The 144,179-nt window shown below is 45.6% G+C and overlaps 2 protein-coding genes across 2 annotated transcripts; both read right to left on the bottom strand.

Annotated features, from left to right (window-relative positions):
* Nucleotides 1–2,602: 2,602 nt before the first annotated feature.
* Nucleotides 2,603–99,749, bottom strand: LOC124519793 (small G protein signaling modulator 1-like). Its single transcript, XM_047090210.1, is given in 32 exon segments — nt 2,603–4,802; nt 9,708–9,875; nt 11,276–11,372; nt 12,026–12,078; nt 12,081–12,134; nt 17,737–17,819; nt 24,777–24,901; nt 24,991–25,006; nt 25,086–25,297; nt 26,795–26,863; nt 28,214–28,396; nt 33,562–33,690; nt 36,832–36,977; nt 39,205–39,269; nt 40,681–40,819; nt 42,710–42,874; nt 47,237–47,369; nt 47,776–47,939; nt 49,127–49,194; nt 54,278–54,302; nt 54,305–54,399; nt 58,969–59,099; nt 59,233–59,378; nt 59,659–59,726; nt 62,959–63,047; nt 63,049–63,112; nt 64,665–64,827; nt 67,979–68,054; nt 86,649–86,851; nt 89,897–89,969; nt 95,181–95,217; nt 99,607–99,749. Coding segments are annotated over 29 exon segments (3,138 nt in total). The 5' UTR covers nt 86,772–86,851; nt 89,897–89,969; nt 95,181–95,217; nt 99,607–99,749; the 3' UTR covers nt 2,603–4,713.
* A 21,686-nt stretch (nt 99,750–121,435) lies between these two features.
* Nucleotides 121,436–124,081, bottom strand: LOC124519794 (patched domain-containing protein 3-like). Its single transcript, XM_047090211.1, has 4 exons — nt 124,072–124,081; nt 123,340–123,495; nt 122,450–123,237; nt 121,436–121,561 (listed from the first exon to the last, which is right to left on the bottom strand). Exons 1-4 carry the CDS (start codon nt 124,079–124,081, stop codon nt 121,436–121,438), a joined length of 1,080 nt encoding a protein of 359 aa, XP_046946167.1.
* Nucleotides 124,082–144,179: the final 20,098 nt, after the last annotated feature.

The following is a 144,179-nucleotide window of genomic DNA, read 5'->3' on the forward strand; positions in this document are numbered from 1 at the left end:
GTCTCTCTCTGTCTTTTAATAACAAATAAATGTTTTTAAAAATTAAAAAAAAAACAGAGAACCAGCAAAGGTACAAGTGTGCAGGTGGGGCACAGACATGGTCAGAATCATGAAGGTGGGCTGCAGGTGACCTGAGTTGGAAATGCTATTAGGAAACGTGGGAGAAGATTCATTGGTCGATGGGTCTGATGTCTCTCAGACTTCAGAGCATCTGCTGGGAAGGAAGGTAATCGGAAGGGCTTCTTCCCACTGTCTTGACTGCACCCCCTCCTCTCCGGGACTCCAGGGACCTGGGGCCTGGGAGGGGCATGGGGAGGGCAAGAAGGAGAAACCAGATGCAGGAATGCCTGCCAGGCACTCCAAAATGGGATGGTTAGGACCTCCCAAACCCTGTGCATGAGAAGTGCCCACAGCCTCTCCCACAAGCCGAAGGGAGAAAGCTCTAGGTAAACAGCAAACGAAGCACGGCTTTAAAAGAACGTAACAGCCAGAAGGGCCTTCACACTGCGGGTTTGTCAGGCTTATTCTGAGGAACAGCATCATCCGGGTAGAAACTGTGGACGAGACACCATCCAAATGTTCTTGGCTACAAGGAAAGGAGGCAGAGGGAGGAGAGGGGGGAAAGGGAAGAGAAGGAAGGGAGGATGGCGGGAGGAGGAGGAAAAGGATGACCGGAGTCCAGCCACCCCGTGTTCCATAAACACAGAAACCAAGGCCACTTCCCCATCCCGCCACGGAGTCGTTAAAATATGCCTAGTGATCCACGACTCCTCTTCCTGTCCATGCAACGCTCAAACGCACGCACTTAGGAAGGCCTCTGCAACGACAAAAAATATTCTCGTGAGATTTCTTTTCCCGTAACATACATCGTCAGTGACCGTAAGTCGACGGTGCCCGTAACCAGACATTCGTGCGCACAGAACTGGGGCGCTGTGCTGCCTGACTCTGGTGCGGCCAGGCAGTAGCTGTGAGCCCTGGTGGGGCCCTCCGGGAGGACAGCCACACGTACCAAACTATGGCTGGAATTGGAGAAATGATACTGGGGAAGCTCTGCAGCACCGTCGGGACATCGGAACCGGTCTTTGCCCTCAAAAGCTTCTCCCCCCCCGGGTCACCTGGGTGGCTCAGTCGGCTGAGCGTCCGACTTTGGCTCAGGTCATGGTCTGGCAGTCCGTGGGTTTGAGCCCCGCATCGGGCTCTGGGCTGACTGCTGGGAGCCTGGAGCCTGCTTCGGATTCTGTGTCCTCCTCTCTCTCTGCCCCACCCCCTCAAAAATAAATAAACATTAAAAAAAAAAAAAGAAGCTTCCCCCAGGAAGGAGCAGACCTTCCTGCTAAGAAAGCCCCCGTCCGAGCTGGCAAAGGACAAATCCCCACCCGCCCACTGCTGTGTGCCTTCAGACTTACCTCTGCTGGCAATCTTCTGAGAACGTGATGACCAGACTCACCCAGGCTGCCAATGCCACCTGCCAACTCTGTCTCTATTTTGCGGGCTTCTTTGGAAATCTAACTTTTTCTACGTAAAACCTGAAATTCTGACAGGTGCTCATTAGGTTAAATCAAATTTTGCTTCTGCAGCCGAAAGCTAGTTGTTTCCCTTTGACCCATGTTTAGAGGCTGCTGGGGGTGGACATCCATGAGAGGTCGCCATTGCCTGATGACTAAGGTTCTGAATGGTAGCCACGAGTTGGGACCGTGGAAGTCACGGGAGAGTAGTTGGGTGTCTGTGGGCACATTGGGGGTGAGAGCTGAGCAAGCTCAGTGGGTGTCAACTTACAGGTATGACCTCGAGTCAAATGGCTGACCATCTGGGGACCTTTCTTGTGTTGTGCCCTGGATCTGGGGGGATCATGCAGGCCATTTGCAAAAGTGGCCTCAATTATTTCTGTGATGGTATCCATTCTCCTTTTCCATGTCCCTCTGCAAAGCCACCCACCAAATGGTAGAGTCTATTTTCCCTTCCTTTGAATCTGAGCTCAGCCATGTGACTTACCCTGAGCAACAGAACAGAGCAGAAATGACTTTATGCCAATTGCAAGCCTAGGTCTCAAAAGGTCTTGCATACTTCTGCTTGCTCTCTTGAAAAACTGCCACCATGGCCACATAAACAAGCCTGAGCTGGCCTGCCAGGGGATGAGAGACACATGGCCCGGTTTCCCCTACTCTCCTGGCCAACAGTCAGCCAACTGTCGGAGGCAGAATTGCCTCACTGGCCTTTGGCTGACCACAAACACATGAAGAAGTCCATCTCAGACCAGAAGAACCTCTCAGATGAATGCGGCCCATAATGTCAACCCACAGAATTGAGAGCTAATAAATAAATGGCAGTGTGAGGCCACTAAGTGTTGGGGTGGTCTGTTACGTGGCATTATTCATGGTGACAGCTAACTGATACAAGGGGGTGAGAAGTGCTTCACCTGCCTTGCACCTCCTGGGGCAAGACCAGGCAGCTATCATGAGGCTCTGTCCCCATCTGGGTATGGGCCACTGGGGTGCGGTTGGGAGGACACAGTCTCCAAAAGCAAACCTTTCTTCCCTATGCATTAAAAAAATTCCCGAAACACAGAAATGAAAAAATAACCCATAGTCACACATTTCTCTGTTTATATATATTTTCTCTCTATATAGACACAACTCTTCAGTAAACAGTTACAAGATATGTTGGCAACACTGAGAGAAGGAAGAGGGCACTCCACGGGCAGAATGACTCCCACGCACTCGATTCCTGGACACAAGGACGCAGGACGTACGGAGACCAAAATAAACACCATAAGCTGAACAAATAGGAGTTGTTCCAAATCACAACCACGGACACTTCTCTGGAACACCATGAGAGAAGGCGGAGAAGAGATTGTGTGCTATACTTTGGGACTAGTCTGTCGAGAAAAATAAATCAGAATCGGAAGGTCTGGGACCCGGGTCTTGCTAAAATAATGTCCTCTGTAACGAAGAGCTGAGTGGCTAGGAAAATTTTGATCTGGATGTGTTTTCCTCGTCTTGGGAAGGTGGGGACCAAAGCCAGGAGATGCAATTTTCACGGAGCACATTCTTCAGAGGCAAGGGACACTTAGGTCTCGTCCGTCCTGCTCAGGAGGCCCCACGTGGGAGACTGGGGGGTTGGGATGCAGTTGAAGGCACTGGGGCCCAGGGGCGAGCCTTCACAAGCACGCAGGGTAGGGGTTCCTCCCCCTTCTGGTTTGCTCAGGACAGAGGACTAACGTACCCTCTCTGTGAATGCTTCCTTGTGCTTATATGAGTCTCCTCCCCTCTCCAAAATCCTACCTTCCATTCTGGGGAGGAGCCTTCCAACCTGACTCTGTTTCTCCCACGTGTGTTCTCAGAAAAGAGCTGGCAGGACTGCTCTATCAAAGGACAGGTAGGCAGGGTGAACCAGCTAACTCGGGGTCTGTTTGTGACTGGCGACCCTTTGTGTGAAGACGCGGAGGGGACCACTTCCAGACTTAGCCATCCATGTTCCGGGGGCCAGTTCATCAGCACATTTTCCAAGGAAAACACCCATCACAGTCTACTCTGGCGGACCTCTGCCTTCCTGTTCTTCCTTTGTCCTGAGTGATCAAAGGCACCTAGAGAAAAGCCAGCTTCCCCCACCTCCCTTGAAGTGGCGGCCACTCACACACACCTTCCAAACTTCTGGAGCATCAGACCCAAAGTGCAGAAGGAGAGGCGAGATCTTCCCTAGGAGGTGAAGAAACGGATGTGGACTCCACCCTGCCTGGAGGGCTTTGGGCGGGACCTCAGGCTAACTCACACCTACCACACTTCTCACCGTTCAGCCCTTCCGCCCTTCCCTCCCTCTCCGGGGAGCCTCTCAGGGAGAGGCTTTCTTGAAAAGAAGGAAAGAAGTCTCTCCTGGGGTCAGGTGGAGGAGAAAAAAAATGAGAGACCACAACAAACAGAATCCAGGTCCCGAGAGAGATGTGGACTCCCGTGTGCCTTTTCTAAGTGGGAGAAAGCCTCAGGAGCAGGTGGTTAAACAAAAGAGGGGGAAGGAGATACACTTGCAGCCCCTCCTCTATGCCACTGGTTCTCGAGTGGGGACGTGTGGCAAAATCTGCAAACCCTTCGGGTTGTCACAGCTGGGTTGGGGAGGGGGTGCTACTGGCATCTTGCAGGCAGAGGCCAGCGATGCTGCTTACCTTCCAACAATGCATAGGACGACCCCTCTCAGAAGACGGTTCACCCAGCACCCTGTCAACAGCACCGAGGGAGGTGCAGAAACTCTGCTCCAAGCCTGCCTGCCGGCCATGTTCTGGGACATCTCCAGAGGCCCCTTTCAGAGTATAGAGGTAGCCCCACAGACCTCTCCTACACTAGTTCCCCAAGAAAAACTCCTTCTCCAAGTCTCCCCTGACGGAACAGTTTGGAGGGGTTGGGACAGCATAAGAGAGAGGCAACCATTCTGGAGACCACAAACGAAACTGTTCCCTCCATCCACTGACGTACCCCAACTCCCACAAGGGAGAAATCCCAGACTTGGACAATCTTTGGTCAAACAGAAAAACGTAAGGCTGAACTCAAGGGGCAAACCCTCGACCCCACCTGCCTGGCGGCCAAAGTTGGGGCAGTTTCTCTCTGCACAGAAGTCCATGCTCATGAACAGACACCAGGACCTCGCTCCTGGGGCAGCCGGGAGGAAAAGCGGGCTGGACACGTGGGTGGCGGCACGGCTGACAGGGCTGGGGTGAGGTGGCCCTCACTTGTTCTCAATCAGAGTCTGCACCTTGTACACGAGGTCCCGGGCCAGCTTCAGGACGTGTTTGGTGTTGTGCCGCTCAGCCATTTCTGAAAGAGCAGAAGGCAAAAATCTCATGAGCCTCCTTCTGTGTCCATCCTTAGGTCACTTGCACCTTCTAGAAGGGAGGGGGGGGGTGTCCCTGGGGCATCCTCCTCCTCCTCATCTGGCATCATCTCCAGAGGAGTTCCAGAAGCAGACACTTTGGAGAAGGCCTGCATCTCTGGGCCTTAGTTTCCTCATCTGTAAAATGGGGATTGCAACAGCATCTACTTCACAAGGCTGCCGTGAGATCAAACGACATGATGTTGGCTCACAGTGCTTGAAAAGAGTTACATCTTCCCACTCGCCTTGCCTCATGTAAACACGATGACTGGGAACCTTTTGAGAAAACAATGCTGGGCACATTGCAGGTGTTAAAAGATACAAAAGAAGGAAGCAACAGGAGAGGGGGGGAGCAAAAAAAAATTTTATTAAGTGCCACATAAATACCTAGGAATAAACCTAACCAAAGATGTCAAAGATCTGTATGCTGAAAACTATAGAAAGCTTATGAAGGAAACTGAAGAAGATACAAAGAAATGGAAAAACATTCCGTGCTCATGGGTTGGAAGAATAAATATTGTTAAAATGTCAATACTACCCAAAGCAATCTACACATTCAATGCAATCCCAATCAAAATTGCACCAGCATTCTTCTTGAAGCTAGAACAAGCAATCCTAAAATTTGTATGGAACCATGAAAGACCCCAAATAGCCAAAGTAATATTTAAAAAAAAATTTTTTTTAGTCTTTGTTATTCATTTTTGAGAGAGAGAGAGAGAGAGAGTATGAGCAGGGGAGGGGCAGAGAGAGAGGGAGACACAGAATCCGAAGCAGGATCCAGGCTCCAAGCTGGTAGCACAGAGCCCAACGCGGGGCTCGAACCCATGAACCGTGAGATCATGATGTGAGCCGAAGTCGCACGCTTAACTGACTGAACCACCCAGACACCCCTAAAGTAATATTGAAGAAGAAGACCAAAGCGGGAGGCATCACAATCCCAGACTTTAGCCTCTACTACAAAGCTGTAATCATCAAGACAGTATGGTATTGGCACGAAAACAGACACATAGACCTATTCATAGACATGAATAGACACTTTTCTAAACAAGACATCCAGATGGCTAACAGGCACATGAAAAGATGCTCAATGTCGCTCCTCATCAGGGAAATACAAATCAAACCACACTGAGATACCACTTCATGCAAATCAGAGTGGCTAAAATAAACAAATCAGGAGACTACAGATGCTGGAGAGGATGTGGGGAAATGGGAATCCTCTTGCACTGTTGGTGGGAATGCAAACTGGTACAGCCACTCTGGAAAACAGTGTGGAGGTTCCTCAAAAAATTAAAAATAGAATTACCCTATGACCCAGCAATAGCACTGCTAGGAATTTACCCAAGGGATACAGGAGTGCTGATGCATAGGGGCACTTGCACCCCAATGTTTATAGCAGCACTCTCAACAATATCCAAATTATGGGAAGAGCCTAAATGTCCATCAACTGACGACTGGATTTATAAATACAATGGAATACTACTTGGCAATGAGAAAGAATGAAATCTGGCCATTTGTAGCAACATGGATGGAACTGGAGAGGGTTATTCTGAGTGAAATAAGTCATAGAGAGAAAGACAGATACCATATGTTTTCACTTATATGCGGATCCTGAGAAACTTAACAGAAGACCAGAGGGAAGGAGAAGGGGGAAAAAAAGTTACAGAGAGAGAGGGAGGCAAACCATAAGAAACTTAAATACTGAGAACAAACTGAGGGTTGATGGGGGGTGTGGGAGAGGGGAGGGTGGGTGATGGGCATTGAAGAGGGCACCTGTTGTGATGAGCACTGGGTGTTTTATGGAAACCAGTTTGACAATAAATTATATATATACACACACACACATATATATAAAAGTGGAAATGCCTAGTGACTTTGACAATACTATACTTATACTATATTAAATATTATATATTGTATACTAAATGCTAAATAAAAATGTAGCCAATACTAAATAAATAAATAAATAGCGAGCCACATAAAATGATCGGATCTTGAAAGCGGAATAATCCTAAATCTAGACGTTTATCATAAAGAAATCATTTATTGGATTGGGGCGCCTGGGTGGCTCAGTCAGTTGAGCGTCCAACTCTTGGTTTTGGTTCAGATCATGATCTCACAGTTCATGAGTTCAAGCCCTGCATCAGGCTCTGTGCTCACAGTGCGGACCCTGCTTGGGCTTCTCTCTCTCTTCCTCTCTCTACCCCTCCCTGTGTGCACACATACACACACACACACACACACACACTCTCTCTCTCTCTCTTTCTCTCTCAAAATAAGCAAATAAAACTTAAAAAAAAATCATTTACTGGATGAAAAAAAAAAAGGGCCTTAAGACCATGGTTCCCAAACTGGCTACCAAGGTACCCCAGGGTGCCACTTCTGTACGTTGTGAGGGAAACATAATGATATTCCGTATCTGTTCAACACCACATAAACTGGTAGCATCTGGGAGGTCACACGTTGCCCTACATGCCTATCAATGACTTCATATCTTTGTAACGCTAGGTTTTCTGTAAGCAGTTAAGCAAGTTTGAGAAAAAGCAAAAACCATGAGAAAATCACTGTGAAACAGGAAATACATGAAGGTGAGGGTGTCTAATCTGGTTCCAGTGTTTGAGAAGCTGTGCAATGCCGAACAGGTGCACATATCCCATTAATTGTTGTGCTTATTTAAGAATGACATAGAGAGGCGCCTGGGTGGCTCAGTCGGTTGAGCATCTGACTCTTGGTTTCTTTCGGCTCAGGTCATGAAATCAGTTTCGTGAGTTTGAGACCTGTGTCTGGCTCTGTGCTGACCGCACGGAGCCTGCTTTGGAATCTCCCTCTCTCCCTGCCCCTCTCACACTCGTGGTGTCTCTGTCTCCCTCAAAAATAAGTAAATAAACTTACAAAAAAAGAGAATGACATAAAGATATTATTTTCTTTGGACCAACAGGTATCATTTTTGCAAACAGCTGCTAAGTTGTTGGGATATAAATAGTTATCAAGTGGTTTGGATCTAACTACTTGCTAAATGGAACTTTTGGCCTGGGGTGCTGTGAAAATTTTATAGAGGCATAAAGGGCACTTTGTTTTTTCAATCACACCCTCAAACTGAAAACAATCTAGCTACCCAACAATAGGGACGGTTCCTTATGCTGCAGACAGTGGCTATAGGTACACTCGACAGCCTTAAAAAATGATTAAATGGAAGACACTTGTTAAAGTATTAAATGAGGGGCCCTGGGTGGCTCAGTCGGTTAAGTGTCCAACTTCTGCTCAGGTCATGATCTCGTGGTTCGTGAATTCGAGCCCCGCGTCGGGTTCTGTGCTGACAGCTTGGAGCCTGGAACCTGCTTCTGATTCTGTCTCCCTCTCTCTCCGGCCCTTCCCCTCTTGAGCTCTGTCTCTCTCTCTCTCTCTCTCAAAAATAAGTAAACATTAAAAAAATTTAAAAATTTAAAGTATTAAGTGGAAAAAATGGGATACAGTTGGATTCTGTGATGGTAACAAATACATGACTGGAAAAGATGAGAGGGGGAAAAAAAGGTTTTCTATTGAACCCACTAAATGCCATGTGGTTTCTTGGGTTGGAAAATGTTGGAGCAGAAAAAGGGCATCAGGTGAAATCAAAGTCTGTAGTTTCGTTAATAGTAATGTACTGATGTTAATTTCTTAGTTGTGAGAAAAGTTCTAGGACCAGGCAACGCAGAGACCCGAGGGGTGGCTGAGTGAAAGAGGGCAGGAATTCTTTGTACTATATCTGCAACTTCTCTGTAAATCTACAGTTATTCCAAAATAAAAAGCTTATTAAAGAAAAATCATGTTTCTGGGGTAAGGTCAAAGGTGGCTTTTTTTTTCTTCCTTCTTTTGCTTTAGGTTTTAAAAAATTAAAAAAATTTTTAATCTTTAAGAAGCCTCCACATCCAATGTGGGGCTGGGACTCATGACCCTGAGATCAAGAGTCTCATGCTCTACCAACTGAGCCAGCCAGGCGCCCTCCCTCTTTAAAAAAAATTTTTTTTGTCTTAAAACATTAAAAAAATATTTTTTAATGTTTGGTTTAGAGAGAGAGAGAGAGAGAGAGAGAGACCAAGCGGGGAAAGGGCAGAGAGAGAGGGAGACTCAGAATCTGAAGCAGGCTCCAAGCTGTCAGCACAGAGCCTGATGTGGGGCTCGAACTCACAGACCCCAAGATCATGACCTGAGCTGAAGTCAAATACTTAATTGACTAAGCCACCCAGACACCCCTTATTCTTAAAAAAACTTTAAATAGTGATAACAGTAGCAATAGCTTCCAGCTATGGGGCCCCTCATATGAGCTGGGTATCATGTGATAGGCTTTATCCATGTTGTCTCATTTAATTGTCCAAACATCTCTGTGAGGGAGGTGTTAGTAGCATTCTACCTCAAGGAATCTGAAGCCCAGAGACATAAAGTCAGTGGCCCAAAGTCACACAGCACCCGAGTGGCTAGGATCAGAATCCATTATCTGTCTGATTTCAATGACTGTGCCCTTCTCATGCCACTTCAAATGCCTTCCCATGCCTGCTTTTGTACATATCAACCCTCTGAAGCAGACGCTCTTATTCCATTTTACAGATGAAGAAGCAGATGGGAAACGGCTTATCTGTGGGCATAGCTGGCTGGTGGGAGAGCCAGGGTTTGCCCCTGAGCCTCATTTCAACATTCATGCTCCTTCTGCTAGATTCTTGAGAAAAATGCATTCTCAGTGTTACAAGATGTCAACCCCTCCATTTGGAAATAGACATAAGAAGAGGGCGGAACCCCCCTATATCCCCTACGAGGCCCCACGAAGGGGCCTGTCAGAAGCCCGCACTCCTCAGATGACACTGTAGTCATGTGGGTACCGTTAAAGAATTTGATGATATCTGTGAAATCCATATTGTTCTCCAAGATGATGTCACGGTAGACCTCCACCAGAGCCAGCGCGATGAACAGGATGTAGTGGGCGGACGAGACGTGCTTGGCTGCCCAGATGGTCTCCCAGACAGAGAAGACGTCATCGTAGACAAGTTCTGCGTGAGACACCAGTACGCACATGCGTGGGGAGAGGGTAAGCCACAGAGCTCACGGTGCTGCCCTCCCTTTGGGAAAATCTCAGGCCAGCTGTGTCCTTCCTTCACTTCTGTCCTAGCACCGCAGAGAGCAGGCAGAACTCAGGTCAGGAGGTAGGAGACCCAGACTCTGTCATTTGACCGTCGGAAGCCTCCGTTTTCCCCGTCTGTAGAGGAGGTTATGCAGACTAGGGAGGATGTAAGTTTCCAGCTTCTGGAAGGGGAGGAACCCAGCATAATCAGGTCTGATTTACACCGACCTGTCCCTGCCCTTTGACTAGCATCCCCTTTTTCTCTCTGCACCTTGTATCTCCTTAGCACCCAGGGGGGTATTCTCTTACTCCTGTACAAATGTGGAGCTGGCTGTTGCCTCTGGGGCTAGTCAAGAAACTGGAGACAGCAATGGTTGAGAGCAAGGCTTCCTATGTCCACTAAACTCAGTCTGAATCCAGCCCCACCACTTGCTGGCAAGGTGACCTTGGGCTAGCCCAAGCCTCTACCAAGAGCCTCTCTCTCTCCTCCTCTGTACTTGGGGTGAGGCTTGCAAAGATAATACATACAAATGGCTCAGCACACACTGCCCGGCGCATTAAAAACGCCTTCCTGCAGGGTAGATACTCTTATGAGCATCACTCCGACTCTGCACAATAGCAGTGTGCTGTGCCCCACGTCATTTCCAAGTCACATGTGCACCATGCTGCGTGAGCTTCGGGGCACCTTGTCTATGAAAGGCGGCAGAATAGAATGGAAGGGAACTAACTGGGCTTGGGGGCTAGACAAAGGCGGCCTAAGATCCTGGCTCTGCCGGTCCTACCTCTGAATTCGATTTTCAGCCTTGGTTTCCCCATCTGTAAAATGGGGACTGTAATGTGGCGGGGTCCCCTCCCTAAGGAAGGACAAAAAACCTCAAGGTAACCTGGCTAATGTGCGTACATGACAACATCCCTCACGACCTTGTGACATGAGACCCCTTAATCTGACCGCATGTTTGTGTGTTCCCACGTATGGGAGACACAGAGGTGAAACATATATAAAAAAAACTACGCCACGTGGCGTTCGAGGCTCGGTTCTTCGGGTACGAACCCAACTGAGCGGTGCCGGCGGGAATAAAGCTGCTTCCTGGAAAGAAAAGCCTGGGCGTCACGACTCTCTGTGCGAGAATCCTGCTCCAGTAACAACACCTACTGCGCGGTGTCACTGCGAAATAAGGCAGGCGAGCCAACAGTCACAGCGCGATAACTGGGTGTTACTCTCTTCCTCTGGCTCTGCTGCAACACCCCCACCCTCGCCTCCTCGGTACCTGTTCCCTGAGGGTCTGCTGCCAAGACTCTGGGAACAAGACCCCAGTTTGAAGTCCATACCTCGCTTGAAATCCAGCAGGAACCAGCGGTAGCAGAAGTAGAAGTGAGTGTAGTCCCCGTTCTGATGCATCAACTCAAAGAGCTCGGAGTCCAGAATCTGCCAGCGGGAGAAAAGGTTGGCATCAGCCTCCCAGCAAGAGGCTGGACCAGAGGGGACAGAATGAGGGCACATCCTCATACCGGACCCCACTACAGCCCCTACAACCAGGTGGAGCTAAAAAACGGGCAGAAGATTTGAAGTGAAAATCAACCCAGCTCAAGTCAACCCCAGTGACTTCTCTGAAGACCTGCAAGTAAAGATCCACAAAGCACATGACAGATGCTCAGTAGGATGAGTCAGGAAAATGCGAATCTAAACCGTAATGAGACACCACTGCACACGCGCTAGGATGGCAAGAACCAAAATGATGGACAACCAAGTGTCAGTGAGGAAGGAGAGAAGCTGGGACTCCGGCATGTGGCCGGTGGGAACGTAACACGGGGCAGCTGTCACCTCACTCCTGAGTGTATCACCAAGAGAAATGAAAACATCTGTCCACATAAAAACCTGTAAGCGAATCTTCCCAGCAGCACAATCCACGAGAGCCAAAAAGTGGAAACCACCCAAATGTCCATGAATGAACGATGGGATGAACAAAATGGAATGAACTGGCTTGTGCTGCATTACACGAAGTGTGGCTCTGAAGCTGATTCGGGGTCCATCAGGCTGAGCTGGAATAAGTTATACTGTTGAACAGGACTGGGTCAAACCTGGATCAGCGACCTCATGTTGGCAAAGTGCGTGTCCATGGCGCCCCCATGGGAAAGTTCTGGTTCATCCTCTTCATGAGCTCCGTGAAGCAGCTGAAGGCCAGGGCCTCTGGGGAAAGAGCACAGCAGAAACGGCCAGTGCTGCCACTGCCCAAGGAACCCCAAGCTCCCAAGGTGATCCCAAGGTCGAAGGCTCCAAGCTGGTTCTTGAAACCCACAGCCGAAGGACAAACACAGAGACGATGGAGTGTTAGCGTATTGCACTTCAGGGGATGTTCTGCAATCTAAATACATACTTCCCTCCTTGGAGGGTTGAAATAGCCTTTCTTTTAGGAAATAATGGTGATACCAGATGCTCTTTTTCTAAAAGATCCCTAGTTGCCAATTGGTACCATCTGCGATCTCTTTCCTTCAACTCTGTATGTCAGCATCCTATTCCTTCTTCTAGAACTTTATGAAGGGAATAATCAAGTATGTATTTCTTATCTGTAGCGTCTTCCACTCAGTATATATACTTAAAAAATTTTTTTTAATGTTTATTTATTTTTAACAGAGAGTGAGAGAGAGAGAGAGAGAGCATGAGCAGAGGAGGGGCAGAGAGAGAGGGAGACACAGAATCCGAAGCAGGCTCCAGGCTCTGAGCTGTCAGCACACAGCCCGACGCGGGGCTCAAACTCACAGACCGCGAGATCACGACCTGAGCCGAAGTCGGACGCTCAACTGACTGAGCCACCCAGGCGCCCCAGTATATATACTTTTAGATGCTTTAGTGTATTAGTTCATGCATGTGTATTGCTGACTGGTATTCCATTGTATGACTAGAGCACAATTTATCTATTCTTTTCTTGTTGGACATTTACATTATTTAGTTTGGTGGTTTTATGGATTTTAAGCTCAATAAACATTTAATGTATAAAAAAATAAAAGAAAATAATTAAAGATCTCTAATTTGCTCTAATAAAAAGTTGATGATGTTTTCTTGGTCCCCAAACTTTTTTTTTTTCTTTTTCAAAATTCTACCAGTTCATGAAATTCTCAAGTCTGGGAATCACTGGATTAAAACAGCAATTGTCAATACTGGAAAGGCGCTGACAGGCATTATGCAGAGAAAGAGTCCAATAACTCTGGGAAATGCTAGAGAGTGACTACATATATTGAAAAGTAAAGGCTCTGAGAATTCCTGCAATAAAGAAACCTGTTTCATATTGTTTATGAGCCAGCGTTTAGAAAACTTTATTTGAAAATGATACCTTTTTTTTTTTTTCCTAATACCTGGTAACTCTGGAGAAAGTTACACTAGACTGGAAGGTTTCCCAAGGCACAGTAAGACCTCATTCATTTTTAAAAACACTCTCTTTTTCACGGGTGCCTGGGTGGCTCAATTGGTTAGGCATCCGAATTCGGCTCAGGTCATGATCTCATGGTTCATGGGTTTGAGCCCTGTGTCGGGCTCTATGCTGACAGCTCAGAGCCTGGAGCCTGCTTTGGATTCTGTGTCTCCCTCTTTCTCTTCCCGTCCCCTGCTTGTGCTGTCTCTCTTAAAAATAAATAAACATTAAAAAATTTTTTTTAAATAAAAAGACTTGATTTTTTTAGAACAGTTTTAGACTTCTAGAAAAGTTGAGAAAGGAGTAGGGACAGTTTTTGTATACTACATTTGTTACAATTAACAACCCGCTGATGATACATTATTAACTAAACTCCATAATTTTGTTTATTTTCTGTTCCAAGAACCCAACCAGGATAACACATTACACACAGGTGTTATCTCTCCTGGGGCTCCTTTCGGGTATAGAAGTTTCTCAGGCTTTCCTTGTTTGTGATGACCTTGGCAGTTGTGAGAGTGGTTGTCACATATTCTAAGGGATGCTTCTCTACTGGAATTTGTTGGATGTTGTTCTCACGATGATACTGGCTTTTGGGGTTATTGAGCGAAAGACCATGTGGGTAACGTGCCATTTTAAACACATCATGTCAAGGGCACCTGCTATCCACATGATTTATGACTGTTAATGATGATTTCGGTCACCTGGCTGACTCAGGTTTCTCCACCACAGTTTCCCTCCTGCCCACACCCCCTTCTATGCTGAACTTTTTGGAAGGAAGTCACCATGCACAACCCACGTCTAAGGACTAGGGAGTTATGCTGCCCATTTATTTAACAGTCTTATTGAGATGTACATCGCATAACATCCATCATTTCAAATGTACAGCTCAGGTTTTTAGCATGTTCACAGAATTGTGCAACCATCATCTGTAAGGTGGGAACACTTCCATCACCCCCAAAAGACACCTGCACACATCAGCAGTCATGGCCCATCCACCCCCCCACCCCGCCCACTCCCTGCCCCTGTCAACCATTAGTCTATTTTGCCTCTACAGATTTGCCTCTTCTGGACATTTCCAATAAATGGAATCATATGCTATGTGGCCTTTTGTGTCTGGCTTTTTTCACTTAGCAGAGCCTCTTTGAGGTTTCACACTATATCAAGTGTCAAATCATTCTTTTTTTTTGCCAAATCGTTCTTTTTTTTATCATTGCAGGGCTATACCACATTTTGGTTATGCATGCATCCACTGATGAACACTTGGGTTGTTTCCACTTTGGGGCGATTGTGAATAACGCTGCTGTGCACATGCTCACACAGAGTGTGCGAACACTGCGTTTTCATTTCTCTTGGGGATATACTTAGGAACCAAACTGCTGGGTCCTCCAGTAACTCCACCTTTAACATTATGCAGAACTGCCAGTCTGCTTTCAAAATCTCAGAGACAATGTCTTCATATTGTCACTAACACTTGATATTTTCCATTGTTTTCATTCTAGCCATTTAGTGGGCATGAAGTGGAATCTCATTGTGGTTCTCATCTGCATTTCCCTGCCGAGTAAAGATGTTGAGCATCTTTGAATATGCTTACTGGCTACATGTATGTCTTTCATTCTGTTGAGAAATATCTAGTCAAACCTTTTGCTCATTTTTAATTGGGTTATTTATCTTTTCATTATTGAATTGTAAAAGCGCTTTACATATTTTTATTTATTTATTGATTGATTGATTGATTTATATAGCATGAGTGAGGGAGGGGCAAAGGGAGAGGGAGGCTCCACACCCAGCCTGGAGTCCGACGTAGGGCTCCATTTCACGACCATGAGGGCATGACTTGAGCCAAAATCGAGACTCAGGCTTAACCGACTGAGCCACCCGGGTGCCCCCCTTTACATATTTTGGATATAAGTCCCCTGTATGATGTATGTGATTTGCAAGTATTTTCTTCCATTCTTTGGGCTCTCTTCATTTTCCTGATGGTACCCTTTGAAGCACAACAGTTTTAAATTCTGTTCAAGTCCCATTCAATTTTAATTTTGTCGCTTTATTCTTTTGGTGTCATATCTAAGAAACCATTGCTTAATACCCAAGGACACAAACCCAAGGTCACAAAGATGTACGCCTGTGTTTTCTTATAATTTTGTAGTTTTCATTCTTACATTTAGGTCTATGATCTATTTTTTAATGTTTATTTATTTTTATGAGAGAGAGGGACGGAGTGTGAGTTGGGGAAGGGCAGAGAGAGAGGGAGACACAGAATCCGAAGCAGGCTCCAGACTCCGAGCTGTCAGCACAGAGCCCGACGAGGGGCTTGAACTCATGAGCCACGAGATCATGACCTAAGCCAAAGTCGGTGCTCAACCGACTGAGCCATCCAGGCACTCCAGAAATGCTTATTTCTGGACTGCCAATTCTATTCTACTGATCTGCATGTCTATCCCTGTGGGACTACCACACTCTCTTTATTACTGTAACTTTGTAATAGGTTTTGAAATTGGGAACTGTGTGTCCCCTAATATCTTCTCCTTTTTCAAAACTGGTTTTGCTACTCCTGGTCCCTTGCATTTTCAAATGAGTTTTAGGGTCAGCTTGCCCATTTGTGCAAAAACTGCAACTGGGATGCTGATAGGGATCACACCGAATCCAGATCAATTTGGAAAGCACTCTGCCATCTTAACAGTACTAAGTCTCCCGACTCACCAACATGAGGTGTCTTTCCATTTATTTAGATCCTCAATTTTTTCTTAAACAATGTTCTACAGTTTTGGCATACAGGCATACCTCATTTTATTGCACTTTCCAGATACTGCATTTTTTACAAATTGACGGTTTGTGGCAACCCTGCATTGAGAAAATCCATCGGCGTCATTTTCCAAACAGTATTTGCTCACTTTGGGTCTCTGTTTCACATTTTGATAATTCTTGCAACGTTTCAAGCTTTTTCATTATTGTATTTGTTATGATGATCTGTAACCAGTGATTATGACTTGCCGAAAGCTCAGATGACGGCTACCATTTTTTAGCAATAAAGGATTTTTAAATTAAGGCATGAACATTATTTTTCTAGGCATAATGCTAACGGACTACAGGGTAGTGTACTCGTGACTTGTACATGCACTCAGAAACCAAAAACTTCATTTGACTCGCTTTATCGCAATATTTGCTGTATTACAGCAGTCTGGAATTGAACCTGCAAAGCTTCCACATCTTCTGTTCAATTTATTCCTAAGGGTCTTCCTTTAGATAGTATTACAAATGTAAATGCCTTCCTAATTTTGTTTTTGCATTGTTCAATGCAAATGTATGGATGTACAAATGACTTTTGTATACATATCTTGTATCTTGCAACCTTGCTGAACTTGTTTATTAGCTCTAAGATTATTTTTTATACATTAGGATTATCGGTATATAAAAATCAGATCTTCTGCAAATAGAGATAGTTTTACTTCCTTTCCAGTATGGCTACCTTTTATTTCTTTTGCTTCCCTAATTGTCCTGTCTAGAACCTTTTGTGGCAAAAGTGGACATCTGTGTCTTATCTGTGATCTTGGGGGAAAGCATCCAGTTTTTCACCATTGAGTATGAACAAGCTGTAGGATTTCCTTGGGTGCCTTTTATCGTGCTCAGGAAATTTCCTTCAATTCCTAGTTTGTGGAGAGTTTTTAACATGAAAGGGTGTCGAATTTGGTCAAATGCCATTTCTTTGTCAACTAAGATGATTGTGTCATTTTCATCCTTTATTCTATTAATTTGGTGAATTATACTGATTGATTTTCATTCATTGAACCAGTCTTGTTTTCCTGGGATAAATCCCATTTGGTTATGGTATATAGTCTTTTCTAGAGCTTGCTAGATTCAGTTTGCTAGTGTTTTGTTGAGGGTTTTTGTCTTTATATTCATCAAGGACATCACTCAGTAGTTTTCTTTTCTTGTGATATCTTTGTCTGATATTAGTATCAAGGTACCAATGGGTCTTCATGTAAGGACTGGCCTTATACAATGAGTTGGGAAGTATTCCCTCCTATTCTGTTTTTTTGGAAGAGCTTGTGGAGAACTGGTATTAATTCTTCTTTAGGTGTTTGGTAGAATTCACCAGTGAAGACATCTGGGTGTGGGTTTTTCTTTGCTCCCCTTCATGTCTGTGCAGTCAGTGGCTAGCAAAGGCCTGGCTGGGTGTCGGGCACCTGGTGATAAGTGTGGACTAACATGGAACAACAAGCCTTTCTATTTCCCTAGGACCTTGATGCATTCACCAGAGTCACAAAGTAAGGTTAAACCCCTCCTCTGCAGTGGGAGTCACAAAGTAAGGTTGAACCCCTCCTCTGCAGTGGGAAGGAAAGTGCACCCCTGGCCTTGGGGTGGCGGGGGGGGGGACATACTCACCGTCATCCAGGATGACCAGCAGTGGAGCCAGGAGGTCACACATGCCCTGGACATAGCCAATCTCAATGTGCTGCCAGATGTAGCTACAAGAGAGAGACGATGGGCCTGAGGATGGCACTTACGACCTCTGTCTCTCCAACCCCCCTGTCCTCTTCCTCCTTCCTGCCACAGCCCCCCATTCCTACCTGGACCGCTCACTCCCTCGGCTCCTGCCTCCACCCCTTCCCCAGTCCCACTCTCTTCAAACATCCTATTCTCAGCCACCAGGATGGCCTTCCTAAAGCCCAGCTCCAAGAGGCCACCACATCCTCACAGGCTGCCCACTGCGAGACAACGTGCAAACGCCTTCCCTGGGCGTGTAAGGCACTCACTGTCTTCGCCGCATCTTCACAGCCCCACCATCGCCTCCCAGTACTTCTTCCTTTCGGGCACACACTCACACCCCGGTGCCTGACCCTAGCACTTCTGTGCCTGGAGTTCCCATCTGCCCTTGAATAACAGTAACCACTGTTTACTGGGCATGTACTGTATGCTCAGCCACTAAACATATACTGCGCCACGAAATTCTCAAAATAATCACACGCAGAAGGTCCTGGCATATCCCATTTCACAGACGAGGAGACTGAGGTGCAGAGAGCTAAGCGACATGCGTAGTGTCATACACCCAAGAATACATGGCAAGGGCAGGATCTGAGCCCAGGTGGCCTTACCACAGGGTACGTGTATGCCGGGTGGTTTGTTCAGTCTCTCCTAATTTTGCCAAGGGCCATCTTGCATGTCCCCGCCTGTGTGGGCTTCCACACTTTCTCCCAAGGCCATAACCCAGCAAAAGCCAGTCTATCCTTCCTTCTCCCCCAGCACCTTCTCATTTTAATGTAACATATATTAGAGTTAATTATATTTGTGTCTTGTGCTCGCTTCGGCAGCACATACACTGAAACTATATTTGTGTCTCCTCAACTCAATCTTGAGAGGCAGTGATTGATTGCTTGGGAGACTGTAAGACAGAATAGTTACGAGGTAGTACTTATTAATAAAAATGAGTTAGAGCAGGGGTTGGCAAACCTTTCCTGGGAGGTCCAGATGATAATTAGCTTCGTCTTTGCAGGCCTAGGTTCTGTCTCAACTACTCAACTCTGCAGAAGCAATCATAGATACTATGCAAACAAACAGGCATGGCTGGGTTCTAAGAAAACTGTATTTGCAAAAACAGGTGATGGGGCTGGATTTGGCCTGTGGGCTGTGCTAGCAGGTCTTTTTTTTTAATGTTTATTTATTTTTGACAGAGAGAGAGAGAGAGAGAGAAGAGTGAGTGACAGCCAGAGAGCCAGAGGGCCAGAGGGGAGGGGCAGAGAGAGAGGGGAACAGAGGATCTGAAGCAGGCTCTGTGCTGACAGCACAGAGCCCGACATGGGGCTCAAACCCACAAAATGTAAGATTATGACCTGAGCCAAAGTTGGACACTTAACCGACTGAGCCCCCCAGGTGCCCCCGTACTAGTAGTTTCTGAACCCCTGAGTTAGAGTAGTATGGAAAGACATCCAGGATGCATTTTTTTTCATTTTACTTGAGAGAGAGAGAGAGAGAGAGAGAGAGAATCTTTTTTTTTTTTTTTAAGTTTATTGCCAAATTGGTTTCCATACAACACCCAGTGCTCATCCCAAAAGGTGCCCTCCTCAATACCCATCACCCACCCGCCCCTCCCTCCCACCCCCCATCAACCCTCAGTTTGTTCTCAGTTTTTAACAGTCTCTTATGCTTTGGCTCTCTCCCACTCTAACGTCTTTTTTTTTTTTTTCTCCCTTCCCCTCCCCCATGGGTTCCTGTTGAGTTTCTCAGGATCCACATAAGAGTGAAACCATATGGTATCTGTCTTTCTCTGTATGGCTTATTTCACTTAGCATCACACTCTCCAGTTCCATCCACGTTGCTACAAAAGGCCATATTTCATTTTTTCTCATTGCCACGTAGTATTCCATTGTGTATATAAACCACAATTTCTTTATCCATTCATCAGTTGATGGACATTTAGGCTCTTTCCATAATTTGGCTATTGTTGAGAGTGCTGCTATGAACATTGGGGTACAAGTGCCCCTATGCATCAGTACTCCTGTATCCCTTGGGTAGATTCCTAGCAGTGCTATTGCTGGGTCATAGGGTAGGTCTATTTTTAATTTTCTGAGGAACCTCCACACTGTTTTCCAGAGCGGCTGCACCAATTTGCATTCCCACCAACAGTGCAAGAGGGTTCCCGTTTCTCCACATCCTCTCCAGCATCTATAGTCTCCTGATTTGTTCATTTTGGCCACTCTGACTGGCGTGAGGTGATACCTGAGTGTGGTTTTGATTTGTATTTCCCTGATAAGGAGCGACGCTGAACATCTTTTCATGTGCCTGTTGGCCATCTGGATGTCTTCTTTAGAGAAGTGTCTATTCATGTTTTCTGCCCATTTCTTCACTGGGTTATTTGTTTTTCGGGTGTGGAGTTTGGTGAGCTCTTTATAGATTTTAGATACTAGCCCTTTGTCCGATATGTCATTTGCAAATATCTTTTCCCATTCCGTTGGTTGCCTTTTAGTTTTGTTGGTTGTTTCCTTTGCTGTGCAGAAGCTTTTTATCTTCATAAGGTCCCAGTAATTCACTTTTGCTTTTAATTCCCTTGCCTTTGGGGATGTGTCGAGTAAGAGATTGCTACGGCTGAGGTCAGAGAGGTCTTTTCCTGCTTTCTCCTCTAAGGTTCTGATGGTTTCCTGTCTCACATTTAGGTCCTTTATCCATTTTGAGTTTATTTTTGTAAATGGTGTGAGAAAGTGGTCTAGTTTCAACCTTCTGCATGTTGCTGTCCAGTTCTCCCAGCACCATTTGTTAAAGAGGCTGTCTTTTTTCCATTGGATGTTCTTTCCTGCTTTGTCAAAGATGAGTTGGCCATATGTTTGTGGGTCTAGTTCTGGGGTTTCTATTCTATTCCATTGGTCTGTGTGTCTGTTTTTGTGCCAATACCATGCTGTCTTGATGATGACAGCTTTGTAGTAGAGGCTGAAGTCTGGGATTGTGATGCCTCCTGCTTTGGTCTTCTTCTTCAAAATTCCTTTGGCTATTCGGGGCCTTTTGTGGTTCCATATGAATTTTAGGATTGCTTGTTCTAGTTTCGAGAAGAATGCTGGTGCAATTTTGATTGGGATTGCATTGAATGTGTAGATAGCTTTGGGTAGTATTGACATTTTGACAATATTTATTTTTCCAATCCATGAGCAGGGAATGTCTTTCCATTTCTTTAAATCTTCTTCAATTACCTTCATAAGCTTTCTATAATTTTCAGCATACAGATCCTTTACATCTTTGGTTAGATTTATTCCTAGGTATTTTATGCTTTTTGGTGCAATTGTGAATGGGATCAGTTTCTTTATTTGTCTTTCTGTTGCTTCATTGTTAGTGTATAAGAATGCAACTGATTTCTGTACATTGATTTTGTATCCTGCAACTTTGCTGAATTCATGTATCAGTTCTAGCAGACTTTTGGTGGAGTCTATCGGATTTTCCATGTATAATATCATGTCATCTGCAAAAAGCGAAAGCTTGACTTCATCTTTGCCAATTTTGATGCCTTTGATTTCCTTTTGTTGTCTGATTGCTGATGCTAGAACTTCCAGCACTATGTTAAATAACAACGGTGAGAGTGGGCATCCCTGTCGTGTTCCTGATCTCAGGGAAAAAGCTCTCAGTTTTTCCCCGTTGAGGATGATGTTAGCTGTGGGCTTTTCATAAATGGCTTTTATGATCTTTAAGTATGTTCCTTCTATCCCGACTTTCTCAAGGGTTTTTATTAAGAAAGGGTGCTGGATTTTATCAAAGGCCTTTTCTGCATCGATTGACAGGATCATATGGTTCTTCTCTTTTTTTTTGTTAATGTGATGTATCACGTTGATTGATTTGCGAATGTTGAACCAGCCCTGCATCCCAGGAATGAATCCCACTTGATCATGGTGAATAATTCTTTTTATATGCTGTTGAATTCGATTTGCTAGTATCTTATTGAGAATTTTGGCATCCATATTCATCAGGGATATTGGCCTGTAGTTCTCTTTTTTTACTGGGTCTCTGTCTGGTTTAGGAATCAAAGTAATACTGGCTTCATAGAATGAGTCTGGAAGTTTTCCTTCCCTTTCTATTTCTTGGAATAGCTTGAGAAGGATAGGTATTATCTCTGCTTTAAACGTCTGGTAGAACTCCCCTGGGAAGCCATCTGGTCCTGGACTCTTATTTGTTGGGAGATTTTTGATAACCGATTCAATTTCTTCGCTGGTTATGGGTCTGTTCAAGCTTTCTATTTCCTCCTGATTGAGTTTTGGAAGAGTGTGGGTGTTCAGGAATTTGTCCATTTCTTCCAGGTTGTCCAATTTGTTGGCATATAATTTTTCATAGTATTCCCTGATAATTGTTTGTATCTCTGAGGGATTGGTTGTAATAATTCCATTTTCATTCATGATTTTATCTATTTGGGTCATCTCCCTTTTCTTTTTGAGAAGCCTGGCTAGAGGTTTGTCAATTTTGTTTATTTTTTCAAAAAACCAACTCTTGGTTTCGTTGATCTGCTCTACAGTTTTTTTAGATTCTATATTGTTTATTTCTGCTCTGATCTTTATTATTTCTCTTCTTCTGCTGGGTTTAGGCTGCCTTTGCTGTTCTGCTTCTATTTCCTTTAGGTGTGCTGTTAGATTTTGTATTTGGGATTTTTCTTGTTTCTTGAGATAGGCCTGGATTGCGATGTATTTTCCTCTCAGGACTGCCTTCGCTGCGTCCCAAAGCGTTTGGATTGTTGTATTTTCATTTTCGTTTGTTTCCATATATTTTTTGATTTCTTCTCTAATTGCCTGGTTGACCCACTCATTCGTGAGTAGGGTGTTCTTTAACCTCCATGCTTTTGGAGGTTTTCCAGACTTTTTCCTGTGGTTGACTTCAAGCTTCATAGCATTGTGGTCTGAAAGTATGCATGGTATAATTTCAATTCTTGTAAACTTATGAAGGGCTGATTTGTGACCCAGTATATGATCTATCTTGGAGAATGTTCCATGTGCACTCGAGAAGAAAGTATATTCTGTTGCTTTGGGATGCAGAGTTCTAAATAGATCTGTCAAGTCCATCTGATCCAGTGTCTCATTCAGGGCCCTTGTTTCTTTATTGACCGTGTGTCTAGATGATCTATCCATTTCTGTAAGTGGGGTGTTAAAGTCCCCAGCAATTACCACATTCTTATCAATAAGGTTGCTTCTGTTTATGAGTAATTGTTTTATATATTTGGGGGCTCCGGTATTCGGCGCATAGACATTTATAATTGTTAGCTCTTCCTGATGGATAGACCCTGTAACTATTATATAATGTCCTTCTTCATCTCTTGTTACAGCCTTTAATTTAAAGTCTAGTTTGTCTGATATAAGTATGGCTACTCCAGCTTTCTTCTGGCTTCCAGTAGCATGATAAATAGTTCTCCATCCCCTCACTCTCAATCTAAAGGTGTCCTCAGGTCTAAAATGAGTCTCTTGTAGACAGCAAATAGATGGGTCTTGTTTTTTTATCCATTCTGATACCCTATGTCTTTTGGTTGGCGCATTTAATCCATTTACATTCAGTGTTATTATAGAAAGATACGGGTTTAGAGTCATTGTGATGTCTGTATGTTTTATGCTTGTAGTGATGTCTCTGGTACTTTGTCTCACAGGGTCCCCCTTAGGATCTCTTGTAGGGCTGGTTTAGTGGTGACAAATTCCTTCAGTTTTTGTTTGTTTGGGAAGACCTTTATCTCTCCTTCTATTCTAAATGACAGACTTGCTGGATAAAGGATTCTTGGCTGCATATTTTTGCTGTCTAGCACCCTGAAAATCTCGTGCCAATTCTTTCTGGCCTGCCAAGTTTCAAAAGAGAGATCAGTCACGAGTCTTATAGGTCTCCCTTTATATGTGAGGGCACGTTTACCCCTTGCTGCTTTCAGAATTTTCTCTTTATCCTTGTATTTTGCCAGTTTCACTATGATATGTCGTGCAGAAGATCGATTCAAGTTACGTCTGAAGGGAGTTCTCTGTGCCTCTTGGATTTCAATGCCTTTTTCCTTCCCCAGTTCAGGGAAGTTCTCAGCTATGATTTCTTCAAGTACCCCTTCAGCACCTTTCCCTGAGAGAGAGAGAATCTTAAGCAGGCTCCATGCTTAGTGCAGAGCTTGATGTGGGGCTCGATCCCACAACCCTGGGATCATGACCTGAGCCGAAAGCAGTCGGATGCTCAACCGACCGAGCCCCCCAGGATGCATTAAGTGTAAGAAGCAAGTGGTAGAAAAATACAATATTAATCCTACATAGGTAAAATTAAGAAGACATTAAAACACGCATGCACTCATGTTATATAATATACTACCTATGATGTTATTTTCCATCTATATGCGGCTTGGGAAGACATTCACTAAATCCTTAGCAGTAGTTTCTTTTAGGCGAGGGGCATAAAGCAATCTCTCTTTATACCTTAGGAACTTCTGGTTTCCTTGGTTGATCTAGGTATTTAATATGCCTGAGTTACTTTCATATTTTAAGAAATAACATATTTAGTATGTAATGAGAATAAGAAGCTCCAGATCTTGGCTGAAAGAAAAAGAAAAAAAAAGCACAGATGTTTTAAGAGCCCGAGAGATGTGGGCAAGAGTTCCTGTCCAGCCACTGCCCAGCTGGGGGACTCCGAGCAGTATGGTACCCCTCGGCCTCCATTTCCTCACCTGTTAAATGGGATAATATTTGCCCCACAGGCTTGTTGTGAGGACTAAGTGAAATGACGTTAGTAAAGGGCTCGGGGTGGTGCCTGGTATACAGTTAAGTGCTTAACGAATGCTCTCTATTATTATCATTACTGGGACGGTCACCTTATCGCCAGGTGGGCAAGGTGCCAACGGCAGAGGCTGCGGTCTGGCTGGGCTCTCTGTAGCCCCCGCCTCTGCCACCCCCTCCCGCTCCCCTGCAGCCCACCCCCCACCTCACCGCCCCTCCCTGCCCCCCAGCCACCTGCACATGACGTTCCTCAGCTTTTCCAGGTTGGCGGGCGTGAAGTACCAGTAGTTGCGGTCACAGCGCTGCACGTCCTTCTCGATGTGGTGCAGGTTGACGGTGTACAGGTCCAGGAGCTCCGGCTGCAGGCCCCCAGGAGGGGACGGAGAGAACAATTACACGCCAGCTCCTCACAGAGAGGTCGCGTTCCAGACAGTCTCCCTCCTCCTACCCCCCTCCTGCTGCCACTGAAAAGAACATCCTCTCCCCGGACCAGGTGGGGGTTTGATTTCATTTTTGTGGTTTTCCGAGAAAGCCTCTTTTCACTTTGTACGATGACAGTCCCTTTTTCTTTCTTTACCTTTTATGAAACAAAACAATTCTCTAAGCTGCAAAGACGAATTCTCCTCACTGTGCACGACGGTTGGAACTAGCTGGAGATGCACCCACCGCCCCCGCGGGACACTGGACAGGAAGACGGAGAAAGCAGACAGGAGTCCAGTTCTGGCATATGCCGGGCTTGCTGCCTTGACCCCCATCTGAGGAAAAGGTTCAGTGATATGGCAAGAAAAATGAGGAACGATTAAAGGCCAAAAATTCACCACAAAGGCAAGAAATACCAAATCTGGCTTTTGCCTTGAGGAAAGCTTCCAGACTGGGAAACCTGAAGCTTGGATTTAATGGTTTAGGGATCCTTCTCCCTGAAGGTAAGGAATCTAATAAGAGATTTTCACGCATTAAGGCAGGATCCCCAAGAGCCACATCCCCAGTAAAGGAGTGGTAGAAAAAGCTACTTACATCTAGGGCCTTAAAGACAACTACCTGTCTTGAACATAGGTGTCAAATGAAGTATAAAATATACCTCCTTGGATAATTAACAGCCTCACACCAGGTTTATATCTTACGCAGGTGGATAACCTAAGAGCAGAAGTAACTTCTAGATGAAGGTGGAGAAAAAAAAAATCTAAGACGACAGCTATTCACCAGGAGCAGAAGACTGGGGAAGGTCTGAGGCTCTCAGAGAGCATTCTTGAGGCATACAAAATGAACAGAAAACCTTGAGGTTTCTGAATGTTCTAGAAGAGATTTAGAAAACTGGCAGAGGTTGGGGGCTGGGGGGAGCGAATTAATGATTCGTATGTAGCAAACGCAGGACAAGAAAACAGAGATGAGGAAATGAAAACACATCCAGAGAAAACAAAATTTTCTGGCAGGAAAGAAAAAACAAATTTCTTTCCCTGTGTCCTCCCCTGCCTCCTGTAGGTAATAATTCTGATTCATTTCTGGCTTTTTCATCCGTTGTTTTTGAAAACAGATATATTAACATCTCCTGTTTTAATGCCAAAGGTGTCACAGTGTGCATGTTTTTTGTGCTTTGCTTTTTATTTAATATTGAGTGGGATGAGTTAACATTTCATGGAATAAAATGGAAAGCTGTGCAACAACATGTATAATAGAATTTATGTAGGATTTTCCAAAAATTACCAAACAGTGCAATGTATTGTCTTCATACTGTGTACATACTTGTGTGCATGTAAAGGCAAACAGACGGTCTGGAAGGATACACAGCGAAATGATGACATTTCTAGGGAGGGCAAGTGGGGGTTAGGAAGGGTCAAAGCCAAATTTAGCTCTCTCTGCAATATTTTAATTTTTTACAGGAGGAAGAGATTCACATATTACCTGTGTAACTAAAAACTCCTTTTTTAATTTAAAAATTTTTATTTTTTTAATGTTTATTTATTTTTGAGAGAGAGAGAGAGAGTGCGAGGAGGGGAGGGACAGAGGGAGACGCAGAATCTGAAGCAGGCTCCAGGCTCTGAGCTGTCAGCACAGAGCGTGACGCGGGGCTCAAACTCACAGACGGCGAGATCGTGACCTGAGGCCGAAGTTGGACGATCAACCGACTGAGCCCCCAAAACTCCATTTTTAATGCTAGCATAAAACAAGTGACCTTAGATGATGGACATCCAATCCCTTTACTCCAAGTTGAAGGGGGGGGGATGGGGAAGGGGGGGCACCTCCCCGAGGGTCACCTGTGTGCTGCTGCTGGAGTCACTCTGCAGGCGGACGTGCTGGCGGCCTGAACTGCAGCTCTGGGAGGACTGACAGAAAAAGGGGCCAAGAGAGACAGAGACAGAGAGATTGAAGGTGTGTGTGAGGCTGCATCCCGGCTCTGGGGCCCTACACTCAGCTCAGGCAGGGATTCTGTAAGTGTGGCCTCATCTCTGTTCCTGACTTGGGCAAGTCCCCTGTCAGGGCCTCAGCTTCCTATCTGTACCACAAGAATAGGGAGGGGGGGCGCCCTCTGCTCCCTGGCATCTCCTCAGGGGCCACAGCAGCCATGGGACTCCCTCCCCCCTACTCTTGCAATCAGAAAAAACCACCTTTAACTGCCCTGTCCTCTAGACCTCTGGACAAATATTTAAGATCAACTCAGAGCTCCTGGTACTAATGGCCTGATTTTTTTGTTTTTGTTTTTTTATTCCCCTCTGTATACATGCTTTTGCCCTATAGCTTCTAGTTCCCACCTACTCGGATGCTAGGCTTGGCCACGGGCCCTGCTTTGGCCACCGGGACATTAGTTAGCAACCTTACCAGGGCAGAGGTTTAACAAGTACTGTGTATTTCCGCTTCGTCTCTTTATGATCTACGTTCACTATGTGAATGTGCCCAGGTCAGCCTGCTGGAGGATGGGACGTGTGGAGCAGAGCCCGGTCACCTCAGACATGTGAGAGAGCCCAGCAAAGATGAACGAGGCTTTTAGCAGACCAGGCACTGAAAGCAGGCTCAAGAGTGAGCCCAGCCAGCCCCGCTCAGGGCAGAACTGCTCAGCTGAGCCAGACTCAGGAGTACACACGAAGGGCTTTAATGTTAGGAGTCACCGACTTCTGGTGGTTGCTTGCTACCCTAGGCAGTATTATTGTTGGCAATGGATGAGTGTACAAGCACTGGGGAAGAGAATTAATTTTCTTCTCGGCTTCTCCTTTGGGCTGCTAAACTGGAGGTTCTGAGAGGGCAGGTATGTCTGACCTGGTCGCTGGAGTGCTCCTGGCATTCCAGGACATTCCTGACCATTGTTGGCATGTAGTAGGTACTCAGTGAGCACTGGCTGAAAAAATGGGAGCCTAGCACTGTGCTAGGTGCTTCGTATGCACTACCTCATTTGAGCTGCACACAAACCTCCCCTATCCAAATGGTCGTGCCCTTTTTATAGATGAAGAAACTGAGGCCCAGAAATAAGGGTGCTTGCTTGAGGCCCCAGAGCTAGGAAATGGTGAAGCTAGACTCAAATGCAGGTCTATCAAACTCCACAGTAACCTTCCACCCAAACGCTAGGGGTGAGAGTCCAAAGCTCCAGATACCCAGCCTTCACCATTCCTACAACAGCTAAATGGAGCAGATCCTGGCCTCTATTGCCCCCCCTGTGCTCCCAGATGCATCCCGCCTGTCACCTCATTGCTGATGGTGGAGTCCCGGTGCATCATCCGGTGCAGGTGGCTGTCCAGGCTGGCCCCTGATGAGCATTTAGCCAAGGCAGCCGCGTGGGATTCCCGCTCCCTCTGCCTCACGATGGCCTCACAGCCCAGCCATTCAGCCATGGTCTGTGCGTAGCACGCGTGAATCTGCTCGTCCACCTGCCAGGGCAGATGCAAGGTCACCCCTGGGGAGAGCCGGCCCAACCCAGAAGAGACTGCCAGCTCTGACCTGGGACCTTGAGCACTGGAGACACCCATTCATCATTCATGGACGTCCAACAGACATTGACCGAACACCTACTATGTGCAGGGCCCTGGCTAGGCCCTGGGGATACACAAACTTGCACAAAGCTACTTCTTTCAATGTTCTCTTCCTCTTCTCCCTCCCTCCCTCCTTCCTTCTTTCTTACCTTCCTCCCTTCCCTTCCCTCCTTCCCTCTTCCTCCCTCCCCCTTCCTTCCTTCCTGTCTTCCTCCCTCCCTCCCTTCTCTCCTTCCTTCCCTTCCTCCTGCCTGCCTACCTTCCTTCCTTCTTTCCTCCCTCTCTTCCTATACACATTCAAATACTTGCTGAGCTTCTCCTCTGCCAAGCAGTGTACTAAACCCTAGAGACAGCTGAAGTGAGAAGACTGTTTCTTTCTTATTATTCTTCCTTCCCTTCTTCTTCATTCATTCATTCACTTATCCTTTCAATTTGGGAAGCACCTACTCTGTGCTGGGTACCAAGCCAGACATATGGGATACAAGATGAGCAAGACGCTTCACGCCATCCATCTATCCACACACCCAACACATTTACTGAGTGCCTCCCATGTGCCCAACACAGGGCCAGGTGCAGAGGATACAAAGATGAAGAGAACTGACCTCTCCCTTGACTCCAGCAATGGCCTTAGAAAAGGGCTACAGGTTTCAAGCATTTTCCTTGTGGGATTTCAGCAGACAGAAGGGCAACTTGTGTTGTTTCTGTTACACAGCCTGGGTAACTGAGGTTCTGAAACCACCAGAACTCTGGGCACAAATGGGCATGGACAAGCTGATCTGAGTAAGGGTGTGGAGAGGCAGGAAGGGGAAGAGAGAGGGCAGGGAGCCTGCCTCCTGGCTGGGGGGACAGGGAATCCTTAAGCTTTCCAGGGCTTCCGGAGAGAGGCTCGGGGTCCACCCTGCCCAAATTCCTGCCCTTCCTCCCACTGACCTACCTCCAGAAGACTTGTCCAAGCATACATTCCTATTTCCACTGCCTTCTTGGGCGAGGTTCCCATGACCCTGAACCAGGAGGACCCCAGTGGGCTCCTTCCAGGTGCCTGTTTGTCCCAGCCTGGCCCCTCCTTTGCATTTACCCCTCAGCAGACTCCTCTTTGTTTCCTCCCCGGCCCCACCTCTCACTGTTGCCCCCACCTCACTATCCTGTTCCAGCCACCAAGTCCACCATGCACTTGCCACCCTTTTCCCCACAAACCCTCACAGACACACACACACACACACACACACACTGCATCATACACATGTCTCTACCTCTAGGGCTTTGCTCTTGCTGGCCCCTCTTCTGAGAGGCCCTTCCTCACCTGGAAAGCAAGCAGGTAGCCTTCTGCATGGCATAGGTGGCCCTGGTATGCTCTTACAACCCTGGGGTTTGCCTACATCTGACTCTGCACAAACCCCCACTACACTGGCAAGGAACTCATCTAATGCACCTCTGGGTCCCCGGTCCCAAGCACAGGACCTGGCACCCCAGAACTCTGTTCCTGTTTGCCAGGAGCCCACGAGACAGGGGGTGAAGCATGAGAGGGCCTCGTGCTGGTCCTGAGATGATTTTAGACAGTTCACTGGCACAGGGTCTTATCATCTGGAATCACAGTGTGATTTCCATTTTCAGTTCCCCTTCTACTTTTCGGATTACGAGGAAGGCCAGTCTGGTGCTACCATGCCTTGAACACCTCCAATAACACTTCATAATCCCCTCTTTTAACAAAGAGAGCAGGCTTCAGGCAGGCTACAGTATCTACGTGGAACTGAGTTATATCATTTGGTCGTATTCTATTTATTTTTATAGCTTTCCTTCTGTTATGCCAAATCATGTCAGTCTTCCATTAATGGCAGGGATATGAAATACCTTTTTAAGTAAGTTACATACATTTTGCAGTGAGTCAATTTACTGACAAATATTTAGTAAATAGCACAGGTGGGAAATGGATAAGGAATGTAAAATGCCACCAGGTATTGAAAACGGAGTATGAATAAAACAAGTAGAATGTCGCAATACTTTTTATATTGATTACACAATGAAATGGTAACGTACTGGATATGTTGGGTTAAATAAAATATATCATTAAAATTAATTTCATCTTAAGGAAGTGATGTGGACCCACACGCACACACACACCCATATCCACACACACCCACACCCACACACACACACGTGTATGCATGCACGCGAGCCAATGCAGAAGTGACTAAAATCCTAAAGAGGTCTGTGGTGTAGCTAGTGATATTGTGCTGATGCTAATGTCCTGGTTTTGATAATGTGCTACTGCTCTAGGAGGTGTTTCCATTGTGGAAAACTGAGCAATGGGTACAACAGGACCTCTTTATTACAGTTTTTGCAACTTCTTGTGAACTGGGAATGATGTTTAAGAACAATTCAAGGGGCGCCTGGGTGGCGCAGTCGGTTGGGTGTCCGACTTCAGCCAGGTCACGATCTCGCGGTCCGTGAGTTCGAGCCCCGCGTCGGGCTCTGGGCTGATGGCTCAGAGCCTGGAGCCTGTTTCCAATTCTGTGTCTCCCTCTCTCTCTGACCCTCCCCCGTTCATGCTTTGTCTCTCTCTGTCTCAAAAATAAATAAACGTTAAAAAAAAAAAAAAGAACAATTCAAGGCATCTGTTTCCTTCTACTTTTTAAAATGGGACTATTAGGGGCGCCTGGGTGGCACAGTCGGTTGAGCGTCCGACTTCAGCCAGGTCACGATCTCGCGGTCCGTGAGTTCGAGCCCCGCGTCGGGCTCTGGGCTGATGGCTCAGAGCCTGGAGCCTGTTTCCGATTCTGTGTCTCCCTCTCTCTCTGCCCCTCGCCCGTTCATGCTCTGTCTCTCTCTGTCCCAAAAATAAATAAACGTTGAAAAAAAAATTTAAAAAAAAAATTAAAAAAAAATAAAATGGGACTATTAAAACACTAACAAAACATTTGTTTGTTTATATTTACTTGTTTAATGTGTATTTATTTTTGAGAGAGAGAGCACAAGTAGGGGAGGGTCAGAGAGAGGGAGACAGAATCGGAAGCAGGCTCTAGGCTCTGAGCTGTCAGCAAAGAGCCCAACGCGGGGTTCAAAGCGGGGCTCAAACCCATGAACTGCGAGATCGTGACCCCGGCCAAAGTCAGACCCTCAACCGACTGAGCCACCCAGGTGTCCCATAACATTAACTAAACGCTTAAAATTAACACACGGGCTCCAGTCATCAAGACAGTGTGGTATCAGCTAAAGATTTCTCATTACAGGGTGGTATTAGATGAACGGAATGGAATGGAGAATCCACGCTAATATGCCCACCTGAGTGCTGACAAGGGCGCAAAAGCCAGTCAAGAGAGGAAGGCCAGCCTTTCCACCAAACCGTGCTGGAGCAACCAGGCATCATAGGCCAAAAAATGAATCTTGACCTAAACCACTCACTGGATCCAAAAATGAGCTCAACACGGATCACAGACCTAAATTTAAAATGTACAACTACAGAACTTGATAAAACTTTGAGAAAAGAAACATAGGAGAAACTCTCTGGGATCTAGGGCTAAACATAAAGTTCTTCAACCTGACACCAAAAGCACAATGTATATGAGGAAAAACTGATAAACTGAACCTCATCAAAAATTTCAACATTTGTTCTGTACAAGATCTCATTAGGAGGATGAAAGACAAGGGGCACCTGGGTGGCTCAGTCACTTAAGCGTCTGACTTCAGCTCAGGGCATGATCTCACGGTTTGTGGGTTCGAGCCCCATGCTGGGCTCTGTGCTGATGGAGTGAGGCCTGCTTGGGATTCTCTCTCTCCCTCTCTCTGCCCCTTGCTCGCTTGCTCTCTCTTTCTCTCTCCCAAAAATAAATAAATAAACTTAAAAAAAATTACTAAAATCAAAAAGAGGGTGAAAAGACAAGACAGACTGGGGAGAAAATATTTGCAAACCATTCACCCAGCAAGGAATAAGTATCAAGAACATATGAAGAGCTCCCAAGTGCAACAGTAAAAACCCAAACGATTCACTTAGAAAAAAGACACGAACGGACATTTTATCAAAGATACGCAGATGGCGATAAGCATACAATGCAAAAACGTGCAGTATCACCAGTCATTTGGGAGATGCAAACTAAAATCACAATGACGCATCATTTACCCCTTGCCTGAGTGGCCGACATAAAAAATAGTGACAGGACCAAACCTCGGTGAGGATGCAGGCGTGGGTCGCTCATATACTGCTGGTGGGAATATAAAATGGTGCAGCCACTGCAGAAGCTTGGCAGTCTCTTACAAAACTGAACAAGCATGCCATGTGCCCCAGCAACTGTCATCTTGAACATTTAATGACACCTTATGCTCAAGGGAAAACACGAACGTTCACAGCAGCTTTATTTGTAAAGCTCAAACCGGGAAACGACCCACCTATCCATCAACAGGTGGATCGTCAAACATCCATACCATGGAACATCATAGAACACTTGGCCATGAAAAGGATAGATTGCCAGAGGATTGTGCTGAGTGAAAAAGTTCATCCCAAAACGTTATATACCATATACTATAGGATTCCATGTATATATGTTCTGGAAATGACAAAACTACAGGAACGAAGAACGTTCTGGTAATGTTGTCAGGTGTTATTAGGCGGGCAGGGAGAATGGAGAGGCTGTGGCCACAAAAGGGCAACAGGAGGACCCTGGTAGCATCAGAAATGTTCATTTTGTTGACCATGAGAGTGATACACAAACTTACTCATGTGATAAAATGTGGAGAGCTACACATACACACACACACAAATGTCAATGCCCCAGTTGTGATATTATAGTTTTGTAAGATGCTACCGTTGGGAGAAATCAGATAAATCCTTCTGTATTATTTCTTATAGCCGTACATGAATCTATAATTCTCTCAAAATAAAGTTTATTTTACACAATGGCATCTGTGGCTTGTGTTGTATTTCTACCAGGCAGCATTGCCCTGGAGCTTCCTGGCTCCCCCATGTTCCCCTGTGCCATCTTGGTCCAACGTGGAACCAGAACACCTCCATCCCCACAGTACCCAGCTCCTTTTGTTGCCAAAGACCCCACTGCCCATCAGGTGTAACCAACCTCCTTCCTTTCTGTTTCTGTCATCCCGAACTGGTAGTGGCCCAGGAGGAAGGGCCACACGGCCTTGCGGATCTCCGGCTGGATGCCTCCATAGTAGATGAGGCGTAGAAGCTCCTGTTCCTTGTAACTCTGTGGTAGGTGGGAGGAAATAAAGGGTCTGGTCAACAGGAAAGGTGGGCTCTGTGACTTGACAGTCCCACTTCTCAGACCTGGTCCTTAGAGATCATGGTGTGAACAAAGCCGTATGTTCTGGGATATCCATCATGGCATCATATGAGAAAGCAAAACCCTGGAAATCCCCCAACTGCCTGCTGACGGGGGTGGGGGGGTGGGGAACGGGGCATCCCTACACAGGAATACCAACAGAGAGTAAAAAGGGCGGAAGGTGCATCCATGAGAACTTCAACAAAAAGATGTTCGATGTATATTGTTAAGTGGAAAAAAACAAGGTGGAGAATATATCTAGTGTGAGCCCATTTTTACAAAAAAAAAAAAAAAAAGGCCAGTATACAATGAGTTAACATTTGTACTTAGCTTTTAGTCAATTTCGTGCATTGTGTTTATCTGGCCATACCATCTCAAAGTTATTAACCTTGACTCAGCTCAGAGAAAATTGTTTAAAAGCAAATCAATCCAAAATGAACATTTCCAGCTGGTTCTTCATGCACTAGTAACTTCTGTGCACACGAAGATAACTTTAACAACTGTTTGCTGTATTGTCAAATAGGTTTGCCCTCTTTTTAAAACTCATATTCAGGCAAAGGCTTTGCAGTTGTAATTAGTCACACTGAGGGGACCAGCAGGTCCCATCTGTGTGTGTGTGTGTGTAAAACGCCAATGACTGCTTTTTGAAAAGCCACTCTGAAGGGCAGCAAGGTCCAGTTTCCTCCCATCTCTTTACTGTACATTCTAAAATTACAAGCATATTTCACATTTTTAAGTAGGCTCTACACCCAGCATGGGGCTTAAGCTCACGACCTTGAGATCAAGAGCCCCATGGTCTACCAACCGAGCCAGACAAGAGCCCCAAAGATTTCCCATCTTAATGCTAGTCTTAGATGTACCTCACCACAATGGCAAAACCAGCCACTCTTTTGTCTCTGTTGGAAATTTTAATTCACCTTCTGCCAACAGCCTTGTCAAAGCAGTTTAAAGATCAGACAACTATTTGTGGCTGAGGCTGTAAATGCTTCATTGAAAATCCACCTGCTCAGGTCCTGGGGCCCACAGCTGGACTCCATTTCCCAGCCTCCTTTGCAGTTGGATGTGGCCATGTGACTAGGTTCTGGCCAATGGGATGAGATAGGATGTGATACAAGCCATTTCCAGGCCAGAGCTTTGAAGAAGCAGGTGTATTCCCTTCAGACTATGTATTTCTGCTCCGCTGCATGGAGGCAGATGACTATGAGGCCCCCGGGAGGATGGTGGGGCCACAAGAATGAAAGACTCTTGAGCCCCTGGAGGGAGGACAGATGGCCACCCACCAGGAACGCCCACTGAGGACTGAAGAGTGAGCAAGAAATACACCCCATGATGTCAAGCAACTGAAGTAGTTACTGTATTGGTTACTGCAGCTCAGTCCACCCGAATGCAATAATGCAACCAAGAAGGGTAAAAACATGGCCAGTTTGCGAAACTGTTGCAAAAGTGTTAGACAAAAAATACTCACTTTTGACTAATCCATCTTTTCAACCAACTTGTCCTTAGACTAGCACCTCCCAAACTGGGGAGATCACTAGAAGCATTTGGGGAACTTTCAAAAAACAGAAATTCTTGGGCTCCACTCCCAGGGATGCTAAATCAGTAAAGCTGGAGTGGAGCCCAGAAGTCTACAAATCTTTTGAATTCCTCAGGAAATGTGCACTCTCCCAGGCCAGCTGGGATTATGAGCACTAGGACTTTTTGGGAAAGTAAACCGGCACATCTATTTAAATTTTAAATGCATATCAATCAATTTTATTTCTAGGAATCTACTCTCGAAATAAAAGCACTAGTCAGAATTATATGTGCTTATAAAGATGTCAACTGAAGCCCTATTTGAAATAATTTTTAAAAAGAGAAAGAGCCCAGGGGCGCCTGAGTGGCTCAGTCAGGTAAACGTCCGACTTTAGCTCAGGTCATGATCTCACGGTTCACGGGTTTGAGCCCCACATCGGGCTCTGTGCTGACAGCTCAGAGCGTGCTTCAGATTCTGTGTTTCCCTCTCTCTCTCTGCCCTTCCCCTGCTCACACTCTCTCAAGAATGAATAAACGTTTAAAAAATTTTTTTAAAAATAAAAAGAGAAAGAGCCCAGCTGTCTATCATTAGGGGAAGATCTGAATAAAGTATGGTCTACTCATCAACGAAGTGTGAAGGTTCTAACGTTCAACATTTCGCCTAGAGATCTGAAAGACATCTTTGCTATAAAATGAAGCTGTTGCTTAAAATACAAACTCAATGTCACCTCATTTTTTTTTTGTTACCTCATTTTTTAAAAAATAAGAATTACAGGGGCACCAGGGTGGCTCAGTCAGTGAAGTGTCCGACTCTTGGTTTTGGCTCAGGTCATGATCTCACAGTTCATTTAGGAACATTTAGAAACTGTTCCATATGCTCTCCCCCCTCCCCCTCCCCCCCCCCACCCAGTTTCTTGAGAGCCATAAGCCTATCAGTCTAGCCAAGGTTCTGGGAAGTTCTGCAGGATACAGAAAAGCTGACCCCTCTCGTTTCCCAAGCTATTTGACTATGAAACTTTTTTCACACATAAACATCTTCCTTGCAGGGATGTTTGCCTTCTAGTAAGAAAACCTTAGAGATGCGTTTCCAGGTGAAATATCTGATGGGAGGATTCTCAGGTCGTGAGGCCAAGTGGAAGGGTTCTGCACGCTGGGGGGCGGTTTTCTGGGCCCAGCTGCCTCCTCTGACTTAGCTACCATCCTCCTAAGTAGCTAAGTAGTTTCAACCTTCCTGCGGAAGAGACTTACTGCACCTCGTGCAGCACTGTGCATACGTGTGATGCTTAATAAATCCTTGGTGACAGATTCTTTACTCCTTCCAGGAGAGGACGTGCACGCTCCAGCCTCCTGGATCCTCACACCCATGGGCAGAAGGGGGCCGTGGGTTTTAGCACTCTCAAGAAGGGCGGGGCCTTCAGGTGGGGTACGCAGACCACCCCTAAGGTGTCACAGCCGCCTTGAGTCCCTGCAAGCAGGTGGGTTCATTGCTCAGATGACAAGACGGTCCCCCCAAGGGCTCTGCCCCACTGCAGGCAGAGCCAGGCCAAGCCTTACTGTGCTGTCCTGAAGGTACTGCTCCCAGATCCTGGCCGTCAGCCCATGTCCGGCATCACAGGGCAAGTCTGGAGACACGATCATGTGATTGACCAGGGCTGACAGGTGGGTCCTCACAGTGGACAGGTGTCTGCAGTAGGCAAGCCCTGGCAAGGGAAGGAGGGAGGGAAAGTGCCATCATCCACCATCCAGCCTGCCTTGCCTTGTCTCATGGATCTCAAAGCGCTGCCCCACCCTGCAATCCTAGTGAACCCTCATGACGCAGAAAGTCCCATCATCCTTCTCTTCCAGATGAGGAAGGCGAGGCTCGGAGGGGTGAAGTCACTTGCTGGCTTGACTGCTTAATAGTTCTGTGAGCCTAGGGAAGTCGGTCACCTTTCTCAGCCCAGGCCAGGGTGCCATTACCTCCTCTACCCGGAAGCCAAGGCATTTAATCAATGGGCAGGAGGCAGACAAGGGGCAGGCAGGAAGGAGGCAGGGACTCCACATGCTCTCCAGGCCTCTGGGTGCCTCCGATCCGTAGCAAGAGAGAAAGAGAATGGCAGAGGTGGGCAGCTCGTGTTCACAGTGCAGCTAGATAAAGAAGGCCCTGGGAGATGCGCCTGGTTTGCTTTCAAAGATGGCCCCGCACTCTCATCGAATGCCTGCCAACCTGCCACCCTTCGTCCGCTCCACCCTGGGCACCTGGAGGGCACAGTGCCTGGTACACAGGAGGCACTCAGCAAATGACAGCTTGTGTTTGCTCTGACCATGCCCCCTCCCTTTGGCTGTCCCCTATCAACTCCTGGAGAGGACCCTGGGCTTTCTGGAGCCTGAGGACTCACCCCTCCCAGCAATGAGGAGGAGGAGGAGGAGTAGGAGGAGGAGGAGGAGAAGGATTAGAAAGAGGGGAAGGAGGGGGAGGAGGGTGAAGAGAGGCAGGAGGAGGGGGAGGAGAGGGAGGAGGAAGGGGAGGAGGAGAGGGAGGGGAGGAAGGGGAGGAGGGGGGAGGAGGAGAGGGAGGGGAGAAAGGAGGAGAAAGAGGGGGAGGAGGAGAGGGAGGGGAGGGAGGAGGAGGAGGGGGGAGGAGGAGGAAGGGAGGGAGGGGAGAAATGAGGGGAGGAGGTGGGGGAAGGAGAGGAGGGGGAGGGGAAGGAGGGGCAGGGGGGAGGGGGAGGAAGGGGAGGAGGAGATGGCTAACACTGACACACGCATACACTACGTGCCAGGGAGCTGCCAGAGCTCCCATAATGCAACTCATTAAATTCTCACAACAGTATGAGGCAGGTACTCCTATCTTCTCCATCTTACAGATGAAGAAACTGAGGCACAGACTGCTCATGTCACCTGCCCAGGTCACATCACCGGGAAGTGCAGAGATGGAATCTGAACCCCAGCTGCCCAGCGCCAGAACTTGGGCTCTCAACCACCATCAGGGATGAGCCATGGCACACGACAACATTGTTCAAGATCCATCTTGACCCTCGACCCTTTCTCCAGGAAGCTTTTCCATTTGGGTTCCATAAACATGTGTCCACGCTCCCCTGGCTCCCAGCCAGGCCCTGCATCAGGCACTGGGGATGGGTGATAACAGAACAGGCAAAAACCTTGATCCTGAGAGCTCACGTTCTCCCTGCCTCTCCAGGCGCGGGGGGACATGGCCTGAGCTGCTATTCCACAGGCCATGCAGGACATAGTAACACTTTTCTGGAATCCCTGAAAATACGTGTTTTATCTCCCCCATCTAGGCTGGGAGGCTGGGGAAATAAAATGTGCTAAGAATCACAGCAGAATGAAAAACAAAAAAAAAATCAGGCTTTGTGGTCAGTGGGTTAGGCTTGAGCTCTGGCTGTGTCATGTATTAGCAGTGTGACCTTGGACAAGTTACCTTGCCTCCCTGTGCCTTAGTTTCCTCATTTGTTAAACAGAAACCATCGGAATGCCTGTATTTAAATTTTCATTTTTAACTCCGTGGAAAGGGATCAGACCACCTGACTCTTCTGCCCACAGGTGAGGGGAACCGACTCTTATTGAGCACCTAGGACGTGTCCTGCTAGGTGTTAGGGGCTCTATACATGCTTCTCATTTAATCCTGAAAACAAGCCCTCTAAGGTGGGCACTGGGGATGCGATGGTGACTAACCAGACCCCTGCCACTGAGAAGCCCTGTTGTTTGATGTCCCCCCTCAGCACCTACAGACACAATTTATCCTCAATCTATAGATGAGGCTCAGAGAAGTGCATGTAACTACACTAAAAACAGACACATTCGGGAAATAGGGGAGCAGAGGTTCACGTGCCAGAGCCAGGCACCTTCCCCTCACACTGCTGACATACAACAGGCATTTGATAAATGCTCCCAGAGACCACAATGGTAAGTAAAGCCAATACGCACATCCATAGAAGGCTCTGGAAAGGATCTGGTACTTCATATTGTCACAGAGGAGCTTCAGGGGAGCTGCAGGTGGAGGAAAAGACGACACTTAGGAAAGACCACACAGAGCCCAGGTTCCCTGGGGAAGCACAGCTTGTTGCCTGTAGGGAGCAGATTAAAACCAGTCAGTTAAGGGGACTGGAGGCGGGGGAACTATTATTTCTACCCATACAGCATCATTGCCACTTCCCCTAGTCTTTGGGGTCACTGCCTCCCCAACACTCTGGACCTGAAGTTTGGATGAGGCTGATTCTACCCAGTACCTGACTCAGGTTGGAATCACAGTCCTTGAATAAGAGGTGGTCACGTGATCCAACCTGAGCCAATGAGAATGAGCCCTGAGACTTTTGTTGGAACTACAGGGAAACAGACCCATTTTTCTCTGTTCAAGCTCCTAAGCCAGAGGGATATAGGACAGTGGCTGCTGGGATCCATTCTTGCCACTCCATAGGAAAGGCCTGCCTGAGAATGAAACCACCAGAGGCAACCAGAGGCAAGAGTTGAAGAAACAGAGAGATTTCTGTTTTGAGCATCTGGAGCCAACCATGCCTGAAGTCACCATGCCTCTGGACTTCTCCATCCTGTTGCGATTTCCTTTCGTATTTGAACTAGTCTGAAGTGGTTTTTCAGTGACTTGCACCAAGAGTTCTGACTTCTCAAGTGGCCCAGCTGAACCAAACTGAGCCAAACTACAATTCAGAGTATGGCTGATTGCAGAGGTGATGCCTCAGAGCTCCTCCTTGCATGGGGGGGGTTTGGGGGCTGTTTTGGCTGCAAGAGGAGAGGGGAGTAAGGCCCCAGCAGTGTTGGGGAAATCGAGGACTGCTGAAGGGAGTATTGTGCATGCTTGCAGAGAACAGGATGGAGGAATAGTTGCATATTTTTCTCAGGACCTCCTGGGGGCCACCCAGCAAAACCCAGGGAGACAGGAAGGAGGCATGGTTAATGTCCTCCAGTTACACGCAGGGAGGCATTAAACATGAAAATAACCCTCACTGTACCCTCAGGTTGGTCGGGTGCAGACTTGCTCAGGTTACCAGGCATTTGTATCCCCATTCTGTGGAGGAGCAAACTGAGGCATGTGTGCTTGGCATTAAGTAATATTTGGTGTCACTGGGCCCTTTAATGGGCAGCAAGCAGAGCCCCGAGCTGACCCAGGACAGACACATAGTAAGCATGATAAATAAGCCTTTGCTGTAAGAAGCCACTGAGATAGCAGGACTGTTTGTTACTGCAACATAACCTTGTTTATCCTGACCGATACATGTAAGGAAGCTCCGCTAGCTAGGACTTCACAAGGCTAGCCTTTGACCCAGACCTGAGTGATTCTGTAGCCTACATCCCTCCTCTGAATTCAGCGCTGGGCAACAAACAGGTGCCTACAAATCTTCTGCAAATCTTTCCATTCCCTCGACCCATGGCATAAGCCCCTCATACCTCTCATGGTTGCAGCCATTGGTTGAGCCACCATCGGCGGAGCCACTCTGTGAACAGGATGAGCAGGAGGATTTCCGGGGGCTGGGTTGCCATAAGGGTGGTAGGTTGCTCACGGAGACATCCATCAGGTCCTGGGGGGCTGTGGTGGATAGAAGGGATGGGGCAAGAGCCCCAGTTAAAAATATGTGGGTCACGGAAACCTTACCCCGAAGCAAGCAGCTCGCCCCTAGGCCAGCACAGGGATAGGGAAAGACTCTGAATGTGACAGCCAGAAACAGCGACCCCAATCATTATCTGACCCAGATAATGGCCTTTGAGCCCACCTGATCCAATGAAAGCCACCAGCAAGATTTGGGGCCCTTACCAGATGGGAAGTAAAGAAAGGAAGAAAAAGGAAGAAGGCGGGGTGGGGGGGAGAGTGAGGATAGAAAGAGAGACAGAGAGAGAGAGAGAGCACACGCCAAGAGCCAAGAAAATAGACCCAGTGCCACAGCAGGCCAAGCCTCACCATGTTGTCATTCAGCTGTCCTTATAGGAGACTGACAAGAAGGAAGAGGGGCCTGCTGGGGGTTTCTGGGCAAGGCTGATGATCCTGAGTCCCCTGGGGTAGACTCTCTGGGAGAGAGGATCTCTAGCGGGGAGGCAGAAGGGAGCCTAACTCAACAGATGAGGCAGGGCACCCAAGGGCAAGGGACCCAGCAGAGGCCCCGCTGATGAGGTTGTCTGCACTGTCCATCAGCCTGACCCATACAGCTGTTCCATCAACGGGTCTCAAGCAGGCTGGCGACTGCCACCCAGCATCATGCTTGCTGAAAAGCCACATGCCAGTGTCCCACCCCGATCTACTGATTTAAAACCTGCTAGAGAGAGAGCCCTTAAGTCTGTATATCAAAAACAATTTTGATAACAGCAGCCACATTCGAGAACCAAGAGAGCATGACTGATCTCCTAACACTTGGATATTGGAGAGTCCTGATCAAGTGCTCCCAGGATACAGCACTTAGATTTTCCCTCACTGCCTCCTTTCCCAGCTCCATGGAAACCGTGGCATCTGCGGGGCTGCAGGACCAACAGGACAGTGACACATGCGTTACAATTTCTGTTGTTAATTTCCTGGCTTCGTGACAGCTCCAGACAGGTGCAAAAATATTATTTTCTCAAGGACAGGGCTCGGTAAACATTTTCCATCAAGGACCAGGCAGTCAGCATTTTAGGGATTATGAACCATTTGGCTGCAATCACAGCCACTCAACTCTGCCTTCAGAATGCAAAAATAGCCATGCTCAAGATGCAAAGACATGAGCCCGGGTGTGTTCCAACAAAACTTTATTTATGGACATTGAAACCTGAATTTCAGATCATTTTCACACGTCACAAATATTACTCTTTTGATTTTTATCGATTAATAAAAATATGTGGAAACCATTCTTAGCTCATGGGCTGCACAAAATGAGGCTGGCTCCGGCCTGTGGGCCCTAGTTTGCCTAGGAGATTAAGAAGGGTTCACATCGACCCCACCAGCCACGCCTCCTCAAGGATGACCGGTAATCCCTGGCCTCTTCCCTTGGGCTGCAAGGTCGGGGGGAGGGGAATGGTTGCCGAGCCCACGCTACTTGTCATCAGCGTTCAGTAGCCGACAGGGCCCAGCCCTACCCACTGACAGTATAGAAAGCTGTCTTCACAATGTCACATAGAAAGCTCTTCCCCAAGCTGACTCACAGATGAGCTGGCCAAGAAAGCACAGTGAGCCCTTGTAAAATGTTCTAGAAAAGTGTCCCCAGTTCTCTGCTTCCCTGATCGGTTTCAGCAAGCTGTGGCAAGGCTGCCTGCACCCCAGCCCCTCGCACTCCACAGGCATCACCAATGGATCCCTTCACCACAGAACCCCTGACATCCTGCACCGGGGAGGCTGGACAGTGTGAGGGCATCGGTCTGTCTCCCTCTTCCCTCATTGGGACCAAGACTCAAATGACAACATGGCAGAGGTGGCCGGCACCCAGCCCCAGGGTGGGAGTAGCCCAGACGTTACTGGGGGGCTGCTGCTTCGGACCTGGCATGGGGAAGGTGGCGTCCCATCTGGCTCGCGCCCACTGACTGCCCCTGGCCACCACTAGCACCGACCGGCCGGCAGGAACCACCGTCCAGGCAAGGCTCACGGAGACTGGGGGAGTGCTGCCCAAGCGGTCGGGAGCAACTTGAGACACAAAACAGAAAGCACCAGTGAAACGGAATGTCCACGGTGGGCAGAACGCTGACACAGGCGAAGAGCCAATTCCTCAGGGCTGAACCTCTCCCCTGCCCTGCTCCACACGGCTCTGTGTTTATAAAGTGCCTACTATGTACTGGCTGCTGTGCAGGCACAGGATTGCCCTATCGTCCTCAATCACCCCATGAGGGAGGCCTCTCTTCTCCCATTCTGCAGAAGGGGAAACTGAGGCTCAGAATGAGCCCCAGCCCCAGCCCCAGCGGGTGGTAACTGGCGTAACATTCCTTTCTTACTGAGGTCCCCCTCTCTTTCCGCCAACAACAGCTATCACCTACTGAGTGCAAGCACTACCACTATCCCCTTTTGCAGATTCGGGAACTGAGTCATGGGGCATGGAAGCAGCATGCCCAAGACCGTCCAGCTAACAAACGGTGGGGCTGGGATTCCAACCCAGGGTGTCAGACCCCGAGATCCTATTCAATAGTCTCTCAACCGACATTCCCCCGACACCACCCTTGCTCTAGACCAGCAGCTGTCCACTGGGGCAATTTTGGTACCTTGAGGCCATCTGGCGATGTCTGGAGACATTTTTGGTTGTCACGACCTGGGAATTTGCTAGATGCTGCTGGCATCTATCTAGTGGGTAGACGACAGGGATAATGCACCAGACCCCCCACCCCCACCCCACCAAATACGCAATTATTCAGCCCAAAATATCAACAGTGCCGAGGCTGAGAAACCCTGCCCTAGACCAGCTCTGTTCAACAGGAATCCAACCTAAGCCACATGCTTACTTCAGAAGTTTCTAGAAGCTGCACTAAAGGGGGGGGACCAGATGAAATCAATTTCAACAATAACTTCTGTTTAACTCAGTATATCTGTAATGTTACCATTTTAACCTGTAATCAATATAAAATTACTGAGGAGATATTTTATATTTCTGTTGGTTGTTGTAAGTTTTCAGAATGCAGTGTGTATTTGACACTTAAGGCACAGCTCCATCCGAACTAGATGCATTTCAAGCGCTCGGGAGGCATGCGTGGCTCACGCCTGCCATCACAGATGGCATAGACAGTCTCAGCAACACAGGAGAATGGAAAGGCCCTCTTCTGACTCCGAAACGGGCTCAATGTTTCAGAACTGGTCTCTGCCTCCTCTGTGCACAAGGACCACGAGACGAGGCAAGAAGACACTGAAAGGGGGTTTAGAACCATCTATGGCCACATCATCCTGCCCACAGGGCAAAACTCTTCTCCCTTATTATTGAAGGCAGGCATCTGCAAACTTTTTCTATAGAGGGCCAGATATGTAAATATTTTTGGCATTGTGGGCCTACAGTCTTGGTTACAATGATCTCACTCTGCTGCTGTGGTGTGAGAGCAGCCATGGACACGCTGTCTGTGAATGCGTGTGACTGTGTTCCAATAAAACTTTATTTACAAAAACAGGCAGTGGGCCGAATTTGGACCACAGGAAGGTGTCTGCCCATTTCTGATTTAGGCACTTCTTCAGAAAGGACTTCATTGTCCTCAAAGGTGAAAACCATAGCTCTGGGACTCAGGCCCCTGAGAAAATCAACCAAGCAGGGGGCACCATTTCCACGTGGGCTGAATCTGACTGAGCTTGGGCATGAAGGGGGTGAAACCACAGTGTCAACCGATCCTGGTCAAAAACAATCTGCATGGAGTGGTTGTGAGAGGTACAAGCTCTGGAGCCAGGACACCTGGGTTCAAATCCCAACCACGCCGAAGATTAGCTGTGTGGCTCTGGACCAGTTTCTTAACCTTTCTGTGCTTCAGCTTCCTCTTCTGAAAAGTAGGCGATGGTGAAGACAGTGGCACCTGCCTAGGAGGGCCGTGGTGAGGATTAGCATTGCGTTAGGTGCCTGATACATCACCACACTGACTCCTCAGAATATGATCCTGGGTGGGGAGGGTCTGTAGAATGTCTCCCCATTCTACAGACAAGGAAATGAGGTCTGGAGAGGGCAAGTCACTTGGCCATGCTGCAGTGGCGGAGAGGTGAATGCAGTGATGTGTGCTTTACTCAGCCAAGAGCCCTTTTGCTCCCAGATGACACTCAGCAACATCTGGGGACATTTCCGGTTGTCACTGCTTGGTGGTGGGGGAGGGGGCAGATTTGCTGCTTGGCCATTAGTAGCGGGAGACCAGGGATGGCATTCAACATCCTACAAGGCACATGACACTCCCCCCCCCCCCCCCAAGAATTATTCCATCTACAACATCGGCAGCGCTATGAGTGAGAAGCTTTGATATAAATAGAGTTCACTGGGGTTTCCTCACGGGCAGATGAGAATTCAAGTGCCGGGAGTCTATCTGGGAGATGTTTCCAAGAAGCATGGGTAGGCGAAGTGACACGAGAAGGCAGAGCAAAGGGCTGGTTACCGCTCAGGTTACCACTATGGGCAACTGGTGCTTGATCTCCTGGGGGGCAGGGGGCGCTCTGGGAGACATGCAGACACGCATGTCAGAGCTTTCTTACCGGGGTGGGGGGTGAGGGAGCCGGGGCGTTTATACACTAATTCCTGCCAGTCGTTGGCTGAAGGCTGCTCCAGGGAGGATCCTGGTTCCTGGACACCTCTACCCCACCCCACCCACAGGCAGAAGGGACCCTCAGGCAGAGAGACACTAGGATGGGAGTCGACAGGAGAGCCCGCAAGGAGGGGTGTGGGTGGGCACTGCCAGCGTCTGTTCTGCTGGCACACGGAGAGCCCCAACACGCTAACATGGACACTTCCCAAGCAAGTAAGACCTCCGGCACCCAGCCTGGCTCCCAGCAGAGCCTACAAACTATATGTTGGATGAGCCTCTCTGGGGAGCAGAGACAGGGCTTCCCGGGAAGGCAGACAGGGGGCATCTGGCCCCTCTGATCATTCGGCTCTTGGGGGTGCTGTATGAGCCTGGTACCACTGACAGGCTGGGACGGCTCTAGACCCCGAACCGGGGTAGGAACGGATGTAGTAATGAACACTTCAGGACACTCTCAGGCTCCTAGTGATGCAGAAACACAAGGCTTTGGTCCTAACTGACCATGAAGGAATGAATATATGGGTGAAGATGAGAAACCAACCTGAGCAATATAAGACATTACCACCAAGCCTGCCCCACATCCCCAGATCCCACTGAGCGGTGGACAAAAGCCAGAGCATGAAGCGACCCGGCACGATAGCAAAGGTAGGCTCAGAGCCATTATCCATCAAATGGAACAACAGGACCACCAAGGGTAAAATAAAACGGGGTTGACAGAAAGCACCTATAGCTTAATACTGAGTTGCTGAAACAAGACATCCACATGGTGCTTAATAAATGCTGGGACTCTGGGGCACCTCGGTGGCTCAGTTGGTTGAGCATCCGACTCTTGGTTTCAGCTCAGGTGGTGATTTCACGGTTCTTGAGTTCGAGCCCTGCATCAGGCTCTGCATTGAGAGCTCAGAGCCTGGTTGGGATTCTCTCTCTCCCTCTCTGCCCCTCCCCAGCTCGCTCTCTCTCTCTCTCTCTCAATAAATAAATAAACATTAAAATTTTAATAAAATAAAATAAAATAAAATAAAATAAAATAAAAGCCAGGCCTCTGAGAACTTTCCAAATATCAGTTCATTTGATCCAAATAACACCTCCTTGGTAAAGATGACCTTAATGGTAACAGTCTCCACGAACCAAGCATCTATGTCACGGCAGTCACTGTCCCAAGTGGCAGACATATATTAGCGTCTCATGTGCCAGGGCCTGGTGCTTTGCTTCCCGCCTTTGCTGTTTTTGACCATCATGTATTGAAGCCCTACAGTGTGCTTTACATTGGGACTTTACATTACATTACATTTACATTTACTTTACATTACAGGGACTTTACATTGATCACCTCATTATCTCACTGAATCCTGACAACAGTAGAGTGAAATAAAATACCAACAACCACATAACAGCAGCTAGCATGGATGTGTTCTGTGCCAAGGGCCTTCTCTAATTTAGTCCCCACAAGGGCCCGATGATGCAGGTGCTATGTTAACGTCCCCATCTTACAGATAAGGAGACCAAGGCACAGAAGGGTGAAGTGACTTGCCCCAATTCAACCAGGATTCCAGAGCCCACTCACTACCCCGTGGTAATTCCTGCTCCAGGTTTACCTTTATTAAGCTCAGTAGTGCGTGGTTCTCACTGGGGGGAAACCGAGATACTAACTTCCTGGTTTCAAGTCCCCGCCCCTCCCCTCCCCCCCCCCCCGCTGGCCCCAGAACCCAGACCACCTGTCCACAAACCCCAAACACCTGGAGTTATTTTCATGTTCAGCTAACAGGTTAGATCTCGGGGGCCCAGAGACTGGGAAGCTTACTGAATTCAGACTGCATGCCGGGATAGATGATCCTGAACACATAATCTGTGGCCTTGTCATCTTCCTTGTCCGAAGATGTGGACTTGGCAGAACCCTGAGGGCTTCACTTGCGCAGTTTGGGAAATACTTTGCCCTGAAAGCACAATCCCAATGCATAGCCCTTGGGATACATCTGTCCCCAGAGTCTGTGCACGGCCTGAGGGTCTCAGTGGGGTGTGCATGAGCCCACAAAGCCAGGTAAAGAGTCATGGGCAAGAACGACCACCCTGGGGTGCCTGGGTGGCTCAGTCAGTTGACCATTTGACTTTGGCTCAGGTCATGATCTTGCAGTTGGTGAGTTTGAGCCCCACATCAGGCTTGCTGCTGTCCGCGCAGGGCCCGCTTTGGATCTTCTGTCCCCCCTCTCTCTGTCTCTCCTTTGCTCACACTCTCTCTCAAAAATAAACATTAAAAAAATTAAAAAAAAAAAAGAATGACCACTCCCCACGGCTGACCCCCGCCCCCATCCCAGCCTCCCTGGGGCCCCCACGGTCACTCACCTTCCCCCGCTGAGACCAGAGTGGAGGGTCCAGCTGCCCGTGAGGGAGCAGCCCATTTTCCAGGCACGAGAGGAACTGCAGGAGGTGCCCCCCCTTGGGGAAGCAGAATGGCGGCCTCTGGATCCCATCCTGGCTGACCAACATCACTGTCCCACCGCTGTCCACTGCCACCGAGACCCAGCCAGAGGAGACCCGGCAGAAAGTCACTATGGGGCATGGGATGGGGGTCCTCCCGGCAAACACATCACCCTGGGCATGCCAAGCCAGACCCGTGGACCTGCTCCAAGGCTCTGGGAAAGCCCTGGGCAGAAGGTCAGGGGGAGTTTTTACCTCCCCAGAGCCCCTCCCATCCCACCGGCCACTGCTGCAGACTGGGAACTATGGGATATGGTCCAGAAGAATGTGGTCGCCCCCCCTGAAATCACCCAAGGGGAAACACCCCATGTCCCTCAAGTACCCTCTATGCATAAGCCTGACCTATTTTTGTATGGAGGCTTTCAGACCTACCCCTTCTCAGGGCAGTAGTGACTTGCTAGCATGTATTGAGCACTTACTGTATATAAGCACAGCACATGAAAGGCAGTGTGTTATTGGAATACCCTAAATAGCCCTATGAGGTCTATCTATTATTGCCTATTTTATAAATGATGAAACTAAGGCTCAGAGAGGGTACATGACTTGCTCTGGGTCGCACAGTAGAGTTTGGATCTGAACCCATTGAATAAGCTTAATGTGGGGCAGCTGGGTGGCTCAGGTGGTTCAGTGTCTGACTTTGGCTCAGGGCATGATCTCATGGTTCATGACTTCGAGTCCTGCATCAGGCTCTGTGCTGACAGCTCAGAGCCTGGAGCCTGCTTTGGATTCTGTGTCTCCTTCTCTCTCTCTGCACCCACCCCTCAAAAAATAAATAAACATTAAAAAGGTTTTAAATAAGATTAATGTGTCATGCCTTGTTAGAGTCCAGAACCCTTGCTTTCTACAACAGAATAGCCCTCTGCTTGTTCTGAGTGTACCTTCTTTGAGCTCCGGGTTTGAGTCCAAACTCTGGAGCTTACAGGCTGTGTGACTTTGTGCCAACCTGTTTAGAGCCCTGCTTGGCACATCACAAGGGCTCCATTAAGTGTCAGCAGCTAACACCGTGGGTTTGATGCTAAGTCCTGAACCTATGTCATTTGATCTTTACAATAATGTCATGACTAGGTGCTGTGGTGATTCCATTTCACAGATGGGGAAACCGAGTCTCAGAGAGGTGAAATCACTTGTTTGAGGTTGCACAGGTAATGAGGAGGTGGGAGCAGGCAGGGGAGCCAGAAGGAACACCCCCACCCTGTGCTCCCCCAACAGTCCCTACCTTGCTGGTGGCAGTACAGGTATACAATCTCCTCCAGGCGGATGGTCATAGCATAGTCCCAGTAGACGCTGGAAGGGGAGGGATGGTTAGTTCCACAGGATGCCTGCTCACTTCATCATGGGGAAGGGCCCATGAGGCCAGAAGACTACACCCTTGCTAACCCTTTTCACTAGGACCCATCTGTCCCCAACATCTGTATTCAAGACTTCCCCAAATCTACCTCACCTTCTTCTGGTCCCAGTACCCCAATTTTCTGAGGAACACACTTCCCTTGCCCCCATCCATGTGGCTGAGGCTGACTCCACCCACCCTCTATGCCAGGATTCCAGGAATAGCCATCTGATCCAGGCCTGGCCGATCCGCACATTCTACTGTTCCAGCCACAGTGATTGGTTCAGGGATGGCCCCATGACCCAAGCAGAATGAATGAGACTCAGTTGTTGGATTTATGTTAGAATAAACTGGGAAAAGGATGCTCCTTTCTGCTAGGAGAGTAGGAGCAGAGATGATAAAAGTCTGGAAACATAGGGAACCATGGCAAGAAAAAGCCTGCCTGACGATGGAGTCGACAGTCAGGAAAGCAGAACCAAGAGATGGAGAGTTCAGGCCCCCATCATTTGAGTCCCTGGATCCAGCCATGCCTGAAGCCACTGTCCAGAATTTTTCGGCTCAATGCTTAAGTCCACTTGAGTTTAGTTTTCTGTCACAGGTATCTAAGTATCTTGACTCAGACCCCAACGCCAAACCACCATGCATCCGAGGGGTTAGAAGAGCCACTCAACAGCTTTGACCCCATAGGTCCCAGTAGTGTGATGTGAAGGCTTCTATGGGCCTCAGTTTCCTCCTCTGTAAAATGGGGGATGATAATTACCCACCACACAGTGCGGCTGTGACAGTTAAATGGAATCACATATTTGAAGGGCTCAACACAATGCTGATACAGAAAAAAGTACTTGGCTCATGGTCTCTGTGCTTACATACTTTATTCTTTCCCTTTTCAGATCAAAGCCTACTGCTGTATTAAAACAGATCACTTTTCCCCTCAGAACACCATGGAGGTGGGGTTCACAGGAACTGGGGCTTTATGGCAGTCAGGGGAATGCACTGCTTGGGTGTCCTTCAGATCTTGCTGTGGGAACCAGAGCTGACCAACAGCTTCAGAGGCCACCTCTCCTGATCCACTGTCATGTTTGTGCCAAGACCATGCTTCTCTTGGGCAGCTCTCAAGCAGGCCCGGGCACATGGGGGCACCAGCGTAGGCCTATTCCTGCGGGATGGGGGGTTCCTCTGATGGTCAACTTTAGCCCAGGGGCTCCCAACTGAGCTGGCTGAACATGCGAAGAACTGCAGCATATAAGACCCTCTCTTCCTTCTTTCCCCTCCCCATTCACAGGGGTCAACCAGCTTCTGAATATTCTGCCTGCCTCTTCCTGCTCTTCCCTTTCATCCTTCACAGGTTCTGCTCACGTTAAGTCTCTGCTGCATGTCTAATTCTGTCTGGGTCTGCTTCTTGGAGGACCTGAACCAACACAGGCTTCAAGGTCAAACTTCAAATCCCACTTTACCAATTATACTGACTCAGTCCTTTCTCCTCTCTGGGCCTCAGTTTCCTTAGCTGCAACATGAGGAAGTTGGAACAGAAGCTTTCTAAGGGACCTTCCTGCACTGGTCTATCTGTACCAGAGTCAGCCTCGCCAGGGTCCATGGAGCGAACATCCTTGGAGGGCAGCTGAGTGCACCATTTTCAGAGCCTCTGAGCAGCCTCTGCTGAGTCCCTCACGGGCAAGTCTTGGCCAGAAGGTCCTTCCCTGGGCTTCCACATTGTACCCATCATACAAGTTGCAGTTGCCTGTTTTCTCCCGTCTCCCCCAAGAGGTGCTGAACTGGACAGCGCCTGGATTTTCTTTACTTCTGCAAGATGCTCCGAGAATATTCAGAGTGAATGGTGAATACCCTAGGGTGCCCAGTAGACAAAACAACTTTCCAGCTACCACCACACACCAGCAAAGAGGATCTCTGTGGCCACAGTCCCTTTGGATCTGTGTAAACTTAACACCAACAGTCCCATGACTGAGAGGCCTTTCTGGGTTCCAGTCTCCCTACTAAGGGCATTACGTGCATTTTCTCATTGACTCCTTCCTGTACACCTATTCGGAGGTTCCATGACCACATCCCCATTTTACACTGGATGAACAAACTGAGGTTCAGGAAGGCGAAGTTGTCCAAGATCGCTCAACTGGGAAGGAGCAAGAGCTGAGCTTTTGATTTCATTTGACAGGTTTTAACAACTTCCTAGACCAGAACTGCTGGGTCACGTGGTAAGGGTAGGTCAGAAAACACTTCCAAACTAGATTGTCAAGTGCCTGGGCCATCAGCAGGGTATGGGGGTTTCAGCTGTTCCACACGGCAGGGCTGAGATCTGAGCCAAGTCCAGCCTGACTCCAGAGCCCAAATAGCCACTCTTTGGTGATATTTCCTCATGGACATGAGGAAACCTAGCTGGGGAGTTATGACCCTGGTTGTACACAAGGGGGCGCTGGCTGGGACAAGAGAAGAGGTACTGAAGCTCCTCAGACAAGGACCATACCCCTCATCTTTGTTGTCTCTTGGTCCCCAAAGAGATGCCAGAGTCCCTGGGCACCTCCACATCCTATAGGCTAACCACCATGTTTTTGACGCTTAGCTTTTTCTCTCTTACTGGATAGATGGGGGTTGAGAACCCAAGGCTGGGGAAGTTTCTAGTCCCCTCAGTAGTGACCTGGGAAGTACAGGCTCAGTTGGAAGTAAATATTGATGCGACTATGCTATGCCTGTTCTTAGAGGAAAAGATAATGATGAAAGATGGAGTCCCACTGATCTGAGCTGGAGGAGGGGTGGGAGTACTTGGCAATCATTTGGCTCAATGCCTCTCCAAAATATCAACATTAAAAGTTTTCTGCCCAGGGGCACCTGGGTGGCTCAGTCGGTTAAGTGTCCAACTTCAGCTCAAGTCATGATCTCGTGGTTTGTGAGTTCGAGCCCCACGTCGGGCTCTGTGCTGACAGCTCGGAGCCTAGAGCCTGCTTCAGATTCTGTGTCTCCTTCTCTCTCTGCCCTTCCCCCACTTGTGCTCTGTCTCTCTCAAAAATAAATAAATGTAAAAAAAAATTTTTTTTTATATTAAAGAAAAAATAGTTTTCTGCCCAGGGGTGCCTGGGTGGCTCAGTAGGTTAAGTGTCCAACTTCGGCTCAGGTCATGATCTCACTGTTTGTGGGTTTGAGCCCTGCATTGGCTTGGAGCCTGGAGCCTGCTTCAGATTCTGTGTCTCCCTTTCTCTCAGCCCCTCCCCTGTTCACACTCTGTTTCTCAGAAATGAATAAACATTAAAAAAAAAGTTAAAAACAAAGTTGGGGCACCTTGGTGGCTCAGTCAGTTAAACCTCCAACTTCAGCTCAGGTCATGATCTCATGGTTCATGGGTTTGAGCCCTGCATCGGGCTCTGGGATGACAGCTCAGAGCCTGGAGCCTGCTTTAGATTCTGTGTCTCCCTCACTCTGCCCCTCCCCTTCACACTCTTTCTCTCTCTGTATCTTAAAAATGAATAAAAGTTAAAAAAATTAAAAACAAAAAGGTTTTTGCCCACACAATCCTGGTGTAAGTCCAAATAGCAAACAGGGCCTTTGGGTTGTGCTATTTGACAGAAGACACTTCTGTGTATGGAGAGCCCCTGCAAACCCTTTGAGTTCTGGGAAGATCATGTTGTCCAGGCCTCTCATTTGATAGAAGGGGAGACTGAAGCCCAGAGACAGGGAGAGACAGACGCACCCCAAATCTTCCAGCAGGATGAGAACCAAGCAAGCACTTGGGACTAAAACGTACACTTTTAGTGGATATACACCTGTTTTATTGTGGTCTCCTTCAGTGTAAGGTAAATACAGTGGAAGCTCCGAGAGGGTAAAGATTTTCCTCTCCTTCTGTTCATCTGCTATGTTTCTTGTATCTAGCACAGTGCTTGGCATGTAGCGGGTGCTCTGTTCAGATCTGATGAATGAATCCAGTAACTTCCCTGCTTTGCTTCACAGAGATTATCTAAGCACCTACTTTGTGCTAGGATCTGTGGCAGTTGCCAAAGAGAAGACATGAGTAAGACAGGTGCTTGCCTTCACGGAACTGAAGTCTAGAAGCAACAGCTGATATACAAATAGGCACAGATTTATTACGTGTCCGCGATTCTATAAATGCTACGAAGGAGGTTCAGGGTTCCATGTGATCCAGATTCAGCTGGGAGGGGTTGCGGAAGGCCCGAGGTTTAAGACGAGTCCGTGGAAATAATGCCCCAGGCCAAGGGCATCTCCTGGGTCCCATGTTGTTCCTCGGTGAGGGCTTCTTGATCAGAAACTCTGGAGTCTAGCTAGAGCTGAATTATATGGCTCAGCCTAGAACCAACTCTACCTCCCACTGACTGTCTCTGAAGACAGATGGCCACCTCTGCACAGGAAGTGGCTTAGAGAATGGTATTAATCACACCCAGGCCTCGTGTTACTCACACTGAAGCTTAACATGAAACAGAACACAAGAACAGTGTTCTGGTTATGTTCCTTGAAAGGAGCCCTCATTTTATATAAAGCTGCCAAGACTCCTCAAGCTGAAATAATCAGGTTGAGCCTTCCCTTTGTTTGGGCTCCTCCTAGGGCCGTCCCTAATTGTGCGGGAACACACACGATTGTAGCAGGGGACCCTTGGTTTCCATGTGTCTTCGGCGTGTGACTCCAAAGCCTTTGCTGAGTCTTGAAAATCCCAAGGTCACAGGAGACACAACCCTGGACCAGATGGCCACCAAGCAACACCTCCAGCTTTCCTCCTTTACAGAGTGATGGGAAGGACGGCAGCAGATGGGGAATATTTGCCATTTGCAGGCTCCCAAGCTCTTAGTTAAGATTTCTCTCTCTGGGTGGTGTTTGACCAGGGCCTGCCTAATTCCCATATTAGATTCTAAGATTCTTCTAGTTGGTCTCCAGATCCTCCTAATGAGTTACCCATAAGGCCATAGCTGCAGGGGGGCTGGCCCAAGTGGCCGCAACAACCAGACAGAACAGCGGGCCAGGGCAGGACACAAAGGACAGAGCACACACTTCCCTGTGCCAAAGGGGGAGAAGGACCCGGTGCCCTACCTCTTCTCATAGTCCAGGTCCCCATCGACCCGTTCATCAGCTGGTTAGGCGTCCATTTCAAGGTCATGACGTCAGCTGTCTGGTGTAGAGACAGGTACCCTGGCATGGCCTCCATATCATCCCTCTGCAGAGAGAGGAGGGCATAGGCTTGGTCAAAGTGCCAGAGTCACAGTGGTCATAGGCCCTGGGCCATCTGACTCAAGGAGGCATAACCAGATCCAAGGGGTTGGGTCATGCCCTCCAAGGCTATGACCATTTGGAAGATCCAGTATCTCCTTCCAGGGGGCCATGCTAAGCAAAGCAGTCTGCAGCCAACCACCCAGGATGGGTTCCAGAGATGCACCTCTGAGAGCTGCTCCCCTGCACTTTCACACTCCCACCCACCCCCCAACCAAGGTCCAGGAAGCCCTGCTGCAAGGGCAGAGCCGGGGACTCTTTAGAATCAGGAAGGGGCTCTATCCCTCTTTAATACCACGCTCTCCTTTTTAAAACAATATTTTAGGGGTGCTTGGGTGGCTCAGTCGGTTGGGCGTTGGACTTCGGTTCAGTTCGTGATCTCACGGTCCATGAGTTCGAGTCCCACGTCAGACTCTGTGCTGACAGCTCAGAGCCTGGAGCCTGCTTCAGATTCTGTGTCTCCCTCTCTCTCTCTGCCCCTGCCCCCGCTTGCACTCTGCCTCTCAAGATAAAATAAAGACATAAAAAATTAAAATAAATAAATAAATGTTTTATTTATTTATTGTGTGTGAGCGAGAGAGAGGGAAGAAGGGTAGAAGGAGAGGGAGAGAGAGAATCCCTGGCAAGCTCCGTGCTGCCAGCGCAGAGCCCAATGCAGGGCTTGAGCTCACAAACCATGAGATCATGACCTGAGCTGGAATCAAGTCAGACGCTCACCTGACGGAGCCACCCAGGCGCCCCAACACCACCCTCTCCTTGACAGGAGTCATTTATCTGGCATCATTTTGGCCAGTCTTAAGGGAGAACAAGAGGGCAGCCGAGTTCTATGCCCCAACCACAGACATTATCCTGAATCTCCTCCTCCAAACACCCACACCATACTCACTGCCCAGCAGCCTGACCCTCTGTATTCCCCATGAGCCTGCAGAACTTCTCAGCAGCTCCCTCTGCTTTATCCCAGGTGGGGTGTGGCAGAGGGGGTGGTCTCTCCAAGCCTCACAAATAAAGGATGCAAATTCACCTCAACAACATGTGGAGATGGACAGCCAACATTTACCGAGCACCTAGCATGTCTCAGCTTTACCCACACTGTCTCAAGTTAGCCACTCATGCCTGCAGCCCCATGACGGAGCACTGCTGCCCCAGGTCATGAACGTTTTCCATGTTTTCCTGTACCTGAAGTGTGGATGTATCTTACAGCAGGTGGCATCTCACCATCGTGACACAGTGGTCATTGCCTGACCTCCTGCAAACTCGGTCCTAGTTGTTCCTATGTTGTTACTTCACATGCGGAGAACAGGTGCTATTTTAAACGTCTTCAGAAAAATTAGACGGTGAGTCATCTTCGACTTCAAAAGTTTTTGTGTATGCAGAAACACGGGCAGCAGAGCAGTAGAGCACTGATTTGATATTGGCAGAGGAGACACATTATTCACCACTACAGCCATGCCCACAATTCCAGATGGCCTTGCAGAGCAACAACCAAGGACATGCACTTGTGAGAAACGCTGGGCCTCCTACACTCCTGATCAGAGGTCAGCAAGCTTTTTGTATAAAGGGTCAGACGGGGAGTAATTTTGGTTCTGTGAGACATACAGACTCAGGTGCGACCACTCAACTCTGCCGTTACAGCGTGAAAGCAGCCATACACGATAGGTAATGGGCATGGCTCTGTTACAATAAAACTTTATTTGCAAAAACAGGTGGAGCGCTGCATTGGGCCCATGGGTTATAGTGTGTTGACCCCTTCTTTGGATGGAACAGTAAACAGTATTTGGGGGTGCTTGGGTGGCTCAGTTCAGTTAAGTGTCTGACTCTTGATTTTGGCTCAGGTCACGATCCCAGGGTCATGGGATCAAGCCGCACATCGGGCTCTGTGCTGGGCACGGAGCCTCCTTGGGATTCTCTCTCTCTCTCTCTCTCTCTGTGTGTGTGTGTGTGTGTGTGCAAGTGCACATGCTCTCTCTCTCTCACACAAAGAAAAAAAAAGAAAACAGTATTTACTAGAAAAATACAAGCAGTGATGACTCTAAGTCAAAAACTGATATAGAAAATTAAACCCTGAAATGTGAAGAAATTTTAGGACTGTCTTAACTAATGAATGTCAGTTATAAGTTCCCTTATGCATAGTTAAAAAAGCAATGTATGATTTAAAAGAAAGCCCTTTTACTTTTTTTTAAGTTTATTTATTTACTTCGAGAGAGAGAGAGTGAGCTGGGAGGGGGCAGAGAAAGAGAGGGAGAGACAGAATCCCAAGCAGGCTCCACATTGCCAACCCAGAGCCTGATGCAGGGCTCGATCCCACAGACCACAAGATCATGACCTGAGCCAAAATCCAAGTCGGACACAACCACCTGAGTCACCCAGGCACCCCTAAAAAACAAAAACAAAAATCCTTTTATCCAAATCAAAGAGCTCAAAGAACTCTTTCAAAAAGTGTCAAATTGGGGCGCCTGGGTGGCGCAGTCGGTTAGGCGTCCGACTTCAGCCAGGTCACGATCTCGCGGTCCGTGGGTTCGAGCCCCGCGTCGGGCTCTGGGCTGATGGCTCAGAGCCTGGAGCCTGTTTCCAATTCTGTGTCTCCCTCTCTCTCTGCCCCTCCCCCGTTCATGCTCTGTCTCTCTCTGTCCCCCCCCCCAAAAAAATAAACGTTGAAAAAAAAAAAGTGTCAAATAAAATTTCCAAGTAATGAGAAAACATCTTCTAGAACTTAGTATCGTTTTTTTACTTCCTGATGGTTATGTTTAAAAATGGAGCATCTTAAATCCATAGCTTCTTAGATCTGAGGAGGTAGGATCTTGTACCCATTGTGATGTGGACATTAAGGCTCACAGGGAGAAGTGACTCGCTCAGGGTCACCCTGTGATCACAACTGCGACCACAGAGCTAGAGCGACTGGCAGCTTCCTCTGCTTCCTCCCAGCTGAGCCCAAACACCACACTGATCCACACAGTCTCAGGATGGGAAAGGCAGAGGGGTATCTACTCCATGAGGGTAGGGGTTTCGTGTGCCTGGTTCACCACCCATCTCTGGGGCTTGACCAGCCAGGCCTAGAGGTGATTGATAAATGATTCAACTCCCACATCAGGCAGCCTGAATTCAAAGTATGACTCTGCCACTTACTCCCCCCTGTGCACATCTCAGCGTTATCATCTTGGATGACACTACTTGCATCAAATAGTTGCTGGGAGCTTTAAATGAATTAATATAGTTAAAAGCACTTATCATGGTGCTTGACACAAAGAAAGCACTCCATAAATATCAACTGTGAAGGGGGCGCCGGGGTGGTTCAGTTGGTTGAGCGTCTGACTTCAGCTCAGGTTGAGATCTCACAACTTGTGAGTTCGACTCCGCATTGGGCTCTCTGCTGTCAGGGTGAAGCTCACTTTGGATCCTTCGTACCCCTCTTTCTGCCCCTCTCCCATGCATGTTCTCTCTCAAAAATACACATTTAAAAAATATATCAACCATGAAGATATTTATCCTGATATCCCAAGCATCCAGCACAAGGAAAGCTCAGTATAAATACTTGCTGAATGAGTGAGTGATAACAAAAGAGAATGGATGGATGGACAGCTAGGTGGACAGGTGGGTGGAGAGATGGACTGGAAAATAAATGGATAATTAAATAGATGGATGGACAAATGGATGGATGCAGGTAAAGATGGGTGGATGGATGGATGGGTAGGTGGAAGTAAACATGGGTAGGAAGATGGATGGATGGGTGGATGGATGCGTGGATGGATGGATGGATGATGTAAAAAAGGATGGATGAATGGATGGGTGGGTGGATGGAAGTAAACATGGGTAGGAAGATGGATGGATGGATGGCTGGGTGGATGGATGGATGGATGGGTGGATGGATAAATGGATGGATGGGTAGATGGATGGATGGAAGTAAACATGGGTAGTAAGATGGATGGATGGGTAGATGGATGGATGGATGTAAACATGGGTAGGAAGATGGATGGATGGGTGGGTGCATGGATGGATGGATGGATGGATGGGTGGATGAATGGATGGATGGATAGAAGTAAAGACAGGTAGGTGGGTGGATGGATGGATGGATGGATGGAAGTAAACATGGGTAGGAAGATGGATGGATGGGTAGATGGATTGATGGATGGATGGGTGGATGGATAGATGGATAGATGGGTAGTTAGATGGATGGAAGTAAACATGGGTAGGAAGATGGATGGATGGGTGGATGGGTGGATGGATGGATGGATGGATGGATATAAAGATGGATGGATGGATGAAAACCTGGGTAGGAAGATGGATGGATAGGTGGGTGGATGGATGGATGGATGGGTAGAAGTAAAGATAGGTAGGTAGGTGAATGGATGGATGGTGGATAGAAGCAAATGTTGTCATATGGATGAATGGATGGAGAGATGGAGATGTGGATAGATGGATGGATGAATGGATGAGCAGCCTGGAACCAGAGGGAACGCCTCCTGTATAACCGGAAGCCAGACCCCCTGTGGAAGATCTGGGTCCCAGATATCTCTCACCGGCTGAACCAGACGTTGTTCTTGCCATAGAGGAGCGTGGCCTGGGAGTTCTGGTGCAGGGACTCAACATAGTCACGGGCAGAAAGGGATGGTCGGTCGTCCATGCTGCCACTTGAATGTCTCTTCTGGATCTGGCAGGGTGAGGGGAGGTGGAGGGTGAGGCCTGCGGTGACCCTCAATGTCCCACTCCATTCTCCACCTCCACACCAAGTCTGGCACTCAGCCCAACTCCCTCCCAGGGCCCCAGAGTCCACCCCTACTCACACAGAGGGCTGGACGCTTGGTGGGTGAGTCCTGCCGCAGGTGCGAGCTGTGGATGCGGTGCCTCTGGACAAGCTCGTCGGCCGAGGGGTCAGTCCAGAAGTGATCGGCAGTCTTCATCTTGGTGTACTCCAGGGCACAGGGCCCCACTGTGGAGCATATAGGGACTGGGAATCCATAGCCCTCAAAGTCTACCCTCCTGTCTACCCCCAGATGGGCCACCACCTTCACTGCCTCTCCCCTCCAGCCAGTGAGTATGCCCCAGGGTCCTGCTAAGGAGAGTCCCGCACAAGACCCTGAGAGCAAGAGCCAGGGAACAGGTAAGTTTTGATGGAGAAGGCTAGAGGGAAACGAGAGAGGCCCTTAGGAGGTGCACTAGTGAGCCAACGTCAGAGATCCAGATGAAGCTCAGAGCCCTGGACCACTTACCCAACAAAGACGCAAGGATGGGGCCATCCACCGGGTCCATCAGGAGGGCTTCCTTCTCATAGTCTTTACTAGTAAGAGAAAAGGACAGGCAGGTCTGGATGGTGACCAGCAGAGGGCACACAATTGACACTGACCTGATGCTTAAGAACAGACTGAGTTCAGCCTCCCTCTTGTTACCCAGTTAATGCTGTAAGCCTCAAATGTCCCATCTGTAAAATGGGGGTAATAAAAACATATATCCTAGGGCCATCAGAAGGACTTTAGAGGGGCACCTGCATGGTTCAGTTAAGTGTCTGACTCTTGATCTCAGCTCAGGTCTTGATCTCAGGGTCGTGAGTTCACGCCTCACGTTGAGCTCCATGCTGGGTGTGAAGCTTACTTAAATTAAAAAAAAAAAAGGGACTTTTGAAAGAGACAACAGATGTTGGCACTTAGTACCATGCTTGGCACGTAACTGCTTAATACATGGCTGTGATACAGCCTTAATGAGAGTAACGGGAATAGTAATTAGAAGGCTGCTTCTGGCTGCTTCTATCAGCTTCTATCACATCTTCCATTTCAGGCACCAAGTGGCTTGGGAGCTCAGATGATGTCTGCTCTCCTAATATTATTGAGGCAATAAAAGGCTTTTTAGCTGTGGTGTGTACGGAAAAGCTATATTAACAGGACTTCCTGCGCGGATAACTATGTGGATGACGCTGGCCTGACGTGCTCGTAAGCGCCCCCTGGCTTCTGGCTCTTCAAAATAACTTGTCATATGGGCAAGACAATGTTTGTGCTGAGTGTTTTTGGGTTTTGCTTCTTTGTTTGAGTTGTTGTGTAGTGCCTCCTAATTCTCTGCAAACTCCTGCCAGCTAGGAACTGAATTTTAGAGTTGGAAAGGACCTTGTTCTACCTTCCCAAGGGATGTCAGGCTCAGAGAGGGTAAGTGACTTCTTGGAGGCCACACAGCAGGTGGATGCAAGCTATAGGCTTGGGTGTTCCTATCCTACAGCAGGGGTCTAAGAACACAGGATCTGCAGCGAGGCAGACTGAGTGGGAGCCCAGGTCGGCCACTCCCACTCTCACTCTGTGTCCCTGGGCATGTGACGACTACCCTCTCTGAGCTTTAGTGTCCTCAGCTATAAAATGACAAGAATGACAGAACTCACCTGCCCAGGCTGTTAGGAGGATTAAATATTGACCTGCTTTTACAGCAACAGCACAGACTTTGACACCAGGGAGTTCTTGCTAAGGGGTGGCAACATCACTATAATTTGACCCCAGAGGAATCTTCTATCCACCAGGATATTGGCTGAAGCCGAACGGACATGCTCTGTGCATTCTCAGCAGCAAGTTTATCCATTTTGGTGTCAGATCTGAAGGTAAAACTTCAAGACACTTTCCACTCTGCCACTCAGTCTCTATGCTGAAAACCAGCACCGTTGCATGATCATAAACCTTGGAAATAGTACCTTAAAAACTAGCAGGTGGGACTGGGGGCAAGATGTGACCATCGAGGGTAGCTCGAGGGAGCTTCTTTGGGGTGGTAGGTTTCACTGGAACAGTTCTGTGTCGTGACTGTGGTGTTGGTTATACAGAATTATAGACTGTATTTATACTATGAGTATAATACATATACATATGTAATTTTTATTAAATAGTTAAATAATACATTTAATTAAATAATACATATATGTACTTATACTGAATTTAACTATGCTAAAATTCCATAGAACTAGACAGAAAAAAATGAGTGTACGTAAAGACTAGTGAAATCCAAATAAAGCATGTAGTTTAGTTAACAGTATTGTACCAATGTCAATTTCCTGTTTTGGTATTTGTACTATGGTTATGTAGGATGTGATCACTGAGGGCAGGCGAGAACTCTGCGCTAATGTTACAACTTCTATGCGAATCAAAAAAATAAAAAGTTTAGACAAAAAAAATAAAGAGATAGTTTGGCATTGCTGCTCAAATAAATTACTCATTCCTTCTACCAACTCATTCAGCAGAAAACACAAGGTCATATGCCAAAGGCATTAGCTCCGGAGGCCCGCACCCATGCGAGAGCACGGGGCAGAGACGTATCACATTTTACTAGAAGGTGAAGAGATTAATTGCACTCCAGAGCCTGGATTTCTTCCAATTTGTCTCCTGCCTCCTGGCCTTTGCACCTGCTATTCCCTTGGCTGGGAACACTCTTTTCCCTACCCACTTCACTGGGTTAATGCCTACGTGCCCTTCAAACTGATGATTAACTGCCATGTCTTCCAGGATTCTTTTCCTGACCACCCAGAGGAAGTTAAACACCACCCACCTGACTTGGAATACTCACCACATATTACCACAATTACTATTTTCCTGTTTTCCCTGCAACTATGTGAGGTTCGTGAGAGGAAGGACTCTGTTCTCTCCTTTCATATATATTTTCCTAGCAAACAGGCAAAGAATAAAAGGTAATCATAATACCCACTGCATGTGAAGATGTGGTTAAACAGGCACTTTCATATACCGAGAGATGAGGAGATTCTCAGATATTTCCCTCATCGTGTTTCCTCTTTCCCACTCCCCCTGTCTATCTCTCTCTCCCCATCTGTCTACGGCTGGAAGGAGTGTTAGCCATGAAGAGTCTCAGGTTATACAAAAGCCCACATTCTTCACTGGCTCCTCTGTGCTCTTAGCATAATATCCAAGCTCTTAACATGACAGTTAAGACCAATGTATCTCCAACATCTCAGTTAGTGCCTGGCACATGGTAGGTGCCCATTAAATAGTTACTGGATGAATGAATGCATGGATGAATGCTTGCCAAGAGTACTCATAGTCTAAAACCTTTACACCAGGTTAATCTGAGCTAGAATAGAAAATGTAAAAAAAGTATCATACATTTCCAAAACACTGTGTACTCACTAACTCCCCTTCTCACCTCTTCTCCAGAATGGCAACAATCCCTGTCCCATTTATTAAAAGAGCAGCAGAGACACAGAGAAGCTACATGACTCTTCTAGGACCACAGTTAGCAAGTAGACTGTAGGCTTCATTCATGGGAGGAAAAAGATCCCTAAGATTGCAAGATCCTTGGTTCCTCACTCCAAATTTGAAGATCCTATATTAGCAGGAAGCACCTAAATAGTCCCAGGTTCTAAGCTGGGCTCATTTAGAGGCAAACATCCAGAAGGCCTTTATCTAACTGCTTTCAAATCAAGTGCACGTCAACAGGAGAGAAAAGAAAGTTGCTTTGTGCCATAGGGTGCAGCTCCCAAAATGGCCAGAAGGTGGCGCCAGAGCACGCCACGGCGGCTGCTCTTTCTCACTCACCTGCTGTTTTCCACCAGGTAATGCACAAGTTTGTCCAGGACCTTCTCAAACAAAGCAGTGCGGATCCACAGGTGCTTGATGGCAAGTGGGGGACAGGCTGGGCAGCTTCGGCAGCTTCCGCACATTCTCCTGGAGGCCCTGAATCTGGTTTCGCCTTCAAGACCAGTACAGAAGGAGGAGGAATATTCGCAAAAAAGGAGATCCAACAGGACCAATGTGCAAACAGCAAAATGCCCAACCTCTCTAGGGAATGAAGGAACGGCGACTAAAACAACAAAAGCCCACATTGCTCCTGGCAAGTGGGTGACGTGTTGAAAAAATAACACCCAGTGAGTGTGAAGATGCGATAAAACAGACACCTTCATATACTGTTGATGGGCAAGCCAGATTCTCATAGCGATACTTCTCTTCATCTCTCTCTCTCTCATTCCCTCTCTCCCCTTCCCTCTCTCATGAATGAGCGATTGCATGAATGAAATGAATGGCTCTCCCTTACCACCTGGCATGGGTATCTAATTCCTCCATGAGAAAGTCATTCCCGATATTATGGAAGGCCCATGGAAATCGCTCCCTTTCGGAAGTTATCAGCAAACACTTGGGAATTTAGCATACGGACTGGAAGGCACCTTGAAGACCAAGTGGCTGAGGAGTCTGATTCCGAAAGGGAGGCGGTGACGCTAAGTCCACAGCCTTGCCCATCCCACAGTTCTGGCCAGCAGCTCTGGGCTGGCACAGCCTGCAAGGGAGGGAAAGGACCATCTCCCACCTGCTGAGGAGGAGTGATCACCCACGGCACACACAGCATGTGCGCCTCTCTCTCCCTTCTCTTGCCCGTCACACACACGGCGAATCAATCCACACATTCTTTCCCGTGAAGCCCAATCACGGCTCCGGAATCTTTCACAACAAGGTCCTGTGGGCGGCTGCTAGCACCCATGGGAGCTGAAACCTCCTTGCTAGCCCTGACCAGGCTCCAGACCGCGGCTCTGGCGTAGAGTCAAACTGTGTGGTCGGGACTCTGGTGGGAGGTTCTCCCGTACATGCCCTCAGGCCCTGAGCCTTCCCCCCAGGAAATCAGCCGTCCAGACGTGTGAGTGAAGTCACCATTCCCCTTGTTGCCTCAGTGTCAGTATCTGATCCATGCAGATGGAGACCACAGTAGTTTCATTAAACTTGGTCTTCCTGCATGCGGAATGGGTTTGGCTAACAGCAGACACTTACTCATTCAACAATCATTTCTTGAGCATTTTACCAGGTGCTGGGCACTGTCCAGACACTGGGGACAAAATGGGGAATAACAGATTTTAGTGGCCTGTTCTCATGGAGTTCAGAGCCAAGGAGGAGAGATAGACAACAATCAAGTAAAAAGTACACAAAGGAATGAATAATTAGAGGTGGTGATAACCACAGGAGAGAAAATAAGCAGTGATATGTAAGAGAAATGGGGTGAGGGTTGGAGTTTACCCTTAACTGGGGGAAAGCCTGAATGATGACAAGGCACCAGCCCTGGAAGGTGAGGCGTGTGAACCGGGTGGTAGGTAGAGCATGTGCAAAGGCCCCGGGGTAGGAAAGAGTCTGGCGGGTTTGAGGAGCGAAAGGAGAGTGCAGACAGTGCCAGGAGGTGCGGGTTCTGGCAGAGCTCAGGGAGGAGCCTGGACTGTCCCCTGCAGGAACGCTCCAGCCGATACCCCATGCTCCACACTCACGCGCTCTCCATCAGCTGTTCCAGGTCCTGCACCTTGCGGCTCAGCTCTTCGGCCGGTGGGAAGTTCTTGCCCACTTTCATGAAGAGAGCTGCAATCTTGTTGCTGCGCAGAAAGCCAGCCTCCCGCTGCCGCAGCCCATGCAGGACGCAGGCCTCTACAGCCGCTGCAGGGACACAATGGTCAGCAGGCCCTGCCCTACCCGTGCTCCTCAGCACCCAGCCCAGCTCAGGTCTTCAGCCACACAGAGGTGCCTTGGAGAGCGGGGCGCCCCAGAATCGCGAAATCCACGAAAGCATCAAAGGAAAATCACGTACGTCTCTCTGCCTTCCACTTCCTCAAAAGGGAGCAGGAGAGCTTAGCTGTGTTTGCTGCCTGAGGTCAGACTGTCTGTGTTCATATCCTCTCCCAGACACTAACCAGCTGCGTGACCTTGGGCAATGACTTCCTCTCTCTGTGTCTCAGTATCCTCATCTGTGAAATGGGGATAGTACGAACAGGCATCTGACATGGTTGCAGCAAGCGAGGTGGGGAAAATGCATGGCAAGCGCTTCACATAGTTGGGCACAGAGTGAGCGCTTTAGGGACGTTAGCTATTACTCCTGTCAGTGAGGGAGGGGAGGCTGACCACAGGACTGGTGGGCTTTATCTGGGCTGAAGAATCACATGATCATCACCACTATTGTGATTCCAGGAACAGCTAACATTATGGATCCCATTCCATCTCTGCCACAGCCAAGGAAGAAAGGAACACCATCTCCATTTCTCAGATGTGGAAACTGAGGCCCTAAGAGGGGAACTGAATTGCCCAGGGCCACCCAGACGAGCTGGGATCCAAACCCAGGTCTGAGCCCAAAGTGTGCTCACAACACTTGTGCCACCACAACGGATCTGAAGAGAGAGGACTGTCATCATCTTCCCATGTCTGTGTTTCCTCTGGACACCCTGCCCAGCCCTGCTCAGAGCAGGAGACCTGGGCAGTACCCTGGGCTCTATCACTAATTTGCTATGTGACCTCAGGCAAATCGCTTTCCCTCTCTGGGCCTTAGTGTCCCCCCCCATCCCCCTCCCCCCGGGAAACAGTCCCTGTGCAGGCCATTCTGATGGCCCCAGTCTTATTTCGGGTACTTTCAGCAGCGCTTTATTGAGTATTTTCTTATCTTCTGTCTTACACAGCAGACTGGGAGGGAGCTCACTCTGGTATATCATAGGAGCATAATCGATGTTGATGGAAAAACTGAGCATATTATAAGAGCTACTCCTTATTGGGTATCTGCTGGGTGTGAGACCAGTGTTAAGGTTTACCTTACCTAATCCTTGTGGAAAAAACCCAAGAAGTGAGCGTTCTAGTTACTGTGACTCCACAGAAGGAATACTCCAGCAGTCTCAGGGTTAAGAACCTGGCCCAGGTTATGTTGCACACAAGGAGAAATACTGAGAGGTTTGGTGCAATTGCTTGTCTTGGTTTATTTTTGTTGGCAATTATTTGACTTTTTTCAAAACGTTATGATTATAGTTTTTTTTTTTTAAGGATGCTCCACGCCCAACGTGGGGCTTGAACTCACAACGTTGAGCTCCAGAGTCACCTGCTCTACTGAATGAGCCAGCTAGGTGCCCCAGCGATTACTTGGCTTTGAACGGATGCCCACCCTATTGCCTAATCTGCCCATGGGTTTAATATATTCTGGGTGAGACTCTCTGAAATATCTTCATTTTTGCTTGTACACACAACACTTTTGTTTAGACTGAAATAAGTTAATTAACTGTTCAAGCACTGGAGACATGCCTTGAGTCTTTCTGACAATGGCTCATAAGGCACAATGGAGCAGAGACACCACAGGGAGACCCTGCAGGCCTCACCCTGCGGTAACATCACCCTTCCTCCCTCATCCAAACACTGGGGTTGGAGTTAGAGAATCATGATTTTTATTCCGTTCTATTCCTCTAAATCTTTAATGGGTGAGCATGGTCGCACACTCTGAAGTATGCCTATTATTTTCTTTGCAAATAGAGATGTCCAGGATAAAAAAAAATTAGGCATATATACATTCTCACGTTAACATTTATGCGTATATACACATGTACATATGCAGACGTATATATATATATATATACACCTATATATACACATACAAGTATATAAACACACACACACACACACACATATATGTAATTTAAATAAACATATCTCACTTTAAAAAAAAACGTGGGGGCACCTGGATGGCTCAGTCGGTTAAGCGTCCAACTTCGGCTCAGGTCACGATCTCATGGTTAATGGGTTCGGGGCCCGCATCAGACTCTGTGCTCACAGCATAGAGCCTGCTTGAGATTCTCTCTGTCTTCTTCCTCTCTCTCTGCCCTCCCTCTGCCCACACATTGTCTCTCCAAATAAACTTAATTTTTTTTTTTTTTTTGCCAAGGTCAGCCAACAAACAAATGGCAGAGGAGGGATGTGAACCCAGGTCTGCCTGGCTGCAAAGGGGCTAAACTGACAGCAGTGGGCTCCCAGGTCACGGCATGTGCTCCCATGGGTAGTGCCTCCAGCCATCTGGATGAAGCTGAGGGCCGACCAGGTCTCCTCGCTCTGGCCTCTCCTCGGGGCCAAGAGCGCGAGAGGGGAGATACAGCACGTCCTCCATTGTGAGACACTCCAGTCATGGAATGAAAAGGTTTTCAGGCAGAAAGAAACATCCCTGCTTATACATACACATGGATTAGAAGCTGAACCCTGACTGTGGGGACACATAAAACATGTGTCTGCAGCCATTGTTGAAGGACAGTTAAGAACCTGGCAGCACGGTTATTTATTTCTGGAATCTTGTGAGCACAGCTGGTTCAAGGATACAAGTCAAGCTCCGAGCCCTGGGCCTGCCTCCTCTGCTGAGCCAGCTGGACATGATCCCTTAGGATGGATCAATGGCTCCTGATTCCCTATGTCTTTAAAGCCCATCCATCTTCCCCCTTCATTTGGCAACAGCCACAGGCAGGGTGAGGAAAGGGTGCAGAGTCTGTCATCAGATGCGAGACCAACGTCACTAGGGGGATGGGTAGCCATGAACTGAGCCCACACGAGGGGAAGACAGTCCCTCCAGCATCAGCAGTGACTAACTCTTGCTGGGTACACAGGCCATTCTGCCTTTCTTCTCTCGACTTCTCAGTGGTTCCAAATTCCCTCACAGAGCCCCCGGGAATCCAAAAATAACTTCAGAGTCACAAAGTCAAAACACGGTGTGAGAATCCTTGCACAAAGACGCCACTCCCCCAAGGCAGCCCACAGAGAAAGAAGCCCCTTTCCAGGTCAGGGTCCATGGACTCACCACAGAAGGAGATGATGTGGCTGCTGTCCTCGTGGACAAACTTCCGTGTGACTGCCTCCTCCATGATCTGCTTCACCTGGAAGGGCAGAGGCAGTTGGATGGAGAGACCCAAACGCGACCCAGGGTGCGGTCATCCCCAAGGGCCGTGTCGTCCTTCCTGGCCCTCTGAGGCCATCTGGGGTGCTTTGATAACTTCTCTCCTTCCATGCCCTCCTCATGGCACCTTCTGCAAGTCTGAGGCCTGTGGCCTGTGAGAGCATCATGTTTTACTGAATTATTTCTTCAGGCTCTCTACCTGGCTGGTTCTTCTCAGGTGTTACACGAAATGTCATCTTCCTTGAGCCCCTTATCTGACACAGCCCTCCCCTGACACCACTCACACCCCGTTACAGTCCCTTCTGGGTACATATGCTATTCCTGTCCTGTTTACTTGCTTACTATTACCTTCTTCTAAGATATAAATTCCCTGAGGCCAGGGCCTCACCTATCTTGTTCACTTCTGTATCCATGGAGACTAGAACAGTGCCTGGCACATAGCAGGTACTCAATAAATATTTTTGGAAGGAAGGAGAGAAGGAGAGAAGGAGAGAAAGAAAGAAAGAAGAAAGAAAGAAAGAAAGAAAGGGAAACAAGTATATAAAAGTATCAGGAAGGCATAGTGATAAATCAGGCCTGGAATCTAGCAGCTCTGGGTTCCAATCCCTGCTCAGGCACCTACCAGTTGGGTCTGTGATCTCAATTTGGGAAACCGAGGCTCAGCAAAGTGAAGCAAACTTGCCCAGAGAAGTAAAGCTGGCCCAGAGCAGACACAGAATTCCAGGCTGTCTGACTCCCTGGGGGTGTGTTTTCCTACTATCCTCACACGCTCAACAAATCTTTTTTGAGCGCCCCTGATGCACCAGGAGTGAGGGACACAGTGCTGAAAGGGCAGCCGTGCCTCTGCTCACAGAGATGACTCTCCAGTGGCCTGAACACCCTTCTGCTTTGCTGGATTCTGGCCCCCAGTCTGCCCAGCATCACCATGAGGCTTTAGCCATGCATTTCTCCTCTCTAGAGGCTCAGTTTCCCCACCTTGAGGTTGAGGAGGCCAAGAATGACCTCAAAGGCCGGTCCCTGCTCTGCATCGCCAGGGCTGCGACATGGGGTAACAGGAGCAGTTCTGAATCCAACCCCCTCCATGAGCAGCCACTCCCTTCCTGGCTGCCCCGTGGCCTACTCGGCCTCAGCCAGGCCAGCTCAGCAGTGCACCCACCGGAGAGCGATCGCAGGCTCTCCATGCCCCTCTCCCCTTCCTTGTGGTTGCCTCCTGGAGGGGAAAACAGAACTCAGAGCATCCCTGGCCATGCCCTGCAGTGTCTGCCCCACACAACCGAGTCAGCACTCACCCCGTGAACAGCGCTGACCTCTGAGCTCAGCGGGCTCTAAGCTGGGCTTCACCAGCAGCATTTCCAAGTCTGAAAACTACCTAGCCAAACCCCTGGAATCGGCCCTGTTTACAGGTGTGAAAACTTGAGGGTCGGGAGACAAACTGGCCTACTGAAGGCCACAAAGCTAGGAAGCCATGGCTGGACTTTTGGCTTAGGACTTTTTTTTCCCCACATCTCAGCTCCAGCTGCCATATCCTGGCCACTGTGGCTACTGATTGTGTTTCCACAGTCAAATCACATCACCTCTCTGAACCTTAGTTTTCTCGCTGGGTGAAGGGCGTATAGGAACAGCACCTGCCTCATGGGGCTGCGGGAAGACTGAACAAGGTAACGCACACCATGTGCTGCGCACAGAGCCTGCTGCAGAGGGTGCCTGCAGTGTTACTTGCCTAAAACCTCACCTGGTCTCTCTATTCTGGCTGAAACAGTAACCTGTTCAGGAGAATAAAATTCCCCTGCTTCAAGGGTCCCCACAGTGGCTGCCCTCGAACACCCATCAGATTGATAAGCACAGAGCCTGACGCAGGGCTTGAACCCACGACTGTGAGATCATGACCTGAGCCATAAGACACTCTTTTTTTTTCAACGCTTATATATTTTTGGAGAGACAGAGCACGAGTCGGGGAGGGACAGGGAGAGAGGGAGGCACCGAATCCGAAGCAGGTTCCAGGCTCCAAGCTGTCAGCACAAAGCCCGACGTGGGGCTCGAACTCATGAACCGTGAGATCATAACCTGAGCCAACGTTGGTCCCTCGACTGACTGAGCCAGCCAGGCACCCCCATAAGAGACTCTTATGTTCAGAGAACAAACTGAAGGTTGCTGGAGGGGAGGTGGGTGGGGGGATGGGCTAAATGGGTGATGAGCATTAAGGAGGGCGCTTGTTGGGACGAGCACTGTATGTAATTGTATGTACATACATTGTATGTAAGCCAGTTTGGCAATAAATTATATTTTTTAAAAAAAGAGAGAGACACTCAACTGACTGAGCCACCCAGGTGCCCCAAACCATACACAGCCTCCAACAACCAACGGGTCAAAGAAGAAATCACAAGAGAAATCAGCAAGTATCTTGAGACAAATGGAAAGGAAAAGGCAATGTATCAAAATCCTGGGGATGTAAAGAAAGCAGGGTACAAGGGGCATTTACAGCTGGAAGTGCTTATGTTCAAACAACAAGGAAGGTCTCCAATCAACAGTCTAACTTGACACCTCGAGGAACTACAGAGGAACAAACAAAACCCAAAGCTAGCAGAAGGAAGGTCATCGCAATGTCACAGCAGAGATAAACAAAAGAAAGAGAAGAAATACAAGGGTAGGTTTTAACAAAACCAAGAGTTGAGGCTTCCAAAAGATCAGCAGAATTGACAAACCTTTAAGCCAGACTGACTAAGAGCAAAAAAATAAAAGAGAGAGAGAGAAAGAAAGACTCGACAAAAATCAGAATTAACACCAATCCTCCTCAAATTCTTCTAAAATAATAATAATAATGGAAGAGGAGGGAATACTTGCATTGCATGAGGCCGACATTACCTTGGAAAGCAAAGCCAAGCAAGTCATGACACAAACACTGGAGACCAATGTCTCCAAAGAGTGACTCCATCAGAAGGCTCAACAAAACACTGGCAAACAGAATTCGGCAGGATCCGGAGAGCTCCACAAGCGCCATGACCAAGCAGGATTTACTGCTAAGATGCAGCGAGGGTTCAAGGCACAAAAACCGACCAACGCAAGACACCAGCATTAACATAATGAAGAGAAAAGTACCACATGGGCATCGCGGCTGATACAGAAAAAGAATGTGGCAAAATTCAACACCCGTTCATCATAAAAACTCTCACCGAACTAAGAACAGGAAGAAACTACCGGTCACATATGAAAGTTATGAGCCAAATACAGAGCCTGGTCCCTTCATAAATACTGGTGAATCTTCGGCAGCGATGGCACAATGTGGTGCCGTGTTGGTACGTGACCCCCCTGCCATCCCATACGTGAGGAAACGGAAGCCAGAAAGGTTCGTGAATCTGCCAAATGGCAGGGCTGGAACTTGAACTCAAGGCTGTCCAGCTGCAAAGCCGGGACCTTTCCCCAACTCCACATTCTCAAAGTAGCTCATAACCATATGCAGTTCATTGGCTTTGGCTCCAGGGTAATGCAGAGCAGGGTTCTAGAGCCAGAACCCCAAGCCGTACCACTGACAATGTCCGTGACCTTTGGCAAGGCATTTGCCATCTGTGTGTATTGATTTCGTTAGCTATAAGGGACAGTGTTTTATCCGTGTCGTGGCAAGGGGACAATTAAACGAGATCATCTGTATGAAGTGCTCAGTAAGTGCTGTTTAAAATGTAAAAGACTCTTTATCCTCAAGAAAGCCTTCAGTTGAGCCCTTGTTTTTCCTGAGTGGAATGGACACTCCAAAATAGTCTTAGCAGCTACTGAGTTTTAATGGGTCTTAAGTACGGGCTTGGCAAATGTGGAGCTGAGAAAACGTGGAAGACTCGGCTCTCAGAGAGTGATGCTGGCCAAATCTGATGGCTTGAGGTTCTTAGAACACTAGAGCTGTCCACCCTCATCCACGTAGAAAGCAGAATGACACAGGGAGGAGGGGCGTGGTCAGGGGCAGAACTGGGACAAGGTCTCTGGGGTCCTCAGTTCCCATCCTGGGACCTGCGGCCAGGAACCGCAGGCCCACTGGGGTGACACAAATGTCCTTTTCTACCTGCCAAACGGCAACAAACGCTACCGCCATTTCCCGGAGCCCCTCATGCGGTGACCTCAGGGGAGACGCAGCCACACTGCACAGGAGACATCACCCACACGGAAAGCCAGGGCCCCTCCTGCCACTCTCTTCTCATCGAACCAAGGTGCTGAAGCCCAAGCGCTGCACTGGCAAAAGCTCCCGGAAGCCACACTGCCAGAGACCTGAGAAAAGCATCAAAACGCAGTGCACACGGATGTAGCTGCATTATTCACGAGGAGCATTTCTGCCGTCTTAAGCCTGAAAACACGACACACGTGAACTGATCTGAGTCAACCCTAGAACCATCAGAAAGCCCCAAAATATCTGCACCCAGTATTCCTGCATTCAACTGGCAAGCATTTTTGGAACCCCTACTTGGCCAGGCCAGTGGGGAAGTGGGAAGAGTGGGGGGCTGTGCTTTCTAGCCCAAGAATTGAAAGTTCAGAAAACAAGTTTCCTCTCCTGCCTTGGTGTCCCCCACAGTTTTTGCCGGTCCTGCAGCCTGAGCAGTCCGCAACATGGATGAGTCCATGTTTCTTCCCTTGTGCCAAGTCCTCCCATGGCTCCCATCTCACTTCTGAGGGTCACAAGACCCTGTGACCGTGTCTCTCCTCCTCCTCCATTCTTGTTCACTCCACTCCAGGCTCCTTAGCCTCTTCCCTACTCACTGTTCCCCACTCAGGGCCTTTGCACATGCTGTTCCCTCTGTCAGGAACACCCTTCTTGCATATGTCAGTACAGTCCCCTCCTTCCCTTTAGGTCTCAGTCCAAATGTCACCCAACCCTGACCACCGCCTCTGGAGAGCCCTTCTCACACCTCTCTACCCACTTTCCAGCTTTATTTTCCTCACAGTACTTGGGACTTCTAATAGCAGACACTGCCTTTTTTTTTTTAATACATTGAAGGTTTGTGGCAATCCTGCATTGAGCAAGTCTATATCAGCACATTTTTCCAACAGCAATTGCTCACTTTGTGTCCCTGGGTCACATTTTGGTAATTCTCACAATATTTCAAACCTTTTCATTATTATTATATTTGTTGCGGTGATCTGTGATCAATGATTATGACTCACTGAAATCTCAGATGATGGTTAGCATTTTTTAACAGGAAGGTGTTTTGTAGGGAAGCCTGCACCTCTCACTCCCTTTTAAGAAATTTATATAACAGGGGCAACTGGATGACTCAGTAGGTTAAGCGTCTGACTCTTGATTTTGGCTCAGGTCAGGATCTCATGGCTTGTAAGTTCGAGCCCCACGTCAGGCTCTGCCCTGACAGCGCTGAGCCTGCTTGGGATTCTTACTCTCTCTCTCTCTCTCTCTCTCTCTCAGCCCTTCCCCTGCTCGTGCTGTCTCTCTCAAAATAAATTAAAAAACTTAAAAAAATTATCAAAAAACTTGAAAAATTTACACATTATATACAATAAAATAAAAATAAAGTTAACAATTATACGACATAACATAGTATTAAAATTTTTTTAATGTCTATTTTTGAGAGAGAGAGAGAGACAGAGCACGAGTGGGGGAGGGGCAGGGAGACAGAGGGACACACAGAATCTGAAACAGGTTCCAGGCTCTGAGCTGTCAGCACAGAACCTGATGTGGGGCTCGAACCCACCAACCGCGAGATCATGACCCGAGCCGAATTCGGACGCTTAACCGACTGAGCCACCCAGGTGCCCCTTAAGATGCATACATTGTTTTTTAGACATAATGCTACAGCATAGTGTAAACATAACTTTTTAAAAAAGTGTTTATTTACTTATTTTGAAAGAGACAGAGAGAGGGTAAGCACAAGGGAGGGGCAGAGAGAGAGAATCCCAAGTAGGCTCCACACCACCAGCGCAGAGCCTGACCACAGGCTCAGATCCCATGAACCACAAGATTATGACCTGAGCCGAAATCAAGAGTCGTATGCTCAACCAACTGAACCACCCAGGCGCCCCTAAACATAACTTTTATATGCACTGGAAAACCAAAAAATTCCTTTTGACTTGATTTATCACAGTATTTGCTCTCTTGCAGTGGCCTGGAACCAAACCTGCAAGGTCTCCGAGATGTGCCTGCGTATATTTAAAATAGGTTTATCTATCTGTCCCCCAACTACATTCTATGCTTGAGAGCATGTGAACAGGGATGCTGCTTTGTTCCTTCTTTACAGTTCCTAAGCTATACCTGGTACATAGTAGATGTTCAGTAAATATTTGTGGAAGAAAGGAAGGAAGGAATAGAGGGAGGGAGATAGGGAGTTGAGAAGAAGGTAGGAAGGAAGGAAAGGAAGAAGTTTTCTTCTAAGAAACGGCAGAAAGGGTCAATCCTGGCCCCTACTATCAGCTGAAACTTTCTGGAGTTCAAGTCTAAGCAAGACCCTCCTTGCTCTGAAGTCTTCCATAGCTCCCCACTACCTGACAGAGCAAAGGCTGCAGCCTGGCATTCACAGCTCCAAAGTAAGCTGTAACTAATGACTTTCCTGCCTCATCTATCTGCCCCCACCCCCACACCTGACCCCAAGCCATGTTTCCAGGGTCTCTGATGAACCTCCATGAGGCCACTCTTCAGAGCCTGAGAAAGCAGGATTTGAATCCTAGCTTCTCCACGGACAGGCTGTGTGACCTTAACGTGAGCTGCTTAACATCTCTGTGCTTCCAGCTCCTCCTCTATCAAGTGGAGGAAATAATTATCCTCCCTCTCAGGGCTGTCATGAAGAGCAAAAGAAGGAACGCTTGGCATGCACTCAGCACAGTGCCTAGCACAGAGGTTTCTTAACCTCCACAGCAGTGCCGTTCCAGGCTGCACACTTCTCTGTGGTGGGGGCTGTCCTCGGCATTGCAGGAAGTTGAACAGCATCCCTGGACTCTACCCACTCAATGCCAGCAGCACTCTCATTTCTCACCACGAGAAATATCCCCAGACGTTGCCAAACGTCCCCCTGGAGTAGGGCTGCCAGATTTAGCAATGCATACTGACACTCCAAAAGTACTTGCTGTTTATCTAGAATTTGAATTTAACTGTGTGACCTCTATGTTACCTGGCAACCCTACCCGGGGGGCAACATTGCCACCCCTCGTTCATGAAGTGCCACTGGGTTAGACTGGAAGCACCATGGGGTTGACTCTCTTTCCTCCTATCTTCTTAGGAGGTAGAAACACTGGTTGACTCTCTTTCCTCCTGTCTTCTTAGCATGGGATGCCCTCCTCCCCCCATCCCATCACCCCACACCCAGGGGCTGGGAGGTGCATCTCCCCAAACACACCCAGCTCAGGGGCAGTGACAAAGGCTCCAGTTTGCAGAGGTACATGTGGCCTGCCCTCTAGCACTCCCCTCATCCCCACTCCCCCTCCAGAGGGTCGGCCCTCAAGCACCTGCCTTCCTTCCAATTAAGAGTCCTGCCAGGCCCAACTCAAGGCAAGAAAACAAGGCGGTTAGTCACTTGGCTTCCCTGACCAATTTGTGTCATGGGCAGGCTCCTTTAATGGCAGTCGTCATGGCAACGAGAAGCCAGTCCCTGCTGCTCTGGGAACCAAAACAAAATTAAGGGGTGGAGGCGGGGAGAGGAAAGGAGGGGAGGGCAAAGCGGGCCTGGCAGGAGCCAGGATGAGAGCGGGCTGGATCTCAACTGGAAGAAATCATGCTGAGGCCACCCTGTCCCCAGCTTTCCCTGGGCGACACTGGGGAGACAGACAAGATTAGATACCTGCTCAGAAGCAGCTCAGGCTAACATGGTGGCTGTTTGCCCATGGCTCATTCTGATAGGTGAGTAATTTTCCTCCTCATGGATAAACTCCCCAGACCCTCGTGAAGGGAAAGACAGATGCTTGCCTGAGACTGCGCAATTTACAAGCAATCAATTTTAGCTCCACCCTCTCCTTGCGCATAGCTCATGTCCTCCCCACTCCTTTCCTCGTGCTTTTAGGACAGGACCACATGCTCTGCCCCTCTGCCTTTGCCACCATTCTCCTTTTCTCTGTACTCCAGCCACTTCCGAGCCCTCTGTCTTCCTCAAGTTCATCGTGGTCCCTCCAGCCACAAAGTCCTTGTAGACGCAGCTCCCTCGGCCAGGAACGGTGTTCCTCTCTTTCCACCTCCTCCCTTTACCTAAAAGGGTTTATATGTGCTTCACATATCTTCTCAAACATCACTACCTCCAGAAAACCTTCCTGGGCCACCTACATGAGGTTACTTCACCCTGTTACACATTCTTGTGGGGCCAAGTGCCTCTCCTTCACACTGTGGTGCAAAGCCTGTAATGATCCTTTTAGTCACACTCAGAAGGTCTATCAGGGTGTGTCTACCATACTGGGATGTCAGCCTCAAGGGGGCAGGACTATCTTGTTCACTGCTGTGTCCGCAGAGCCCAGCCTGGTGTCTGGCACACAGATGCCCCTCAGTAAATACACGCACCAGAATTTGAACCACCAGAATTTCGAACCTCACCCAGAGCTCCTTCTTCGCCTGTTTCACGGTGCTAGGTCGTACTGGCTCCCCAGATCAGCACTGGACAGAGCTTCCAGCCCCACAGCCTCTGCTGACCTTTGTGGCTTCAGTGGCTTATCCCAAGCTTGCACACCTTGCCTAAAGAAACTCATTGTTGGGGTGCCTGGGGGCCTCAGTCAGTTGAGCATCTGGCTTAGGCTCAGGTCATGATCTCACAGTTTCTGGGTTTGAGCCCCGCATCGGACTCTGTGCTGACAGCTTAGAGCCTGGAGCCTGCTTCGAATTCTGGGTCTCCCTCTCTCTCTGCTCCTCCCCCATTCATGCTCTGTCTCTCTTTCTCCTTCAAAAATAAAGAAAAACATTAAAAATATTTTTTTGAATAGAAAAAATAAAAAGCAACTGACTGTTAAGCCAACAGTTCCAGAAAGAAGGGTGGGAGGTGTCTCTGGGCAAGGCTGTGACAGGCAGGGATGTGGCTCCTCTGAACCCAGAAAATGGGGAGAAGGAAGAGTTGACTTGACTGCTGGATTTCTAGGCAAAGAGCTTCCCTATGCCACTCCACTGGAGCCTGGCTCTCTGATACTGGGGGGAGATGCTCCCCAAAGAGGTGGGCAGAGAAAGGGAAGGAGAGAGGAAGTCGGCTTTGGTGGGACAAGGGCTTGCCCTTTGTCCGCTGGGCAGAGTGGCGCAACTCCACTACCAGGTCTGAGCAAAGGGGGATCCTACAGGGTTTTGAATCCCAGCTCAGTGCTCAGGGAGCACAGGGGACCGTGCAGCAAGGCAAGCCGGCCCCCCAGGCTATTCCGTGAGGACGGCCTAAACAGTGAGTTTTGAGACACCTCGTGTGGGCAGGAGAGACTGGGGTGTCGCCATTTCTCCCCCCATGACCAACATCGTGGGGCTTCAATGAATGGACAGTGAGCCTCAGTGGAGGCAGGCCCATTAAACCAAACCCTGCCTCTCTGTGCCTGGTAACTGCTTCTCTATGGGAGTGAGACTGACACTGATGGGACCAGACAGCCCCTCCCCTAGACCAGCACAGCCACCAGTCCCAGGCACCAACAGACAACTCTCCTCTGGTTTTGTATCTTAGTTTGTTTGTTTGTTTTCATTTGAATTATTGTTCTTTTTATCTTTTCTTTTCTTTTTTAATGTTTATTTCTGTATTTTGAGAGAGAGTGAGTGATCAAGCAGGAGAGGTACAGAGAGAGGGAGAGAGAGAGAGAATCCGAGCAGGATCCATGCTCTCACGGCAGAACCTGATGGTGGTTTCGAACCCACCAACAGCGAGAACATGACCTGAACCAAATTCAAGAGTCGGACGCTTCACCTACTGAGCCACCCAGGTGCCCATCTTTTCTTTCCTTTGCTTTCCCTCTCTTCTCTTTTCCCTTTTTTCTCTATCTACTCTCCTCTCTCCTCTTCTCCCTTTGGAATCAGCCTAGTAGTCTCAAGTTGACTTTGGGTCAAAGCTAATTATCTATCTATATCTATATCATCTATATCTATATCTATATCTATATCTATATCTTTTTCCTTTGTTCCTCTGTTCTGATTCTTTGTTTCTTTGATCGGGCATTTTCTCTATACTTTTCCAGATCTCCTTCTTCATTTTCCTCCTTCTCTTTCTGGATTAAGCCCTATAGCTCCTTTGAGTCACTGCCTGGTCTTTTTTCCCACTCCTGTCATTTCTCTCTTTGTTTGGGCTAAGGATTCTTCACCACCCTCTTCTCCTTTTTTCCAGGATTATTTCAACAAACAAACAAATCAAAGCACACCTGTGGAAGGCCCAAACCACCACTCCAAGTAGCGAGAAAAGCAGCCAAAGACGCACCAAAAGAGTGCACACAACACACTCCAAAAACATTTGTTCAACTGCCAGGCCCTGGACCGTGTAGGACCCCTTTTTAATATAGTAGTACTCGCAGGTGTGGGACACAGAACAAGCTATTAAAACACATAAAAGGCAGGGATCTAGCCAAAACAACGAAATCGAAGAATTCTCCTCAAAAAAAATTCCAGGAAGAAAGGACAGCCAGAGAACTGCACAAAAGAGACAGAAACAATATATCTGAGCACGTTTTTGGAAGAACACTCATAAGACGCATAGCGGGGCTGGAAACCAAGCATAGAAGACAGCAGACAATCTACTGCTTCAGAGATTAAGGACCTAAGGAATCGTCACGATGAATGCTGAAAACGGAATGTTGTAAACGAGTTACAAAACAAACTGGATGCAGTGACAGCAAGGATGGGAGAAGCAGAAGAGAGAATCGGTGAAATAGAAGATACAATTGTGGACAAAGATGAAGCAGAGAAAGGAACGAAAGGAAATTACTAGACCACGAGGCAGGTACTAGACATCTAATTGATTCGGTGAGATGAAATAATAGCCACATGATAGGAGTCCCAGAAGAAGAAGAGTGAGAGAAAGGGGCAGAAGTTTTATTTGAACAACTTATAGCTGAGAACTTCCCTCATCTGGGGAAGGAAACCGGCATCCAAGTCCTGGTGGCACAGAGAATTCCCTTCAAAATCAACAAAACCAGGTCAACACCATGACATGTCATAGCGAAACCAGAAAAATACAAAGATAAAGAGCGAATTCTGAAAGCAGCTAGGGACAAACGGGTCTTAATCTACAAGGGAAGACACATAAGGGTAGCAGCAGACCTGTCCAAAGAAACTTGGCAGGGCAGAAGGGAGGGGTGGGAAACAGTCAATGCCCCAATCAAAAGACACAGGGAATCAGAATGGATAAAACACAAAACAAAACCAAAGAACAAGATCCATCTATATGCTGTCAACAAGACACTGATTTTACACCCCAGGACACCTCCAGATTCAAAGTGAAGGTATGGGGAACCAACTATCATGCTACTAGAAGTCAAAAGAAAGCTGGAGTCGCCATACTTCCACCAGACTAGATTTTAAACCAAAGACAGTAGTAACAGATTCAGAAAGGCGTTTTATCATAATTAAGGGGTCTATCCATCAAGAGGAGCTAACAACTGCAAATGTTTATGCCCCCAAAGTGAAACGCCCACATATATGAATCGATTAATCACAAACATGAATAAATTTATACATACAAATACCATGATTGTAGACGACTTTAAGACTCCACACATGGCAACAGGCGGATCATCAAGGCAGAAAATCAGTAAGGAAACACAGATCCAATGTGTCATTGGACCAGATGTACTCAGATATACATACATATATATTGGCGTTTATATATACATTTATACACATAGATATCGATACAGATGTATTGAGATCTTCTCATTTAACAGCAGTAGAATGCACATTCTTCTTAAGTGCACATAGAACATTCTCCAATATAGATCACATCCTGGGTCACAAAACAGCCCTCCACAAATATAAAAGGACTGAGATCATACCATGCATATTTTCAGATCACAACGCTCAGACACTTGGAATCAACCACAAGAACAAAAATTGGAAAGCCTCCAAATGCATGGAGGTTACAGAGCTTCCTACTCAAGAAAGAATGGGTCCACCAGGCGACTAAGGAAGAAATTAAAAACCATATGGAAGCAAATGAAAATGAAAACACGCAATCCAAACCCTTTGGGATGCAGCAAAGGCAGTCCTTAGAGGAAAATACATTGCAATCCAGGCCTATCTCCAGAAGCAAGGATGGTCCCAAATACAGAAACTAACTTCACTCCTAAATGAACTAGAAACACAGCAGCAAAGAAAGCCCAACGTCAGCAGAAGAAGAGAAACAAGAAACAGTAGAGCAGAAATAAATCCTATAGAATCCAAAAACAAGGTTGCACACATCAATGAATCTAAGAGATGTTTTTTTTTTAATAAACAAAATTGATAACCCCCTAGCCACACTTCTCAAAAAGAAGAAAGAGAGGCCTAAACAGATAAAATCACAAATGAAAGACGAGAGATCACAACCAACAGCACAGAAACACAACAAGAATCCGAGGATACTATGAAAAAGTATATGCCAACAACCTGGACAACCTGGAAGACATGGACAAATTCCTAGACACCCACACACTACCAAAAGCCAAACGGGAAGAAATAGAAAACGTGAACAGACCCATAACCTGTGAAGACATTCAATCAGTTATTAAAAATCTCCCAAAAGATAAGAGTCCTGGGCACGATGGCTTCCCAGGGGAATCCTACCAGACATTAAAGGAGAGTTAATCCTTCTTCTTCTCAACAAGATACTAACAAATGTAATGCAACGGTATATTAAGAGAATGATTCACCAGGATCAAGTGCAATTCATTCCTGGGCAGCAGGGCTGGTTCAATATTCACAAATCAATCAACATGACACCTCCCATGAAGAGAAGAAAGGATAACAACCATATGATCCTGTCAATAGATGCAGAAAAAGCATTTGACAAAATACAGCACTCTTTCTTAATACAACCCTCAAGAAAATCAGATAGAAGGAATAGACCTTGGAACCATAAAAGCCACATATGAATGGCCCACAGTAAATAGTCTCCTCCATGGAGAAACACTGAGAGCTTTTCCCCTGAGATCAGGAACATGAAGGGATTTCTACTCTCACCACTGTTGTTTAACATAATGTTGGAAGTCCTGGCCTTAGACATCACACAACAAAATGAAATAAAAGGTACCCAAGTTGGCAAAGAAGAGGTCAAACTTTCACAGTTTGCAGATGACACGATACTCTATGTGGACATCCTGAAAGCCTCCACCAAAAAACTGCTAGAACTGACACACGCATTCAGCAAAGCTGCAGGATAAAACATCAATGCACCCAATCGGTTGCATGTCTATAAACCAATCATGAAGCGTTAGAGAGATCAAGGAATCAATCCCATTTACCACTGCACCAAACCATAAAATACCTAGCATTAAACCTAACCAAAGAGGTAAAAGATCTGTATGCTGAAAACTATAGACAACTTATGAAAGAAACTGAAGAAGACACAAAGAGCCCGGAAAATATTCCATGCTCATGGGTTGCAAGAACAAACATTGTTAAAATGTCAATACTACCCAAAGCAATCTGTACATTCAATGCAATCCCAATCAAAATAACAGCAGCATTCTTCACAGAACTGGAACAAACAATCCTACACTTTGGAGAGAACCACAAAAGACCCAGAACAACCAAAGTAAGGTTGAGAAAGGAAACCAGAGTGGGGGAGGCATCACAATCCCAGACTTTAGCCTGTACTACAAAGCTGGACTCCTCAAACGCACGGTATTAGCTCCAAACAAGCACAGAGGTCAATGGAGTAGAATACAGAACCCAGAAATGGGCCCACACATGTGTGGCCAACTAAGCTCCAACAAAGCAGGAAAGAGTAGCCAATGCAAAAAAGACAGTCTCTTTAGCTAATGGTGCTGGGAGAACTGGACAGCCACACGCACAAGAGTGAAACTGGACCACTTTCTTACACCTTACACAAACATAAACTCCAATGCATGAAAAAGCTAACCGTGAGACAGGAAACCATCAAAGTCCTAGAGGAGAAAACAGGCAACGACCTCTCTGACCTCAGCTGCAGCAATTACTTACTTGACATGTCTCCAAAGGCAAGGGAAATAAAAGCAGAAGTGAACTTTTGGGACCTCATCAAGATACAAAGCTGCCACACAGCAAAGGCAACAATCAACAAACCTTAAAGGCAACCGACGGAATGGGAGAAGATATGTATTCGCAAATGGCATATCACATAAAGGGTTAGGATAAAAAAGTCTATAAAGAACTTGCCACACTCAACACCCGAAAACCAAGTAAGCGAAGAAAGGGGCAGAGGACGTGAATAGACACTTTTCCAAAGGAGACATCCAGATGGCCAACGGACACATGCAAAGATGCTCAACATCACGCGTCATCCAGGAAATACAAATCAAACCCCACTGGGATACCACCTCAATCGGTCAGAGTGCGGTGGTGAAATTCACAACTCCAGAAATAACAGATGTTGGCGAGGATGTGGCGAAACGGGAACCCTCTTGCACTGTTGGTGGCAATGCAAACTGGTGCGGCCGCTCTGGAAGACAGTGTGGAGGTTCCTCAAAAAATTAAAAATAGAATTACCCTACAACCCAGCAACAGCACTATTAGGCATTTATCCAAAGGATACAGGAGTGCTGATTTGTAGGGCCACATGTACCCCAGAGTTGACAGCAGTTCTACCAACAATGGACAAATTATGGAAAGAGCCCAAATGTCCATCAACTGATGAATGGCTAAAGAAGAGGTGGTTTCTATATACAATGGAATACTACGACTCGGCCATGAAAAAGAATGGAATCCTGCCATTTGCAACACTGAGGAAACAACTGGAAGGTATGATGCGAAGTGAAATAGGTCAGTCAAGAGAAAGATATTGTATGTTTTCACTCATAGGTGGAATTTGAAAACTTCACACAAGACCATAGGGGAAGGGAAAGAAAAAATAGTTACAAATACCTAGAGGAGGCAAACCATACGAGGATCTTAAAAGACAGAGAACAATCTGAGGGTTGATGGGGGTGGGGAGTTAAGGGGGTGGAAAAAAGGGATGGTGGGCATTGAGGAGGGCACATGTTGGAAGGAGCCCTGGGGTTATCCGGAAGTGATGAATCACGGGAATCTACTCCCGAAGCCAAGACTACACGGTACACACTATATATTCCCTAACTGGACACTGAATTGTAAACTAATAAAAATAAAGAATAAATAAAGAATAATAATGAAAACAGGGGAGGGGCGCCTGGGTGGCTCAGTCAGTTAAGTCTCCAACTTTGGCTCACGTCATGAACTCTTGGTTCATGAGTTCGAGCCCCGCATCAGGCTCTCTGCTGTCGGCACAGAGCCTGCTTTGGATCCTCTGTCCCCCTCTCCCTACCCCTCCCCTTCTCCCTCACGTTATCTCTCTCAAAAATAAACAAACACTAAAAATATTTTTAAAGAGTAAAAATAATACAATCACAAAAGCAGGGGAAGAAAACATGAGATTCAAGATTTCACGTCTATATTCCAACATTAGTTTTAAGGGTGCAAACTATACGTTTACTAATATAGACAAATATTCATTTCTGTAATGAATGGCATTAAGAGTCATAAAAAGTTTTAACTGTGAAACACTAATTCAGGATTTTATAAGAATACTGCTTTTTAAAAATTAATCTTGGGATGCCTGGGTGGCTCAGTCAGTTGAGCGTCCAACTCTTAGTTTCAGCTCGAGTCATGGTCCCAAGGCCGTGGGATCAAGGCCGCATGGAGTCGGCTCGTGATTCATATGCTCCCTCACTCTCTCTCAAGAATCAACATTAAAAAAAATAGTAAAAAAAATAAAAAAATTAACCTTAAGGGACAAGATTTAAAAGTATAGAAGAGAAATACAGGATTACAGAATTTTGAGCCATTTTCCACTACTACCACAATGTCTAAGAAAAATATAAAAACTGATTTTAAACTTCATAAGTTTTATTATTCTACTGGGAACAGCATATGAAGAGCTCTAATTTCCTATCTACACCATATAGGAAGGTAGTTAAGGACCCGAGAAGGAATCTAGCATTAAGCAACTAATATATTTATGATCATCCAATTTGAAGATTTTATTTTATTTTATTTTTTTTTATATGAAGTTTATTGACAAATTGGTTTCCATACAACACCCAGTGCTCATCCCAAAAGGTGCCCTCCTCAATACCCATCACCCACCCTCCCCTCCCTCCCACCCCCATCAACCCTCAGTTTGTTCTCAGTTTTTAACAGTCTCTTATGCTTTGGCTCTCTCCCACTCTAACGTCCTTTTTTTTTTTTTTTCCTTCCCCTCCCCCATGGGTTCCTGTTAAGTTTCTCAGGATCCACATAAGAGTGAAACCATATGGTATCTGTCTTTCTCTGTATGGCTTATTTCACTTAGCATCACACTCTCCAGTTCCATCCACGTTGCTACAAAAGGCCATATTTCATTCTTTCTCATTGCCACGTAGTATTCCATTGTGTATATAAACCACAATTTCTTTATCCATTCATCAGTTGATGGACATTTAGGCTCTTTCCATACTTTGGCTATTGTTGAGAGTGCTGCTATGAACATTGGGGTACAAGTGCCCCTATGCATCAGTACTCCTGTATCCCTTGGGTAGATTCCCAGCAGTGCTATTGCTGGGTCATAGGGTAGGTCTATTTTTAATTTTCTGAGGAACCTCCACACTGCTTTCCAGAGCGGCTGCACCAATTTGCATTCCCACCAACAGTGCAAGAGGGTTCCAATTTGAAGATTTTAAAGTCTTCAAATACATGTGTCATTATCAAGCAGGACTGAACATTCCCAGGAGGAAAGAAGAAAGGGACTAAAAAAAAAATCAACTCACCAGTCTTTCTCAGTTTTAGACATGAAAGAATTTACATGCTAAATCGAACAACTGAGTCCCGGGGGACTCAGTCGGCTAAGCATCTGACTTTGGCTCAGGTCATGATCGCATGGTTCCTGAGCTTGAGCCCCACGTGTCAGGCTCTGTGCTGACAGCTCAGAGCCTGAAGCCTGCTTCAGTTTCTGTGTCTCCCTCTCTCTCTCTGCCCTTCCCCCGCTCATGCTCCATCTCTCTCAAAAATAAATAAATATGGTTTTAAAAACGTATCTATTGTCAGAAATCTTCAAAGAAGTAAAAATCATCTCCTACAAAGAATTTTGCATACTCTCTTGGCAACCTTTCCTGCCTTATGATTCTGTCATGACAAAGAGTTCATATTAGACAAAAATTTATACATTTTGAGTTCATTCATTTGGTATGTGTGTATGTGTCTATTCTATGCAAATTCTATTAAAAAAAAGAGTGGCACCTGGGTGGCTCAGCTGGTTAAGCGTCCAGCTTGATTTTGGCTCAGGTTATTCAAGCTCTGTGTCAGGTTTGACACTGACAGCACAGAGGCTGCTTAGGATTCTCTGTCTCTGTCTCTCTCTCTCAAAATACATAAACAGTTGAACACTTTTAAAAAAAGGTAAATCAGAATGCAGAAAACATATTTTATATATTTTTTCTTTCAGAGTGTGGAAGCTTAAGTGGCACCTGGGTGGCTCAGGCAGTTAAGCATCTTGATTTGGGCTCAGGTCGTCATCTCGCAAGCCGGTTTGTGAGTCTGAGCTATGCGTCGAGCTCTGTGCTGACAATGAAGAGCCTGTTTGGGATTCTCTCTGTCTCTCCCCTCTCTCCCTGTCCCTACCCTGCTTGCTCTCTCTCTCAAAATAAATAAATAAGCTCAAAAACAAAAAACAAATTCAGTGTTGCAGCTTCAAATTTAGTTTTTCATTTCACGGATAAAGAACCTTATTTACATCACTAGAAATTTTATTGAATGAAAAGAATAAATGTTTCTTTCTTCTCTTTCTACTCAAAAAGACCTAAAATATACCAAGATTATACCACACAGTAAGTAACCTTAGAAACCCCAAGAAAGACAATAGCCAAAAATTGAAAATCCGCCATCGATCCGGTATGGCCTAAACAGATTTCACTTTGCATTCCTTAGAAACACAGGTTTTGCTAAACTAAATACAGGATATCACCTTTATTAAACTGAAACGTAAGGGCAAAAATTTCTTCCAGTTCTTCACAGAAATCAGCTGTAAGTCATTCAGAGGAATCTAAGCATTTTTTTTTATTACCTGGCTTTTTTTTCTTCATTTGCACTTAAAATATTTTCTCCCACATTTTATAATTTAAAGAACATCTGCTCTGCCTTAATCCCACTATTGCTGCTGTGATTTGATGATACTTTCTCTCAACTCTTCATACTTTTAAGTTCATCTCGCCCCTCTAAAATGAATTCTTCCCCTTCACCCCCCTCCTCATCTTCATATGCATCTAGCTATTCTTTCCAGCTGCCTTCTCCTTCTTTGCTTCCATAAAGGCATCCCCGAGAATTGTCTACTCCCACCAAACTTTATAAATTTCAATCCTGTACCTTCCTCTCTGTGGTCATTACACTGATTTCTGTTATGATCTTGAGGACTTCCATTTCTTCCTAAGATCCTTTTCATCATTATAAGGAGCAAGAGGATGGTATGGGGTGGGGGGAGCATACAACAAAACAACTTACCTTTGCAAGACCAAGGACAGCTAATGTCTTGAGAGAAGGTTTCAGAAGAGATTTAGATGATGGTAAAACAGGAAGAGGATCGCCATAAATTCTGGCTGGTGGTTTGGAAAGAGTTTCAGCCATATCTTTATTTTCAGAATCAGGACTGTTGTCCTCAGTTAAGGTTCCACCTTCTGGTTTCACAGTGCCACGTTTTGCTCTCACTTAGTAGAAAACAAAGTAAAGAGGACATGAAAATATCTGTCACTTCAAATTGGTGAATAACACGAGAATGGACAAGAATCAGTGAATAATACAAGTCTCCCAATAACTTAAACTTTTTCATGAATTGCCAAGAAGAATGCAGTAGCTTTGCTCTGCGTGGTTTTGGGACATTCTAGAAAAGAATTAACAGCTTTAAGGATTACAAGAATCCAATTCGATAAAATCATTGTAATATTCACCATTACAAAATGAGCACCCTTACACAAGGAACACACGCTTTGGAATCTTTCAAATGTAGACTCAAATCTCAGTTATGCCGTTTACTATTTATTACCAGTCTCCATTTTCTCATGTGGTGAGCAACACAAGAGATCTCATACATAGGTAGTCTCAAAATGTTACTCGCCGTACCTGTAACTGATTAATATCGGGTAAATACTTTACCAAAGTAACCTCAGATACACCTTGAACCCGAGGTAATTAAAAGCATGTTGAAAACACTAACACTAAGAAATTTAAATATGTTATCTTGTGAAATGTTTGCATGATTTATACTGGCATGAACGATCTCTTGTAAGAGAAAATGTACAAACTCTTCAGTAGTATCTTATGTAGGTAAGTTGAAATTGCAAACAGTTTAAGTTGCTTCTGTTTCTCAAAACACTAAAGTCAAATATGACTGTTTAAATGTAGCTCCTTCTGGGACGCCTGGGTGGCTCAGTCAGTTACGTGACCAACTTGATTTCAGCTCTGGTCATGAACTCACGGTTAGTGGGGTTCAAGGCACACATCGGGCTCTGTGCTGACAGCGCGGAACCTGCTTGAGATTCCCTCCTTCCCTCTCTGTCTGCCCCTCCCTACGAGCACTTGCTCGTTCTCTCTGTCTCTCCTGCCCTTTCCAAGACAAATACAAACATTACAAAAACATTTAGCTCAGCTCCTTCCAACAAAGACGAAAAAAGAAGAAACCTTGTGGGGCAATGAGTCATGGATGAAAACCACACACAGACAGTAGAATTCTGTAACCAATATGTTGACAATGGAGTTGACAGAAAGTGATGTACTAAAAGAACAGACCCTAAAGAAATGTTTTCTGCAAGGAAACATTAGGCTAGGAGTAAACGATTAAAAAAGAGCATGGTGGGGGGAACACGTAGGTGGCTCAGTCAGTTCAGCGTCCAACTTCAGCTCATGAGTCATGATCTCACGGTTTGTGGGTTTGAGCCCCACATTGAGCTCTGTGTTGACAGCTCGGAGCCTGGAGCCTGCTTTGGATTCTGTGTCTCCCTCTGTCTCTGTCCCTACCCTGCTTGCACTCTGTCTCTCTCTCGCTCCAAAATAAATAAACTTTGAAAACATCAAAAATACCTTAAAAAGCATGGGGGGAGAAGAAGAAAAAAGGAAAAAAAAAATAAGACATGACCAATCGATCAAGCATGAGCTTAAGACAAGGAAGAAAAGGAAAAATGTGAGCAAAATAAGATAAGTGAAAACAACATACACTTCTTAAAGGTACATAAGTAGGATTAGGCATATACTATGAACAATAGTCTCTTTTAAACCTTTTAAAGATACATATAAAATCTATATGTAAAACAGAGGCTTCGATTCACAGTATATCCCTAATAATACTGACTTGTATCACTCTACAGTTATCTGGTTATAAACACTGTATTAAAGAATTTTATTTTTTTCACTATAAAAAATTGCTCAATTACTGGCATCTATCACTTTCTAAAAGCTATAAATTATTACTAGACTCACAAAAGAACAGAAAAAGAAAGGTTCCTAACACATCAACTTTCACTATGGAGAAAGAATTGGAATGAGAATTCTAGGAAGAAATGTGAACCTTCAAAGGATGTATGTAATGGGACACGGATGGGGTTAACAAAACAAAGGCTGAGGAGTTTTTCTCTGCACTTCTAAGCTCACAATGGGAGGATACTAAAAACATACTGTCACCTTTCTTATGTAACTCCTGATTTCCTCAATAGAATTCATTTGCGTTGATACATATTAAACACTAAAACGGAATATAAACTGAAGCCTTATTTTTTAAATTCACATATTTAATTGCGATATATCATGCGTATTTCGTTACTTTTCAAATTCCATTCTACGGAATTCCATTTCCCTACTCATTTATTCACGTTCAAAAACTATGACATTGCTTCTTCCAAGCAAGACTTTATTCTAGGAGCTCCAGGAGTCAAACAAGTATGTTTCCTAACCTCCAGTAGCTTATAATGATTTAGGGGCTTTGAAATGAATATTTAAATAAACATCAGATGTCTGAAACTTTAAATTTTAGAATCAGACACAAGGACTAAGAGGAGATAGTTTTAAAAGCTAGAATAGGAAAGATTTCTGAAATTAGAAATTTGACAACTTGGCTATGAAGAACCTCTGCTCATAGAGCTACTCTTTTCAGCAAAATACGTATTTTTCAGCGAGATGCACAATTGTAACTTACTCTTCGTGGAGTTATTTCAAAAATACAGGGGAACACCTTTGTAACGTAAATGTTGAGAAATAATGTAAACATCTAAGTTTCTACATTTTCTAATGTTATTTCAGTCTAAATGTAGAACAAAGGATGGAGACAAAGGAAAATCCTGTGTCTCACCAAAATAAAACTTGCCAGGGCCGGGGGCAACCTACAATAGATACTTGGATCCAATATGATTTCATTTAGGCATGAGTATTATCAGTCATGTTAGTATCACAGTAAGAATCCTTATCCTTAACCAAATGTCATATTTCCTCCATTATGGGAAAGCTTTTCCCAATATAATTTCACGGTCATTATATATTTTCCAGCCCATTCTTTTATCAGCCTCCACCTCTAGGATTTACCAGAGTAAAACAAAACAAAACCAAACATTCAACGCGTCATGTATCTGCAAAGTGGTTTGTTCTTGCTAACTTTCCATTACACACATAAAATGATGATACACAGGCTACTGTTAAATTTTCAGAGTAAATAAGGGAGAAAACTAAATTCAGAGCAGGAAAGTGAGTTTCACAGGAGGGTACTTTACCTTGGTACCAAAATCGAAGTCTTGGCTAGCTGATGTAGGCCATGAATCATCAGGACCAGGTTTGTCGGAAAGCCTTTAGAGCAAAAATATACAACAAAAACATGTTCATTCATTAAAAAACAAAATTTCAAAAATAAGGGAAATGTCAGCTGTTTACTCAACAAAGTTTCTTGGTATAATAAAAAGTTGGCCTCTGTTTTTTTCATTAAGTTTTATTTTAATTCCAGTAATAGTAACATCCAGTGTTATATTAATTTAAGTGGTACAATACGGTGATTCACCAACTCCATACTCACCCCGTGCTCATCATGACAAGGGCACTCCTTCATCCCCATCACCTCTTTCACCCCTCCCACCACTCACCTCCTCTCTGGAAACCATCTGTTTGTTCTGCAGTTAAGAGCCTATTTCTTGGTTTGTCTCTCCCTTTTTTTTTTCTCCCTTTGCTCATTTGTTGTTTCTTAGGTGCTACATGAGTAAAACCATATGGTATTTGTCTTCCCCTGACTTTGCTTACCCTACTACTCTCGGGCTTCAACCAGGTCATTGCAAAAGACAAGGTTTCGTTGTTTTATGGCTGAGTAATATCACAGTGTGTGTATGTGTGTGTGTGTGTGTGTATGGATTTACATATACACACACACACACATACATACATACATATAGGACTTCTTCGTTCACTCCTTTGTCAATGGACGCTTGCACTGACTATTGGAAATAATGCTGCAATAAACACAGACGTGGGTGTGTCCCATGGAATTCATGTTTTTGTATTCTTTTGATTACTGGATCATAGGAGAGTTCTGTTTGTAATTTTTTGAGGAACCTCCACACTGTTTTCCACAGGGGCCGCACTCACTGCATCTCCACCAACAGTGCAAGAGGTTTCCTCTGTCTCCACATCCTCACAAACACTTGCTTCTTGTGTCTGGGAGTTTAGCCATTCTGAAAGGTTTGAACGTGGTATCTCGTTGTAGTTTTGGGGAGCATCTTTTCAGGTGTCTGTTGACCATCTGTATGTTGTCTGTGGAAAATGTCTGGTTATGTCTTCTGCTCATTTTTAAACTGTGCTTTTTTGGAGGGGGGGATGTTGACTTGTATCAATTTTTTATACATTGTGAATATTAACCCTTTATTGGCTTTGCAAAACATTTGCAAATATGTTCTCCCATTCCAGAGGTTCCCTTTAGTTTTGACGGTTTCCTTCACTGTGCAAAAGCTTTGTAGTTTGATGTAGTCCCCATAGTTATTCTTGTTTTACGTCCTTTGGCTCAGGAAACATAACTAGTAAAATGTTGCTACAGCCAAAGACAAATGATGGCCTGTGCTCTCTTCAAGGATTTCTTATGGTTTCAGGTCTCACACTTAGGTCTTTAATTCATTTTGAGTTTATTTCTGTCTATGGTAAAAAAATTGGTCCAAGTTCATTGTTTGGTATGTGGCTTGTCCGGTTTTCCCAACACCATTTGGTGAAGAGACTGCCTTTTCCCCACTGGATAGTCTTTCCTGTTTGTGGAAGATTAACTGCCATAGAGTTGTGGATTTCTTTCTGGGTTTTCGGTTCTATTCCATTGAGCTATGCGGCTATGTTCTACACCAGTCCAACCATACTGTTGGGATTTCTACAGCTTTGGAATAAAACTTGAAATCTGAGATTGTGATACCTTCAGTTTTCCTCTTTTCCAATATTGCTTTGGCCATTCAAGGTGTTTGTGGTTGTATAGAACGGTTAGGATTGTTTGTATAGCTCTGTGACAAATGCTGTTGGTATGTTGACAGGGATTGCATTACATCTGTAGATTCCTTTGGGTAGTGTAGACACTTTAAAAATACGTATTCTTCCCATCTATGAGCATCGGATGTCTTTCTCTTTCCGTCACCTTCAATTTCTTCCATCAGTGTTTTAAGGTTTCCAGAGTATAGGTCTTTCAAAATTTGGACCCTGTTTTAAAACAGCTTTCAGTTCGTTATTTTGCCTCCACCTCTCCTAACCCGTGAAATCTCCAGGAAACACCCAGTCTGAGTTTCCATAACCCAGTGTGACAGACAGGGAATTCTCTGAAACGGTTGAAAATTAAATGTATAAAAGTTACCACAATGACTTCTCACCTCACATCTGTCAGAATGGCTCAGTTTCAACACACAGGAAACAACAAGGGTTGCTCAGGGTGTGGAGAAAAACAACCCTTGTGCACTGGTCATGTGATGTAAATTGGTATCGCCACAGCAAAAGCCAGTATGGAGGGGCCTCAACAAATTAAAAATACAAATACCATAGGATCCAGGAATTCCACTACTGGGTATTTATTTACCCAAGGGAAATGGAAATACTAATTTGAAAAGATATATGCACCCCTATCTTTATTGTAGCATTATTTACAATAGACAAGATATGGAAGCAACCCAAGTGTCCATCAATACATGAACAGACCACATACACACAAACACACAAACACACACACACACACACACACACACAATGGAATATTACGCAGCTATAAACCAGAATGAGATCTTGCCATCTGCAACATCATGGATATACCTAGACGGTATGAGGGTAAGTGAAATAAGTCAGACAGAAAGACAAATCTTATATGATTTCACTTCTATGTAGAATCTAAAAAGGGGAACAAATGAACAAACAGAGAAAAAGCAGAAACAGACCCATAAATGCAGAGAATTGACTGTTGCCAAAAGGGAGGGGAGGTGGAGGGATGGACAAAATGGGTGAAGGGGAAAGGGAAGTTCAGGGTTCCAGTTACAGAGTAAATAAATCACAAGGTTCAAAGGTACACCAGAGAGAATCTAGTCAGTGATACGTAATAGCATTATACATTAACAGATGGGAGCTACACTTATGGCGAGCATGAGGTTTCTATGTTATGAGTGGAAGTACCAACTAGAGATTAAAAGATTAAAAGTTCCCAAGGCCAACTTCGTTCCTACACTGGTCTTGCCTTATTGAGGTCCATAAGAACTAGCAACACCTTCCAAGACTTCAGGGGCATTCAGCTACCCAAGGAGAGACACTGCGATCAAAATGGTCCTGGTAGTTGTGCCTCTATTTCTTTATATGCTGCCTGAATATTTTCTTCCCCATGAGCTCCCACTCCTACATCACTCTTCGGCACGGTTCAGTGGCATTCTCCAACCTTTCAATCTTTAGCCTATGAAGGCACAGACTCCTACAACAAGGATGGGCTCAAATGACCGAGGGTAGGAGCCATGTCCTGCTCCTAGAGAACAAGCTAATTGGGAGTCTCAGTCATCCACACAGTCACCTCAACATAGGCATGTTATCACCTATCCAGATGAAGCTCCCTTACTGATTTGACAAGTCAGTCGTACCCCTGCCCAGCCCTACAGGTACATGGGAAGGGCATCACAGATTTAGGAAAAGAGGTGAAGTGAGGAGACAGCTCGCCTTGGGCCATACATCTCTGTAGATCACAATCTCCACCCCCACCCCCAATTCCTTGAGAGGATCTAAGCCATCCTCCCTAAGTGGGGGTGCAAGTAGATGATATCATATTTCTCTTTGCTGTAAACAGACTCTTCCCAGCAGCTCAAATGATTTTCAATCTCTCTCAACAGAAAATCTGAAGTATGCTCGCACCTTCAATGAAACCAACAGACACAAAAGCAGAAACCTGGTCAGGACCCTCTTGAACTTTCTATTTGAATATGCCTTTCTAAGCAACTCCCCTAATCCTGGGTCCTTCATTCCTGTCATTCACCTTTATCTCACTTGGCATAAACCCCCATATTCTGACATCTTTTCTGAAACTCTTATTCCTATCCAGCTCAGTGTTGTTCTTCTTGAAACCTGGTCTCCTCTGCTAATTCGATTCTTACCCTCCTTCATTGTATTCATTAGACCCGCTCCACAGCTTTCTACTATTGAAAATTTGCCTGCAAGGTGAAGAAAAAAAACAAAGAAAGGAAAGAAAGAAAGAAAGAAAAGAACCCGAATTTAAATCTCATTTCTGTCACTTATATCCAAATAGGTCACTTCAATCTCTTTTGAGTTTCAAATTCTCCATGTAAACAACCATTGGGCAAGGAGGTTAAACATAGGTTGAAGTACCAGAGGCTATTTTGATGAATTAATCTCTGAGGTTCCCTACATCTTGAGATTCTAAATGCTTTTGATTTGGCCTCTGGAAAAATGGAGAGTCCTTAGATGGCAGAAGTAGAAAACTTAATGGACAAAAAAATACCAAGAAAACCATAGAAGGAAGTAAAAAGGCAAAAGCACAGTACAGAAAAGTCATGGGAAAAAAATCTCCAAAAAAAGAAAAAACTTCCTAGAACTAGTCAAGGGTACTAGCCCAAGGGGAAACCAGATGGGGAACTTAGGCAACAGAGAATCATAGAGCAATATCCTCAAAACAGAGGCTGGATTTAATTAACGTAACATGTCTACAACTGGATATCCTTCCCTTACAGAAAACTCACTTGTCTCAAGAAGAGGGGATATCACCACATCTAAGGAGCTGCCTGACTAGATCTTGCTTATTACCTAAAAGCCATGACACCATGGCCATAGCTGACATCCACCCTAAAATCTCTGATGGTAAAAACAAGGGACTAGTTACCACTGCACTAATTACTTTTGTTAGCACTGCTGGTCAAACATATAAGGGCAAATGCTTGGACTAACCTGCTTTCTTAAGAAAACTCTAAATTGGAGCTCCAACATCATTACCTTTGACATTCTGAGTTGATCTGCCCTAGGATCTGTGTGTTCATCTCAGTGCTGCAGAGGAACCAGAGAATGGATGTGGAAGCTACACAAGCTGACGCACAAACCCCTCAGCTACTCATTAACTATGGAATCATGGGGCGAGTAATCAACTTCCCTGAACCACAGTTGCCAGAGTAATAAAAAGTAGGCTACAATAACACAGCTACTTTGCAAAGCTATGCAATGACTATATAGCTTAACAGATGTTACGCATAGGTTATAGTGTCTCGTCCAGGGTAGAACACTCAACAACTGCTTTTGTTCTCTGCATTCCCTTAGGAAACACATAATTTTCAGTTCATACATTTCGTTTCCTTTCATTTCATTTTTCGTTTCATTTTATTTCATTCCTTTATACTTTGAGAGTGAGTGCACACAGAAAGAGGGAAAGATATCCCAAGGAGGCTGTCAGCGCAAAACCCGACATGGGGCTTGAACTCACAAACCTGAGTTGAAATCAAGAGTCACACCCTTAACCGACCGAGCCACCCAGGTGCCCCAACAAATGTCATTTTTACAAATCCATAAAAATCCTACCTGGTTATAGAGTCTTCCTCAGCATTCTTATCTGCTCCTAGAGAAGAAAGCAAAATACATGTTAAATCAACAATCGAAAAATACAGGAAATTACAAGTGTATGGCTAATGATTTGTTCAAAAGTATTGCTTTGGGACCACACCTGAAAACCACACTACACTGAATGGTAATTATACCATTGGTAGGCTTAAAGCACTAAGAAATCTTACCTTCTCCTCTATATTGACCAAAAGCAAGAATGGGTTTTATCGGAATTTGACACCTACAGGTGAACTGATGTTTACAATGACCATCACTGACCGACTCTATGACGCTGGAGGAAAATGGTATCGTTAGGTGAATGTTTATCCTAAGCTGACAATGTCAAACTGAAAGTAGCATGATATTCCTGGACTTCCACTACTAGAGGAGTTAAAAGAGAGTATGTTTATTTTTGCTGTAACATGGCAGAACTTCCCCAGCCCTTCAGTACAGACTGTTCAGTTTTAGGACGAAACACCCCCTCACAAAGTGTGCTCTACAGCTATTGTACTTTGCAGCATGGCCAAACCATAGCAAACAGACTCTCCCTGGCGTTATTTCCAATGGGAAGTTAAGGAAGAAGGATTTGGCATTCCAGTTTGATAAAGTTCTAACCTCTTGAGACTGTCTCCTTCCATTGCTAGAGAGTCTATCTAGACCCACCGCACATCACACAGGAGCATGATCCCAATATGAGTGCTATGTAGTGGTTCATGATGTCCCCATTAGGTGACACACATCTAGAGAAATTATGCTTTTTTTCATGGAAGGTATACATCATCAGATCCTCTACTGATGAGCTACAAAACAAAACAAAGGGCAAAGAATATCCTGAATGCCTACATTCAATTACCGGGGAATTTAATTTTCTAAACATTCAAAGATATCCACTGTATGATTCTAACTATATGACACTCTGGAAAGAGGAAGACTATGGAGGTAAGGGTTGGGGTGAATGTAGGGATAAAGGGGCACAGCACAGAGGACCTTTAAGGCAGTGAAACTCTTTCACACGATACCACAAAGGTGGATTCACATCATTACACATTTGTTAAAACTCATAGAACGTATAACACCAAGGCTGAACACTAATGCAAATTAGAAACTTTGCCTGAAAATGATGAGTTAGTGTCCGTATAAAATGCACCACTGTTGTCAGGGTGCCTGGGTGGCTCAGTGGGTTCGGCGTCCAAGTCTGCATCTGAGCTCAGGTCATGACCTCACACTTCGTGGGACCAAGTCCTACATCAGGCTCTGTGCTGAGAGCACAGGATTCTTTCTCCCCTCTCTCTCTGCCCCTTTGCTGCTCACACACATGCATGCTCTCTCAAAACTAAACAAAGGAACTGAAAAATATATACTACTAAAAATGGACCACTGTCATGCAACATGTTGACAACAGTGGAGGCGATCCGTGCGATGGAAATCATTGCACCACACATGCTGACACTGCAGTGCTGCGTAGACGTGGATGGACACGTTTGGGTTATGACATGTAAAAGCCTGGCTCTGATGTCAGACAGACCTGGGGGTGAAGTGTCTGGCTCTGCACCCTGTCAGCTGTGTGCTCTTGAGCAACTCATGCCTCCCCTCCAAGCTCGGGTTCTTTGTCTGTAAAGTGGGGACAATCGCACTCACCTCAGAAAGTTACCTGTACTCACAGGGTACGGCACAGAGTAGCCCCCAGGAAATGGAAGTTCTGATTCCTGAAACGATGTGCCCCAAGAAATACAGAATTCAGAATCAGCCACCAACTCACTACTGTAAGCCGTGCCTTCTGACTGCAGATCCGGAGTCAATGGGCGCTTAGAGGCCTTTTGCCCAAATTTGCAAGGTTCTGTCCCTGCCCCCCTGAGGCACCAAGTGGGATGCCACACAGGTCCCTCTGATCAGGCGATGGCCTTGGCCTCATGTCAGGCAGAAAGCTCATTCCATGCCCCAAACTCGGCTGCTCCCAGGAGAGAGGATGCAGGCCTACACCTCTGGTCACCAGGGGCAAGGTATATCCACCCCAACCCCCCACCCCACGGCCAATAATCCAAACTAGACTGACATGGGTGGGACCTCTAAGGATGCTCCTTCTCCACATGTGGAAACTGAGTCCTCGAGAGGGGAAAGGACTTGTCCAGGGCATCGAGGGAGCTGCTGGCAGAGCTGGGACCAGGGTCCCAGCTGGAGCCCTGCCCAGAGGCAGATGCCTTGTTCACACATTCTTCTGCCTGTGGCCTCCACTCCCAGTTGAACAGACAACCATTACCTTGAAAACACAGCCATTCCAGTTGCAAACATCTGCAGAGCACATATTACAGCTAGGTTTGGTTAAACAATGAACAAAGACTCTGCAGGTTTTTAACCTGAAGGCTTTTGGGGGAAGTGCTAGAGACACCCTCCCCTAACATAGTCATGAGAATATTGTAGGTTTGTATGTTTTGTTGGAAGGTGGTCTATCTACATAGAGCTTTCTTCAGGTCCCCGCAGGGCCTCTAAAAGAGCTAAACTGAAAACATCTGGGCCTTTCTGAGGAATTCCACACATCCCACCTTATTCAGAAATGCTAGAATGAGGGGTGCCTGGGTGGCTCAGTCGGTTAAGTGTCCGACTGTGGCTCAGGTCATGATCTCATGGTCTGTGAGTTCCAGCCTCGCGTTGGTTTCTGTGCTGACGTCTCAGAGCCTGGAGCCTGCTTCAGATTCTATGTCTCCCTCTCTCTCTGACTCTCCCCCATTCGTGCTCTGTCCCTCTCTGTCTCAAAACTAAATAAATGTTTAAAAAAAAAAAGAAATGCTAGAATGTACAGTCAGCCCTGGAGCGGATTCTTTTTTTTTTTTTTTTTTCAATGTTTATTTATTTTTGGGACAGAGAGAGACAGAGCATGAACGGGGGAGGGGCAGAGAGAGAGGGAGACACAGAATCGGAAACAGGCTCCAGGCTCCGAGCCATCAGCCCAGAGCCTGACGCGGGGCTCGAACTCCCGGACCGCGAGATCGTGACCTGGCTGAAGTCGGACGCTTAACCGACTGCACCACCCAGGCGCCCCTGGAGCGGATTCTTTCAACAACGCGGGACATGCCACACCTAGAGACCTATACGCAGACATATGCCCAAGCTTTCTGAGCAGGGAGGGGCAGCAACAGGTCCAGGCTTCAAGCCTGTCCTTTGGTGGCTGTCTGCCACCAGGCGGGGAGGGGCTTCTTGGTGCTCAGTGCTGACACCAGATGCGGATACCCTCAACACCCATACACAGGCACAGATATGAGGCCAGCCCCCAAAGTCTGAGGGCATTTGTGGTCTCAGGATGAGGACTCAAGATACAGGGGTGAGGCAGCTCAGCAGTGACAGGGTCCCAGGATGGGAAGTGACATAAGGAAGGCGATAGACACGCATACAATCGCACATACATGGTCACGGCCTCACCCATGTACACAGAGACTCATGCATCACACAGATACACCTCATACTCACGAAAACACATGAAGACACAGACCCATGTACACGCAATAAGAAGATATACTTGGATATCTCCAGACCGATGCACAGACATGCTCAGAGGCACACACTCACAGCCACATGTCCTCGCCCACATAGGCGTGTGCATGCTTTACACACACGCACACACACAGTCCAAGCATCTAAACGCTCCCCGGGAACCAACCACTATGGATTCTGCCGTCTGCGGGCAGTCCAGGGCTACAAAGTAAAGGCTGGACTGGGTTCCCAGTTGGCCCCAAGGAGAGGGAAGGGGCAGAGGGACAGTTGAACCTTGCTTGCTTCTCACTCTACTGCATGTGGGGGTGGGGTAGGGGGTAAGGGAAACCCACCTGCCAAAACAGCAGGGGACAAGCCCACAAATGGAGTAACCCACTTGCCAGGGGCTTTCAGGAATGGGGGCTGGGGAAGTCTCTTGGCTCCTAGGGGTGGCTCCAAGCACTGAGAATTTGCGGGAAAGGGGAGATCTGGGATGAGGGGCATTTTTCCACAGTGAACCTTTCCCCTCTTCTGAAGTCTGGTCTTCCTTCTACAGCTCCATTCAGCCCCCCACCACCCAATATGCCCAGTCAGCACCCCCAGGCGCTTGCCTCACCTCACTGAGATCCAACCACCGGCTCTTTCACAAGAGGAGGTCCTACCCAGACATATCCAGGGGTGACCCACACCTGGGGGGCCCTCCCGCTGCACCCGCCCCTGCACACAGCATAAAAACATCCAGGGTCCCCCTATACTCCAACCCCCAAACTCACTCGCCTCCAGTTCCGCGGGAGGTAAATACCCAGCCAGGTGAGCCCCAAACCGGAAATGGCCATCCCCGCCGCTGCCACCGGCCACCTCTCCTCCGGAGACCCTTCCCTGGGGGCTTGAAAGCCCCCTCCCCCAGGATCGCGACCCCGCCCCCGCCTCCGGCACCCACCTCCTTCTGGACGGTGCGCAGCAGCCTCTGTCGAGTGTCCGCCTCTGTGGGACGAGATGAGGGGGCAGCCGGTCAGCCAAGCGCTGGGGGCGGGGGCCCGGGGCTGCCCTCCCGCTGCTCCCGTGCCCTGCGCCCGCTTAGCGAGGCGCCGGAGGCCATGGCCGCGCACGCTGCGTTCTCAGCCCAGACTGTGCTGGTGCCCGCTCTCCGGCTCCGCAGCTGCAGCCGCGGGGGGTGGGGCCGAGTGCCCGGTGACATCAGGCCCCGCCACGCAGCCGCCCAGCGCAGCCGCCGCCGCCGCCACAGCACGCCTCATTCGTACGCCGCGGCTGCTGCCGCACGCCGCCTCCGCACGCAGCCGCTGCCGCACTCCCAAGGCTGTCCTAAGAAATAGAAAACTGGAAGAGGTTAGAATTGTAAAGAAGGGAGAAGTATCAAAATGACTCACAGGTAAAATGTAACCTCTACAGAACAGATAATTCCAATATTGAAGCTAATAAAGACAATTTTAAAGGATAGAAAACTTTCATTTTATAAACCAGTACAACTTTAATATAAAATCCTGTTTTTTAAAAAAATAAAGACTATCTTGTGTACAAAAACAGATGTAAAAATCCTAAACTATTAGTCAACATAGTCCAGAAATATGTCAAAAATATGAGCGAAGACCTATCTAGGAAAGCAAGGACACTTCCGTATTAAAAAGTCTATCAACCATTAATCAGTGCTGACAAGGCATATGAAAAAAGTCCCTCTCTCCCAATAAAACCCTTAGTAAAAGAGGAAAAAAGAAATTATTTACATATGATGAAGACCAGTTGTCATTATTCTACATACAGAAATGCTAGAGCCCTCTTTATTGCTTTACTCCAATTAAAATGTTTAACTGAATGAAATTACATGAAACAGAATAGTTATATTTTTCTTCTAACTACCTAATATTTCCAAATAATTTAACAAGTTTGTGTTATGGCATTAAACAAGATATATAAAGTCACTATTTTAAATAAATTGTCATTTTGTTAAGTAAGCCCAAACCATAAGGTAACTTGTGGATGGAGCAGATTTGGCCGCTTGTCCTTAGAAGCCAAACACAGGTAATAAGCGGGCACACTCATTAATATTTTTAAAAGCTTAACAAGGGAGTAATAAGAGTCATTGACCTAAGTCAACCAATCACAACCAAAATTTGTCTACATTGAAATGTATCAAACCTCAAACCATTTTCATATATTTTAGCAATTATGTCTTACAACCAGATTAAGGAACAGTTTAGAGCTATCTCAAGTAGGCAACTCGTTTTAAATTTTCTAATTTTTTTATTTGAAAAAAAGTTTTACTTAAAGCACTTTTTCTACTCAAAGGTAAGTTACCTAAAACAGAGTAAACTTTAAAAAAATTAAAAATAAAAATAAAAACTTTAACATGAAGCAAATTTTGCTCATGTAATCAAATTATATGAAATTAGTGTAACTAATTTCTACAAGATCTAACCGATGCTTACATTTCAATTAGTTCTATTTATGCAGCCAATTAAGTACCATCATATGGCCTTGCCACAGCAGAAAAAGAAACTTTATGCCTTTTTCTTTCAAACACCCCTACGTAGCAAACAAAAAACCTGTTCAGTATATTCTTACAATTTTGTGAGTGTGTGTATTTATTTTTATGTCAGAAATAATTACCTTGGGTTATACCTTTGTATCTGTTGCCTTATTCTATTTCTTCTTCTAAGATTCAAATACACATATGCTGAATCTCCTTTTCTGATTTCCACATCATTTTCTCTAATGTGTTTTAACATTTGTATTCACTTTGATAAATTCCACCCACTTTTTCCATTTCTAGCTTCCCTGTCCTTTATTTTGTTTTCCAGTCTCTACTGTCCCTTGTGATCCTTCTAATTTCACCTTCATTGCAGCGATGGTTTTATTTTCTTACCTTATTTTTCTTTCTGCTCAATCAGCTTACATTGCATTTTCTCATGTGGCTACACTCTCTCTTCCCTGACCTCTTCTATCACTGCTTTGTGCTCTCAGTGGTAAATACTTCCAAAAAGTGTTTTAAAGTAACAAAATGGTTGGACATGATTTTCAACTCCCTTACAGAAGTATCTTTTCAGTTGAGTATGCTTTATCTGTCCTTGGTTTTTCTGCTACTTTCTTCCTTTTTGATTCTGGAAAGGTAGGAGTGGCCTTCAGCTGAAATCCTTTTGTTAATTCATCTTTAAAGGAGGTTGGGGTTTTTTTGGATAAGCTATTTGTAAGAGGTTCATGAAGAAGGCCATAGTGACTCCAGTTCCTGACCAGAAAAACTTTGTCTTGATTCAGGGTTTTCCATGAGAATCTTTTTTTTTTTTTTTTTTTTTAATTCTCAACAGCCACTGGAGACAAGCAGCCCTGAGGTTTTCAGGATGCAAAGACATCTCTTCCCCACTGCTACAGAGACAGAAAAATGCCAAAAAAAAAAAAAAAAGGCTGTTTGGCTTCATCTCCCCAACTTCTTAGAATCAAACCAGGTACAGGGAAACTCCTGCCATCAGCTTTAAAAGCCCATGTTGCTTTTGCAAACAAGGGATTTTGGTTTTGCATCTCAGGGTGGGCCTCTCGGTTTCATGAAGCATCTCTTGCTGGTTCCAAGCTCTATAGCTGTGGTATCCTCGCTCCACTTCCCACATGCAGCCTGCTTGTTCTCGCTGCTTTTGGCAGACATTCCGGCTATTTTGTGGCCTAGGATTTTTAGCTCTCTTCTAGTTTAGTGGAATACAGCGTATGTGTTTTAGTTTTTCCCTCTCTTTGTTGTTACTCTGGCCAACTGCCAGAAAGGAAAAAAAGAAAACGCCAACTTTATTGTACCATCCTCAGACTCAAAATCTAACAAATATGTTAAAAGGATATTTTATACAAGACAAAAACTTGAGTGTCTCACCATATTACTGAAAGATAAAAGTATGCTTTCCTTACTCTTTTATTGGTAAGATACTAATTTTCTACAATGCACTAATTTTTACAAGGTCATTATAACAAATGGGCTAATTGCTTTTATTTTAAAAACTCATGTGTATGTTAGTTATAACATAAGGCAGAAAATAATCTGATGCCTAAATGTAAAAGATACTTTTCAAGACGTAGGGCCCATCTGGGGAACAAATTATGTATATACTCATCAGTATGCCACAATCTCAGTATTTGTTTTTAAAACAGAAAAAGTCTTTTTAATGGGAAGTACAACACATAATGTATCATACTCCCCAGATTCCAATTGGGTTTGAAATGAGGACAGATGGCTTTATATTATATATGGATCATTCCCTTAGTAAAATTTTAACTCTAGGCAAATTTATTTTCCTGCCAGTTACTACCCTTCTCCTCACTATCCATTGTTAGGCATGTTCTGAGTGAAATGAAGTTTTACTACCAATTTTTTTAAAGGAACAAGTAATATATAAAAGCCAAATTAAAATGGATTTTAAGTTGCTAGTGTTTTAATTTTTTTTAATGTTTTTATTTTATTTTTGATAGAGAGTGAGAGACAGAGCGTGAGCCAGGGAGGGGCACAGAGAGAGGGAGACACAGAATCTGAAGCAGGCTCCAGGCTCTGAGCTGTCAGCACAGAGCCCGACACGGGGCTCGAACTCATGAACCGTGAGGTCATGACCTGAGCCAAGGCTCGATGCTTAACCGACTAAGCCACCCAGGTGTCCCTAAATTACTAGTGTTTTAAATGACTTCTTTTCACACACATAAAAGTAAATCGGTAAATGCTAATATGCCACACAAAAGCTAAGTAATGCTTGGTATAGCTGACTAAACATTTAGAGGCACTGTGAGTGCATATTGATAGAAAGAAACAAAAAAGAGACCTCCTCCTTACAGAATTGTAAATAAGAAATGTAGATGGAATGATGGGATTTGAAAAATCACCGTTTGATAACCACCATAGTTAGAATGACAGAATGACACTTCATAGTAGAGAAATTTGGCATATGTCACTTTAAGTGATCTAAATCCCATCACAGGAATGGTACAGATATCCACCATGCTCTGAGAAACACTTTGAAGAATTCCTGTCAAAAAGGCATAACCTGAATCTAACCATGAGGATACTCTGGACAAATGCATTTGAAGGATATTCTACAATGTAACTGACCTGTAAGAACTCCAAAAATGTAAAAGCCATGAAAGACAAAGAAAGACTGGAGAGAATGACTGGAGAGAAATTGTGTGTGATCCTGGACTGGATCCTGGACCAGAAACAAAACATAGTTTTTTCTTTTTTTTTCTAAATAAGACATTAGGGAGACAATTAATGAAATCTGTCTACATAGAGTAGAATTGTATCCATCTTCATTTAGGAAATACACACCAGAGTATTTAGAGGTTAATCATGTCTCCAGTTTTAGTCTCAATTAAAAAACACAAAAACAAAAAAAAAACCCCAAGAATACTGGTATGTGTATGTAAAGGAAGAATGATAAAGCACACGTTTAAAGCATAAATATTAATGTTTGGGGCTATGCAAAAATTCTTGTACTATTTTTATAACATTTCTCTAAGTATGAAATTATTTAACATTTGAAAAAAAAGGAAACAAAAATAAATCTACACACACAATAAATGAAAACAAATAAAGCCAGTTAAGAGAAACTCATTTTCCCTAATAATAATGCTAGGATCGTATTTACTACATTCTGCTCATCAGATCATGAAATTTTAGAGCTGTAAGAAAAATGTATTATCGCTCTGAAAACAGTGAAGTTAAAGGACTTGCTCAAAATCTAGACAACTGGTTCAAGACAGAGCCAAGACTACTATCCTGCTCTAACTCAGCTCTTTCGCATCCTGCACGCTGTCTCTTGATACTTTTCTATTGTCATCTACTCTCTATACATGTGACACACCAAAATACTTAGCTCTATTTTCTCATGTATTCTAGTAAGCTAGTGTAGCAAACCACTTTCAGGCAATCTAAATTTCATTTTAAAAAGCCACTTAGGTATTAGTGCTTCTAACAATCTTTAACAACTAATATCAATAAAGCTGTTGAGTTCAGAACATATGCAGGATACTGTAGCAAACGCTAAAAAGGCAACACAGTCTGCTAGTAGGTGATACTGTTAGGTCCATGATGATAGACACCAAGTCTGCATTACTCATCATTATAACCCGACCTCTCAGGACAATGCCTGGCATACAATAAATAGTCAGATAATTATATGCTGCTAAATAAAAGACAATTCATAGTACAAGAAAGAAATGTGTGTACAGATAATCATAATGTCCACAGTGATAAAACAAAGTGCCATGAACCAACAAATAAAGTTAGTTTTGCCTGGCGAGATCTACAAAGGCTCCAGAAATTTAATGAAACCAAGTTGAGCCTTGAAAGATAAAGAAGACATGAAAGCAACAGACATGGAAGCAATGGGGTGGTGAGATGAAGGATAGAAGGAATCAGATAAAACAGACTGAAGGCAAGAAAATATGTGGCATTTCTATTGAATTTTTTTTAATTTAATTTTATTTTTTTAAATTTTTTACATTTATTTATTTTTGAGAGACAGAGAGAGAGAGAGAGAGCGTGAGGAGGGGAAGGGCAGAGAGAGAGGGAGACACAGAATCCAAAGCAGGCTTCAGGCTCCGAGCCGTCAGCAAAGCCTGACACAGGCGAACCCACAAACCGTGAGATCATGACCTGAGCCCAAGTCGGATGCTTAATCGACTGAGCCACCCAGGCGCCCCTTTATTGAATTTTTAAATACAGGCTTACCTATCGTTGCTGCAAGTTCTGGATCAAAAGTATCATCCGTGAACCTCAAGAGCAGGCTAAAAGAGATGTTAAAAAGACAGATTAGAAATTTCTCTCTTTTTTTTTTTTTTTTTTTTTTTTGTGGGGCGCCTGGGTGGCATGGTCGGTTAAGCGTCCGACTCCGGTTCAGGTCATGATCTCACGGTCTGTGAATTCGAGCCCTGCGTCGGGCTCTGTGCTGACAGCTCAGAGCCTGGAGCCTGTTTCATATTCTCTGTCTCCCTCTCTCTGACCCTCGCCCGTTCATGCTCTGTCTCTCTCTGTCTCAAAAATAAATAAATAAACGTTAAAAATTACAAAAAAAAAAGATGTGGTTTATGTATACAATGGAACACTACTTGAAAATGAGAAAGAATGAAATATTGCCATTTGCAACTACGTGGATGGAACTAGAGGGTATTATGCTAAGCAAAATTAGTCAGAGAAAGACAAATATCATGTGACTTCACTTATATGAGGACTTTAATATACAAAACAGATGAACACAAGGGAAGGGAAGCAAAAATAATACAAAAACAGGGAGAGGGACAAAACATAAGAGACTCTTAAATATGGAGAACAAACAGAGGGTTACTGTTGTAGGAGGAGTTGTGGGAGGGGGATGGGCTAAATGTGTAAGGGCATTAAAGAATCTACTTCTGAAATCATTGTTGCACTATATGCTAACTAACTTGGATGTAAATTTTAAAGAATAAATTAAATTGAAAAAATTTAAAAAAGAAGATGTGGTTTATATATACAATGGAATACTACTTGGCAATAAGAAAGAATGAAGTCTTGCCATTTGCAACAACGTGGATAGAACTGGAGGGTATTATGCTAAGTGAAGTAAGTCAGTCAGAGAAAGACAGATATCATATGTTTTCACTCATATGTCGAATCTGAGAAACTTAACAGAAGTCCATGAGGGAAGGGAAGGGTAAAAAATCATTTCAAACAGAGAGGGAGGCAAACCATAAGAGACTCTTAAATACAGAGAACTGAGGCTTGATTTGGGGGGGTGAGGTGAGGGGAAAATTGGTAATGGGCATTGAGGAGGGCACTTGTTGGGATGAGCACTGGGTGTTATATGTCAGCGAAGAATCACGGGAATCTACCCTGAAACCAAGAGCACACTGTGTCCTCTGTATGTTAGCTAACTTGACAATAAATTATATTCAGGGGAAAAAAAAGAAGAAGAGAACTGGTAAGCTCCTTTCTCCCCATTAAGGGCTATCCCATGCAGCATGCTCTAGCAAAGGGTGCTGGAGGGCACCTTAACTTTAAATCAAGTCACCAATTTTGTTTATTACATGGACACGGACATGGACATTTTAACTCTGACTGGAGGATTTTGTCCTACCTGCTAATGACCACAAAAGTCACATAGCCTGTCTGAGTTTTCATGGGGCAGAAGATCTTGCTCTTACCCACAAAACTTAAAGGGAACAAAGGGAGACAAAAATAAAGTTGCATTATGTTTATGTTTATACCTCATGAGTCCTATATGTTTCATATGCTGGTTACATAAACATAAAGCTTCAAAGACAAATAAATATAAATCATTTTCTAGGGGTGTCTGGCTGGCTCAGTCGGTTAAGCATCCAACTCTTGGTTTTGGCTCAGGTCATGATCTCCTGGTTTGTGAGTTCAAGCCCTGTGTTGGGCTCTGCTCTGACAGTGCAGAGCCTGCTTGGGATTCTTTCTCTCCCTCTCTCTCTGCCTCTCCTCTGCTCACTCAACCATGCTCTCTCTTTCATTTTAAATAAATATTAAAAAATCATTTTCTAATTGCCTTCAGTATAAGATTTTCTGTATTACTGTCCATAATTATTAGTAAAGATAAGCAAGAATTGATGTAAATGTGTATCTTCAGAACCAACTACCTGGTAGGAAAGTTTTGTCAAGCCACTTGTTGGTACCTTGGAGATTCCACACTAGGTTAACATTATTTTTATACTCTAATGACTTTAACAAGACTGAATTTGGTCTTTTTTCCTTCCCATCCTTCGTCCCCTATTTTCTCCCTCCCTCCCTCTCACCCTTCCTTCTTAGTTTTTTGATTTTGTTTGTTTTCTAGGGAATGTGGTCTTTCTTTCCAAAATATCAAAGTTGCGAGGTAGTTTATTAACTCTAACGAGATACCCATCATGGTTAACTCCCTCTACCTACTGGGGCCTTATGTTTCTCTACCTGAAAATCTAGAGAGTTGAATGATATCATTTGTTCCCAAGCCTACCTATACAGGAGAATCAATTAAAGACATTTTTGAAATATAGATTTTCAGACTGAAACCCCAGAGACTTGATTCAATAGGTGGCTTCAGAATAAGTAGGTTTAGAGTCCTCTCTGGAACTCTGCTGTGAGAATCACTCAATTAATATATTCTATGGGGTTACTTCTACAACTAAATACTGGTGTTTGCTGATATTTTCAATATTTTAGCTTTCTGATTACAAGAGCTCAAACTAACCCTAATGCGTAGATAACCATTTTTAAGTGCTTAACAGGGTAAACCCCACATCCGAACAATGGGGACACCCAAGTCAATTAAATTAGAGATTGATTTTTTATATAGTTAAAAGTACTAGTTCAAATTTATACAGAAATAAGGACTTGTTTAATTCTATCAGCGTATCTGCTTCCAAATGGAACAATTACTCACAATTGGCACAATATGTAAAGTAAAAACCATATGCCAAATCAAACAAAACTGGCCATAGTTTATTTGTTTTTAATATTCCATCTGATTGCACACTATTGCCAATGGGGGTTGGGGAGAAAAGAAAGTTTAAAAAATAAGAGTTTAGTGCTGGATATCAGCAAAACATGGCGTAGGAATTTCCCAAGTCTCATCCCGACAAAGAAATATAGAAAAACGGGCATATATTTTCAGAATTCTGTGAACTCTGGAAAGCAGTCAAAAGCTTACAGCAACTAAGCAAGTGCTAAATGAAAGAAAATCAGGGGAGTACTTCAAAATAGTAGGAATGTTTTATAGTGGTTTTACATGCTCTGTCTCCCTCTCCAGTGTGATAGTCGTCTTAAAGTGGCAGTGATCATAATGTGGCAGATGTGTTAAAGTGGCCCCAGTCCCAAACTGTCCCTCAGACAGCAGGGATCTTCAAGTGGTAACAGCTCATGTTACCATGATGGAGCCATTTCCCTGTTTTTGGAGGAAGCAGAGCAGAGATTATTCCTAAAATATTTTATATGTCTGTTCTAACCTATTTGGGGGCTACCTGAAGGACTGATGCAAGGCACTCCTCTGTTTTGTCTAACTCAAAACTCAGGTTGAGACAGCTGGAAACACCACAAGTTGAATGAACAAACCTCATGTGCATAGAGCAAAAGATTATAGCTCAAAAATACAAAAGACTGCCTATGGAAAAAGATGAGGAGCATTTCTCTGGGAATTTAGGAGATTAAAAAGCTCTCAGTTATACTGGGGAATTTAGAAAATTACCCAGGGCAAGATGTATGCTCAGAAAAGACCTAAGAAGACCCTAAGCTTTCACCTAGGGCTGATCCCTAGGTACAGTGTAAGCCTTGGTAAGTGTTGGAGGTTCCAGGCACAGAACCATTTTGCAAACACTGGGAGAGCTCCTGGCATCCAAGGAAATCTATGTCAAAACACTAGCTAAGGTACAGAAACTTCAGTGACCACAAAAAACAATAATTACAGTCTTTCCATAATAGTTTCGGAAAATCACAAAGAAAATGGACCACTAATCTTAAATAAACACGTAGGAAAACAACAGAAAACCCTGGGGAAGGTGGAATCTGATTTCCAGTTAGCCAAATGTCCAGTTTTCTACACAACCACCACCACCACCAATAACAAATCACAAGGTATATAAAGATAGAGGAGAGTGTGGTTCAAACTATGTGTGAAACAAAATAAATAGACAGAAATCATCCTTGAGGAAAGACAGAGCTAGGACTTACTAGACAAAGACTATAAACACTTTTCTAAATATGCTTACAGAGCTAAAGAAGAGCTCTGACAAGGAAATAAGAAAAACAATGTGTGAGCAAAATAATAATATAAAGAGGTAGAAATTTTTTAAAGGAACCAAACAGAAATTCTGGAACTGAAAAATACAATAACTGAAATGACAGAACACAAACCCAAAAACACTAGACGCATTCAACAGCAGGTCTAATAGGCAGAAGAATCAGTGAACTGAAAATAGGACAATTGAAATGTATGGAGTCTAAGAGACATAAAGAAAAAAGGATGAAGAAAAGTGAGAAGAACGTCAGAGATCTGTGGGTCTACCAGTCAGTAGATCAACATACACATTATGGGAGTTCCAGGAGAGAGAGAAAAGGAGGCAGGAAGAATATTTAAAGAAATAATGGCTGAAAACTTCCCAAATTTGGTAGAAGATATGAAGCTACAAATCCAAGAAGCTTAATGAAGTTCAAATAGGATGAACTCAAAAAGACCCAGACTGAGAACATTATAATCAAATCATTGAAAGCCAAAGGCAAAGAGAGTCTTGGAAGCACTGAGAGAGGAGCAACTCACCAAATATAAGGGACCCTTAATAAGTGTAAAAGCTGATTGTTTCTTAGAAACCATGGAGGCAAGGAGACAATGGGATATTTATAGTGCTTAAAGAAAAAAAAACATCAACTAAAATTCTGTATTCATCAAAACTGTCCTTCAAAAATGAAGGAGAAATTAAGACATTCCAGATAAACAAGAGCTAAGCGGGCTTGTTAATTAGACCTGCCCTATATGAGATGATAAAAGGAATCCTTCAGGCTGAATAGAAAGAACAATAAAAAGTAATGCTAAGTCATATGAGGAAACATAGGTCTTGGTCAAATATAACAGCAAGTATTATTATATTTTTGGTTTATAATCCTACATTTTATTACCTACAGAATTCAGAACATAAAAATAATTATAACTCTGTTATTGGGCATAGAGCATATAAAGACATAATTTGTGACAACAACAACATAAAGAGTGGGGGACAGAGGTGTATAGAAGCAGCAGATTTGTGTGTTTTTGAAGTTAAGTTGGTATCAGTTTAATGTAGGTTGTTTTAAACTTAGAATTATATGAATCAGCATGGTAACCATAAAGAAAATCTCACAAAATCATGGCAAAAGGAAATGAGAAGAGAATCAAACAAATTAGAAAAATAGAAACTAAACATAGAAAAAGGGATAATGGATGAAGTGAGGGACAAAAAAAACTGTATGATACACAGAATACAAATAGCAAAATAGCAGAAGTCCTTCCTTATCAGCAGTTATTTTAAATGTAAGTGGATTAAACTCTTGAATAAAAGGGTAGAAATTGACAGAAGGGATAAAATAACATGATTCAACTATATGCTGTCTACAAGAGACTCATTATAGATCCAAAGACATAAATAGATTGAAAGCTAAAGGATGGAGAAAGGTATTCCATATAAATATAACCAAAGGAGGGAAGGATTGAATATACTTCTATAAGACAAAATAGATTTTATTTTAAAAACTGTTAAAAGAGACAAAGAAGGGCATTTTATATTGATGAAAAGAACAATTCATCAAGAAGATTCATCTACAAACATACATGCACTGCCAATAGAGACCCCAAAATGAAACAAATATTAACAGATTTGTAGACAGAAATAGATGGAGAATTCAATATGCCACTTTCAATAATGTATAAAATATCTAGGCCAATAATCTATAAGGAAACAGAAGAAATGGACAACACTAAATATATTAGACCTTACAGAGATATATACAACACTCAACCCAATGATAGAAGAATATACATTATTCTCAAGTGAACATGAAACATTCTCTGGAATAGAGCATATGTTAAGTCACAAAACAAGTCTGAAAATGTAAAAATATTGAAATTACCCAATGTGTCTTTTTAACCAACAATGGAATGGAGCTACAAATCAATAATAGAGGGAAAACTGGATAATTCAAAATGAATGGAAATTAAGCAACTCACTATCAAATAACCAATGGGTCAAAGAAGAAATCACAAGGGAAATTAGAAAATACTTAGCAACAAATGAAAATAAAGACACAACAAAACATAACTTACAGGATATAGCAACACCAGTGCTCATAGGTAAATTTATACTACATTAAAAAAGAAAAAAAAGGTCTTCAATCACCTTACAGTACTAGACATATCGCAGAAATAGAAACAAAATAAAACAAAACAAAACCCAAAGCTAACAAGGAAGGAAATGAAAAGATTAGAATAGAGATATATGCAATTGAGACTAGAAAAACAATGGAGAGAACCAACAAAGCCAAAAATTGATTATTTAAAAAGATCAACAAATTGATAAACTCTTATCTAGAGTGACAAAGAAAAAAGAAGACAGAAATAACTACATCAGAAATGAAATTGAAGACATTACTACTAACCTTAGAGAAATATGAAGGATTATAAAAGAACACTATAGGGTTGTCTGGGTGGCTCAGTTGGTTGAGCTCCGACTTTGTCTCAGGTCATGATCTCACGATTGATGGTTTTGAGCCCTGCATGGGGCTCACTGCTGTCAGTGCAGAGCTCACTTTGGATCCTCTGCCCCCACCCCCCACCACCTCTCTCCCTCTCGTGCACTCCCTCTCAAAAATAAATAAACATTAAAAAAATAAAGAACACTATAAACAACTTATGCCAACAAATTATATGAAATGCACAAATTTCTAGAAACACGTAAATGACCTAAACTGACTCAAGATGAAATAGAAAATCTCAACAGACATTGAATAAGTAAAAAGACTGAATCAGTAATCAAAAACAACCCAAAAAGAAAAGTCCAAGGCCAGATGGCTTCACTGGTAAATTTTACTAAACATGTAAAGAAGAAGTAACACCGATCCTTCTCACGTCCTTCCAAAAAGTTGAAAAGGAAGAAACACTCTCTAACTCATTCTATGAGACCAACATTATACTGATACCAATCCCAGACAAAGATTACAAGAAGAAAACTATAGATCAATATCTTATGAATGTAGATTCAAATGTCCTTAATAATATTCTGCAAACCCAATTCAATAGCACGTTAAAAAGATTATACATCATTACCGACTAGGATTTATCCCAGAAATGCAAGAGTGGTTCAACATGGGAAAAATCAATCAAGTAACATATCACACTAACAGAACAAAGGATAAAATCTACACGATCATCTCAATAGATGCAAAAAAGGCATGTGACAAAATCCAACACCCAATTATGATTAAAAAAAAAAACAACCCTCAAAAACAAGGAATAGAAAGGAACTTCCTCAAAATGATAGGGACCATTATAAGAAGTGAATATCTAACAATATAATCCAAAGTGAAAGCTGAAAGATTTCCCTTCAAAATCAGGAACAAGATAAAGATGCCCACTTTCACCAATGACACTTGACATTGAAGTGGAAGTGCTGGGGCGCCTGGGTGGCACAGTCGGTTAAGCGTCCGACTTCAGCCAGGTCACGATCTCGCAGTCCGTGAGTTCGAGCCCCGCGTCGGGCTCTGGGCTGATGGCTCAGAGCCTGGAGCCTGTTTCCGATTCTGTGTCTCCTTCTCTCTCTGCCCCTCCCCCGTTCATGCTCTGTCTCTCTCTGTCCCAAAAATAAATAAACGTTGAAGTGGAAGTGCTATCCAGAGGAATTAAATAAGAAATGGAAATAAAAGGAATCTAAATTGGAAATGAAGAAGTATAACGATCCCTTTTCACAGATTACATGATTCTATATATGAAAATTCCCAAGAAACCACAATAAAACTAATAGAGTTAATAAACAAATTGAGCAAAGCTGCAGGATACAAGATCCACACACAAATACCAGTTGTGTTTCTATATATGTGCAATGAACAATCCAAAAATGAAATGAGAAAAGCAATTCCATTTAGTGTCTAAAAGAATAAAATATTTAGAAATAAATTTAACCAAGGAGGTGAAAGACAGAAAGCTACAAAAATCTAGTGAAAGAAACTAAAGAAGACCTAAGTTAATGGAAATGCAACCTTAGTTCACGGGGAGGAAGACAGTATTGTTAAAATGTTAATCTCGGGGAAGATGGCGGCGTAGGAGGACGCTGGGCTCACCGCGCATCCTGCTGATCACTTAGATTCCACCTACACCTGCCTAAATAACCCAGAAAACCGCCAGAGGATTAGCAGAACAGAGTCACCGGACCCAAGTGCAGACGAGAGGCCCACGGAAGAGGGTAGGAAGGGCGGCGAGGCGGTGCGCGCTCCACGGACTGGCGGGAGGGAGCTGGGGTGGAGGGGCGGCTCGCCGGCCAAGCAGAGCCCCCGAGTCCGGCTTGCAAAAGCGGAGGGGCCTGACGGACTGTGTTCCGACAGCAAGCGCGACTTAGCGTCTGGGAGGTCATAAGTTAACAGCTCTGCTCGGAAAGCGGGAAGGCTGGAGGACAAAGGGAGGGTGAGCTGCGGAGCCCCCGGATGACAGAGCTCAGTTTGGTGGGGAACAAAGGCGCTCGCCAGCGCCATCTCCCCCGCCCATCCCCCAGCCAAAATCCCAAAGGGAACCGGTTCCTGCCAGGGAAATTGCTCGCTCCGCGCGAACACCCAACTCTGTGCTTCTGCGGAGCCAAACCTCCGGCAGCGATCTGACTCCCTCCGGCTGCCACAGGGCCCCTCCTGAAGTGGATCACCTAAGGAGAAGCGAGCTAAGCCGGCCCCCCCTGCCGCCGTGCACCTTGCCTTCCCACCCCAGCTAATACGCCAGATCCCCAGCATCACAAGCCTGGCAGTGTGCAAGTAGCCCAGACAGGCCACGCCACCCCACAGTGAATCCCGCCCCTAGGAGAGGGGAAGAGAAGGCACACAACAGTCTGACTGTGGCCCCAGCGGTGGGCTGGGGGCAGACATCAGGTCGGACTGCGGCCCCGCCCACCAACTCCAGTTATACACCACAGCACAGGGGAAGTGCCCTGCAGGCCCTCACCACACCAGGGACTATCCAAAATGACCAAGCGGAAGAATTCCCCTCAGAAGAATCTCCAGGAAATAACAACAGCTAATGAGCTGATCAAAAAGGATTTAAACAATATAACAGAAAGTGAATTTAGAATAATAGTCATAAAATTAATCGCTGGGCTGGAAAACAGCATACAGGACAGCAGAGAATCTCTTGCTACAGACATCAGGGGACTAAGGAACAGTCACGAGGAGCTGAAAAACGCTTTAAAGGAAATGGAAAACAAAATGCAAACCACCACGGCTCGGATGGAAGAGGCAGAGGAGAGAATAGGTGAACTAGAAGATAAAGTTATGGAAAAAGAGGAAGCTGAGAAAAAGAGAGATAAAAAATCCAGGAGTATGAGGGGAAAATTAGAGAACTAAGTGATACACTAAAAAGAAATAATATACGCATAATTGGTATCCCAGAGGAGGAAGAGAGAGGGAAAGGTGCTGAAGGGGTACTTGAAGAAATAATAGCTGAGAACTTCCCTGAACTGGGGAAGGAAAAAGGCATTGAAATCCAAGAGGCACAGAGAACTCCCTTCAGACGTAACTTGAATCGATCTTCTGCACGACATATCATAGTGAAACTGGCAAAATACAAGGATAAAGAGAAAATTCTGAAAGCAGCAAGGGGTAAGCGTGCCCTCACATATAAAGGGAGACCTATAAGACTCGTGACTGATCTCTCTTTTGAAACTTGGCAGGCCAGAAAGAATTGGCACGAGATTTTCAGGGTGCTAGACAGCAAAAATATGCAGCCGAGAATCCTTTATCCAGCAAGTCTGTGATTTAGAATAGAAGGAGAGATAAAGGTCTTCCCAAACAAACAAAAACTGAAGGAATTTGTCACCACTAAACCAGCCCTACAAGAGATCCTAAGGGGGATCCTGTGAGACAAAGTACCAGAGACATCACTACAAGCATAAAACATACAGACATCACAATGACTCTAAACCCGTATCTTTCTATAATAACACTGAATGTAAATGGATTAAATGCGCCAACCAAAAGACATAGGGTATCAGAATGGATAAAAAAACAAGACCCATCTATTTGCTGTCTACAAGAGACTCATTTTAGACCTGAGGACACCTTTAGATTCAGAGTGAGGGGATGGAGAACTATTAATCATGCTACTGGAAGCCAGAAGAAAGCTGGAGTAGCCATACTTATATCAGACAAACTAGACTTTAAATTAAAGGCTGTAACAAGAGATGAAGAAGGACATTATATAATAGTTACAGGGTCTATCCATCAGGAAGAGCTAACAATTATAAATGTCTATGCGCCAAATACCGGAGCCCCCAAATATATAAAACAATTACTCATAAACAGAAGCAACCTTATTGATAAGAATGTGGTAATTGCTGGGGACTTTAACACCCCACTTACAGAAATGGATAGATCATCTAGACACACGGTCAATAAAGAAACAAGGGCCCTGAATGAGACACTGGATCAGATGGACTTGACAGATCTATTTAGAACTCTGCATCCCAAAGCAACAGAATATACTTTCTTCTCGAGTGCACATGGAACATTCTCCAAGATAGATCATATACTGGGTCACAAAACAGCCCTTCATAAGTTTACAAGAATTGAAATTATACCATGCATACTTTCAGACCACAATGCTATGAAGCTTGAAATCAACCACAGGAAAAAGTCTGGAAAACCTCCAAAAGCATGGAGGTTAAAGAACACCCTACTAACGAATGAGTGGGTCAACCAGGCAATTAGAGAAGAAATCAAAAAATATATGGAAACAAACGAAAATGAAAATACAACAATCCAAACGCTTTGGGATGCAGCGAAGGCAGTCCTGAGAGGAAAATACATTGCAATCCAGGCCTATCTCAAGAAACAAGAAAAATCCCAAATACAAAATCTAACAGCACACCTAAAGGAAATAGAAGCAGAACAGCAAAGGCAGCCTAAACCCAGCAGAAGAAGACAAATAATAAAGATCAGAGCAGAAATAAACAATATAGAATCTAAAAAAACTGTAGAGCAGATCAACGAAACCAAGAGTTGGTTTTTTGAAAAAATAAACAAAATTGACAAACCTCTAGCCAGGCTTCTCAAAAAGAAAAGGGAGATGACCCAAATAGATAAAATCATGAATGAAAATGGAATTATTACAACCAATCCCTCAGAGATACAAACAATTATCAGGGAATACTATGAAAAATTATATGCCAACAAATTGGACAACCTGGAAGAAATGGACAAATTCCTGAACACCCACACTCTTCCAAAACTCAATCAGGAGGAAACAGAAAGCTTGAACAGACCCATAACCAGCGAAGAAATTGAATCGGTTTTCAAAAATCTCCCAACAAATAAGAGTCCAGGACCAGATGGCTTCTACCAGACGTTTAAAGCAGAGATAATACCTATCCTTCTCAAGCTATTCCAAGAAATAGAAAGGGAAGGAAAACTTCCAGACTCATTCTATGAAGCCAGTATTACTTTGATTCCTAAACCAGACAGAGACCCAGTAAAAAAAGAGAACTACAGGCCAATATCCCTGATGAATATGGATGCAAAAATTCTCAATAAGATACTAGCAAATCGAATTCAACAGCATATAAAAAGAATTATTCACCATGATCAAGTGGGATTCATTCCTGGGATGCAGGGCTGGTTCAACATTCACAAATCAATCAACGTGATACATCACATTAACAAAAAAAAAAGAGAAGAACCATATGATCCTGTCAATCGATGCAGAAAAGGCCTTTGACAAAATCCAGCACCCTTTCTTAATAAAAACCCTTGAGAAAGTCGGGATAGAAGGAACATACTTAAAGATCATAAAAGCCATTTATGAAAAGCCCACAGCTAACATCATCCTCAACGGGGAAAAACTGAGAGCTTTTTCCCTGAGATCAGGAACACGACAGGGATGCCCACTCTCACCGCTGTTGTTTAACATAGTGCTGGAAGTTCTAGCATCAGCAATCAGACAACAAAAGGAAATCAAAGGCATCAAAATTGGCAAAGATGAAGTCAAGCTTTCGCTTTTTGCAGATGACATGATATTATACATGGAAAATCCGATAGACTCCACCAAAAGTCTGCTAGAACTGATACATGAATTCAGCAAAGTTGCAGGATACAAAATCAATGTACAGAAATCAGTTGCATTCTTATACACTAACAATGAAGCAACAGAAAGACAAATAAAGAAACTGATCCCATTCACAATTGCACCAAGAAGCATAAAATACCTAGGAATAAATCTAACCAAAGATGTAAAGGATCTGTATGCAGAAAACTATAGAAAGCTTATGAAGGTAATTGAAGAAGATTTAAAGAAATGGAAAGACATTCCCTGCTCATGGATTGGAAGAATAAATATTGTCAAAATGTCAATACTACCCAAAGCTATCTACACATTCAATGCAATCCCAATCAAAATTGCACCAGCATTCTTCTCGAAACTAGAACAAGCAATCCTAAAATTCATATGGAACCACAAAAGGCCCCGAATAGCCAAAGGAATTTTGAAGAAGAAGACCAAAGCAGGAGGCATCACAATCCCAGACTTCAGCCTCTACTACAAAGCTGTCATCATCAAGACAGCATGGTATTGGCACAAAAACAGACACACAGACCAATGGAATAGAATAGAAACCCCAGAACTAGACCCACAAACGTATGGCCAACTCATCTTTGACAAAGCAGGAAAGAACATCCAATGGAAAAAAGACAGCCTCTTTAACAAATGGTGCTGGGAGAACTGGACAGCAACATGCAGAAGGTTGAAACTAGACCACTTTCTCACACCATTTACAAAAATAAACTCAAAATGGATAAAGGACCTAAATGTGAGACAGGAAACCATCAGAACCTTAGAGGAGAAAGCAGGAAAAGACCTCTCTGACCTCAGCCGTAGCAATCTCTTACTCGACACATCCCCAAAGGCAAGGGAATTAAAAGCAAAAGTGAATTACTGGGACCTTATGAAGATAAAAAGCTTCTGCACAGCAAAGGAAACAACCAACAAAACTAAAAGGCAACCAACGGAATGGGAAAAGATATTTGCAAATGACATATCGGACAAAGGTCTAGTATCTAAAATCTATAAAGAGCTCACCAAACTCCACACCCGAAAAACAAATAACTCAGTGAAGAAATGGGCAGAAAACATGAATAGACACTTCTCTAAAGAAGACATCCAGATGGCCAACAGGCACATGAAAAGATGTTCAGCGTCGCTCCTTATCAGGGAAATACAAATCAAAACCACACTCAGGTATCACCTCACGCCAGTCAGAGTGGCCAAAATGAACAAATCAGGAGACTATAGATGCTGGAGAGGATGTGGAGAAACGGGAACCCTCTTGCACTGTTGGTGGGAATGCAAATTGGTGCAGCCGCTCTGGAAAGCAGTGTGGAGGTTCCTCAGAAAATTAAAAATAGACCTACCCTATGACCCAGCAATAGCACTGCTAGGAATTTATCCAAGGGATACAGGAGTACTGATGCATAGGGGCACTTGTACCCCAATGTTCATAGCAGCACTCTCAACAATAGCCAAATTATGGAAAGAGCCTAAATGTCCATCAACTGATGAATGGATAAAGAAATTGTGGTATATATACACAATGGAATACTACGTGGCAATGAGAAAAAATGAAATATGGCCTTTTGTAGCAACGTGGATGGAACTGGAGACTGTGATGCTAAGTGAAATAAGCCATACAGAGAAAGATACCATATGGTTTCACTCTTATGTGGATCCTGAGAAACTTAACAGGAACCCATGGGGGAGGGGAAGGAAAGAAAAAAAAAAAAAAAAGGACGTTAGAGTGGGAGAGAGCCAAAGCATAAGAGACTGTTAAAAACTGAGAACAAACTGAGGGTTGATGGGGGGTGGGAGGGAGGGGCGGGTGGGTGATGGGTATTGAGGAGGGCACCTTTTGGGATGAGCACTGGGTGTTGTATGGAAACCAATTTGTCAATAAACTTCATATAAAAAAATGTTAATCTCACTTAAAACAACCTACAGATTCAACACAATCTTTATCAAAATTTCAATGACCTTCCCCCCACCCCAGAAATGGAAAAGTCAACCCTCAAATTCATATGGAATTGCAAGGGTCCTAGATATCCAAAATAATCATGAAAAAGACGATAAAAATTGGAGGGCTGAGATTTCCAGATTTCAAAACTCATAACAAAGCTACAGGAATCAAAATAGTGTGGTCCTGGCACATCAACAGGCATGTAGGCTCATGGCATATAATTTAGAGTCCAGAAATAAACCCATACATCTACAACCAATTGATTGTTTACAAGGATGCCAAGTCCAATCAACTGGGAAAGAATAGTCTGTTCATCACATGGGACTTGGAAAACTGGATTTCCAGCAATCAACATGGAAACATGGATTTCCACATGGATTTCCACGCACAAGAATGAAGTTAAACCCCTACTCACACTACATATACAAATGTGAACTAAAAATTGATCAACAACCTAAATATGAGGGCTAAAACCATAAAACTCTTAGAAGGAAACACAGGGCAAATGTGCATGACATTGAACTTGTCAATGGATTCTTAGATATAAGTAGCAAAAGAACAAAATAAGATAAAGTGGATTTCATCAAAATTAAAAACTCTTGTGCATTAAAGACATTATCAAGAAAGTGAAGAGACAGTACACAGAGTGAGAGAAAATATTTATAAATCATATATCTGATAAAGGTTTAATATTTAAAACATACAAAATACTGAGGTGTCTGGGTGGTTCAGTCAGTTGAATATCTGACTTCAGCTCAGGTCATGATCTCATGGTTTGTGGGTTCAGGCCCCGCATCAGGCTCTGTGCTGGCAGTGTGGAGCCTGATTGGGATTCTCTCTCTCTCCTCTCTTTCTGACCCTCCCCCATTCATACTTCTCTCTCGAAATAAAAAAAAAATAAACTTAAAACCAAATATACAAAGTACTCACCAACAATAGGACTCAAAAACAAAAAGACAACCAAATTAAAAAATGGGCAAAGGACTTGCATAGACATTTCTCCAAAGATGTACATATGGCCAATAAACACATGAAAAGATACTTAAGATCATTAGTAATTAGGGAAATGTAAATCAAGCCACACTTTGTCACTATTAAGTTGACTATTATCAATAAAACAAAAAACAAGTGTTGGTGAGGATGCGGAGAAATTGGAACCTTTATACCTTGCTGGTAGGATTTGGCGGTTCTTCAAAGAACTGAACATAGAATTATCACTCCACCCACCAATTCCATTCCCAGGTATATACTGAAAATAATTGAAAACAGGAGCTCAAGAAAATATTTGTACATCAATGTTCATTGCAGCATTATTCACAAAAGCCAAAAAGTGGAAACATTCCAAGTGCCCATCAACAGTTCAGTGTATAAACAAACAGTGCTGTATGTATACGGTGAAATACCAGTCATAAAAATGAATGAAGTTTTGATACGTGCTAGGATATAGAGGAACCTTGAAAACATTATGCCAAGTGAAATAAGCCAGTCACAAAAGTACAAATATTGTGTGATTCCACTTATATGAAATCTCTAGAATAAGCAAATTCATAGAGATAGAAAGTAGATGAAGGTTAGCCGGGACTGGGGGGAGGCCATGGAGAATTACTGCCTAAGGGTTATACAGTTTCTGTTTAGGGGGATGGAAAGATTTAGAAACAGACAGTTGTGGGGTGCCTGGGTGGCTCATTATGCGTCCAACTTCGGCTCAGGTCACGATCTCCCGGTTTGTGGGTTCGAGCCCCGTGGCAGGCTATGTGCTGACAGCTCAGAGCCTGGAGCCTGCTTCCAATTCTGTCTCCTTCTCTCTCTGCCCCTCCCCCACTTGTGCTCTGTCTCTCTCTATCAAAAATAAATAAACGTAGAAACATAAAAATGAGGAAAAAAAAAACCAGATAGTTGTGATGGTTGCACAACAGTGTGAATGTAATTAATGCCACTGAAATATACACTTAAAAATGATTAGATTGGCATATTTTATATCATTTATATGTATTTTGCCACCCAAAAATATCTGTTAAAAAGAGTTAAGAAACAATGAAACCATTTCACCTGTAGCATGATAGGATTGCAAATAATATGATTAGAAGGTATGCCAAGTGAAACAAAGGGATCACTGTCATCAAAGTTGCTTCAAGTTCCAGTTGTGTAGGAATTGATGTAAAGTAGACCACCTGCCACAAAAATTTAGTCAAGTAAATAACTTTTCATTCCAATATTTGTGTGAGTTACAAACCCTATTGAAACACTATAGCTTACTGATTGAAACAGGTTAAGATTTAGTAAAAGATCAAAATATGTGAATCGTGATTTTAGAATAAAGAAGATTAACATAGGTGTGCTTCTTCCCACAAATCTGTGACATGCTTTCCAAAGTTTCTTTCAGAAACCCAAGTTTAAACCTCCTGAATACACAAAATCTGAGATCTACCTAAGACTGTGAAACGATTCATAATTACAGAAATTGTGGCTTTTTCTAAAATTTTAGTAGGTCGTTGTCTTTTACTATTTTAATTTCATCGATATTTCAGAAGGATCTGGTATTTTTCCAATAGTTGTCTCACTTTGACCAGGCTTATTCACAACTATTAGTTACAGAATAGCTAGCATGTGCCTGGCACTAGGCTATATAACTTACTTGGTAAACGGTGAGCTAATTCTCTTTTCAATAATACCATGGAACTTTTTAAAAGTTTTTTGCTTTTATTCCAACGAACCCCAAACACATTTCAGAGGGTTCCCCCAAAATAGCAAAGACTTTAAGAGGAAGGATTTTAAAGTAATTTGACTGGAAAACCTGATAATCAATGTCTGCACTGAGCAGACCTACCTTAAGGATGTAGGATTTGTGTTTTCCACTAGAATATTATTAAGGATTTATGCTGTGTGGCATCCTTTGGTGTGTGAGATTAAGGAAGTTGGATTAAGTGTCAAACAGAGTAGAGCACTCCCAGCTGCAAGTCAAGGACTCCAATAAATAATCCAGGAGTGCTACTACTTGGAAAACGTGTTCTTACCCCTCCCACCTTCTGGTCTCCCTATAAAACTCAGCCACCAGATACCTGGATCCTCTTCGAGGCCACACTCTTTTCAATGTTGCTAAATTGGTTCACAAAATGGGTCAACCATTTCTTACTATGCTCGTTGTCCTCTCCATCCTCAGTTTTCAGGTAGTAGAGCAGCCTCACGGCTTTGGCTTCCAGGAGTAACTGGTTCATTCCCATCCTCTCACCTAAGAAGGTTCCTCCAATGGTGCCAGCCAGGTAGGTGGGCTGACCGGTGTGGTTGTAGATTGGGAAAGTGACATTTCTCAGGTCGAGGTCCCTGTTCATCTGCCAGGCATACAGGAGTGGGTTGGAAGGCACGCAGAGACCCTGGTGCTTGGCACACACCTGATTGTAGTGGATCTGGGTTCCGTTTTCTCCCATCGCATACAGATCCTGGATCACGTCATCCACTTTACTAACTTCTGATAAGATTGCTGGTTCTAGCAGGGAGGTGGTGTTGGAGACCGCTAGCATACAAGCGAAAGAGACCTCGGTGCTCTTCCTGGAGATGGAGAAGCGGTAAGAGTCGTTGGCGGTGAAGCGTTCCTGCACAAAGCACCACTCGGCCTTGGCTGGGCTCCCTATTGGGGTGTACTGCTCCTCAAGGTTTTCTTCTACATCCTTGGGCAGGTATATCAAACCGGTGCCCAGAGTGGCCGTCAGCACCATGGGCACCAGCAGGAAGATCCAGGGGTGCGCGCCCTCTTCGCATCCCAGCCTTTGGAAGAGGCAGGAGAGGGGCGCCTCCAGGCAGTCGGTGTGGCAACGGGGTCTCTCGGGCACCTGGTTTTCCGACGGTGATGCTGGCAGCGAGGAATCCCCCCTCACTGACACTCACTGGGGCACCCCAGCGGGCACTGGCAACTGCCCCGAAGCCCAAGTCATCTCGGGTTCCTGTCTTCCACCGAAGAACTGCTCTGACTCGTGCTTAGAGGCCGGGAGCGGCTCTGAGCCAGGCCCTGCCTCGGGTTGCCGCCTGGCCTGGGACTTGGGCTCAGTCTCCTCCGCTGGGGGCTCCCGCTCCGCCTGCGCCTCCGCCTTGGCCAGGCCTCTGGCGCCACCTTGCAGGGACGAAGGCTCATTTCCGGGAAGGAAAGGACAGGGTCTCAAACGTGACAGCAGATTAGAAAGCAGCCACTGGACCGAGCGCCCGTCTCTGCCCCACACGAAGGTTTCCTGGAGAAATTCTGCGGAAATCTGTTTGAGTTCCGGCGGCTAGTGCCCAGATCCGAGACGCTTCTGTTGGGGAGCACGTGTTTTGACTCATAGCCCATCCAGCCCCAAATTTGTCTGTGGCATGCCTGATGCTCCCAGGAAGTTAGTACACAAACAATACTTAATGGTAAGATGCGTGCCTCTTCTACAAGACTTACACACACACACACACACAAAATGTGGTGTCACCTTTCCCGGGAGCATCCAGTAACACAGTTCTCGGGTAAGGTGAACCTCGTACCCCTGGTTTAGTGATTCTTTTTGTTAACTACAAACGTAACATATATTCTTCTTGTAACAAGTTAGAAGTAAATAAGTGGGCTGAAAAGTGGGTATTTATCTTGGATCTATTCCACCCGCAGTTCCCAGGATGGAAGGACCCCTGTGTTCATGTCACCGTTTTTACGAAAACCTTTACCTACCTTTCAACATGCTCACAACCGAGAGGCAGGTCTTGAGCGGTTCTTAAGAATTATGAAAATTTCTTGCCATGTTTTTCATGGTTGGTAGTCACCTAATATTATTGTGATTGTGTTTTTATGTGGGTAGGTCTAGCATTTTAATGAAATCTCCAGATTGTAAGAGTACCAAGTCCAAGAGTTTAAGAAAGATAATTTTAACAGTATTTTCAAGGAGAAAGAAATAGGAGATTTTGTTAAGTTGCCTCTCCAGAAAGTCATTAAGAGCGACCTTATTAAAATAACCACAAGATGGCACCCGTTTTGTATTTTCAAAGTTATGGTAAAGGAAACTGAAGATTCCTTCTGTCTTTCGTCTGTGTTTCCAAGTCCTAATTATAGCTACATCTTGAGTTCATCGCTGGTGTGCTATAAAGCTAGTGGCTTCTGTATCACATTTAAAGTCTGTAGATAGAGGAACTGACCTGAGAATTCCATTTGTTGAACCATGTCTACATTATGGAGAGAATGGCTCAGCTGTTCTCCTAAACATTTAAGAGGAAATGGTAGGGTGAAGGTGTTCACAAGTACTCTATAATGTACACATCCAAACACAGGGCCTCTTCCTGCCCATCTTTATAAAGTATTTCTCTAGCACAACAGCAATGTGTGTTTTTCATCTCAAAACACAAGTATATTTCTACAATTGCTCCTAAATCAGGCATTGTGAAGTGCGAATAAATTCTATAGTAAAATATGTACCCTGGGATTTGATTTTATCTAGTTTCTTAATTATAGATTCTTAATTCCAGATTATTTTATTAATCTCGTTATCTAGATTACTAATGTTTGTGCGGGTCTAGAATGTCAATCAAAAATACCACTGTTAGCTATTTTCCACCAGTTTTTCTGTATCATTTCATAAAAGGAATGTAGCATTTCCAAAATGAGCTCATCGCCTATTTTTGAGTTATCAAAGCCTGAAAGCTCTGAAAGATTGGTTTCAGAACTCTACACTTCTCCAGGTGAAGCTGTCACATGGCCTAGAAATGACATGGCTTCTAATTAAGGAAGTCTCTAAAGGCTCTTCCTTTCAATTCAGGAAGACCCTCTGGCCTTCAATTTGAGAATGGTGTCTACTGTGTCAGGATAGGATTCTCCATCCTTCAGAAAATGCCTTTTGTATGAGGAGAGGATGGGTATTGGGAATTCAAGAATATAGTTTAGAACTTAAAATTTTATCTAGTCTACTTCTCCACCTTCAGTCTAGATAAAAAGAAGCAGACAAAACATTCCTTTTATCTTCTATCACCATGTAGATTCCATTTCCTTCTGTTCCCCAGTCCTTCTCCAGCAGCCCCTGTGCTCCATTTTTTTCCTCTTCTCCTCCCTTCTCTTTTGCCTCCCGCCCCTTCTCCTTTTCTAATACCTATTCTCTCACATTAGCCAAACTGAGTTTGATATAAATAAGGGAATTTTATTTTTTTATTAAAAAAAATTTGCCCATTGATAAACGTGCCCTCACATATAAAGGGAGACCTATAAGACTCGTGACTGATCTCTCTTTTGAAACTTGGCAGGCCAGAAAGGATTGGCACGAGATCTTCAGTGTGCTAAACAGAAAAAATATGCAGCCGAGAATCCTTTATCCAGCAAGTCTGTGATTTAGAATAGAAGGAGAGATAAAGGTCTTCCCAAACAAACAAAAACTGAAGGAATTTGTCACCACTAAACCAGCCCTACAAGAGATCCTACAGGGGATCCTGTGAGACAAAGTACCAGAGACATCACTACAAGCATAAAACATACAGACATCACAATGACTCTAAACCCGTATCTTTCTATAATAACACTGAATGTAAATGGATTAAATGCGCCAACCAAAAGACATAGGGTATCAGAATGGATAAAAAAACAAGACCCATCTATTTGCTGTCTACAAGAGACTCATTTTAGACCTGAGGACACCTTTAGATTGAGAGTGAGGGGATGGAGAACTATTTATCATGCTACTGGAAGCCAAAAGAAAGCTGGAGTAGCCATACTTATATCAGACAAACTAGACTTTAAATTAAAGGCTGTAACGAGATGAAGAAGGGCATTATCTAATAATTACAGGGTCTATCCATCAGGAAGAGCTAACAATTATAAATGTCTATGCGCCGAATACCGGAGCCCCCAAATATATACAACAATTACTCATAAACAGAAGCAACCTTATCGATAAGAATGTGGTAATTGCAGGGGACTTTAACACTCCACTTACAGAAATGGATAGATCATCTAGACACACGGTCAATAAAGAAACAAGGGCCCTGAATGAGACATTGGATCAGATGGACTTGACAGATATATTTAGAACTCTGCATCCCAAAGCAACAGAATATACTTTCTTCTCGAGTGCACATGGAACATTCTCCAAGATAGATCATATACTGGGTCACAAAACAGCCCTTCATAAGTTTACAAGAATTGAAATTATACCATGCATACTTTCAGACCACAATGCTATGAAGCTTGAAATCAACCACAGGAAAAAGTCTGGAAAACCTCCAAAAGCATGGAGGTTAAAGAACACCCTACTAACGAATGAGTGGGTCAACCAGGCAATTAGAGAAGAAATTAAAAAATATATGGAAACAAATGAAAATGAAAATACAACAATCCAGACGCTTTGGGATGCAGTGAAGGCCATCCTGAGAGGAAAATACATTGCAATCCAGGCCTATCTCAAGAAACAAGAAAAATCCCAAATACAAAATCTAACAGCACACCTAAAGGAAATAGAAGCAGAACAGCAAAGGCAGCCTAAACCCAGCAGAAGAAGAGAAATAATAAAGATCAGAGCAGAAATAAACAATATAGCATCTAAAAAAATGGTAGAGCAGATCAACGAAACCAAGAGTTGGTTTTTTGAAAAAATAAACAAAATTGACAAACCTCTAGCCAGGCTTCTCAAAAAGAAAAGGGAGATGACCCAAATAGATAAAATCACGAATGAAAATGGAATTATTACAACCAATCCCTCAGAGATACAAACAATTATCAGGGAATACTATGAAAAATTATATGCCAACAAATTGGACAACCTGGAAGAAATGGACAAATTCCTAAACACCCACACGCTTGCAAAACTCAATCAGGAGGAAATAGAAAGCTTGAACAGACCCATAACCAGCGAAGAAATTGAATCGGTTATCAAAAATCTCCCAACAAATAAGAGTCCAGGACCAGATGGCTTCCCAGGGGAGTTCTACCAGACGTTTAAAGCAGAGATAATATCTATCCTTCTCAAGCTATTCCAAGAAATAGAAAGGGAAAGAAAACTTCCAGACTCATTCTATGAAGCCAGTATTACTTTGATTCCTAAACCAGACAGAGACCCAGTAAAAAAAGAGAACTACAGGCCAATATCCCTGATGAATATGGATGCAAAGTTCTCAATAAGATATTAGCAAATCGAATTCAACAGCATATAAAAAGAATTATTCACCATGACCAAGTGGGATTCATTCCTGGGATGCAGGGCTGGTTCAACATTCACAAATCAATCAACGTGATACATCACATTAATAAAAAAAAGATAAGAACCATATGATCCTGTCAATCGATGCAGAAAAAGTTTTTGACAAAATCCAGCACCCTTTCTTAATAAAAACCCTTGAGAAAGTCGGGATAGAAGGAACATACTTAAAGATCATAAAAGCCATTTATGAAAAGCCCACAGTTAACATCATCCTCAATGGGGAAAAACTGAGAGCTTTTTCCCTGAGATCAGGAACACGTCAGGGATGTCCACTCTCACCGCTGTTGTTTAACATAGTGCTGGAAGTTCTAGCATCAGCAATCAGACAACAAAAGGAAATCAAAGGCATCAAAATTGGCAAAGATGAAGCCAACCTTTCGCTTTTTGCAGATGACATGATATTATACGTGGAAAATCCGATAGACTCCACCAAAAGTCTGCTAGAACTGATACATGAATTCAGCAAAGTTGCAGGATACAAAATCAATGTACAGAAATCAGTTGCATTCTTATACACTAACAATGAAGCAACAGAAAGACAAATAAACTGATCCCATTCACAATTGCACCAAGAGGCATAAAATACCTAGGGATAAATCTAACCAAAGATGGAAAAGATCTGTATGCTGAAAACTATAGAAAGCTTATGAAGGTAGGTGAAGAAGATATAAAGAAATGGAAAGACATTCCCTGCTCATGGATTGGAAGAATAAATATTGTCAAAACGTCAATACTACCCAAAGCTATCTACATATTCACTGCAATCCCAATCAAAATTGCACCAGCATTCTTCTCGAAACTAGAACAAGCAATCCTAAAATTCATATGGAACCACAAAAGGCCCCGAATAGCCAAAGGAATTTTGAAGAAGAAGACCAAAGCAGGAGGCATCACAATCCCAGACTTCAGCCTCTACTACAAAGCTGTCATCATCAAGATAGCATGGTATTGGCACAAAAACAGACACACAGACCAATGGAACAGAATAGAAACCCCAGAACTAGACCCACAAACATATGGCCAAGTAATCTTTGACAAAGCAGGAAAGCAAAACATCCAATGGAAAAAAGACAGCCTCTTTAACAAATGGTGCTGGGAGAACTGGACAGCAACATGCAGAAGGTTGAAACTAGACCACTTTCTCACACCATTCACAAAAATAAACTCAAAATGGATAAAGGACCTGAATGTGAGACAGGAAACCATCCAAACCCTAGAGGAGAAAGCAGGAAAAGACCTCTCTGACCTCAGCTGTAGCAATCTCTTACTCGACACATCCCCAAAGGCAAGGGAATTAAAAGCAAAAATGAACTACTGGGACCTTATGAAGATAAAAAGCTTCTGCACAGCAAAGGAAACAACCAACAAAACTAAAAGGCAACCAACGGAATGGGAAAAGATATTTGCAAATGACATATCGGACAAAGGGCTAGTATCCAAAATCTATAAAGAGCTCACCAAACTCCACACCCGAAAAACAAATAACCCAGTGAAGAAATGGGCAGAAAACATGAACAGACACTTCTCTAAAGAAGACATCCGGATGGCTAACAGGCACATGAAAAGATGTTCAACGTCGCTCCTTATCAGGGAAATACAAATCAAAACCACACTCAGATATCACCTCACGCCAGTCAGAGTGGCCAAAATGAACAAATCAGGAGACTATAGATGCTGGAGAGGATGTGGAGAAACGGGAACCCTCTTGCACTGTTGGTGGGAATGCAAATTGGTGCAGCCGCTCTGGAAAGCAGTGTGGAGGTTCCTCAGAAAATTAAAAATAGACCTACCCTATGACCCAGCAATAGCACTGCTAGGAATTTATCCAAGGGATACAGGAGTACTGATGCATAGGGGCACTTGTACCCCAATGTTTATAGCAGCACTCTCAACAATAGCCAAATTATGGAAAGAGCCTAAATGTCCATCAAGTGATGAATGGATAAAGAAATTGTGGTTTATATACACAATGGAGTACTACGTGGCAATGAGAAAGAATGAAATATGGCCTTTTGTAGCAACGTGGATGGAACTGGAGACTGTGATGCTGAGTGAAATAAGCCATACAGAGAAAGACAGATACCATATATTTTCACTCTTATGTGGATCCTGAGAAAGTTAACAGAAACCCATGGGGGAGGGGAAGGAAAAAAAAAAAGAGGTTAGAGTGGGAGAGAGCCAAAGCATAAGAGACTGTTAAAAACTGAGAACAAACTGAGGGTTGGTGGGGGGTGGGAGGGAGGGGAGGGTGGGTGATGGGTATTGAGGAGGGCATCTTTTGGGATGAGCACTGGGTGTTGTATGGAAACCAATTTGACAATAAATTTCATATATTGAAAAAAAAAGACAAAACAATCCATGATAATCCTCTCCAAGACACATTATAATAAAACTGAATAAATTGAAGTCAAAGAAATAAGTTAAAAAGCAATGGGAGAGAAAGCAAAACAAAACAAAACAAAACAAAACTCCCATACCAGGTAAACCCCGTAAAGCTAAAGCAGATTTCTGAGCAGAGAGCTTGCAGGCCAGGAGAGAATGCAGTGATATAGTCAAAGTACAGAGGAAAGAAAGTGCCCACCAGGAAGACTTAACTGGCAGAGTTGTCTTCAGAAATGAAGGCAGAATAAAGACTTCCCCTCACAAAGAAAAGCTGAGGGAGCTCACCACAGCTAGACCTGTCTTGTAAGAAATCCTGAGAGGAGTCCTTCATGCTGGAATGAAAGGATGCTTATTACTAACATTAAAACACATGAAAATATAAAACACACTGGTAAAGACAAACATACTCTGATTCAGAATACTCCTACTCCAATATGATGGTGTGTTAACTACTTAATTCTAGTTTAAAGGTGAAAGGACAAAGTGTTTAAAAAAACAGCTATAGGTACAATAATTTATTAATGAATATACAACATAAAAAGAAGTAAACTTTGACATGAAGAATATAAAGGGAGGAAGCAAAAGGGTAGGGTTTCTGTATGTGATTGAAATTTAATTGTCATCAGTATGAAATAGACTGTTATATATGTAAGATGCTTCGTGCAAGTCTCATGGTAACCAGAAAGCAAAAACCTACAATAGGTTCACAATAAACAGAAGAGAATCAAAGCATACCACTAAAGAAAAACATCAGTTCAGAAAGGAAGGCAGCAAAAGAGGAAGAAAGGTAGAAGGGAACCACAAAACAGCCAGGAAACAATAAGATGGCTTAAGCAAGTCCTTACGTATCAGTAAGTACTCTAAGTGAAAATGTATTGAAAGGATTCCTGGGTGGCTCAGTTGGTTAAGTGCCCAACTCTTGATTTCATCTCAGCTCACGATCCCAGGGTCATGAGATTGAGCCCCACGTCAGGGGCTCCCTGCTCGCCATGGAGCCTGTTTGAGAGTCTCTCTCTTTCTCCCTCTACCCCTCTCCCCCCATCTCAAATAAAACTTGTTTAAGAAATGCATTAACTTCTCCCATGAAAAGACATAGAGTGACTGAATGGATAAATATATATAAGACCCAAAGTATGCTTCCTACAGGAGATTTACTTCAGCTTTAATGTACATAGTCTAAAAGGGAAGGGATGGAAAAAGATATTCCATGCAAGCGGAAACCACAAGAAAGCAGGCAGGGGTAGCTATACTTACATGAGACAAAATAGACTTTAAGCCAAAAATAGTAACAAAGGGCAAAGAAGGTCATTATACAATGATACAGGAGTCAATTGATTAAGAAGATATAACACTCATAAATATATACACACCCAACATGAAGAACACCTACCTATATTAAACAAATACTAATAGACCCGAAGAGAAAAACAAACACAATAATGGAAGACTTTAATACCCTACTTCCACAGAGGATAGGTCATCCAGACAGAAAATCAATGAGTAAATATTGGAAAAGAAGGGAAATAATAAAGATCAAAGCAGAAATAAAGACAGCAGATGGGGCACCTGGGTGGATCAGTTGGTTAAGCATCTGACTCTTGATCTCATCTCAGATCATGTTCTCGTGGTTCGTGACACTGAGCCCCATGTCGGGCTCTGACAGTGCAAAGCCTGCTTGGGATTCTCTCCCTCTCTCCCTGCCTAGATAGTTAGATAGATAGGTAGGTAGATAGATAGATCAATAGATTGGATACATAAACAAACAGCAGACAAACAAACCTGAAAGAAAGAAAGAAAGAAAGAAAGAAAGAAAGAAAGAAAGAAGAAAGAAAGAAAAGAGAAGCCAGAAAAGCAATAGAAAAGATGAACAAAACTAAAAGCTGGTTTTTAAAAGAAAGGGTTGAGGAAACTTTGCACTGAAAAGAAAACAAAAGAAGACTCAAACAAACAAAATCAGAAATGAGTTTCTATTTCTTCCTGATTCAGTTTTGGAAGATTACATGTTTCTAGGGATTTATCCATTTCTTGAACGTTGTCCAATTTGTTGGCATATCATTGTTCATGGTATTCTCTTATACTACTTTGTATTACTGTGGTGTCTTTTGTGACTTCTCCTATTCGATTTCTGATTTTATTTATTTGGGTCTGTCTCTTTTTTTTCTTGATCACAGTGGATCTGAAATAACTAAAGCAATCTTGAGAAAGAAAAACAAAGCTGGAGGTGTCACAATTCCAGATTTCAAGATACACTACAAAGCTGTAGTAATCAAAACAAGATGGTCCTAAAAAAGAAAAATAAATAAAAGCAGACAGACTTTAAAGTTAAAAGGAAGAAAAAAAATAATGAGAATATAAAAAGTAAAAAAAAAAAAATAAACACAACAGTATGGTGCTGGCACAAAAAAGACAAACAGATCAATGGAACAGAAGAGAGCTCAGAGATAAGTATACACTTATTAGGTCAACTCATCTATGACAAAGGAGGCAAGAATCTAAAATGGGGGAAAAGATAGTCTCTTCAATACATGGTGATGGGAAAACAGGACAGCCAATTGTAAAACAATAAAACTGAGCCACTTACTGAAACTATACACAAAAATGAACTCAAAGTAGATTAAAGATCCAAATGTGAGACCTGAAACCATCAAAATCCTAAAAGACCACATAGGCAGTAATTTCTCTAACATCAGTCATATCAACATTTGTTGAGATGTATCTCCTAGAGCAAGGGAAGTAAACATTCAAAAAAGAACAAAATCTTGCCATTACATGGATGAAACTAGAGACTATAAGGCTAAGTAAAAGAGAGAAAGACAAATACTCTGATTTTACTCATATTTGGAATTTAAGAAACAAAGCAAATAAGCAAAGGGAAAAAAAGAGAGAGACACCAAGAAACAGACTCTTAACTACAGAGAGCTGATGGTTACCCGAAGGGAGGTGGGTGGAGGGGATTGGTGAAATAGGTGATGGGGATTAAGGAAGGCACTTGTTATGATGAACACTGGCTCATTAAAATAAAACCTTTTTATTTTATTTTTTAATGTTTATTTTTGAAGAGAGAGAGAGAGAGGCAGAGCACAAGCAGGAGAGGAGAGGGGCCGAGAGAGAAGGAGACAGAATCTGAAGCAGACTCCAGGCTCTGAGCTGTCAGCACAGAGCCCAGTGTAGGGCTCAAACCCAAGAACCCTTGAGACCATGACCTGAGCCAAAGTTGGATGCCCAACCAACTGAGCCCAAATAAAAACGTTTTTAAAAAGGCAACTTATGAAATGGGGAGAAAATATTTCCAAACCATAACCAATAAGGGGTTAATATCTAAAAACATATACGGAACTCATACAATGCAATAGCTAGCTAGAAAACTCAATTGAAAGATGGTCAAAAGACCTGAATAGACCTTTTTCCAAGACATAAAAATGGCCAACACATACATGAAAATGTGTTCAACATCGCTGATTAACAGAGAATGAGACACAACTTTATACTTGTTAGGATGTCTATCATCCAAAAAACAAGAGGAGAGAAGGAAACGCTCATATGCTGTTGGTGGGAATGTAAAGTGGTCCTGCTACCACTAAAAACACTATGGAGGTTCCTCAAGAAATTAAAAATAGAACTACCTTGGGGCGCCTGGGTGGCTCAGTCATTTGAGCACCCGACTCTTGATTTCAGCTCAGGACATGATCTCAGGGTCATGGGATCTAGCCTTGCATTGAGGCTGCTTAAAGATTCTCTTTCTCTCCTTCTGCCCCTCCTCCATCTCTCTCTCTCTCTCTCTCTCTCTCTCTCTTTCTCTCTCATAAAAAATATAGAACTACTATATGACCCATCAGCCCCATTTCTGAATATATTTATCCAAAAGAAATTAAATTATTATTTCAGAGAGATATCTGCACTCCCATGTTCACAACAGCACTATTTGCAATAGCCAAGGTATGGGGAAAAAAAAATCTGCTTCCATTGATGGACTGAGGGATAAAGTAAATGTTACACACACACACACACACACACACACACTATGTATATATATGCACATCCCTGGTTGCCACGGATTAGAGAGTGGGGAAAATGGGTAGAGGTGGATAGAAGCAGATAAGCTTTTGTTATAACATGAACAAGGTTTGAAGATCTAATGTATGAAATGGTGGCTATACTTGATAATTCTGTGTCCTATAATCAAAATTTGCTAGCAAACTAAAACTTAAGTGTTTTCACCTATATATATATATACACACACATATATACATATGTATATATATATATACACATATATACACATACACACACACACACATATATATATATATAGGGATTGACTATATTAATTGCTCAGCTCATGGAAATCCTCTCAGAATGTATACATATATCAATTCATCACATTGTACACTTTAACACTGAAAAACAAAAAAGGAACTAAAGTGTAGTCATTCCTATTTTCTGACTTGTGATCCCTACCCTTATCCTTTACATCTTGTTAAAAGCACGTCCTCAGTAAATGATATAAAAGATATATTCTTCACAGAGTAAAAAACTGTATTAATAGATTTTTAAATAAAGTTTACTTATTTATTTTGAGAGAGGGAGCATGAGCAGGGGAGAGGCAGAAAGAGAGTGAGAAAAAGAATCCCTAGCAGGCTCCATGCAGTCAGCCCAGAGTCCCACCCAGGGCTCAAACCCACACACTCTGAGATCATGACCTGAGCTGGAATCAAGCGTTGGATGCTTAACTGACTGAGCCACCCAGGCACCCCTTTAGACTTGTTTAAGACCCAAAGAAAACTGTTTTAAAGATGCAACAACCAAAATTTCTATAGAGAGTAGATTGGATACAGCATAAATGACAATTAACAAGGAAAATAGAAGAAATAATTGAGAATATAAGAAAGAGACCAAAAAAAAAACCAAACAAAAAACAAAAAACAACCATGGATACACGAGAGAGGTCAAGTAACAGGGAAGCTAGATAAGAAAGTCTAAATATATTTAATCTGAGACACCAAATCACAGATTCAAAAAGCCAAATGAATTCAAATTACAAAATATTCATTGTTTATTAAGGTAAATAATAAGACATCAAAACCTAGACACATAATAACATAACTGCAGTAAACCCAAAACAAAGGTGGGCTCAGTCAGTTGAGCATACGACTTCGGCTCAGGTCATGATCTTGCGATCCGTGAGTTTGAGCCCCACGTCAGGGCTGTGTGCTGACAGCTTGGACCTGGGGCCTGCTTCAGATTCTGTGTCTCCCTCTCTCTTTGCCCCTCCCCCACTTGTGTGTGCGCGCGCACGCTCTCTCTCTGTCTCTGTCTCTGTCAAAAATATGCAAACACTAAAAAAAAAAAAAAAAGGTACAATCGTGAAAGTAACCGAAGATTGTGCAGGAAAGGGGCATGGTGGGGAATAAATTATGTTCAAAGGAGAAACAGGTAGGCAGCTAATTTCTCAATAGCAACTATGAAAGACAAAGGACAGTGGAATGACACTTCCTATATGATCAAAGAAAATAACTACCCACCTAGAACTGTCTATTCAGTGAAAATGAATAGACAGTAAGAGGAAATAAAAACATTTCTTAAACAGAGATTCATTACCAGGCCATTCTCACTCATGAAAATTCTGAAGTATGTACATAAACCAACAGAAGAAAAATGGTCCCAGATAGAAATTCTGAGATGCAAGGAGAGGAAAAAAATAATTAAATATATAGGTAAATTGAAATGAACATTGGACGTATCATATCAGTTACAAAAATGTTGAGTACTTTTAAAAGACACAAGATAGAATTAAAACACAAAGCAACAACACACATAAATGCAGAGCATGTTAAGTGAAGTTAAAGTGTTCAAAATTCCTTGCATTATTATTATCCATAAATAGAGACAAGGAAATCCTCACCAAGATATTAGCATATGGAGAGTAGCAATGTAGAAAATCAACGAATGAGGCGGAAGGAACTTCCAGAAGGGCGGGAAGCGCGTGGGGGCCGCCTGGGAGGCCGCCTGGGAGCCCGAAGCAAGATCGTGAGGGGCCAGAGTGTGAAGTGGTGGGCGCTTGGAGAACCGCTGGTGGCCAGATGGCAGGAGAGGAGACTCAAGAGGTGGGTAGAGCGACGACCATGGGAGTTTTAGTGCCTGCTGAGGGGGGCGAGGGAGGGGGAGGTTTACGCCCTGGACTTCCAGAGCCAGGAGTCACGGGGCCACGATGACTCTGGGCATATACAGCGATGGAGGGAGTCAGAAGGATACAGGTGGACAAAGCCCGTGCACCAGTGGCGGTATACTCTGGCCACCTGCACAGACACAGACGTGTGTAGACTCGGTAAAAGGCCTAGCGCCATGCACGCACCACAATAGAAGCCCAGGCCTCTGCACACGATCATGGATGGGTGTACACGTAACCACAGCTGCCCAGAGCCACGCACGCATACAGGCCCCAGAGGCCTCTCCACGCGGTCACGGACATGTGCACACAACCCCGGCTCAGGTACACGCAGGAAGGGCCGCCAGGGCCGGGCACACACCGTAACACAGATGTACACGCCCATGCACTCCCGGGAGCTGTAGGGCACACAGTCCCATGCACACAGCAGAACACGGGCGCACACATCCACGCACACACCAGAACCGGACACGCGGACCCTGGCACACGCCAGACAGACAGACACACATACATTTGATCGCACACGCCGGAGGCGCGGAGCTTTGGCCAGAGACTGCGGCCAGAGGCGCCCCCAGGCCCTGCGCAGCGCAGGGAACGGATCCGGTGTGGGGTGGGCCAGTGGCCTGAGACGCCAAGCCCAGCGGGAACCTGCACCTCTGCTGACCGCGCTCGGGCCTCGCCTCCACACACCTCTTTCCCCCGACGCGCGCCTCCCGGGGGGGCCCCTACCCCGCGCCCGTCCACTCGCCGGCCCCTCGCCGCGGCCCGGGGGTGCAGCCAGGCGGCCGTGCCTGGACCGCCGGACAGGGTGGAGGTGGGGGTGTGGGGCGGAGATAGGTGCCTGGCCTGGCCGAGCCGCCCACGTTGCCTGGCGCCCGCCGCAGCCGCCGCCGGAGCCCGGGATGGGGCGAGAGGCTGCGGCGGACGCCAGCATCTCTCCGCTGGGGGCCGCGGAGCGGTCGCCGTCGCCGCCGCCGCCGCCGCCGCCGCCGCTGCTGCCCCTGCTGCTGAGAAGCGGTGGGAGATGGGTGAGTTGACCCTGGCGTCCTGGGGAGCCCGCGCCTCAGCCCCTGCATCCCCGCACTCCTGGCCCTCCGCCTCCACCTCCCGGCAGGCGGCGCACCAACCGCCCCCCCACCACGCCGTCACGGCTCTCACAGCCCCCTCCCTCCCTGAGCTTGACCATAGAGGCGGGGACGCGAGTTCCGGCCCGGGGGTTGGGGGCATCGAGACAGGGAGGGGGGCGGGATGCCAGGGGGACTACTGGGCTCCGACTGCGCCCTCCCCCAACCCGGCTGCCCCCAGGACCTTTCCCAGGCCCCAGAGGGCAAAGCCTCATGCCTTGGATCCCCTCCCTCGGCCTGGGCAGGGGGCGTCCCCGAGGCGCGGGGCTCAAAAGGCGCTTTGTGTGCTGTGCCCCCCACCACCCAAGCCTCAGGCGCGGTTCCAGAACAGGGCGGGTGCGGAGGCTGGGACTGTGGCTGCTTGTGGGGACCAGGCGGAGGGGCGTGGGGAGAGCACCCCTAGTCTTTCCGTTGGGGTTGGGGCGGGGGGTGGGGCGCGGCAAGGCTCAGGCTCTTTTCACTGCACTGCCCAGGGTGGGGAAGGGAACCTGGCTGGGGGAGGGCGCTATCAATATCTGCAAATAGTGAGTTCTGGAAGCTGGGGTGGGGAGGGGAGCTTGGGTGTAAGTGGGAACCTTGGAGCCTGAGCTGGGGTGCCAGGAGAAGCAGAGGTGGGTCTCAGCCAGCCCTGGTAGCGGGAGGTCAGGTGACTCTCCTGGCTCTGGAAGACTCCCTACAAGGCCTGTGGGCAGGAATACTACCCCAGAGAGACCCCCTCCATGGCCCCCCAGAAGTGGCACTGCCCCATCCCCATAGCACTCCTTGCCACTCCTGGGACACCAGTCCTGACCTGCCTTGATGGGGAGCTGTGGATGCTGGCGGGTCACCTCCCCGGGCAGGGCAGGTACTGAAGATCCAGGACTCCGGGTGCTGAGGAGATAGGCACAGGGTCTTGGGAAAGTTTGGAAGAGGTTCTGGCAGCCCAGGGAGGAGAGAGAAGTTGCTGGAAGAGTTGGCTTGCTCAGCACTGAAGGGAAGGGCACTCTAGGTAGAGGCAATGGCTGGAGCAGAGGCTGTGAGATGTGAGCGCCTGGTCGGGGTGGAGAGTTGTGGAAGGGGGGTCTGGTCAGGCACGGGAGTGACCCACGTGAACGAAGGGAAGGAGGGCCAGGTGGAGGTGAGGTGTCAGGCCATCCCAGCGAGCTGGCACAAGCAAGCTCCCAAGGACAGCGAGGCGCTGATGGGGTGGGCAGTGCTGGCATCTGGCTCAGCAGGCCCTCTGGAGTCTGCCCAGGGTCTCTGCTGTGGTCAGGACTGCTTGGCCCACATCTGCCGGTGGCTGGACCACCCCAAGCAAGTCCGCTTTCTGAGTCTCAGTGTCCACATGTGTCAAATGGGGCGACTCCTCCACAGGGTTGTGGGGAGGTCTGCATGAGGTGATGAGTGTAGGGAGCCCAGCACCTGAGAAGGACTCGGGAAATCCTTGGCCGCTGTGCCAGTTTGTGTACCTGGAAAACGGGGGCGTTGATGTCAGCTGGTGGGCCAGGCTCACTTTACCCGGTGGCGATGAGGATCCTGTGAGGGCTGGATGTGACCCGGGGAAGCCAGGGGCTGGGGGCACTGCAAGTCCGTGTGCTCATGCTATTCTGGAAGAAGAGAGAAGCAGTGGGCAGTGGCCGGGGCGGGGTGGTCCTCCTTGTGCCCCTATGGGCACCTTAGCCATGGCATTCAATGGACCCTGCTGTGTTCCCCAAGGCCAAAGCCTCTTTGTTCTCCATGCTGCACGATGCACCCCTCCCTCCTAGTCAGCCCTAGCCCTGCACATGGGGGACCAGGGCTCCCTTCCAGAAGGGTCTTCAGACACTGAGACCAACAAACACAATATCTTCCTGTGAGGGGCACTGTCATGCGCAGCCGGGTGGAGAGGGCACAGACCTTAGCCCCAGGAGAATGGAATGTAGTTGGGCAGTAAAGCCAGTCGGGTCTCCACGGTCTTGCGCAGCACTGTGCTGGCTGCTTAGGGGTGTGGGGGGGGGGTGTGGGTGGGGGGGTGGGGGGTTGGAAGTTGCAATAATTGCACCATGGGACAGTCAAGGGCAGAAGTGAAAAGCAAGGACTCTGGTTCCAGTGGCCCAGGTTCAAATCTCAACTCTGCCACTTCTCACTGTGTGAACGTGCACTGGTGACTCTGCCTCTCTGTGCCTCTGTTTCCTTGCCTCTAGAATGGGAACGAGGCACAATAGTGCTCTTTGAACAGCTTGGTTCAGTTTCTAGTGGGCATTTACGCCCCGTTTTCCAGAATGGGTCTCCCAGTTCACCCCTGCCTCCTGGAAGACTACACAGCCTGCTCCAGTAGGCTATCATCTTCCTTTCGTGTGTGAGTCCCTATAGGCGGGGGCCTGCCTTTGTGTGTCCGTTGCTTGGGCAGGGGGCAATGGTGTGCTGGCAACAGGCCCTCTGGGAGAAAAAGGTACCTGATCAACAGCGTTGGCAGGTTTCCATGGTGTAAATCTTCCAGCAAGGCCCATTTGAGGCTACCAACAGCTTCACCATCTCGCAGTGGGAACTGGTCCATGCCAGCTTTAGCACCCAGGCATTCAGTAGGTGCTTAATAAATGATGGTTGAATAAGGAGAGAAGGCTCCAAAGACTTGGAGAGCTGCCAGGCCATACTGTAGCTGAGAGAGGGAGGCATCAGACAGGCTGAGGCCAGGACAAGAGACCACTCTGAATAAGTAACCCGTGGTGAGATGGAGGGCAGAGGGGAAGGAGGACTGGTGTCCTCCCTTCCTGGGAACCTCTGCACCTCTGACCCTGCGTCACTTCTGCTCTGGATCCTCTTGACCTTGGCCTGGTTTGGGCTGTCTGCACAGAATGACCTAGCTGGATCCCAAGCATTAACCTGACAGAGCTCTGAGAAATGGTCTAGACGGGTCTCAAACGTCAGATTCTATTCCCTTGCTTATGCTGTTCCCTCTGCCTGACTGTCTGTTCCACCCACCTCTTCCTATGTGCCCTGAAACTCTGTCACCCTTCAAAAGCCTCCTCCACCCCAAATCCCACAGACCCTTCTCCCCTTCTGCTGTTTCTCTGGCCTTACAGCCCCTCTCGTGTGCATCCTGCCTGCCCATAAAAATATTAGTAGCTAACATTGCATCTGTACAGCAACCTGTGATAGAGGTACCGTGATAATCCCTTTTGTAGATGGGGGAATGGAGGCTCTGTCTTGTTAACGATCACCCATCCTTTGCCTCTCGGCTTGAGCATCCGTTCGTTGTGCAGGGAGGCTCCTTGCTGTGGGCTGGGCAGAGCACCACTTCTCTTTCTTCAGTGTGTTTGCTGTGGCGTGTTCCACTAGGCCGTGACCTCCCTATCCTATAGGAGCTCGAATGAATGAATGAATGAATGGATGAAAATGAATGAGTGAGTGACTGACCTTCAGCCCCAGGGAGCATCCCTGTTCTTTTACCCATTCCTCCTCCCTTTCCATCCCTGTGGGAGGAGACTGACTCTCCAGAGGGCAGCCTCACACCATGGAGGGATGGTCACAGGGACCCTGCTTGGCCACACCTGCCAGAAGGGAAGGGGAAGTGAGGCTTTGGGCGGGGCTGAAAGCAGGCATGGTAGAAGGGTAGTGGACCAGCCTCTTGTGGTCTAGAGTGGGGCTGACATGGGCCCACAGCCCTACCTGTAACCCAGGAAGTTAACTGGGTCCCAAAATACTTTTTCTTGCACCGCCCCAAGTGGAAATTCCCCTGTTGGCCCACTTAGCTTCGTTTTATCTAGAGAAATAAAGTTGGAAATAATCATTCACACACCCTAATTACTCCATTGCTTTCTGAATTTAGAGCCCTTTTGGCTTTAGACTTTGGCTCCTGCTGAAGGAGGAATCCCCTGGGAGGGGCAGGGTGAGGGCCAAGGCAAGAGGCCAGAGTCTGCGCTGACACTGGGGCCTCCTCAGGGTCTGCCCTCCACTTGCCCTCTCTTAGCAGGCTGGGAACTTCCCAGAAGCAGCAGCCCAGATGGGGGTCTGAGCGAGGGAGGGTGGCCAGAGGCAGTCTCCAGGATTCTGGTTGACCGAGACCCATAATGGATGAATTCCCAGGCTGTTCTACCCCACCTTGATCTCTGAGTCATAATAATTTGCTGCTATTTATCGAGCACTTACTATGTGCTGGGCGCTGGGCCAAGCACTTTGTCTGCATCATCCCAGCTAGGCCTGCTAACTTCCCTTGAAGCAGGTACTATTATTCTCCCCATTTGGCAGTTTGAGGGTGCCTAGGGGCCGGGGCTCAGGGCCGGGAAGTGGTGGGGCTGGGATTGTATCCAGCCTGTAGGACCCCCAGAGCCCGAAGGGGCCCCTCGGATAGGCCCCTCAGTCACTCAAAAGGGAACGGTCTCTGAAGCCTGGACGCCCGAGACAACCACGTCACTGGTGTCCTGGCCTCCAGGCCACCCTCCTTGTGGCCCCGACTGCCACTCCCTTCTTCCCCATAGTCCTGGGGCTCTGTCTCTGGAAGCCCCGTGTAGCCTCACCTGGGTGGCTTGGGGAAAATACAGATTTCCCAGGCCCTGCCACACCCCGCTGAGTCAGAATCCCACTGCGGGAGAGGGGGCTGGAAACCCAGATTTTAAAATGTTGTCCTGGGGATACAGAGGCCTGCGGACTCCCAGAACCGCTGCCCGGCCCAGTGGAGTTCAGGCTGCTTTAAGAGACTCTCTTGCCCTTAACCAAGATCCCTATGACCCTGCCCCCACTTGTGTTCTCAGCCTCTGCCCCCTGCTACCCTAACCCACCTCTGCACACACCACACCACACTGACCCCCCACGCCCCAATTTGCCTTTATCCAGGCACCTGCTGCCACTGTTTCCTTCTGGAAACAGGTCCCAGCTGGCCACAGACCCCACAGAGCTTGTGTAATACTGTGGACCGGTCGATCGCGGCCCCGCTCTTGCTAGCCCGGGCCTGGCACACAGCCTGGGGGAATCGTGGTGGGTGAGCGATGGTGGCCGGGGAAGGCGGAACAAGGGAGGGCTGCCCATGACAGGTGGGGCTTCTAGGCTGGGTGCACAGGCACTGTCTGGGGGCCGGCACCTTGCCTAACATGCAAAAGGCATGTGATGACTGTTTCTTAACTGCTTAATGAATGGTGATGGGTCATGTGACAGGTGAGAGCCACTTTGGGCAGCAGTGCAGATTGGCCGGTTTAGGCAAATGGATGGAAAAAGTGCCTTCTGGGCCATCTCTGAGGACCGTGAATATTAATGGTCCGAACTCATTTATGGCTCGGATGGGAGTGAGGGGCTGGTGCTTTCTTGCTTGATTTCATTTCAGTATCTCAGGAGCCCTGGAAGGGGGTGCTAATGTAATCCTTATTTCGTTCAATGGAAACTGAGCCCTAGACAGGTGACTTAGTAGGGTCACACAGCTGGGAGGGGCTCCTGCAGAATGGAGCCTTGCCTGTTGTGTGAAAAAAAATCAATGAGTCTGCACTCTACAGTTTATGAAGCAGTAACACCTTATCTCAGTTGGTTCCAGCTGTGGCTTGGAGGTGTGGCTCTATGTTTTCACCTACGCCCACATCCCAGGGTCAGAAAACCTGCATCCAGGGGCCTTCTGTGTCTGTAAGGGGCGGTGGTGGGAAGAGATCCCGCCTCCGCGCTGGCGGGGGAGAGAGAAACAAAGAGGTAGTGCTGGGGGCTCTGGCACACAGTAGGTGTTTGGGGACCCCTGTGGTCATTTCAGGCAGAGCCAGCTCTGGTCCCATCTGGACCTTGGAACAGCCCAGATCAGTCTTCAGTCTTTGAGCCAAGGCCCACAGGGTGTGGGTGACGGGTCCAAGGTCATACCTGCCATAAGGACTAGAGTAGAGGGTGTGAGGCTCCTCCACCACGGCCGAGAGGTCCAGGGAATGGGTCAGGGGGATTCTGTCTGTGCGGGATGACCTCTGTCAGAGCCAATAAACCACAGAGCCTGGCCCCAAAGGGTCCCCAGGCAAACCCCTCTCAGGGGTGTCCAGGACTGCTGTGGGGCCTGGAATGTTTTTGCTGTCATGGAAGTTCGGGGCCATACGTGAGTAGGGGCAGTGGTCCTGCAGCCACGAGTGGGGGGTGTAACAGACTCTGTGGCCTGCCTCCAAGCACTGGCATGTGGGGAGGGCGAAATGCACCAGCACCCCACCCAGACTAGAAATCCAGGTGCTGGCTTCCCCCACACACACCTCCCTCACCCCCGCCCCGCCCCGCCCCGCCCCGCCCCGCCGCCGGGCCTTTGCAGATGCTATCCCTCTGTCTGCAGTGGCCTTCCCCTCCTCTCCTGGCAGGTGCTGGCTCATCCTTTAAGACCCCTCCAGGAAGCCCTGCCTGACTCCCACCCCAAGGGCCAGGCTGGTCCGCCCTGCCAGGATTTCCATCTGGCTGCTCCACAGGATGCTGAGAACCTTGAGGGCCTGGTCTGAGATGCCAGTGGAGTGGGCAGGGAAAGCAGCTGTAAGGTGCAGCCCAGTTCAGGCGACTGTCCCTGCAGCCCAGAGAGGAGACCAGGCTGGGGAGCCTTGAGGCCAGATAGCTAGCCAAACATGCCCATTTCACAGAGGGAACGTTGAAGGCCCGAGGTGCTTGGGACTGACCTAGAGCACCCTGGGGAGTGGTTGGTAGTCCCTTTGTGGCTTGTAAGAGGAGAGCCCAGGGCTATGTGGCCGTACCCCTCCCCCACTCCGGTCCCCAGCTGGAGCATTTGTCTGCAGGATCCAGGTCAGGTCTGGGGGGGATGGGAAGAAGCCCAGGAGAGCAAAGTCCCCAGGGCTCAGGTCTGCACTCGGTCTTCCCATGTGGAGGACAAAGCTCCTTAGAGAAAATGCTTGCTGTCCTAAAGCTGGCAGGAAATGCGCATCGATAGCTCATTCCAGCAAGAAGGTGCGCAGGGGGAAAAAAACCTGTGAGAACTTAGGCCAAAATGTTAGCCCCGGGGATGGTGGGCGATATTAGCCTTCTT

Source organism: Lynx rufus, unplaced genomic scaffold (genome assembly GCF_022079265.1).
Source record: "Lynx rufus isolate CCGP_SWC_20201006 ecotype Redwood Valley unplaced genomic scaffold, mLynRuf1.p SCAF_29, whole genome shotgun sequence".
NCBI classification, from domain to species: Eukaryota; Metazoa; Chordata; class Mammalia; order Carnivora; family Felidae; genus Lynx; species Lynx rufus.

Bases quoted from the DNA above. Each gene is read 5' to 3' on its own strand.
- LOC124519794 (XM_047090211.1), bottom strand. The intron at 123,238-123,339 runs GTGGAAGACAGG...CCTCGCTGCCAG, and splicing joins CGAGTCAGAGCAGTTCTTCG to CATCACCGTCGGAAAACCAG. The intron at 121,562-122,449 runs GTATCTGGTGGC...TTTTTGTGGCAG, and splicing joins TGGCCTCGAAGAGGATCCAG to GTGGTCTACTTTACATCAAT.